At 37.2% G+C, this 144179-nt stretch overlaps 8 protein-coding genes across 11 annotated transcripts; 5 read left to right on the top strand and 3 right to left on the bottom strand.

Moving 5' to 3' along the window:
* The first annotated feature begins 18405 nt into the window (after window positions 1-18405).
* On the top strand, window positions 18406-21573 carry LOC126700220 (uncharacterized). The gene is made up of 5 exons (XM_050398253.1): window positions 18406-18482; window positions 18770-18883; window positions 19667-19762; window positions 20371-20466; window positions 21104-21573. Coding segments are annotated over exons 1-5 (567 nt in total). The 5' UTR covers window positions 18406-18481; the 3' UTR covers window positions 21364-21573.
* Window positions 21574-25612: 4039 nt separating this feature from the next.
* Window positions 25613-47406, top strand: LOC126698580 (pre-mRNA-processing factor 39-1). 4 transcript variants are annotated; one of them, XM_050395918.1, is made up of 14 exons: window positions 25613-25779; window positions 27712-28231; window positions 36311-36420; window positions 39544-39773; window positions 40401-40568; window positions 41181-41547; window positions 42041-42184; window positions 42969-43121; window positions 43205-43321; window positions 43831-43911; window positions 44013-44162; window positions 45070-45369; window positions 46024-46137; window positions 46967-47406. In XM_050395918.1, exons 2-14 carry the CDS (start codon window positions 27754-27756, stop codon window positions 47105-47107), a joined length of 2553 nt encoding a protein of 850 aa, XP_050251875.1. In that variant the 5' UTR covers window positions 25613-25779; window positions 27712-27753; the 3' UTR covers window positions 47108-47406. The 4 variants fall into 4 exon arrangements, with proteins under 4 accessions (XP_050251875.1, XP_050251872.1, XP_050251873.1 ...); XM_050395915.1 differs by having other exon boundaries at window positions 25614-25779; window positions 46021-46137; window positions 46964-47406; XM_050395916.1 differs by having other exon boundaries at window positions 25614-25779; window positions 46021-46137.
* Window positions 47407-48823: 1417 nt separating this feature from the next.
* LOC126698581 (nuclear transport factor 2) lies at window positions 48824-59778 on the top strand. The gene is made up of 9 exons (XM_050395919.1): window positions 48824-49339; window positions 49458-49592; window positions 54910-55222; window positions 55868-56151; window positions 56766-56952; window positions 57487-57608; window positions 57686-57751; window positions 58256-58337; window positions 59254-59778. The coding sequence occupies exons 1-9, from the start codon at window positions 49301-49303 to the stop codon at window positions 59397-59399; spliced, it is 1374 nt and encodes a 457-aa protein (XP_050251876.1). The 5' UTR covers window positions 48824-49300; the 3' UTR covers window positions 59400-59778.
* Window positions 59779-60459: 681 nt separating this feature from the next.
* Window positions 60460-63373, bottom strand: LOC126698582 (uncharacterized). Its single transcript, XM_050395920.1, has 4 exons — window positions 63120-63373; window positions 61557-62436; window positions 60993-61165; window positions 60460-60872 (listed from the first exon to the last, which is right to left on the bottom strand). Exons 2-4 carry the CDS (start codon window positions 62379-62381, stop codon window positions 60746-60748), a joined length of 1125 nt encoding a protein of 374 aa, XP_050251877.1. The 5' UTR covers window positions 62382-62436; window positions 63120-63373; the 3' UTR covers window positions 60460-60745.
* A 6730-nt stretch (window positions 63374-70103) lies between these two features.
* Window positions 70104-73624, bottom strand: LOC126700223 (uncharacterized). The gene has a single exon (XM_050398256.1). It carries the CDS (start codon window positions 73375-73377, stop codon window positions 70108-70110), a length of 3270 nt encoding a protein of 1089 aa, XP_050254213.1. The 5' UTR covers window positions 73378-73624; the 3' UTR covers window positions 70104-70107.
* A 13207-nt stretch (window positions 73625-86831) lies between these two features.
* On the top strand, window positions 86832-90663 carry LOC126698583 (hypothetical protein At1g04090-like). Its single transcript, XM_050395921.1, has 2 exons — window positions 86832-87238; window positions 88746-90663. The coding sequence occupies exons 1-2, from the start codon at window positions 87031-87033 to the stop codon at window positions 90350-90352; spliced, it is 1815 nt and encodes a 604-aa protein (XP_050251878.1). The 5' UTR covers window positions 86832-87030; the 3' UTR covers window positions 90353-90663.
* A 24294-nt stretch (window positions 90664-114957) lies between these two features.
* On the top strand, window positions 114958-116719 carry LOC126700225 (actin-depolymerizing factor 7-like). The gene is made up of 3 exons (XM_050398259.1): window positions 114958-115222; window positions 115550-115626; window positions 116646-116719. Exons 1-3 carry the CDS (start codon window positions 114981-114983, stop codon window positions 116717-116719), a joined length of 393 nt encoding a protein of 130 aa, XP_050254216.1. The 5' UTR covers window positions 114958-114980.
* A 17826-nt stretch (window positions 116720-134545) lies between these two features.
* On the bottom strand, window positions 134546-135557 carry LOC126701074 (F-box/LRR-repeat protein At3g48880-like). The gene is made up of 3 exons (XM_050399213.1): window positions 135238-135557; window positions 134600-135140; window positions 134546-134557 (listed from the first exon to the last, which is right to left on the bottom strand). The coding sequence occupies exons 1-3, from the start codon at window positions 135555-135557 to the stop codon at window positions 134546-134548; spliced, it is 873 nt and encodes a 290-aa protein (XP_050255170.1).
* Window positions 135558-144179: the final 8622 nt, after the last annotated feature.

Genomic DNA, 144179 nt, shown 5'->3' on the forward strand with positions numbered 1-144179 from the left:
ACCAAATCTAGCAATATTTGCAAATTAGGAACATTGTTTTTGCTCATCTACAGTCACTCTCTTTATTTGGAGGTTACTTTAGATGAGCAGAACAATTTGTTGGCTTAAAAAATTTGTAAAGATGAATTAAAAAACTAATATTTTCTCTTTCCTCTCTCCACTTCTTAGTATCTTTTATCAATATAGTTGATGAGAATGAATAAAAAATATTTAAAAAGGAATGAAGAAATAATATTTAAATTAGATAAAAAAATGATAGATATTAAAGAGTTTATTGGAAATTGTAAAAAATGATAGATATTAAAGAGTTTATTGGAAATTGTATTTTAAAAAGTATGTAGATAAGACAAAAGTAATTTTTTACTCTCCAACCAGTACCAAAATATGGTTAAATTGTTGGAGGCTCTAAACATGAATTGGCTTAAATCAAAAAACAAAACAAAAAAATAGTGATGTGGTGGGCTCACAAAATAGGAAAATTCTTAGGTACTTCCATAGTACGAAAAAATTGTGCTTTCTATTCTCACATTTATGGTGGACTCTACCATGAATGTGAGAGAAGGAAATACCATTTTTCGTACTCCGAGATTACTGAAACTCAATTCTCATACGGGTGGGTCCCATTCTTTGCTTAATTTTACAAAAATGCCACTGAAACTCAATTCTCAAAAACTGAAAATACTCATTTGTTGTTTTCTATTTCCATCACTCTAACCTCAAATTTTTGAGTTTTGAGTGATAGAAACAAGGGTTGAAAACTAAGCCAAACAAGAATTTTTTTGTTGGACCCGCGTGTTTTGAGAACTTAGTTATGAAAACTGAGTGATATGATCCAAAACTCCCCTATTCCAAATAGGCTCTTAAGAATTACTCCACCAAAAAAAGCCAAAACTGTTTAGAGAAGTGGAATCCAAATGCACGCTAAAGTGTAAAAAGTGGCTTGATAGAGAAATTATTCCTAACCAAATATAAATGCTATTATAATAGCGCTTTTTCGTTAACATTGGAATCTCATCCCTTCATCATGCATTTAACAATTAAATCGTAGCCATCCCACTTCATTAAAAGTATCATGCCAAATGCCAATGCCAATGCTAATGCAACCAATTTTAAATACTAAAAAAAAACTAAATGCATAAAAAAATATATAGATAAATAAAAGACAATTGGACTAGCAAATATCAATCCTTGTTTCCTTGAATTTAAATTTTCAAGCATCAAATAAGTAAAATAGACTTAAAGTTTTATTTATTTATTTATTATATTAAAACTAAGCAAGCATTGTTTCTTTTAAAAAAAAAATTTATAATATCACATTTGATTTACATAACGAGTAGGGCGTACTAGCATAGTCCCAATGCCATTAAAGTCATATATATATATATATATATATATATATATATAAAATTAAGCCAAGCTTTTTGTCCCTGGCTCCCTGCCCTTCTTTGCTAGCCTCACCATCCACAGGAGAACCCTACAATCATAAACTAGAGTACAAAGACCTAGCGGGATCCTCCCTTTTAGTTTGTAATTTTATTGCTAATTCAGTGTCTGATTCTAAGATGATATTCATATAGCCCAATTTCTATATCATGGTTAGCCCACGTCGAATAGCCCATAACTCTGTTGAATTATTACTATTATTTTTATTTTTTTGAGGATACCCTATGATTCAATTCCCTTATGGCGTAAACTTAAAAAGTTTTTTTTTTTTTTTTTGAAAGCAACTTTAAAGTTAAACTTCGATGTAATTTCCTATTTAAAAAAAAAAAAAAAACTTTGATGTAAACCTATATATTGCGATTGGAAACCATGGTGCAAGAAGGAGGAGGATCTATCATCAAGGTATATATGTACGTAGTAGACTCATACACTCATACTAACAAAGTCCTTGATCATTAATGCCATCAGAATCGTGTTACACAAACACAACCAATTCTTCAGATTGCCTAAGTAAGAAGATCACAATCAAATTTAAGAGAAGCTAATAAAACAGAGAAAAGTTAGAAAAAAAATAATTTAAACAATGCTCAACTGCTCAAGCAATTTCCTCGCCACTATATTACTTGATTTATGACTAGGCAAAAAACATGGTCATGCAGTAAGATCGCATGATTTAATTTAAGTTTAACGAGAGGATAACATTATGAAATTATTGTATAATCCGAAATCCTAGAAACTACAGAATCCTTAAAGAATAAGAACTCTCTCTCTCTCTCTCTCTTTCATGGGTGTGGGTGTGGGTGTGGGACGCCGAGGAGGCTAGCTTCCTTGAGTTGGAGTTCATTGAGCCGTTGGTTGCGGTCTGTCACGATCAAGAGAGGCACAACAAGGACGAGGATGGTGGTTCCGATGATCCACACTGCCGTGATTTACTAGTTGATTTTAGATTTTGAATACCAATCATAAGGTGACACTTCAACATGTTGTAGAATTAAGTGTGTAATTAGATATGTTCTAACATTGTTGGATAGCTCAAAGCATTGAATATGTTAAGCCATAAAGCCTTGCTTAATGCACTGGTGCCTTTTTTTTTTTTTTTTATGCTAACATAGTAATATAATCATATAATGCACTAGTGTCAATATTGTTTTTGTCCCGAGTTTCCTTCACCCACTCAATTTTCCAAATCTTTTTTCCCTTTCCCTCGAAGGAACAATTAACACTAACTAAATTAACATCGTTAGAAAAATAGTGTGGATAAATCACACCCTTTGCATCAACCTCAAGTGGATTTAAAACAATGTTAGTGGGCTAAAAAAAAAGACTGTCTAAAGGTCAACCTTCTTTTATAAGAAGATCCTTGTTTATGAGTGGTGCAGCTGAAAGGAGTTCTATTGGCTAAACAACTACCATGAGCATGAAGAATAACAATGATCTTTTTAATTACACTTCCATTACAAATTTGCCCATCCTTATCCTTAGGGTTTTTTTTTTTTTTTTTTTTTTTGAGAAATCTCATCCTTACGTTTGAATCTTGTTGAATTGAGTCTCCTCCATAAATATGCTAATTAAAAATTAAGAAGTTAGTTATAGTATGGCGATATGCTGAGTCAGTGCGAGATGGTGGTTTGTGGTGATAGCTTGGGGTCAAGGTTTGATATATATATGAGATAGGTTGGTGGTTTGTTGCTGTGTGTCATGTGTGTAGAAAATAGTATTTCAATGGGATATATTACAAAATAGATAATAACATGTAGTGTGTTTTGAAAGTGAGCAGTGTTATTTGAGAATCGATTATTTAGCTTTTTGTTGAAAATATTATAAATAAAAATTAAAAGCTAAATAAAACAAGGTAATTGTTTTTTTGTTTTTTTTTTTTTGGCTTAAAGCATTATAAACAAAAAGTTAAAAGAGATATAAAGATATATTATGCAAGAAACAAAAATATTACCGTTTGATGACTTAATTGGCTTGGGACCCGAATAAAACGGCCAGCAAAAAAGAAAAAGAAAAGAAAAGCGCTAAGAGCATGCATCTTCAATACAAGAGCTAAAACCAAAATCATAGGCAAATTAGGAAAATTGTTTTTGCTCATCTTCGACCACTCTTTATCCGAAGGTTACTGTAGATGAGCAGAATAATTTGTTGGCTTGAAAATTTTGTAAAGATGAATTAAAAAACTAATATTTTCTCTTTCTTCTCTCCACTTCTTAGTATCTTTTATCAATATAGTTTATGAAAATGAATAAAAAATATCTAAAAAGGAATGAAGAAATAATATTTAAATGAGATAGAAAAATAATAGAGATTAGAGAGTTTATTGGAAACTATATTTTAAAAAGCGTGTAGACAAAAGGCAAAAATAATTTTTTACTCACCAGCCAGTACTAGAATATAGCTAGCCTGTTGGAGATGCTTTAAACATGAATTGACTTAAATCAAAGAAAAAGAAAAATAGTGATGTGGGCTCCACAAACAATACACAAAATAAGTCAAAATTGACCAGAAAAGTGGAATCCAAACAGGCACTAAAATGTAAAAAGTGACTTGATATTGAAATTATTCCCAACCAGATATGAATACTATTATAATAGCTCTTTTTCGTTAACCTGGGAATCTCATCCCTCATCATGCATTTAACAATTAAATCGTAACCACCCCACTTCGTTAAAAGTATCATGCCAATGCCAATGCCAATGCCAATGCAACCAATTTTAAATACTAAATGCATAAGAAAAAAACCATAATATAGATAAATAAAAGACAATGGACTAACAAATAACTATCCTTGTTTCCTTGAATTTAAATTTTCAAGCATCACATAATTATCCCCCTAAAAAAAAGCATCACATAAGTAAAATAGACTTAAAGTTTTATTTATTTATTATATTAAAACTAAGCAAGCATTGTTTCTTTTTTTAAAAAAAAATTATAATATCACACATGATTTACATAGCTAGTAGGGCATACTAGCATAGTCCCAATGCCCTTAAAGTCATATATATATTAAGCCAAGCTTTTTGTCCCTGGCTCCCTGCCCTTCTTTGCTAGCCTCACCATCCACAGGAGAACCCTACAATCATAAACTGGAGTAGAGAGACCTGGCAGGATCCTCCCTTTTAGTTTGTAATTTTATTGCTAATTCAGTGTCTGATTCTAAGATGATTTTCCTAATCCTATAGCCCAATTTCTATACCATGGTTATCCCACGTCGAATAGCTAGCCCATAATTCTGTTGATTTTTTTTTTAGGAAACCCTATGATTCAATTCCCTTATATGGCGTAAACTTTAAAGTTAAACTTTGATGTAATTTCCTAAAAAAGAAAAGAGAAAAACGTTGATGTAAACCTATATATTGTGATTGGAAACCATGGTGCAAGAAGGAGGAGGATCTATCATCAAGATATATATGTACGTAGTAGACTCATACGACACTCATACTAACAAGTCCTTGATCATTAAGGCCATCAGAATCGAGTTACATGCACAAACACAACCAATTCTTCAGATTGCCTAAATAAGAAGATCACAATCAAAATTAGAGAAGCTAATAATAAAACAAAGAAAAGTTTGAATAAAAAAAAAATTTAAAACACTGCTCAAGCAAATTCCACACCGCTTATTTATTATTACTTGATTTTTGACTATAGGCAAAACACATGGTCATGCAGTAAGATCGCATGATTCTAAGTTTTACGAGAGGCTAACGTTATGAAATTATTGTAAAATCTGAAATCCTAGAAACTAAAGAATGAATCCTTAAAGAATAAGAACTCTCTCTCTCTCTCATGGGTGTGGGTGTGGGACGCCGAGGAGGCTAGCTTCCTGGAGTTCGAGTTCGTTGAGCCGTTGGTCGCGGTCTGTCACGATCAAGAGAGGCACGATGAGGATGAGGATGGTGGTTCCGGCGATCCACGCCGCCTTGCCAGTGCTTTTCATGAGCTTTTGAGTTACGAGTATGGCGTCGGTGGCGACCTCTCTGCCTCTCGACGACACCATGGAGACGATGGTGGACTCTCTCAGCTTCGAGATTATGCTGCTGTCGACGTTGGGTTTGTTCTTCATGGGGACTCGACTCTCTGGCAAGGAGACTCCGCCTTTTCGTGGTTGGGAAGCCATGGAAACTTGAAAAGAGTTGATGGATGAAGAAGGCACGGAATAGGACTCAGCAACTCAAGACTCGGGAGGGTTTTGGGTTTATAAGGGGAAGAGGCAAAGAGCCCTTCTCCGACTCCAACACGCTTTAGTAAAAACTAGATGTGGGGAAGCTAGGGATAAGTTTCTAGGCAACGTGGGACTTTGAAAAATAAGTTTTTTTTTTTTTTTTTTTTTGTTAATATAAACATAGAAATCAAAAAGTACTTGGGGGTTTAGGAGAATGAGTTCAAGCTGCATGGTTAGCAGTATATTGTAATTAAATTTTTATTTTTTTAAAGTCAACTAGAGTTGGGAGCAAACTGAACTAAAAAGGGATGAAAATCTGGGGATCATACCCAAATACTAATCGACACTTGGTCCTAGATCCTCTAACATGTTAGGAATTAATAAATATTTGATTTTGGATTAAATTGGGTGCATACAACTTTATCATAAACCCTTAAAATAGACCAATAGGATTTTGACGCATTTTTTAATTTAAATTGGACTAAGAATGGAGCAATTAAAATTAAGAAACCATAATCACGTATGGTTGGGACTTGATTTATACAAGTACATCTTACTGTTAAAATTTGTTTCTTTGGTATCTTTTAATTCAATGGTCCGATTAATTCTCATAAACTGTCATTTTAATTGTTATGACCTCAAGATTCATTTCAAGCAGGTCAAATGACCGAAATTACAGTCTTGCCCTGGAGACAAGAGATGGTAATGATATGCAATACAATTCAATACAAGAGAGATTAAATGTGAATTGCAAAATAGGGTGTCTACATATGTAAAATCTAAAGCTTAGTAATTATTGTTGTTATGTTCTTATTGAAGCCACATCAGCATAATATTTCAGTCCAATTTGGTCCTTTCTGACATTCGTTCCATTTTAGTCCACTTCGGTGATGCTTTGGAAGGAGATTTTTGTGTAGAAAAAGAAATTATAAACCTTGGGTAAGTAAACTTTTTCTGTTGGAATTTTGAACTTCTGGGAGAGAGAGTGTACAAACAGTTGAAAGTGAAAAAAAAAATTTAAAAACCCATCCAACATTTGCACAAGTTATTTTATGTTGATATACCCATAGAATTAGCAACTATCGTCAACTGAGTTCTCCATAATTACTTTTATATAGTTCAGATCGACTTAATATACCTTCATTTTTTCTTTATTGCAAAAGAATAGATAATTAATTGGACGTACTGAAACTAAAAAAGTTTGCTTTGTGGCTATGGCTTAGCTCACTTGCATCAAGTTACTGACCAGAAAATGATTTAAGATGCAATTGATTTGGCCTAATTATCAAAATCTAATATGTTCTTTAGGTATCTCTACCCTCATAACCTATAGGCTATTTTGTAAAATGTGCTTCAGATTTTGTTGTTTTCCTTGAGTGTTTAATTTTAAGTTGATCGAAAACGTTTTACTGTTTTACCAATTAATATTTTACAACAAAAAAAACCTAAAATTAATGAAAATATTTTACTTCAAAATGCATTAATCTGTCTCAAGGTCCGTTTTCAAAACGCGATAGTCCTTCGTATTTGGAAAAGTTGCTTTTTGATAACGCGAGATGACAATAATTTACCAAACACACATTTTAGATTTTGAGCTTGGAAACACGCGTTTTGGACTCAAGTTTGCGTTTGGGAAACGCGTTTTGCGCTCTTCAGACGTACGTTTGCGTTTCTGCCTTTTTTTTAGCCAAAAAATTTGACTTTTCAACCAATTTTCAGCTACATGTGGGTCCTACGTACTGTTTACGGACCCACAAATTTCACTTTTTAGCAACTTTTTCATTAAAAATGGATTCCACGGTATTATTTATACATTTAATTATTTTGCTACAATATTTTTCAGTTTTCAGCTGTATCCAAACGGACCCTAAAAGCGTAAACAAACACACACTGCCAGCTTTTTGTTTTTTATTTTTTCTTTCCTCTTTTTCATCTTTTTCTTCTGGTATTTGATAAGCTAATAACTTCCTATAAGCACAAACACAAAAGAAATAGAAAGAATACAACGGAGAGCAAAATCACAACCACGCGGGACAGGAAACAAGAAACTCATAGAAACAAAAAACAGAACACAGTGTGTCAAACCTCTTATTTGTAGTTGAAAACAAACTTTCCATAGGAATTAGTGGCACTTTATTTATTAATAAACTTCTTCATATTTGGAAAACTATAGAAACATATCTAATATCTTCTGTAGATAAACTCACTTGGAGCACAAGAACCAATATAACAAAGATCATTATAGAAACTATCAGGCAGACATGAATCAGAAGAATCAGAAGTCAGAAAATAAGAAGAAAGGAATGAAGAACAGAACGACATAGCATAGCCTCTTTTCCCTTTATTCTCTTATATGGTATCAGAGCTCGAGCCTTCATCAATGGTGCCGAATACTTAGGCTACACAGACCGGTTCATCTTCCTCTTCTCAGCGAGAGCTGACTCCAATGGAAGATCCACGAAGCCCATTCTTCTTGCATCATGGTGAAACACCAGGTGCGATTCTGGTTACTCAGCCGCTAACTGAGGATACTACCCTATGTGGTCCAGAGCAATGAGAATGGCTTTGGATGCCAAGAGCAAACTTGGATTCGTTGATGGCACTGTCAATGCTTCCATAGCAGTCACACCATTAGAGAAGCAAGCTTGGTCCAAGTGCAATTCAATGATCTCATCTTGGATCTTGAATTCAGTTTCTCCTCACCTTACTGCTAGTGTGATTTACAGAGACACTGCATTTGAGGTATGGAATACTCTCAAGAAACGATTCTCTCAAGCCAATGGACCAAGGATCTCTCAACTTCAGAAGCAAATCTCAACTATGTTGCAAGGTGCTGCTACGGTAACAGGATTTTTCACTGATCTTCAAGCTGCTTGGGATCAATTGTTGAATTTCAGGCCTTTACCGTGTTGCTCATGTGGCAAATGCACCTGTGGAGTGAATGATAAATTTGCATCTTTTCAATATCAAGATTCTCTCATGCAATTTCTGAATGGCTTGAATGATTCTTACTCTCAAGTCAGAACTCAAATCCTCATGATGAAGCCTAGTCCTTCCATTGATAAGGCATTTTCCGTAGTAATTCAAGAGGAAAGGCAAAGGTGTTTGAATTTTACTGCTATTCCTTCTGTTGAATCAATTGCTCTTGCAGTCAAGAATCAAGGATTCAACCAAGGAAATTCGTTTCAAGGGAACAACAGTAAGAACTTCAAATGAAGCAATGCAAAAGGGAGGCCTGTGTGTAGTCACTGTGGGAGGCTCGGTCACATTATGGAGAAATGCTACGAACTGGTAGGATTTCCTCCTGGCTACAAGCAGAAAGGAAGAGTAGCTATGGCAAATCAAATCCTGGTTGAAGATGATCAAAGCAATTCTGGCAATTCTGGTACTCAACAAGTTAATTCTTTCCCGTTCACTTCAGAGCAGTATCAACAACTGCTTTCAATGCTCAGCTCTCAGGCATCTACATCTGGTGGTGCTAATGATGCTTTACACTCAGCCAATTCTGCTCTTTCAGGTAATGTGTGTAATACTTGGTCAGATATTGTTTCCTTAGATTTGCATCATTCAGTTTTTGCTATTAATCCTGTCAACAAAAATGCTTATGGTAATGATGTATGGATTCTTGATACTGGAGCCACAGACCACATAGTCCATTCCTTATCCTTGTTTACACATATCACTAGCTCAATTTCAACCTTTGTTCAACTACCTAATGGTGAAAAGGTCACTGCTACACATATAGGAACAATTCAAGTTACTTCAACCTTGAAACTTGAAAATGTCCTATGTGTTCCTTCATTCACTTTCAATCTAATTTCTGTGAGTCAATTAACCAAAACTTTATCCTGTTGTCTTGTTTTTCTCTCAAATTTATGCTTTATATAGGACCTTACTTGTTGGAAAACGATTGGAGTGGGTGAATTACATGACAATTTGTATCTGCTGCATACAACATCATCTTGCAAGTTTGTTTCAGTTTCAGAAGCTTCCTCAATTCTTGAGTCTGTCTTTCATTCCTTTGTTAATCCTGTGTCAAATTCTATGTCCATTCCTAGTGTTACTAAGCCATACCTTTGGCATATGAGATTAGGACATGTTTCTGATAATAAGCTGCATGCTTTACACAGCTGTATTCCTGATGTACATGCCTTTCATTGCAATAAAAATTGTGTTCTTTGTCCAATTGCTAAACAGAAAAGATTACCATTCCTTTCTTCTTATTTTCTGACTTCTGATTCTTCTGATTCATGTCTGCCTGATATTCCCCCTCAAGATGAGACTTGCTGCTGTGTATGTTCAACACATTCATCTTGGAAATTAAGAATCTCAACTGTTGACTACTAATAGCTTTAGTAAACAAGTCTGCTAGCTGTGTATGTGTAGGAGTGAAGAACAAACGTATCACCTTGTCTTGTACTTTATCTCTAACCAAATGACAATCTACCTCTATATGTTTTGTCCTCTCATGGAAGACATGGTTCTCTCCAATGTAAATTGCTGCCTGGTTGTCACAGAAAAGCATGCCAGGTTGTGGATGATCAACTTCTAAATCCTTTAATAAGGCCAGTAGCCAAGTCATTTCACACACTGTTAAAGCCATCGCCCTGTACTCAGCTTCAGCTGAGGATCTAAAAACTATAGATTGTTTCTTAGATTTCCATGAGACCAATGAATCTCCTAAGAACACACAAAAACCTGTGGTAGATCTTCCAGTGTCTACACAAGAGGCCCAATCCGCATCTGTGTAAGCTTTTAAATGCAAATCTGATTTTGATGATAAGAGAATGATAAGAGAATGCCTTGACCAGGACACCCTTTAATGTACTACAATACTTTGTAGGCTGCATCAAGATGTGGTTTTCTAGGCTTAGCCATGAATTGACTAAGTTTGTGGACTGTATACGTGATGTTTGGTCCTGTTATAGTTAGATATAGCAGCCTCCCAACTAGTCTTCTATAGACACCAGGATCAAGCAATAAATCCCCTTGAAACTTACTCAATTTCAAGTTTTGTTCCATTGACACTTTGCTGGGTTTACAACCAGTCATGCCAGCATCTTTAAGAACCTCTATAGCATACTTTCTTTGGCATGATGAAATCCCCTTTTCTGATCTAGCCACCTCAAGACCAAGAAAGTATTTCAAAGTACCAAGATCTTTCAACTTAAAATCATGATTCAAAGAGCTTTTGAGATCTTCAATTGCCTGAATATTATTACTTGCAATTAGGATGTCATCAACATATACTAGCAATGCTATAAAAATTTGATCATACTTCTTAGTGAACAAGGAGTAATCGGATTTAGATTGCTTGAATCCATACTTCAAAATGATGGAAGAGAATTTGGAGTACCACTGCCTTGATGCCTGTTTGAGACCATACAAAGACTTGTTGAGCTTGCAAACTAGGTTCACCCCCTTGCTGTGAAAGCCTTGAGGCAATTGCATATAAACCTCTTCATGGAGATCACCATTGAGAAAGGCATTGTTCACATCAAGTTGAACCAAATGCCAGCCTCTCACAGCAGAAATAGCAAGCAAAGTCTTGACAGTGGTGAGCTTAGCAACAGGAGAGAAGGTGTCAGTGAAGTCCAGACCAGCTTGTTGGGTGAAGCCCTTGGCAACAAGCCTAGCTTTGTATCTGTCCAATGAGCCATCAGCATTGTACTTAACCCTATAAACCCATTTACACCCAATAGCCCTTTTCTGAGTAGGTAATGGAGTAATGACCTAGGTCTGATTTGCTTCCAAAGCAGCAATTTCAGATGCCATAGCAGCCTGCCAATTAGGATCCTTGACTGCTTCTTGGTAAGATGTAGGCTCAGGAATGACAGATATGAGAGAACAAAAATGGGCATAATTGGAGGATAGTTTTGAGGAGTTAAGGTAAGTGGATAAGGGGTAGTGTGTACTTGACTTGTTGGCAGAAGAAGTGAGAGGATCACTGACAATTGTGCTGCACTTAAAATCAGTCAAGTAAGCAGGTGTTTTATGTACCTGAGAAGACTTCCTCAAAGGAGCAGATGGAACAATGGTGGAATGAGGGATAGGTGGAATAGAAGGAAGTGGATTATGGGTTGTTAAGTCTGCAGAAATGACAGTAGGTAAATCTACAGAAGCCTGAATAGAGTGAGAAGGATTAAGGGTTGATGAGTCTGCAGAAGTATGACTAGGTAAATTGGCAGAAGCTTCAATAGGGGAAGATGGATTATCTAAGGGAAGGATAGGATTAGGTGGATTATCAGAATGATGAACTTGTGGCAGGGAAGAAGCAGGGTTGGAGAAAGGAAAATCAAACAAAGAAGCAGATGGTTGAGCCACTAATGGGAAAAGGTGAGGTAAAGGTATGCTAGTGTGAGGAGAGAAAGAATGAGAAGATGATACAAAAGGAAAAACTGTTTCAAGAAAGTGAACATCCCTAGATATAAAAATCCTTTTGGTAGTTAAATCAAGCAACTTGTAACCTTTAACACCAAATGGGTAACCAAGGAAAACACAAGAGGAGGATCTCGGGTAAAATTTTGATCTGTTGTGAGATAGAGTAGAGGCAAAACATAGGGAACCAAAGACTCTTAAATGAGCATAGGAAGGAGGTTTACCATAAAGCTTTGCAAAAGGAGTTTGTTGTTTCAGAATTTTGGAAGGTAGCCTATTTATGATATGGACAGCTGTTAAGACACACTCACCCCAATAAGAGATAGGAACATTAGATTGAAACTTTAATGCCCTTGCAATGCCCAAAATGTGTTGGTGTTTCCTCTCCACAACTGAATTTTGTTGTGGAGTGGCAACACATGAATGTTGGTGGATAATGCCATGGTTGGCATAAAAATCTTTTAAGAAAAATTCATGAGCATTGTCGGTCCTAATGACCTTGATATTTACATGAAATTGTGTTTTAATCATGTTATAGAATGAAATCAGTAAATGTCTAGTGTCAGATTTTGATTTCATGAGATAAACCCAAGTGGATTTTGTTGCATCATCTACAATGGTAAGAAAATATCTATAACCATCATGAGTAAATTTTGCAAAAGGTCCCCAAACATCACAATGAATTAAATCAAAAGCATTCTCTGAAACATGATTAAAAGAAGGGAATGGTAATCTTAACAAACTTAACTACAAAGTACAAACAAAAGATATATGATGGCATATTGCAAAAGAGAGCTAATACTAAGACATAGTTACTATCCTACTAAAAGGACATGGGCAAGGTGGAACAAGCACTTCAACAACACCCTCAAGCATTGCATTGTGTTACCCTCCTCATGCATAAAGATGTTGTAGTTTACCACTTCACTTCACGTTACACCCAGCATCAAACAAAAATTTTAAAATAAAATAAAACTTACCCCCACAAAAATTCAAAGCAACCAGCCACTTCGACTACAACCACCACCACCTCATCCTCCATACCCACCACCACCACCACCACAACCACGTCCACCTCCACCACCACAAAACCACAACCACAACCACAACAACAACCACCGTCATCTTGCACTCCTCTTGCAGCCCCTTTGATAGATATATTCCACTCCTCTTGCAGCCCCTTTGATGCCTTTCTCAGTGATATCTTTTCAGAATTCGAAACCTCTTGGTCCTTTTGATATCTAGAAACAGTGACTTCACTATTAGATACAGCAGATGGAGCAAACATAAATTTTAAATAAATTTCACATGAACCTTCTTCAATGTCCTTCGATCTTAGCCCCTCCAACCTTTGTAAATGATACTTCTTGATTATTTTGTGCTTGCCTCTCCATTTCTACAAATCATTCCCTGTATGTGGGTCGGGTTTTGATGAAAGTGGTGACTTGACGGATGCCTTAAAAAATTATTTAAGTCTACAAATGGACAAGTTCACTATTAGGTCCAGTAGTGGACGAGTTCATCCCATAGGGATGCCTTGAAATTATCAAGTCCACAAATGGACGAGTTCATTATTAAGTCCACAAGTGGACGAGGTCATCCCATGGGGATGCATTAAAATTATTTAAGTCCACAAATGGACAAGTTCACTATCAGATCCACAAGTGGACGAGTTCATCCCTTGGGGATGCCTTGAAATCATCAAGTCCACAAGTGGACGAGTTTGTTATTAAGTCCACAAGTGGACAAGTTCATCCCATGGGGATACCTTAAAATTATTTAAATCCACAAATGGACAAGTTCACTATTAGGTCCACAAGTGGACGAGTTCATCCCATTGAGACTCCTTGAAATTATCAAGTCCACAAGTGGACGAGTTCGTTATTAAGTCCACAAGTAGACGTATTCATTATTAGGTCCACGAGTGGACAAGTTCATCTCATGGGGATGCCATGAAATTATTTAAGTCTACAAGTGGACGAGTTCATTATTAAGTCCAAGTAGACGAGCTCATTATTAGGTCCACAAGTGGAAAAATTCATTGTTGAGTCTATAGGTGGACGAGTACACCAAAGTAGACGACGGGTTCATCCTAGTTATTTACCAAGTCCGTTAGGGGACAAGTGCATCCTAACATATATGCACAAAGATAAACTGACATATGCATAAGGATCAAAAGATAGCAAAAGCATAAAGTGGCCGATGAAAAATGTTAAATAGACACCATAAATAAAAGAAAGTGTTTACAACGTGGCCCAAAAACAAGAAAGGCACTTAACATCATCTGAAAATAAGATAAAATACATTAGTTAAACAAACAAAAACTAGGCTAAAAGGTTCTGGATGTGTTGAGAATGAGGGTTCTCGTCAGCTTTGGCAGGAGGATTTTGGGCGTCCTGGGTAGATGGGTCAAAAGGAGGATTATCAGTAGATGGGGCCAAGGGAGCGACGGGCCCTTCAACAGCAGGCTGAGCAAGAACCACGCTGTCATCTTTCGGATCCCGCTCTAACTTAGTGGAGTCGTCGATCTCCTCATTGACGGTGTCGCCGCGTGTAGGGGTCGTTGGCAATGGGTCGTCCATGGTGACTTTGGATAGATCCAGGTTTGGGTAAACGGACCCAACCGGCTTTAGGCAGTCCTCAAATCTGTCGCCATAATAGACGGCATAGGCATCAATAAAAGGCTGGGAAGCCTTGAACTCTGTTATGGCGTCAGCCCTGGCCGTCTCTACCTACTCACAAAGGGCCGTCAGTTCCTTCTCCAAGTTCTCCTTGGCCTTTTACGCCTTTTCTTAGAGACGGGCTTCCTCCTTTAGCTTCTTAGTTAAGGCCATCACCTCCTTGTCGAGAGTATGGAGGGCCCCCTTGTATTGCTCTTGCTCGTTGGTTAAGGTCTCATTACTCTTACGAAGCTTGTTGATCACCCCTTCCTGAGCGACGCTCATATCTTGAAGCGCCTTCATACGCACCAGCACCTAAAAACAAGAAAACCATTAGCTAGTGAATGAACAACAGTAAAAGAAAGTTTGAAAAAAAGACGTACCCTAGAAAGGTTAAAAAGACCCGACACCCCCAACTCTTCTGTCATCTGCTCAGCACAAGGATCCAAGTCCATGTCCTTGATGATTGACTCAACCATCTCAACGACATGTTCCTTATGCGTGAGGAGACGACGGATGGCTCCTTGAGTGACGGGACTAGTCGCCGTCATTAAACTCTTGCCAGCTCCATAGTTAGGTTTGGGAGGCGACGACTTCTTTGGTTTGTCACCTACAGGGAGGGTTGGTCCTTTCTTAAGTGGATGGTCGTCCTTCCCCTCGCTCTTTCGCTTGGACGACCCTTTGGTGATGCCCTTGGGAGCTGATGAGGAGGCCCCCTCTTTCTTCTTTTGCTTGCACGCCACGGCTGACGCCCTTACTAAAACCCTTTGCTTAGCTGCCTCTATTTTTGCAAAGGGTAAAAGATGAATGTTATGCAAACAGGCGTAAGTATGTAGCAGACAGAAGGAAAGAACTAAGATGTAAGAACTTACGCCGATGAGAATAAGTGTTGAATCTACGAGCTATAGGTGTCAACTCAGGACCACCGCAGTAGGCATGCAACATGTCAAGAGTGATTAGGTCCCTGCACTTCTGCTCGTCGAAGGGGATCTCAAGCACCTGATAGATGAAAGCCTCCTACTCGTCGGTTATGTGCGGACGAACGCTAGCTAAGGAAGAAAAAAGCAGACGACGTTAGACACTTGAACAAATAAATAAAGAAAAAATGAAAAAGCATATGGTACTAGACCTAAATCCTTGACAATACCCCAAGTATTGTCAAAACCATGAAACATCGTCACCCACTCTTCACGACGGCATACCCAGTCCTTCCCTTGAACAAAAAAGTATCTACCCTTCCAATTTCTATTGGAGTCAGGCATGTCAGACACAAGCCTAAGTGTCTTCTTCCTCGCTGCAAAATGGTATATCCCCTGAGACTAGGAGATATGTTGGGGTTTGTAGCACCAGAAGAACTCGTCTAGTGTAAGTTGACAGTTCCCCCCATCGAGACGACCCTAAAGGATCTCAGCCCCTATGAATATCCTCCAAGCATTTAGGGAAATTTGGCTGATGGGCAGACCAAGGAAAATGGCCAACTGACGGTGTAGCGTCATCAGAGGCAATCTCAATCCTACCGCGAACATGGCATCATACATGTTGACGTCTGCAGTCTTCCCAGAGTTGCACTTTTCATACTTCCCAGGTAGACGGATTGGAATGTTATTAGAGATTTGATAACAATCCCTCAAGTTATTAAAAATTTTGGTCGTCATCGTCAGCTTAAAATCATTGACGGTCCATATTGCGGGAAGGATGAAAAGACGGTTATGAGCATCCCCTGGGCTTCCTGAACTTTCCCCCATAGAAGCTCCCTTGTCACTCTCACCCTCATCTTCGTCATCTTTTCTCTTGAACTCCCTTTCATTCTCTCCTTCACCCCCGTTATACTCATCCTCATCTCCCTCTCTTTCCTCTACTTCCTCTCCATCATAATCTCCTTCCTCGTCAATAGAATAATGGGCAGACGGTTCCCTCTCTAACAACTAGGAGAAGCCCTCCTCGAGCCTATGACTTGACGGGAAGACTTCGTCATAACTCGCTCCCTCACGGACTAACAACAAGTGATAACTCGTCGCTTCACTATCTCCTGACATCTATTCACCTACAAGTGACGGAGGTATTCTAAGAACCTAGTTGATGGGTCTCTCTAAAGAAGTAATGACCAACTAGAAAAATGGAAATAAAAAAGGAATGAAAAAGAGAAGAGGACTTACAAGGTTAATAGACGAGTCTGTAGAGATGATGGGATTAGCAAGTAGACTACAACAAAAATGACGAAATGATAGCTCTCTCTCAAGATTTGCAAAGATGAAATAAGGAAAAATGAAAAAAGATGGTGAACTATTTATAGAGCAAAGAGGCACAAGAAACGAAGCGACGCTTGTGATTGGAAACGAGGCCAACCAGCGAGTGCCACGTGTCGCTTGACATTTAAGCTTAAGGATGCCTACACCATTTAACGACACATTTGCCAATAAAACACCTAATTAATGGTCGTAAATATTCTAATACTTCGTGGCCCGTCAGCTAAAGCTGACAGTACCACGAAGTAGGGGGCAGCTAATAGGGATATTTTAGTTATAAATTTAATACCCCCAAGACATCGTGCAAGAAGGTCTTCGGCACCCACATACCTGTCAGCTTCACGGAAACCAACGGAGGAGTCAAGCCGATGACACCATACAGGACAGCCCCACAAAGGATACTTGGCAGGCATCTCCATAGGTCTACGGGAATGCTAGGACGGAATAGATGGTTGACGGGGTTAAAGAGGCCGACGGGTCCATCCTTGCTTAACTTGACCCCCATGGACATCTATGTAAGGAAATTTCTTGTATCCCATAGTTAACTATAATCAAAGGAATCCCTACAAGGAAAGGATCTTCCCTACAAGGAAAGAGAAAACTTAACCTTTAGAGGGTATTTGGCCGGTACCACACCGGTACTCTCTGCAACGTCTTATTTGTTTTTATTTAGTAGGTTTTGTCTAGAGCACGTGAGGACCGTGCGACTCATTGACGATTTTTGGCATCATCTAAAGTAAAAAAAAAAAAAAAAAAAAAAAAAAAAAATGAAAAAATGAAAAAAAAAGTAGCGAGGTCATTATTTTTGGGTCGAAGAGCTTTATTTTTAATAATTAAATATAATGTATGTGATGATGGTCATGACTCGTTAGCCTTATAGTTTAATTGGTGGGAACTTGTTGATATTTCCAATGGAAACATTACTTATTTATATTCTCTCTCCTTCATTGTAACTATTGAGTTAAAAAAAAAAAGTTCTTAAAAAAGAAAAAGAAAAAGAAAAAGAGGCAACTAAAAGTATTTGGCTGTTCATAAAATAAAATAAAATAAAAAACAAAAAATGCTTTGTTTAAAATATTTTTACAGAAAGTTTGAAGTGGCAAGCAAAAAAAATTTTTGATGGTGGATTCAAATTAGAACAAATAATACTTCTAAAAAAAATGATAAGTTTTTTTTTTTTTTGGGGTTAAATTCAACCGCGGGGAAAACATTACAGTCAGATTTACTGCATAAGTTTCATGAAAATTAATCTAAACAAAGAGGTTTAAAATCCTTTACTAGTCTCTTAAATCAAACCATCTTTTATCATATCATTCATCAACGGTAGAGATCCAACATCCAAAGGGCCCTTCACTGACAAGTTTCAGCTTGAGAATCCTGTCTTCTTGGTTTTCAAGTCAAGAAATGGAAAATGCCAAATTATGGCACTTTTCAGTCCCACGCGGTCGTTGCTTCTGTTCAACTCTTTAACTCTGTTCCTCAACTATACATACATACATACATACATACATATATATATATATATATATACATGCATCTAATTCGTTCTTCATTGTATTTTGTTTCAGCTTTCAAGAAGAAACCACACAAGTGAGCTCCATCTTATACCTATCTTTGCTTCTTCCATTATTAGCGTTTGTTCTATACTTATATCTTTCTTCTTCTTTCTTATAATAATATGTTTTTTTAATTACTAGTTGATTTTAGAATTTGAATACAAATTAATCTTTCCATTACCTTTCGTTGCTTTTTGATTTTGAAGTGTAATAAAACCCAAAAGTGAATATTTGCATGTGGGTTTCTGTTCTTTGCATTTTCTGGATTTATTTTTTGGGGTGATTTCTAACCTTCTTTAAATTTGCTTTTGGGTTTTGAAGTGTATCCAACTGTGAAGGTGAGGGTAAATGAACAAGATGATCAGTTTCCTCCCAGAAATCACGATAATGGATCAATGCTGTTTTTAAGTCTTATGGATTCCCTGTCCATACAAGGTATATATTATATATTTGATAGTTCTAATACTGAAGATGGGGTTTAATCTCCTTTTATAAAGAAGAGCTAGTAATGCCAGAATTACAAGACTTTTAATATTATGTATAAATACTTATTATTTATATTAATACTGTAACTATTGATACGAATATCATGGATTCATTTTTTATTGGACATACAATTGAGCTTTTTGTCTGCCTATCTATTTCCAGAGAATTTATATTTATTGTGTGAAGGGAAATCTAGAGATTCTAGACATATTCATTTTGAATTGGATTACAGGATATACCTATAATTTATATGAATAAAATATTTATTAGAAGGATGTGCAATATATATATATATATATATATATCTTTGATTGGCCAAGCTTTTCCACTAATCCAAAAAGGAAAAAGAAGTAATAATTTTTGTTTGGTTTAAAAGGTTTGATGATACAAATTGTTCTTGAAAAAGCACTTTATAATATTGAAATTGATAATTTCATTTTTAATGTAATATGATAAATTATTATCAATTAATTGTCTCAAAAATTTAAGCGAATAGGAAATGGTAAATTTTATAACTTAATTATTATTCTTAATTGGTTTAGCACCTTCTAATGTTTTTAAATGAGATATTCACGTTTTAAATCCCTCATCCCTCAACTATATATTGAATTAAAAAATAAAACACACTCACAATAGAATGCTTATAAGAATATAATATTGTCATAGCTACCAGCAATGAAGCTTAAATTGGTCACATAGTAATTTAATCCTCGATCAATTATATTTTCGCAGCAAAGGAGAATCGGATTGATTCCCCTTCATCTATTGCTGGAGTCACAAAGGCTCGTGTCCCAAACTTCTCAGCACAATTGATTTCTACGTCCAAAGGTAAAGTTTTCATTCTGTAATTTTTTTTACAATTGATTGTTGTTTTCAGTTTCTTTTCTAGATAACTTAATAAAAAGAGAGGAGTAGGTAATGTGTGTTTCATGCACATATATATATATATATATATATATATAGAGAGAGAGAGAGAGAGAGGTATGGGTAAAGTTTAGTTACAAAATTGGTTTTAACCTAAGTTTACAACATTACTCAATATCTTTTTATTGGGTGTGCATTTTAACAAATTCACCGTTAGATTACATCTTCTTCTTATATCCTCTATACTTATAAAATTTCTAGAAAATTAAAGATCAATAGTTATGTCACTAATAAATTGTTTAAATTGCAAATTTTTGTAGTTTAAAATTACGCATAAAATATAAGCTTATAGATCATGTAGTAAATAATATCTAACTTATACAAATTTAAATTTGACATGTGAATTAAGAGCGTAAAGAACACGCAATTCAACAATTAGATTTTCAAAATATGGAGTAATGATTATTTTTTGAATAAGGTTATAGTTTTAGGCTACAACAAATTTTGTAGCTAAACTTTATCCTACATATATTACCCTATTTAATTTGTCAGATAAATAACTTACTTCTCAGGAACGGTGAAGAAAAACAACAAACAAGCTGATAAGAGTGGTGAACAGAATAGAGCTAATTCAGCTCCACGCCCACGAGCTATCCTATCCAGTCCTGGTAATCAGATTTGTTTTATTGCGTTTGCATGAGTATGCGTTGTGCATGGATTCCAAAATTTTGGTGTCATGTTTTGAATGATCAAAATAGTCTTGTAAGAGATTGTCTATCCAATAGAAAAATATATACAACTAAGGCTAAAATAGTAATTCAGCAAAAAAGGGGCTAAAGTAATAAAACATTAACCTCATAAAATCATAAAATGTATAAAATTCAAACTAACCCAAACCTTTCCCATTTTCTTTGCTAGTTAAAATTTGTTTCCTATATCTTATTTCCTCCCTTTTATCTGATTGCTTTTAATGTTAACTTCATCATCATGTTTTTAACAAAGTTAATAATGTATAATGCAAAATTGAGTTTTCTACCCCCAAAAAAATGCAAAATTTACTTTTTTTTTTTTTTTTTTTGGGTAGCTTTTGAACTTGCATATAAATGTCTAAATTCTAATATAAGAAGGGTAATGCTACATATATAACATTTTCATAAAGTTTCTTGAACAGCTGATATAGCAACATCAGTTTCATCTTGGTCCATGACTTTATCATGCACAAATCACAATAGATCATATCACTTTCATTTATAGATTTTTTCATGCCAAATTTGATAGTATTCTTTTTTTTCCCCCTTTTTTAAGATAACGATGGGATGATTGGAAGTCAGAACAAATTAATGGAAGAAAAATCTTCGGATTATAGTATAACAAAGAAGATGCAAGCCCAAACTAAGGTTGTGCATAATCAGGTAAAGGCAGCAAGGCCTCTAAACACCAAAAAAGTCTCCCATGGGGTATCGGATGACAAGAGTGGCCCTAAGCAAAGAAAACTTCATGAACCTGTAATCCAAAAACAGAAGCCCCGTTTTAGAGAAGGAAAATCAAGCCTCAATGCAAAGTAAATTTCTACCAAATGCTGCATTATGCTTGTACTTTTGCTTTTAGTATTATGCATTTTAAAGTTCATGTTTTGAATAGGCCAAATGGCTTGTTCCCTTCATGATGTTGGGTCTTCAACTTTTCATGTGTAATGTATAAGTACCCTATAAGGCTTTTGAGAACATAAGTATTGAGAAACTTCATTTTGAATTGTACTCGCACCTTGAATCCTATTTTTCTCCAATTTTTCTCGATTGCTTATAATTTAATTTCCAAGATACATATATAGTCATACATAACAGGACAATATACCTTAAAAAAAGGGCCAAATCTCTCTCTCTCTCTCAAACTCGAAGTACTCAGTACTCACCATGCATATTGTTGTAATCATAAATTATCTATCATTTTATATATATATATATATATATATATATAATGAATTGTCTGTCTTTAACTTTAATAATTGTTAATTCCTCTGAGCAAGGATGGTACCACAAATTGGGAATCTCCAAATTTATACATTTAGAGTTCTGGCAAAATATAAAAGTGGCATCTAGAGTTTTCCTAATTTTGAAATAGCCCCAAATTCTTATATATTTAGAAGTCATTCCTAACATGATGCTAAAATCTTAATCAGTACTTTAAAGACCTTACCATTATAAAATAAAATAAAATAAAAAACTAGAACATGAAATTGTTCAAGGTTTTGAGGTTAGACCGGAAATTTATTGGAGATCAAACCATAATGATATAATGATTAATTAAAATAAAAATAATTGAATCAAGGCAAATAGAAAATAGTAATATATAATAAATTAAAAAAATTTATAATAAAAAAAATTAGTAAAAAGCAAGGACTTTACCATCCCTTTTTAAGGCTAAAAGGGGGTGGAGCAAATCTCAAACAAGCCAGTACTCATAACATAACAAGAACAATCTGCCACCAACCACTTTTACTGGTGACAAGATCGATCTTTTGAATACTATTTCAGAGGTTTTTTGATATTGGTCATTGGAATGGAATATTTCAATTCCAATGTGTTTGTATATTTATAAATACATATAATATTATACCTTGAGAGTTATACTGATTAGATTGGATAGGTATGTTGTATGTGCATGTGCCTGAGTTATACTGATTAGATTGGATAGGTATGCTGTATGTGCATGTGCCAAATCTCATATTAGGTGTTTATTAGGTCAAACTATACTATATATTTGATTATAAGGAATCCTAATGGTAACTTGATTAGTTCTTTTGTGGTATAACGTAAATGTGATTAGTGTTTATTGAGGTTGTGACAAATGGTATCATGGGCTCATAGCCAACATGGTATGCCATGTGGCTCAAGGGCACTATTGCATAACGTAAGCCCTGACAAAATAGTCGGAAACTTAAATGAAGGGGATTGTGATGCCCTAAATTATGTGGATTGGATTGGATAACTTTGTTGTGCGAGTGTGTGTTTAATCTCACATCATATTGTTTACTGGGTTGAATTAGATTATATAATTAATTATGGGAGCCCTAATTGTAACATGACTAATCCTTTTGAGGTATAGGTGCAAATGTGACAAGCACTTTCTTAGGTTGTGACAAATACTCTTCATAAAATAAATATAAGAACTAGGTAATTCATGTCACCTCATTAACCAATATAAAAGGTTTATAAAATGAAAAAAAAAAATCATAAACAATAATTTAATTATTTCATATGCCCATCTCATAATTATTCTCAAGTAAAAATAATTTTTTTTATAGAAATAATCCAATAAATTTTGGAATGTACATTATTAGCTTTGATTTTAGGGAGGAAAGAAAAACCAATACGTACTAGATTGATTAGGGCATGTTTGGTAAGAGATTTCTAATAACAGTATTGTGGAAATATGTGTGGATAAAAAAGTGTTGTAAAAATACGTGTTGTGGTGTTTAAACAACAATACCAAACAGGTCTCACCATAGTTTAAACATTTTTTAAGCCATTTTTTTGTTTATATTTTTCGGTTTTATGGGTTTTAAATCCAAATTGGTGGTCAAATCATGGTTGACCTAGTAGACCAGTCAATCTAGTCTGACTTTTATATCATAATCTTAAATGCCATTGTTTTTGAAAAAAAAAATTGGGAAATAAAATATGTTTTTTTTTTTTTTTTTTTTAATTTGAAAAAACTTTAGAATATATATTATCCATAATATAAGTTGAACCCAACATGCAAAATAAAATATAATGCATGTCTCTTTAATGCTTCTAATTAACTATTATTGTATTTTTCTATTAGGGGGCCCAGGCCCGGGTAAGCAATACCAACCACTTAACTTAGGCCCAAGATCGGCCTAAGTAGCTAACGCTGGATCAGAAGATTGAGCTAGGCCCAAACCCTGTAGGAATAGGCCCAGCCCAACGATAAGTATGTCAAGACCTAGAAAGTATCGTTCAAGGAATACCACAGCGTTTGGGCCAAGCTAGGCCCATTACTGACTGATAAGACAATGGGAAATACACAACGAAATGGTTAAATTTAGGTCAGTTCTCGAGTATTATTAGTGCCTTTGGGGAGTTCGCTGTTGAACACCATTTGGCATTTGGAGCAAGTTTCGAGATAATCTTCAAAAGATATGATTGTTTCTAGGGATTTTGGGTAAAAGTGGGATTGCATGGGAAATAGGGAAAAAGTAATGATTTGAACCCTAATAAGGAGGGACTATATAAGGGGCTGAGGGCAGACAAATGGGGGGTTGGAAAATCTTGGGAAAAATGTGAGAGAAAATTGAGGGAGTGAAAGGGAGAAAGTTGAGAGAAAGAAAGAGGAAAAATTAGAGGGTAAGGGGGTGTTGGACTTAAAATCAAAGAGATAACAGAAATTGGATTGTCAAGGCTACGTTTGAAGCAACTACCCGTAGGATTGTGAAGAAACCCACAAATAAATAAATTGGGAGTCCAATCCTTTGTCTAGTACAGCAACTCGCACAAGTTTGGGGGCCACACTCTCTATACATCAATAATTGAGTTTACCAATGTTCGAAAACATTGTATGACATGATGGTTTGTATACTTCTAATGAAAAAAAGAAGAAGAGAAAAATACCATGATAGTTATGTTTTTTTTTTTTTACTTTTTTTATTTTTTTTTTTTTAGTGTTTGGTACTCACTATAGTCAAAATTTTGTATTCTCAAGTGTTGTAATCTTTATCATTTTTTTAAAATTTTTATTTTATAATAAATATAAATAAAAGTCTAGTGTTTGGTACTCATGAAATGAATGTTCGTTGCTTGTTGTTTAAAACGGTAAGAGTAGGATAAATTAAAAAGTCCAAAAGTCCATCACCCTCGATACTTTTCCTTGGAAGCAAGTCTAGGTTTGTCAAATTTACTAGAATAAAATATGCAATCATAGTGTTAATGCTAGACTTCACCAAAATTCACCCAAACTCAGAAAGCGACGTAAGTAAAAAGAGTAATATTATAGAAATAACAATTTCACAACAATACAACAAATTATTACTATAAATCATGCATTATAGCTTATGCAACTATGGCTAAGTATGCTTTTGTGTTAGAATATCTTTTCCTCTTCCTTTTGTGTTTGTGTTTTTGTTTCTAAAAAAAAAAAAAAAAAAAAAAAAAAAAAAAACTCAACCGATAAAATTATTTGTCATGAAATCAAATGTATTAGTTTGAATCTTGTATGCTTTAAAAAGAAACTTTTGGTTCATCATGTAGGGAACATCATAAATTTCAAATCCTATTGAATTTTATAAAGAAAAATTTGTATTTTATACTGTCAAAGTTTGACTTATTAATATCTTTTTATTAGATGCGAATTTTGAAAAATTTACAATTGGATTGTATTTTTTTCTTATATCTTCTATGTTTGCAAAATTTTTAGAAAACCAAAGATTAATAACTATGTAATCAATTAAATATTTAAATTTAATTTTTTGTAATTTACAATTATACATAAAAAAATAATTTTATAAATTAAATAATAAATAACATCTAATTGATATAAAATTTGAAATACGTGTTGAGGACATAAAAAACCTGTGATCTAAAAGTTAAAATTTTAAAATATATTACAACGCTAATTTTTTTTTTAAGTAGGAGCTATAATTATTAGCTACGACAAGTTTATAACCAAAATTTATCATTTTATACAATGGATTGTATTGAGTCATGTCACGTCATTAGCCACGAATGGAGTCGCACACAATGCCACGAGTCAAGTGAACAGTGAAATGACGGCCCAGATCAAACAATCACCCATATCCGACGGCCCAGATCCAACAACCAAACCCAACACCCCCACAGATATAAAAAAATCTTCCATCCACATCCACCACTACTGCAAATACACACACTTTTTACAAAAACCTCCCAAACCCAAATCCCACCCACAAACTCTCCGAAATACGACGCCGTTTTCTGTTTCCTCAGGTATGTACTCTCGTTTCAGTTTCTCGCATTTTCGAAACCCTAGGTTCATGGTTTTTTCGTTATCTCTGTGAAAGGTGAAAACCTAGTTCTCTGATTCTGTGTATGGATCTGAACCTCTTGTTCTTATTGGTTTTTTCTTGTTGGTGCTAGTGTTGTGTTGCTTTGGTTTTTGTTTGGTACAATTTGTTGTGGGGTTTTTAGTTCACAGTATTCACGCTTTGAGTAATTTGTCAGTTGTAAATTGAGATTGTAATCATTGCTTTGGCTTTGTTATTAGACTGATTCTAAACTTGAAGAGTTTTAGTAGTTTCTGTGCGTGAAATGCTGAAGAACAAGCAAGCACATGATTTTTTCGATGGTTGGGTTATTTATTTGGGCAAGACTTTCGTTAGGTTAGGTTTTTGCTCTAGTTTAAAGTAGATTAGAAAATAGATTTCACTGTTAAATGGGTCTTGTTTAGTACACTATATTTGCAAAAAAATTGAATTCTAGGAAGCAAGGACATGGATATGGACACGGGTGTTGTGTCGTACGACATGAAAATTTTTTGAAAAATTATAACATGACACGGGGTTACAACACGATTATATGATTATGACACGGGTATAGATTGAATTAGAATAAATTGTAACTATAATTTAAAATTTCCAAGAACTTAAAAGTAGACTGTGTGAAGCCAATGAGCTCTTGCTCAAGTGGCACCTACTCTCCTTATAAGTGCGAGGTCATGGGTTCAAAACCCATTGGGTATGTGTGTATTTTACAACAATAACAACAAAGCCTTAGTTCAAAATTTTTTGGGGTCAGCTATTATGGATTCTCAACAAATTAGTTAGGGTCAGCCACATGTGTGTGTATTTTATTAATTAAAAAGAAAAAAGACTTTATGTACTGTCTGAAGCGATAACACCATCCCTACCACTGCTCCTATACCTCTGCCTGGTTGTTTCTGCTGCCACAAACGCTGCTTTGCCTCTCTTAATGTGAACAAATGCCACTAGAATTAGTCAATTTCACTATGAGTGACTCTCACCACACCCACGGAAACCAGTGGATTACTAGTTTTATGTTTTAAATGTGTTACCACTGCCACCTCCTTTGGTCCCTTTGAAGCTACCATACCATTGTTAGATTTAATGGGTCATTGTCCTCATATATGCATTATATGTCGACAGAGTTGTCCTAGTGTAAAGAAAATTATATTACATCAATACTGTCAAGCTAAGTTGCTTGGCCTCCCACTTTACAATAATATTTGAGCTTTTAATCAGACAGTGAAAAATGGCGATGATAAACATGCCCATGATACATTTTCTACCAACATCCATTGCTTTCGTTCACTGTTTAATACTTGGATGCCTTAATTTGTAATTAAGAATAACATTGGTCAAGAATATTAGTGGGTGATAGTTTGGGCAGTTTAATACTTTTCATTCACCACCCTATAGAATGACGTGTTCAATTGTTGTTCACTTAAGTCACTTGTTTTATAATAGTCTATTGTACCTGCATGCTCTTCAAAATGCGCAAAACATTTCTTGGGCTCTGCTTGTTTTTTGAACAAGCCTAAAATTCTAGCTCAAGCTTGGTTCTCTTGGCTTAGCAAACGGGGTTGAAAAAGTGACTTCAGAACTCTACCTTGAGCTACTTTGTTTGGTTTGCCACTTTACATATTACATAAACCAAACATGTTTGCCCATCACCTGCCTGCCTCCCCCAACATCCTTCTCATATTTTGCTAAATCAATCTTTTTGAATTTGTTTAGTGATTGGTAAATATTTTTTGGATTGTCACAGAAATTATTTTGTTTGTAAAGAATTGAAGCAAAAAATGCATTACGGGTGCATTTGAATACATATTGCTCTTATGTCATGCATAATTTTCCTGATTTTTTCAAAATTTTATAGTTGTATTGTTTCTTTTTTTTGAAGTCTTGAAGCTTGCACCACCGACTAATAATCTGTTAATCGAGTATGGGAGACAGTGAAACAGTACTATCTGAAATATCTGCAGAGATGGGTTATACATCTGGGAGCCACACTTCCACGGGCTATGTTGAGGCCAGCTCAAATGTTGCTCCTGACACTGGTGCTTCCCCCTCTGAGGCTACTGGAGGTTTTGCTGCTTCTGCTGCTCCAGCTGATGCAAATTCTACCGTTCCAGGCGGATCTGATTCAGGAGATGGGAATATAAATAGTACGGAACCTAATCTGGTCATGCAAGAAGCTCAAATTGATACAACATTTGAGACTAAACCAGATGTTGGAGTTGCTAATACTAGTGAGAAAGCTACTGGTCTGGAAAATGCAGCAACAGAGCTTTCACAATCAGCTGGTAATAATTCTTCTGTGAATGGAAGTGTTGTTGAAACTGGATATCTGGCAGTGGAGAATGGAATTGCTTCAGAGAATGTGGGGAGAGTTGCTGATGAGCAACAGTTTGATGGTTTTGGTATGTTTTTTTTCTCTGCAATTTTTGTTATATTAATATGATATGGGCAAGGAGGTTGTGATTTTTTTATTTGGGTGTTTTAAGATTGTATATTGCATAGTGTTATCTTCATGTTAACTCATGAGCACATAATACTCGGTACATAATTTGAGAATCAGTAAATGGTTGTTGATTTGCTAGAGGAAACTGATTCCTGCAAATTCATAGAAACTATTTATAAAATCTTATTTAATTGAAATAGCATTTTCTTTTTCAATGGACACAGGCACTTTATTTAATTTAATTTTTTTCTTGTTAGTTCTAAATTAGCTAATGCAGGCTGGTCTACATAGAATTGAAACCTTTATTCAGTAACTGCCTAAGATATTTATACATTCGTACATACTCGCACATTCATAATTGGGAACAGCTCAAGTTAGTTTAGTTTTTTGTTTAAAAAAAGAAATTAAAAACAATAAACCCTAATTTTATTTTAAAAAGAATTTGGGGTAAGGCTTACCATCATTATCCTCTCAATGATCTTTTTCATCTTTAATTGCATACCAATCTGGATTACGTGAAAGTGGAAAGTATCCTCTTACTTTGATAGGGTTTTTTTCAGCCTGTTTTTGTGCATGTGCCTATGTGAAGCATTTTGATTGTTTTACTCTTTTTTCCTAGCTTTTTATTCATATTTAATACTATTAGTCAGTAATATATATATATATATATATATATATAAATTCAAGTGTTGGTTGTAGAGGACCATAGGTTTAAATTCAGTATAATCCAAGTGTTGGTTGTATAGCATCATAGGTGTTGATTTGCATTTGTATATGGCATTCTTAATTTGGTATCTATATATATATTTCATACTTGAAAAGCTGGTACATGATATTCTTAATTGTTAATTCATTGTTCATGGATACTTAAGAAGCAAAAATAGAGAGATATTATAGATTCTTTTTTGGACAAGTTTGGCCCTAATGGGAGGAGGAATGAGAGATTCAAACTAGTCACCTCCTCTTCATGAGCAGTCTCTATCCGATTGTGCTATCCTTTGGGGTTAGATATATTAGGGGAAGTATTTTAAGTGCTTGAATTGTAAGAAACATGAAAATTTTTTTGCAGATAATATAGTGTGTGCTTGGGACTATCTTATCAGCTAGCTTTTTGCTTTTTAGCTTATATGTACAGTTTTTTAAAACCTCACTTAAAAAAAAAAAAAAAAACCTTTTTGATAGTAAAAATATACTTTAGCACACTTTTAGCAATTTTTTGTTTCAGCAAAAAGCTAAATAAGTTGTTCCCAAATGGACACTTGTTTTCGGATGAGCTTATTTTCATTGGCTAAATTTGTTTGAAAAATAACCTATGTAAAAGTATTGTTGTACCTAGAAAAAGTGAGACTTAAAAAATTGTACTTAAGTTGGTGATGAAAATAAGCTAGCATTTTAAGCTAAAACAAACACTTTTAGCAAAATTTTTTTCAGCAAAAAGCTAAATAAGTTGTTCCCTAACGAACACTTGTTTTCGGATGAGCTTATTTTCATTGGCTAAATTTGTTTGAAAAATAACCTATGTAAAAGTATTGTTGTATCTAGAAAAAGTGAGACTTAAAAAATTGTACTTAAGTTGGTGATGAAAATAAGCTAGCATTTTAAGCTAAAACAAATAGATTCATAGATCCAATTCTTATTTACATTTCAGTAAAAATGTAAGAATTTCATTGAAGATGAAAAATGAAGTATGCAGTATACAGGAAGCATACTACAGAAAAAAATAGTTTTTTTTTTTTTTTTTTTTTTTTCAAAATTGTTGGTAGTGAGAGTAATGTCCATATTAATTTTGTCTAGATTGGTAAGTTACACATGCGCCCAATATTTCTTGAACCCACAACTTTATCCTCCACCCCCTTCCCCTTGGAGTTGTCATTTGACCTAGAGCTAATTGGATTGTAAATATAGGTGTCTCATGTTCTGTTGGAAAATTTGTCAACTTTCAAGCATATGTGCATTCACATGTTAGGGCTTTCTCATTTTGAATCATAATATAGAAGTATTATTTTGTACATTTAGTTGGAAATCAAAAAGTTACTTGTGAGTTATCTTGCTGTAGAATGCCATGGAAGTGCATTGTAGTTTGCTTATCCAATTATAGTTATGGGCCTTGATAGGCCTGAAGCGTAATAATTGGGGTTCCAACTCCCTTTTCGTTTTCATGTTGGCCCTTATTTCTGGTAAGTCATATACTAACATGAATTCCTTGGCTTTTAGAACAAAGTTGCATACTTTTAGGTTTTGTGTTTATGAGCCACGATTGTAGATGAAATGGGTTGTGCCTTGATTCGATTATTCTTCAAAATGATTTGATTTCAATGCTGGGTCAGCTTGGAACTTCTCTAGAGAATTTTCTATTTGGTTTAGTTTTTGTTTGAAATAGAAAAACATTTGAGTTTCTAAAACAAGAGTATTACATTTTTTTTTAATTGATTTTCAAGAGGATCTTGATTGGTCCAGTTAAGGCATTCCTAGCAAGTTTGCTAGCATATTTTTCAAGTGCACTAGTCTCTAAGAATATATATGTTTTTTTATATAATTTTTGTAAGGGCATATTTAATGGGAGTTGAAAAAGTATACTAAGTTAATTTCTATATATATTTTTTGATGTGTGATGCATTTCTCATTGGTATGCTGCCTAGGCTCCCAATTATGACTAGAATTATTTATTCGGTAAATTAAAATTTAACGGTTTGGCCATTTCAAAATTTTATCGTTACATTTAACTCCCTAAGTTTGGATCCAAATGAAACTGTAGGAGTTTTGTCAAAATTAACAGATTTTGTATTTTATGGACAAATTTACCCCTTGATTTACTCTCATTTGTTATTCTTCTTCCTTCAATATCTAATCCAAAATAAAGGAGAATCAAAATTTAATCATCAGAAAAATTCAATTAACCCAGTACTCCTGGTGAGGGTATCAACCCATACTTTCTTTATATGGGTTGCATGAAAAGCACAATCTGAAGAAAAAATCGCAACAAATACAAAGTAGAAAAATATGAATTTTCTTAGCCGTAACATAATCAAAATCCTTGAGAATTCGGAGTAAATTGAAGAATTTGAACAAAATTGTTAAGAATCAAAACAATTTAACCTCAGAAATTGCATCACACCTAGCTGGTTGAGCTGGTTTACATCAAAGGGCCAATGCCATAATCAGCTCCCCCCCTTCCCGTGAGATCCTCACATCAAAAATCATAATTCATGTAAAAAGAACATGGCCCAAAAGCTAAATTCCAACATAAAAAATTTGAAGGGACAGATTAAGAATTTTTTCCCCAATAAATGAATTGAAAGTTAATACACACACACACATATAACCTCAAACACTGAATTTTATAGAAAAATCTGAGAAATAGTTTCACAAATTGGGAAATTTTGCATAAATATAAGACCAAAGACAACTAATGAGAAGGTTAGAGGCAACAAATTTTGGCAGAGTCAAAAGCCAGAAGAAACGATATCCTTTTACTAAAATCTTTAAGCATCAGTGGGAGAAGCTTTGGGAATATTTAATTCCCTCAAATTTCTTGCAATTGAAATGCCATAGACTGGTACTAGCCCAATAGCAATCAGGAAATTGAAATTCAGAGCTCGGATTGAGCAGAAAAGAAAAGAGGGGAAAAGGAGAGGATGGCCATGGCCTTTGGTCTTCCTAGCCATGACAGCATCTTCATCTTCTTCCACACTTGGTTCATCTCCTCCCTTTTTTTTTTTTTTTTTTTTTGTTCATTTGTTTATTTTATTATTATTTGCTTTTGTTGTTTTATCACTCTTTCTTGAGGAAAATTGGAGTTTGGAATGTTGTTGGTTTTGTTTGGGGTATTGTCTTACTCCGGCCATGGAACTCTTTTCGGAGTTCATTGGGGATCTTAACTTGATTGACTTGCCTTTGGAGGGTGGGAGATATACTTGGTTGAGCGGTTCAGATCAGCCCTCGATGTCTAGGATAGATAGAGTTTTGGTGTCTCATGATTGGGAGGAGCACTTCCCGGATGTGACCCAACGGATTTTACCTCGTCCTGTTTCAGATCATTTCCCAATTCTTGTGGAGGTAGGGGGAATGGCGAGGGGTAAAAGTCCGTTTAGGTTTGAGAATATGTGGCTAAAGTCGGAGGGGTTTATTGATAGAGTTCATTCTTGGTGGAATCGTCATTCCTTCTCCGGTACTCCTAGCTTTGTGTTTGCCAAAAAGCTGAAGGCTTTGAAAGATGATATCATTCAGTGGAACCGGTCGGAGTTTGGTCATGTTGGGCGCAAAAAGTCTCATTTATTAGAGGCTCTGAAATCCTTTGATGACAAGGAAGGGGAATTTGGCCTCTCTGATGCTGAGGTTTGTGAGAGAGATGCGATGAGGTTTGAAGTCAAGAATCTTCTCTCTTTGGAAGAAATCTTTTGGAGACAGAAATTAAGGATGTTATGGATTAAGGAAGGAGATAATAATACTAAATTTTTCCATAGGGTGGCTAATTCCCGCAGAAGGTATAATAATCTGAGCTTATTGGAGGTGGATGGGGTGATCTATGAGGAGGAATCCGAGGTGGCTGCCCAGGCAGTAAACTTTTATAAAAATCTGTATCAGGAGACGGAGGAGTGGAGACCTTTTGTGGAAGGTTTGGAGTTTGATCAGATAGATGGGTCGGAAAGGGGTTGGCTTGAAAGGAGGTTTGAGAAGGAGGAAATTCTTCTAGCCGTTAACGAGCTGGCCGGAGATAAAGCTCCAGGTCCAGACGGCTTCTCTATGGCCTTTTTCCACCATTGCTGGAGAGTGGTGGAAAGGGATGTCCTAGCAGTTTTTGAGGAGGTCTATCAACATAGTAAGTTTGAGAAATCTTTGAATGCTACCTTCTTAGTTCTCATCCCTAAGAAGAATGATGCTTCCAATATTCGAGATTTCAGGCCTATTAGCTTGGTGGGGAGCATGTACAAGATCCTGTCTAAGGTTTTGGCGAATCGTTTGAAACTGGTCTTAGATCATCTAATTTCTGAGTCTCAGAATAGTTTTGTGGGAGGAAGACAGATTCTTGACTCAGTTCTTATTGCTAATGAGTACGTTGATAGTCGAGTGAAGAGTAATGTCTCGGGGGTCATTTGTAAGCTAGACATTGAGAAAGCTTATGATCATGTGAATTGGGAGGCTCTTCTGGACCTTTTGAAGAGAATGGGTTTCGGGGAGAAGTGGTGTAGTTGGATCCGCACTTGTATCTCGACAGTCCAGTTTTCTATTTTGATCAATGGGGCTCCTGCTGACTTTTTTGGGAGCACGAGGGGTCTGAGGCAAGGGGATCCGCTATCTCCCTTGTTATTTGTTGTCATGATGGAGGTCTTAAGTAGGATGTTGAAAAGAGTTGAAGGTGCCAGCCTGATTAGGGGTTTCAAGGCTGTTGGAAGACGGGGTGAAGGGGAATGTGTCTCGCACCTTCTATTTGCGGATGATACTATTTTGTTCTGTGATGCGGACGTTGAACAGATCCTTCATGTACGGATGCTTCTCCTTTGTTTTCAGGCTGTGACTGGTTTGAAGGTTAATGTCCTGAAGAGTGAGATGGTTCCAGTAGGGGAGGTTAATAATATTCATGCCTTGGCAGAGATTTTGGGTTGCCGGATTGGGTTCTTGCCAATGACCTACCTTGGTATGCCATTGGGGGCGTCTCATAAATCCCCCTCTATTTGGAATCCTATATTGGAGAAGATTAATCGGAGGTTAGCCGAGTGGAAGAAGTTGTATTTGTCAAAAGGCGGAAGATTGACGCTGCTCAAGAGTACGCTTTCTAGTCTTCCTACTTACTATTTATCTCTCTTCACCATTTCGTCGCATGTGGCTAATAAAATTGAGAAGATTCAGAGGACTTCTTGTGGGGGGAGTCGAAGGTTCATTTGGTGGGGTGGGATAAGGTGTGTGCTCCTAAGGTTAATGGTGGCTTGGGTATCAGGAAACTAACTACCTTTAATAAAGCTTTGCTTGGAAAGTGGTTATGGCGGTTTGGGGTTGAGGAGACTCGTCTATGGAGGAGGGTTGTAGCTTTGAAGTTTGGGGAAGAGTGGGGGGGTTGGTCTTCTAAGTTGGGTAGGGGTGTTCATGGGTGTGGTTTATGGAGAAGTATTCGAAAAGGTTGGGAGATTTTTAGCAAGTTTATCCGGTTTGAGATTGGGGTGGGGGATAGAGTGAAGTTTTGGACAGATCAGTGGTGTGGGGACTCTCCACTCCATCTTTCCTTCCCGGTTGTGTATGGGATTGTTTCTAATAGAGAGGCTTCTGTGGCCTCATCTCTCGAAAGGTTGGGGACCGAGGCTTGTAGAAGTTGGAAGGTTCCTTTTCTTAGGGATCCTAATGATTGGGAGATGGGAGAGGTGGTTAATTTTCTCCATACCTTGGATTCTTGTTTACCTCACTCCGAGCAAGAAGACCGCATGGCTTGGAAATTGTCGAAGAAGGGGGACTTCAATATTCGCTCCTTTTACGACGAGCTTCGAAGCCCCTTTCCTTTTACTTTTCCTTGGAAAGGTATTTGGAAGGTTAAGGCCCCTACGTACTTCTCTTTCTTTGTTTGGACGGCGGCTTGGGAGAAGATTCTTACAGGGGACACTTTGCGGCGTAGAGGCTTTGAGCTGGTTGATTGGTGCATTATGTGTCGTTGCAATGGGGAGACGGTGAATCATTTGCTTCTCCATTGTGAAAAAGCTTATAAGTTGTGGAGCTTGATTTTCAGATCTTTTGGGATTTCTTGGGTCTTGCCTAGATCGGTTGCAGAAATGCTCTTCAGCTGGTGGAACTGGTTTGGAAAGCACTCTTCTAGCATTTGGAATTTAGCTCCGTTGTGCCTTTTGTGGTGTATTTGGAGGGAGCGGAATTGGCGAACTTTTGAGGACAGGGACAGATCCGATGACCAATTGCTAGCTTATTTTTGTGGTTCTCTTTTTGATTGGTCTAGGGCTTGGGGACTCACCTCTAGTGATTCCCTCCCTTTGTTCCTTTGTTCTCTTCGCTGTACTTAGTTATTTGTTGCTTTCTGTTTGGTTTCTAGTTCTCTTTTCTTTTTTGTTTGTTTCTCTCCCTGTACTATCTGTTCTGCCTCTGTTTTCATGAGGTAGTTTTCTTAATATACTTCTTTTTTACTTATCAAAAAAAAAAAAATTGCTCACGTCCCACGTCCAAAAAAAAAGGTTGAATTTGGATGGATCCCTAACAATTTCATTTTAGACCAAAATTTAGAGGGTTAAAATGTAGCAATTGAAACTTTATGGACTATTGTGAAAGGGATAAACCCCAGGGGCCTATATTATAATTTACCCTTTTTTTTTTTGTCTTTTTTCTCTCTCTTTCTGTCTGCTATACATTATTCACCCTAAATAGTAAATATCACCAGAGCCTAACCTTTTCTTGCAAACAATCCTATTCTTTTTTCCTAAGCCAGCTTCAAAATTCTTATTCCTGGCAGTTTGGTCTGAAATTAAAAGGTCCTGCATCAGATATATATATATATATATATATTTTTTTTTTGAGATGAATGGTAGAGCATCAGATATTTTATTAAATCTACCTTACTGCTCTAATTTACTTTGTATTGAAGATTTCCTAGATATTAAATACTACTATTTACCTCAAATACACATAGATTTGACTAATATATAAACATGTTGACATCTGACTCCCTCTTTGATGTCCCCCTTCCCTTTGCTAGTTGAAAATTTACTATTTACTGATGTAATTCTTCTTACTATGTAATTTTAACACCACTCCCATATGTAATTTTTGAGGCGTCCCATCCCTCTGCTCTAATTTACTATGTACTGAAGATTTCCTAGATATTAAATACTTACTATTTACCTCAAATACACATAAATTGGACTAGTATATAAACATGTTGAAAATTTTGTACACCACTCCCATCTTTCAATGTTTCTACATCTGATGCCCTTTTTGATGTGTCCCTTCCCTTTGCTAGTTTTATTCTTCTTATTCTTGCACACTTCTATAAGAGATCTAAGTGAATAACATCTTGATTGTTTCAAATCCTTTTCCTTTTTATTTGTAGTACCGGCTATGTCTGCTGAAGAAGATAGACTGTGGAACATTGTGAGGGCTAATTCATTAGATTTTAATGCTTGGACTTCCCTGATTGAAGAGACTGAGAAGGTGGCTCAGGTATGTCAGCATTAATTTCAAATGTATGATGAATTATTCAGTTAATTTTGCCATCCTCTCTGTGTTTTTATATTTGTTATTTTACCGTGAGGAAGCTTATCAACAAATCAGCATGTTCTTGTCAAATTTACATGTTAGTTTTGCAAGATGTTGTGCAATTTGAAAGGCACGTGTTGAATCTGTCTGACATGATACATGGATTTCTTCTTGTTGATTAATCTACGCATCTAATAACAATGTCACCTGAGAAAGACATTATGTCACATATATTCATCTGTGTGTGTCTCTATATATATATATGCAAGTAGTTATGTAAATTATTGCTTTCTAAAACACCCTAGTATATTTATGTACTTGTATCTTAGTACGTTTTGTCCCCCCTCTGTTTTATTTTTTAAAAATTTTTTTATTCTTTTATTCTGTTTTGATAAATAATAAAACTCAATTAGCATACAAAGAAAATGCCCAAAAAAAAAAAAAAAAAAGACATTGTACAAACAAATACAAAGATGACTAATGAAAGTTCAATGAATTCAAGAACCCTAGAAAGTCCATAGTTAAAAATGTGGTGGAGCTTGAAGTCCAGTCCTAACGGGTCTTCAAAAATAAGAACTTCAAATTAATCAAGTTTTGTTCTTTCCCTTCAAAGCAACAATCACTTCTTTCCCTCTAAAGATACTACATCAAGCATGAAGGAGCTTTTTTCCATATCCTCCCATTACTTCTCTTAGCAAATTGTCCTTTCAAACATGAGAGAAGCTCCAGCATGGAGTAAGGCATTATCCAAGAAACACCGAACAAGCAAAAAACCAATGACCTTAGTTCTTGAGCCACTACACCACTGAAGGAAGAGATGAACCGCACTCTTTCCTTGTCATTTACTCATAAAGCACCAGTTCATAATAATTATCCCATGTTTTCGAAGAAAGCCACCCTTGGCGGCAAACTAGCATTCCAAATGCTCTCGAAGGAAAATTACTTCCTCAGCCTCTCAAAAACTTGTAATGACTTTTCACTTGGAAACCTTGAGTTTTAGAAGGGACCCATATTAATTTGTCTACCTCCTAATGACAAATCTTTGTAATATATATGTCATATAATAATTGTTTCATTGATCTCTCTATTTACATGGCATGTGAAAGGGAGTGGCACTTTTGCAGATAAACCTTGTAGCTGAATTGGCACCTTCCCATGCACAAAGTGCTTGGGGGTCTAGGGGGGAAAGGGTTCAAGCTGCGGGTTTAGCAGTATATTGTAATTATTTCTCAAAAAAAAAGTTTGTGACAAGTTCCATCGTAGTCCAAACTAATTTTTTTAGTGTTTCTTTATTAATTGTATTTTAAATTCTCAAGAATAGAAACTGTTAAGAACCCCATTTACTGGGGTTTCTTCTTTTACTAATAATTTTTTACAACTTACCAAAAAAAATTTAAATTATGAATGATAGCTTTAAAAAATACAAATCCATGGGATCTAGCACTAGTGGTGGAGCCAGGATTTGGGGTATGTGTAGTAAATTTGTAAAACTAAGGTTGACTAAACATTTATATTAAAAAGAATATTTCATTTCCATTTTCTAAGCTGTAGGAAAATGTGTAAATATAGTAATATGACATCATAATTTACAATAAACAATAACATAGGTTTAAATTGCCCCTCCCTCACTTGTTGTAAGTAACCGAAAGAAAGCTTTTATTTGTAACAAAATTCACAATAAAAAAATCCACTCATTAAGTACACAATTTTTGATTATTAAACATATTTAAAGAATCTATTAATTCCAATATATTTAGAGAAACTAATGTAAGTCTTAATCTCTATTAACTTTTAAACACTAACATGTATCTTTTTCCAATTAGGTAGAGTTTATGGATACGATGTTTGTTTTCATATATGCTCTGTATTATGATTTTAATACATAACTTAGAATATAAAGTGCAAGCCCCACAAGTTAGGTTGAATGAAAGACACTTGTCTTTTGATTTTCCCCTTTTGTTTTCCATTGGGTGGTTGGGGGGCATGTATAGGAAAGTAGACAACCTTAAAGATCAATTAGATACATTTTAGGGAGTTCGGGGGCATCCCTCCTCTTGCCTATGATCATACAAGCAAAACTATGAATGGGATAAAGGAAAAATACATGCTTATCATTTTTTTTTTTACTTATAAAAATAAAATAAAGGAAAAATACATTTGATAGAAAAAAAGAAAAAGAAAAAGAAAATAGCTTTTATATACAAGATAATAAGAATCAGGTTACGCTGTAGTAACTTTTTTATGCTTGCAAAGGGGGGGTTGGGTGATTTTTATTGGGGAGATTGGATATGTTGCTGCCCTGCCAGTCTTATTTGAAATTGTTTCAATATTGCAAGGATTTGCTTTGATTTGCTTTTGTGAACAACTGCTTTGAGGGGGTTGGGCTTCCAAATAATCACTTTGAGGGTGATTAGCCTCTGAAGAACTTAGGAATTTTATTCAAAGTTGATAAAAGCCATGCATCTGCCAATGAGTGCTAGCTCAACTAACACCTCCTCCCCCGCTTATAAGTTCTAGGTGGAGGGTGATGTTATGGGTTCAACACCTATTAGGTGCATGTGTAACTTACCAATAAAAAATAACCATATGTGCATGTGTAACTTGCCAATAAAAAATAACCATATGTCATCTACGCCTTTATATAGTACTCAAAAACCTTAATCCACAAGGAACTAAAATTACTCCTAGAATATTATAGACCGTTGACCCAAACCAAATAGTCAAAGTACAACTAAGAAAATAAAAAATAATGCCAAGAGCCTTGTAGCTCAATGGCATTGCCTAGTCTCCTTGATGAGGAGAACCAAGGTTTGAATCCCCCCTTGCCCCACTTGTTGTAACAAGTGAATTATAAAAAAGAAAAGAACAGAAAATAAATAAAAATAAGTAATATAGTGGTGGCAATAATTATGGAACTGTATCAGTGCCTTGTGGATGGGTTAGAACATGGCTTCTCATATGTTTGCTTTCTACATTCCTACCCTTTGATTACGTAACTGGTGTTAATATCTATTTTCTATTTTTTTCTCTACACTTTGAAAAGCTGGCCCTGGTGAAACTAATGATTCATCTATGCTCCTTATGCAGGAGAACATATTGAAAATCCGAAAAGTTTATGATGCTTTTTTGGCAGAATTTCCTTTGTGTTATGGTTATTGGAAAAAGTATGCTGACCATGAGGCTCATCTAGGCTCTATTGATAAAGTTGTGGAAGTTTATGAACGGGCGGTTCAAGGAGTGACCTATTCGGTGGACATTTGGTTGCATTATTGCATATTTGCTATTGGCGCATATCAAGATCCAGACACCATCCGAAGGTAATAGGCGTTGATTTAGCTCTTTTTGTTAGACAGTGTTGGGAGATCATGATTGCATGGTTCCCTCAGTCACAAGGCTATAGTGATTTCTTGTTGCTAACATTATTTCCATATGCCTGCTACAGTGGTTCTTCACATTTATGGCGGAAAGGTTTGATAGGATGCACTTCAGAAAAGTTATTTTTTTTTTCTGATGTGCAAACCCTTGATTTGATGCTACTAATACAGGGTAGTTGTTTGAAATTTGTTAGGATCTTATTCAATTTCTTGGCCTCATTATACCCCTTTTTTTCCCAAAGCCTGTGTCATAGTCATGTAGTTATCTTTGAATTTTAGCTATCTTTAACTTTGACACTCTGAGGTGCATCAATATGCAAATTGCTGCTGGGAAGATCTCGTCAGTTTAAGGGCTAAGATGGCCTCTATCACTGCTCCATTTCACGGACATAGTATGGTTTTTTTTGAGGAAGGTAAATGCAGCGTTTGGAAGTGATATGCTGTTAACAGTGAATTGTTTCTTCTCCATGACATTAGTGCCAGTCACCCATCAATGGATATTCTTGCATTACCTGAGTTGATGTTTATGCATATAGGATAACGAAACCTTCTATTTTTATGGTATTTCAGGCTTTTTGAGCGAGGATTAGCTTATGTTGGAACGGATTATCTGTCTTTCACCCTTTGGGATAAATATATTGAATACGAATACTTGCAGCAGGAGTGGGGCCGCCTTGCTTTGATTTACACCAGGATTTTGGAGTATCCAAATCAACAATTGGATCGGTATTTTAACAGGTAATTCCTTGTACATTGCCCATATGTTTATTTGTTTACCTTTCAGTCTTTTGTTTTGGGCTTGAGTTTCTCAAGTTTGCTCTATGTTTCCTGCTCTATGTTTCCCACAAATGTGTTGCTTTTGTCTGGTATTGCATTGAGGAGCATATGGGTGGCTGAATGTGTTTGTAGTGGGGTTTGGAAATCTTTTTGTGGTTGGAGAGACCAGTGTTTTTCTCACTCCCTAATTGCGGTCTATGAGGATTTAGCTTATTTTTATTCACTTTTGAAAGAACATTTTGGTGCCAAACTTGATATCCTTGGATTTATGACTATAATTTGCACTTTACTGGTTTTGATCTTCAGTTTATATGCTTTAATTTTGAACTACTTCAAAGGGTCACTGTTTTCCTCAAGATTTCAAATTTGTTTCTAGTTGCTGTGAATTTTGTGTCCCTGGTCATATATTCCAATATCTCTTTGTGCTTCCGCATGCCTTATTTATTGACATAGGGTTTAGTGCACCTCTTCTCTGTTATTTGCATAATAGATTCCTTTTTGAAGTTTTTTTTTTTAATAAGTAATTTCCCCTTTGAAGTTTTATTTACGTCCCTTGTGCCAATGGTGCTACAGCTTCAAGGAGTTAGCTGGAAGTCGTCCTTTGTCTGAATTAAGGACTGCTGAGGAGGCTGCAGCAGCAGCAGAAAGTGCACCTTCGGAGGCTAGTGTCCAGTTAAACGAGGGAGAGGTTCATCCTGATGCAGTGGAACAATCTCCTAAACCTGTAAGTGCTGGCTTAACAGAAGCAGAGGAGTTGCAGAAGTATATCGCCATTAGAGAAGAGATGTATAGGAAAGCTAAAGAGTTCGATTCTAAGATCATTGGTTTTGAAACAGCTATTAGGAGGCCATACTTTCATGTGCGGCCCCTCAATGTTGCAGAGCTTGAAAATTGGCATGCCTATTTGGATTTTGTGGAAAGGGAAGGTGACTTTAACAAGGTATTTTGAGTTTGCTTGTTTTCAGTTTCTCTGGTTTGTAGTTTTTAGTTGCCCTCCTTGTTACACTTTGACTCACAGTTAAGTAATATTTGCTGCCCCATATTCTTTATTGGCTAAACCGTTGGATGAAGCAACTTTTTAAACGGGAAATTGAACTGAGACTAAGCATGGACCTTCGATTTGGTTTCTTTAAGGCTAAGTACTTCAAACCCTCATTTGTCAGTGGACGTTCCAGGTTGATGATGTGTTAGTAAATTATATCTGTTTTAAAGTTCCAATGTTATGCATGCAGGTGTCTTCTTATCTTCCTAACCATCTGTCTGTCAGGCAAGGAGGGTCCCTCCTTTCGTATTTGAGGGGCCTCTCTGTTCCGCTAATGGAGTATTTCTTATGCATATCTCCTTCTCCTTTGTGATTTGTATTACCTTTTTAATTAATTTAAGGTGAATATGATTGTATGAGGTGATGCCATTTCTTTTAAAACGTGAATCAGGTGGTCAAGTTATATGAAAGATGCCTGATTGCATGTGCCAATTATCCTGAGTACTGGATACGCTATATTTTATGCATGGAAGCTAGTGGAAGTTTGGATCTCTCAATTAACGCGCTTGCTCGTGCAACCCAAGTCTTTGTCAAGGTAGGAAATTTCTGATACGAATATTTTTTATTGGGAAGTTAGCTTAGAAATAAAGAAGTAAAGGGCAGCAGCAGCCCTGAATATAAATTGATGGGACATGAAATTTTATAGCTTTCCTCTATTATCATCCTTTTTCTGAGAAGCCTTGATGATAAGATTGAGAAGTGTGGAATTTACTTCCCAGCTTCCCATTGTTGTTCTTAGTAGGGAGGGAAAGAGAGTATTGATATTAAATTCTAGTGTAATGCCATTATTTAAATGGTTTAAAAAATGGTGAAAAATATGTTTCAAATTTTTTGTTAAGAAACCAACTTCCTCCTCCGATCAACCACTTTTGGGTAAATTGGATTTGGTTTTCCTAGAGGGGTTACACCTACCCCTCTCCCTTTCTACCTCCTTCCAAAAAGGGCTTTCCCGCTCCCATCACTTTTTCCCTTCTGCCACTTTTTATCCTTTTGTGTTCTTTTTCCCTTATTTGTTCTTTTAATGAACGGATTATAGTTTGGAATTCCCTTTTAACCAGATACTGTTTTTAGCCCTTCAAGAAATGATCCTATCTTTTAATTTGTTTCCCTGTTTTTTTCTGCTCATTTCAGTATTTAAAACATGATATTTTGAGTTGTTAATGTTATTTTCAAATGAATCTTACATTGGCATGTATTCTTATCTTCTGATGTAAGTGTTGAGCCACATGATATAACATTTACCGTTATTGTCGTATTCCTTTTTTTATATTTAGTTTCCTTATCCATGATTTATTTGTTTGTCACCAAATATATAACAGAGACAAGCTGAGATTCACCTTTTTGCTGCTCGGTTTAAAGAGCAAAATGGGGATATACCTGGTGCACAAGGTGCCTATCAACTTGTACATACTGAAATCTCACCTGGACTCCTTGAAGCAATTATTAGGCATGCAAATATGGAACATCGGCTGGTATGTTGGTCTGCAAAAGCTGTTTAAAGTTCAAATTTCTGGTAATTATGTAATCTCTTTATATAATTATTTTTTTATTGCAGGGAAATCTTGAAGATGCCTACTCCTTGTATGAGCAGGCAATTGCCATTGAAAAAGGAAAAGAACATTCACAAACATTACCAATGCTGTATGCGCAATATTCTCGGTTTGTATACATGGTAGGTTGGGCAACATGATTTTGCACATGTTTTTGTTGTGTGTTAGCTTACAGATATAATGCTTTGATTAATGATTAACTATGATATACATCCCTTTTTTCTCATCTTTTGTTGTTATGTTTTATTTTTGTTCCTATCTTACTGCTTACAATATTAGAAGTTTAATCAAAAGATATTTTTTGGGGTTTCAACTTTAGCGAATGAAATTACATGGACTTGATATTTTGGTCTTTCAATTCAAATAATCTTATTTATATTATTTTTGCCTATTTAGATGTTGATTGTTCCTTCATTGTGTCATATTATAAATGAAAACAAGACACACATGTTTTCTTATAACATGGAGTTCTAATGAACAAAATTTCTTAGTCCCCAGAAATCAATTTTTATATTCATCCTTTCATTTCTCCCCTTAGTTATTTGTTGAAGTATATTATTGGTCATAGATTTTATTCTGAAATCTATATGTTATAGCTGATGTCTCTTGTTTCTTTCAATTATATTGGTAGGTTTCTGGTAATGCAGAGAAAGCTAGGGAAATTCTTGTCCAAGCCCTTGAGCACGTGCAGTTGTCAAAACCACTTCTTGAGGTCTCTCTCTTGTATATATATCCTTGCAGCCACATTTTGTTTTTTAAATAAGATATCAATAATGTTCTCTTTTCTAATATGTTCTTCCATGATGCTTGCAGGCTTTAATACATTTTGAGGCAATTCAGTCCCTACCAAAGCAAATTGATTATTTAGATTCATTGGTTGTTAAGTTCATAGTTCCTGACTTGGAGAGCCCCAATGTTGCTAGTGCGGCTGATAGGGAAGAGCTCTCTTGCATTTTTTTGGAGGTATATTGTTTAGCAGTAAGACAAATGTAGTTTATTGATTCATAGACATGACCTGTTGAGTTGAAAACAGGAAAAGGGGATTTTGTTTTGTTTTGTTTTGTCTTGCCATTGAAGATCTTGATTGGAAAATTTTCAGCATCCTTTTTTCTTATGAGAAACTAAAATTTGAACAGCAAAGTGGAGGTTGAATTAAGGTCTAGCTCTAATGGCACCTCTTCTCCCTAAAAGGACTAGAATTGAGGGTGAAGTTGTTGATTGCAGGCCCATTGGTTGCATTGTAACTAAACCAATCTTGGTAAAAAAAAAAAATGAAGATTCAAGAAGTATCTTTGAATTAACTGTGGGACATTAACCACTGAAAACTCTTTGCTAATAATGGTGCAAATCCTGTTTGAGAATTTGTAAGATTAAGATTTGACAGTTGCTATATGAGCAAAACAAAATCTGGAAATGCTTTTTTTTTTTTTTTTTTTGAAGCAGTTTTTTCCTTGTTTGAAGCTACCAAAATTCTTTTCCAGATGTCTGGAATTTCAACAAGCAGTTCTACGTTTTTGTTAAATCTTTTATTTCTATTTAAATTTTGATGGGGGATATCTTAATTTTTTCGTTGCATACTGAGTTATTGATTGGGTATAAGTAGGTTGGGTTTGGGTTGAATGGTAATGTGTCTTCTTTTGGCATAAGCCTCTACGATTTTGAGTCCATCACAATTATCTTGTTCTGTTGAGTAATTGACTTCTTCTTCTTGTAATGGAATTTATTCATACATTGCTTATTATTGTCATATTTGAATATAAATGTGCAGTTTAGGAATTAGTATGCATCTAAGTTGAATATCTTTAAACATAGACAGTTCTAAGAATGATATTTGGTTCCAAAATCTCATGTGCTCAAATGGAATTTTCAGTTTCTGAATGTCTTTGGAGATGTACAATCTATCAAGAAGGCTGAGGATCGGCATGCCAAGCTTTTCTTACCCCATAGGAGCACCTCAGAACTGAAAAAGCGCCATGCGGAGGATTATCTAGCATCAGATAAAGCCAAGATAGCTAAGTCCTATTCTGTTCCTTCACCTGCACAGTCCTTGATGGGGGCATATCCAAGTGCACAAAACCAGTGGACAGCTGGTTATGGTGTACAGCCTCAAACTTGGCCACCAGTTACACAAGCACAGGGACAACAGTGGGCCCCTGGCTATACACAACAGGTAGATTGTTATTTCTTAATAATATCTTATTTGCATGTAATTGTATGCTTTATACTTGTTTATCATGGGTCCCACTGAGTAAACTCTTTTAATAGTTTTTTAGTGTCCTAACATTACAAGGATTCCTATTTCATGGTTAGTTCTGGTTTTCTCATTGATGGGTTTTGTTGGTTACGAGGTTTGCTAACTAATATATGAAGTGGGTAGTGTATTTAGATCAGGGAAAAGATGTTATTTCTTTTGTGCTTTTCTAGGCAGTGCAATACTGTACTAAAACTCCTGTAAACTCATCGCCATTGTACTCAAATATCTTAAAGAATTGATCTCGTCTTTGATAAAAAATAGCCATTGTGTTAAACTGTTGTTTCAATGTCCTGAGTGCATCAAGATTTTTGGTAGTTCAGAATGTCTTAATGTACCAGAGACTGCTATGTGAACTGTGAAATTGGTTCTTTCTGGATAACCTGAGATAATTTATAATTGTGAGAATTGCTTCCTGATTTTTAGATTAAATTTGGTAATATTGTTTAGTAGTTCTCCAAAATTCTGTGGGGGTTTGCATGTTCATATGCAAGGTTGTTTCAGCTAGTCCAAATCTTCTTGAAAGACCTACATTTATTACTGCTAAAAATGAGCCTTTAAATATTGCAGCAGGCTGCATACAGTGCATATAGCGGTTATGGAAGCAATTACACAAATCCTCAAATGCCAACGTCAGTGCCACAAACTGCTGCTTATGGGGCTTATCCTACAACATATCCAGCCCAGGTACCTAAAAAACATTTGATATTATATTGGAATTGGTTTTGTTTTGGATTTTGACTTTTTTCTAAAAAACATTTGTCCCCCTTTGTTTGTTTTGTTTTGTTTTATTTTTATTTTATTTTTATTTTTTTTTTCTGGGAATGGTTTTTGTTAGAATTGTGTGGTTAAATGATTAAATTTACTATATCCTAATGGCTTAAGTTTTTGAGATAATCAGTAATTTAACAGTTTCTATACTAGGCATGCTGGAACTGTTTTTTGTATTTTTTTAAGAACTCTCTATTCAAGAAAAATATGGAATCTATTGTTGCCCATAAAAGTACAATTGGGGGTTTATCCTTCGGACTGGTTTTTGCCTACAATCTGTAGCCACCTAATGGTGGCAACCACTATTTTGTTGGTTGGTTTATTTTACTGTCGTTGAGGGCAGCATAACTATTTAAACTTGTCTTGTATACTTCTTGTTTTCCAGTATTGAACCTTTTTACCTCTCTTACACTTTGAAAATCAAGAAAGGAAAAAAAGAAGACCGAAAACTTCAGCATAATTCAGTTAGATTAATGTGGTACCGCATAAACACATGGCCTGATTTATTTGTTTTTTCAGACATTTGACAAAGGGACTTGAGTTTTTAGAATGATTGATATCTTCGTACACGTGTATTCCATGTCCTATGTATGTAATTTGCAGTATGTTAATACATAGACTGCAAAGCCTTTGTGTACTTTAGAACTCCTAGTATGGTTATGCACTTTTTGGGACTATGAAAAGTGTTTTTCTTGTGCCCTGTTTATATCTAGAGCTGATAAAACCTTGTTTATAATTTTAGCAGGCCTTCCCACAGCAAAGTTATGCGCAACCTACAGCAGCTGTGACAATGGCCCCAGCCCAAGCCCAAGCCCAAGCCCAAGCCCAAGCGCAACCCCAGCAACCTGCTTCAGTTCCTCAGGGCTATTATGGGAGTTACTACTGATTTGGCGAGACAATTTATGCACTGTTTTGCCATGTGTAATCTATTCTTTTTAACTTCTTGGTCTCTATTTATACAGACCTGACCCGTACCTTGGGTTTTTTAGTCGTGGGTATGGTGTAGCTAACTAGAAGAGGGGAGAGACGACTCTGTTTTAGTTGTGATACCGGCAATTGTAATTTTAGGTTTTACTAAGTTTATTTTTTTCGATATTTTCATGTATTTTAGTAGAATTTTGTGCTTGTGTTGTGCAATTTTCCACGTTGGGTCTATAAATTGCCCTATTGTAGAGATTGTCAAAATTAGTTGTGCTTGAAAGTTATCACATTTGCTATTTGAACATGACACCTAATAATATGTACAAGCCAATTAGCTCTGGGTTAAGCCTAAACCCATGTTATGTCATTTTGACTAGCCTGGGTTCTGCTCCTCTTTCTTGTTGCAACGAATAGAGACAGAAAGTATGATTAGTTAATGACTGCTATTAATGCTACTCCTATGAGCCTGTAGTAGCTCTTAACCTTGACATTCCCTGTTAGGCTGTCACAGGAGCCAAGTTGATCCACTGCTGTGGTTCGTCTAGACATTGCCTTAGCCTAAGACACTGAGTTTGTGTTTAGAGAATGATGGCAAACTAAAAAGAAAGAAAAGATAACAAAACGAGATCTATAAAAAAAAGGGGGGGGGGGGGAACCATACAATGGTTCACTATGATGTTTTAAATTTTTGTTACCTCCAATCGGACTTAAATTTTGGTACCTAAAATGTGACTTAATTATCCGACAACTTCAACAATAACAAGGCCACTATTTTATATACGTTTAAATGAGTAGTAAATTTGACTCCCAAAAAAAGAAAAAAAAATAGTAAACTTATCTGATAAAAAAGGAGGTAAAAAAAAAAAAAAATACCGAACATGTGGCATAGAATTAGTTAAATTCAGAAACAAAAAAAGGTGCTGAAGATGTTGACAATATCCATTTCCGGAATCTGCAAATATGACGCCCCAAATTGGCAGGCAGTGTCATTCGTTATTCTTATCTTAATTCTTTTAATAGCAAAATCAACCAGTGCTCTGAATAGCACCTGATCATATACTGTCTCGACAATTGCTGCTCTTGTGAATAATTTGTTGTCTCCATTGAAGTCCAAGGATGTGTGATGAATAGCACCACACATGTAAACTACATTTGACATTTACCTTTTTGATACATATATAATAATAATAATAATAATAATAATAATAATAATATATTAATATACTTTTTTGAACCAAAATTCTATCTCTTTTTATTTATTTATTATTATATGCTAATAGTCACCCTCTAGTACTCTCTTGTCCAAATTAGGACACCAAAATTGACTTCTCCCATTCCCTTCTCTGCTTAGCAAAAACCATGTATGTGTCTCAGTCTCAGACTCTCTCAGTTACTCTGCCAATGCAAAAATAAAGATTTCTACTTGTATTTGGTAAAGTACACAAACCACAGTTTCCTGATTTCAACTTCTGAGTCAGAACAAAATCTTGCCCACCAAGTTCTGTTGGCCACTTCACCAAAAACATCCCAGTTTAAGTACCAATACCATCCATGCTGTGTCTTACTTGACCACCGTCAGATCATGTCCGCCTTCAACATCAAATCTCAGCCGTTGATTCTATTATCACATATCCTCAAGAAAAAAAAAAAAAAAAATGATACCCATTTTTTCTTCTTCTTTTAAGGTAAGCCACAGCCGTTGATGCCAACTCTCTTTGAATATGTATTTGGACGGTCGTGGTGTGGGTAGGTCTTTCTAAAGAGTGCCACTATCCTAATCCAACGGCTGTGGTTTCCTATAGTATTCCCCAGCAACATGGTATAAAACCAGCGAAACAAAAAGGCATACAAAGCAGACCAGTTTAGCAGACAGACAAAGCTCTCTCTCTCTCTCTCTCTTGGCAGATCTATCTTCAATCCAAACAAGTCTTCTCATTTCTCTTTTTCTGTTCTTCTCTCTCTCTCTAAAACCTCTCTCTCTCTAACATAATTTAATCTTCTTTATTTTATTTTATCTGAAAAAAATCTCCAAGCACTGGTTTTTTCTTTGAACTGTGTTTTCTTAGGCTCAGAAAAAAAGAAGAAGAAGCTACAGTTTCATCCAAAACCCTAGTTGTTTGAAGATTAGGGTTTGTAATCTACAAAGTGACTGTGGAAAATGGCCTCTTCATATCAAGGCCCTGTCACTGCTGCTCAGGTGTTTATATTATAATATATATATATATATATATATATATATATATATTTATATGTGTTTGTTTTTGTTTAAGGTTGTGTGCATTTTAATGGTTTTTGTGTATTACATGTATATACAGGTGGGGTCGTACTTTGTGACAAGGTACTATCAGATTCTTAAGCAACAGCCTGAACTTGCTCACCAGTTCTACTCCGCTGACAGCATCATGGTTCGGGTCGATGGAGATTCTACCCAGAAAGCCTCTGAAATCCTAGTAAACGAATCTTTCTTTAAACTATTTACTATAATATATATGTTCCTTCTTTGCATGTTCGATTTTATTTATGTGCATTCTAGTTGTGGTTTGATTGATTCTTGTGGGTTTTTTTGTTTGAGGAAATGTGAAAGTCGGATTTGGTAAAAGTATTCTCACTTGGGTTTGTCTTTGTATGTGTTTTTAATGGAATTATTACTATGAAGCTTGGATTCTTGGTTTCAATTAGGATTGAATCAAAATGAATGAAAAAAATGGAAGGTAAATAAATGCTTATAGCTGTGATTAATCATGTTATGGGCTGGTAGGTTGATATTCTAATTTTCTTTTTATGGTAAAAAGTTGGTGCATATTTCTTTTTCTATTTTTGTTTTGTGGTTGTTAATTTAGATTTATTTATTTATTTATTTCTTTTTTGTATTGCATAATCATGTGATGTGAATGTGGGGGAGGGATTCGGGGTCACTGATAACAATTTCTACTACTACACAAGATAACTTGATGGATTTTCTTCTGTGGTTGTGGACAAGGACACTAGGATTATCTTTTAGAATTTACAAAATCATACGTATTGGATTACATGCCTGAGATCCATGGTTGGAAAAAAAAGTTTATACATATAACAAATGTTATAAGTTTTTGGAATATTGATAAGAACAATTTACACTCCTGTAATTTCTACACTTGTTTTGGTATTTAGGGTGAATTCTTTTTATCTGCATCCAAACAAGCTTCTGAAATGGGTTAATATGAGTGTCATGTTCAGAAATGCCAAATTTTTGGTGGTGGCAGATCTGTGCAAATCATAGATTTCTCATTTATTTGGCTTTGCATAGGCTGTTTTAATTCCAGATTTTTTTTCTTGTTCATGTGTATAATTATTGGAAAAATTGGCATGTGGTTCTGGAGAGGAGCACAAAATGACATATTTACATCTTGACTTTTTGACACTTCTTTTAACCAGAAAGGCTATGTTGAAATTATTTTTTTGGGTGGGATGGTTTTGAGATGACATATAGCATTAATGGCACAAAAGGCACTTGAGAATCTTCACTGTTTTTCTTCTTTTTGATAATTAAGAGAATAATTTATTAGAATGAAGGATTGCTCAAATGCAAGATCCCTTAAAGAATCACTAATGGACTCATTAGGTCCAACAAATCAACATTGGAACTAAATGACACGCCCCCAAGCATTGCAAGCAAGATTTTCACCTAGAAGTTCTTAGCATTCATTAATTTACATAAGCCATGGTACTACAGATCAATTCATTCTCTTCAGTTCTTGTATAAGTTGAGTGGAATTCTATACCCCAAGGGGTAGCCCAGTTGGTTGGGGATCACTCCTCATTAAACTGAGGTCATTAATTCGAATCTCCTTTTCCCTCTTCCCTTAAGCGAAAACTTATTTAAAAAAAAAGTTGGGTGGTACTGTAGGTTTGAATTATGTGGCTAATACATTCAAGTAGTTTAATTTTGAAAACAAATGTGTCAAACAGTGCAATCTAGATGGGGGAGAAAAGAGAAATACTTTTATGATCAAGTATACAGTTTGGGAAACATTACTGAAGTTCTTTGATGTTCATGCTAGAATAATTTTGCATAATTAACTTTGGAATCATTCTAAATAAATTTATTCGATCCTAATCAATTCATTCCCGATTTAAACATTACCAAAATCAAAGGTGTGGTTTATGAAATGTCTCAGCTGTTAACAAATGCGCGATATACCTTTTCTTTTTGATAGGTGAATGCACAATAATTTCACAAAATGATGAAATTATGATAACATCAACTTAGATGGAGTTGATTAGGTAAGATGATTAGAAGAAATTATTATTTTGGCTCATGTCCACTTTTGAGTTTGATAAAAAATGAATGTATATGTTATAAACGCATGTTAATTTGATTTATTTAGTTAGCTTTGTTAAATATTATTACGTGAGTAATGATTAACTTAGTCATTAGTTGAATATATTTTAAATTTATAGTGAATATATTTTTTTTATGTATATCTATAATTTTTATCTTTATTTTTATAAATTTCATTAGGTGTTTGTGTATCTTACGATACACAATATAGAAAAAAAAAATCGATTCACATTCATGTTTTGACAATTATGATTATAATTGGTAAGAAAGTGCTTATTTTGGAATGCCCATCTTTTGGGGATTTTAGTTTCCAGAAATGAGATTATTTCATAGAACCTAGCTTTGAGGTATTTGCCAGAACCACTTTCCTTGAACAATTAAGTCACTTAAAAAAAAAATTGTGATTGCAAAATAATCATTTTAGGGGAATGTGGATAAATAAATCAAACCAGGAAAATCAGAAATAAGAAAAAAGATGAACTTGTAAGCTCGTTTTCTTGTATCTTACCTTCATGTCCCAGAATATAGTCCAAAATTTGACTAGGAAACTCGTGGATGATATAACCTTAAAATCTTGTCTCATTCTTAGGAAATTTATCTATACATTGCAGTTCATCATTTTATTCTACTTTCTCTAAACTTATCAGATTTAAGAGGAAGGTTGTCTTTGCATGTATTTTCCCAAATTGCTACATTATTCTTGATACAAATTGCTACTTTATACTTGATAAAAATTGCTACAACCTATTTTCTGAGGATTCCCCTAATTAGTCAACCCTTTCATTATGCTACATTTCCCAATCTTTGTTGTGTATCTGTTCTTTGGTACAGTTATTGGTGTGACAAGAGGTGCAAAGTGGAACTTCTTGATTGGCTTGATGCCCCTTGTCTCCTCTCTTCTTTATATTTTTTTGATAGGTAAGTAATGCACTTTTATTAATTAGAGAGAAGAACTTTTGAGTTCATGATGATGAACACAGAGGAGCAAAAATACAAAAAGTATCATGTGGACAGTCTAAGTGAAGCTAGAAACTCAAGAATGGATAAGCAATGAGTTGAACCCCAAAATCTGGACGAATCAAAAACAGTGTGGTGAAATACTCTTTTTAATTGATCCTAAGAGACTTTAGTGTCCTCAAACAAACTACAATTCCGATCCTTTCAAACAGCGCACATCAAACAACCCAGTATCAACTACCAAATTCCAAACATCAGAGCCATGCTTCCCGAACCAATTCCTCCAACCAAACAATAAGCTTACAAAGACCTGGGCATGACCCAATGGACCCCAATTGGAAACACATCCCCCGAGAGAATAAATATGATGAAGAAAAGAGAAGGCTGCCTCAAGTTCTCAATCTTGAAAATCTCTATGAAACCTCAAGTTCCAACTCTTATTATCCCCATCCACCTTTTTTTTATAAGTAACAAAAGTTTATTAATCAAAAAAGAGAAAACCCAGGTACACTGGTGGTGTACTTGAATAACAGTACATCAATCTCTCAAATTACAAAGGTCTAACAAATCTAATAAATTTGAATAGGGAAAAGATTAAAAGCAGTACTCCAATCCAGAAAAGAGTGAAGAAGAAGAGATTTAATCTTGAGGATAGACCGTTCATTTCCTCAGGGCATCTCACATTCCGTTCCTGCCAAAGACACCACAGAACACAGTGCGGTACAACGCTCCAGAAAACTATATTTCGATGTTTACCAAAAGGACCTTGCCAAGTTGAGAATAAATCAGTGACACTGGCATAACCCATACAAGACCAAACAAATTCCACCGACTCTCCACTCCTTTTGCACATAAAGTGCCAATCCACAACAGTATCACCTCTATTCCATAAGTTGTCAATAGTCAAAATCTTTCCTAAGGATGCAGTCCAAGAAAAGAAAGCTACCCTAGGAGGGATCTTTGAGCGCCATGCAGGCTTCCACAGAAAAAGAATGCCAGGAGTTGAGGAAAGGGAGAAATAGTACTCACGCACCTTAAAACCCTTACTTTGTGCTGATTTCCAACAAAGTTTGTCATGTGATGTCCCTCACCCTTAAGTGGCATAGAATATATAAGGTTGATAAAAGCAGTCAAAGGTTGCAACTCCCAATCTTGTATAGCTCTAGGAAATTGTTGTCCCAATGAAGCATTGGTTAGGAAAATGCATGAAGAGGACTCCTTATCATGTCTAAAGCTATGAAGTTCTGGGAATGCCTCTTGAAGGGTGCAATCCCCACACCACTCGGGGACCCAAACCATTAGAGATAAAAGCTTCCTTATCAGCTGAGCATGCAAAGAGAACAGGGTAAAGAAGTTTAAGAGGAATATCCCCAGCTTACCGATCATGCCAAAATTGAATACGATTACCCACTCCAACTTCAAAAGCCACATGGAAAGAGAATCTATCCCAGATGTGCTTATAAGGGGTGATCTCTCTTCAATGTGTAGAGGCTTTTTCTTCAACTGCTGTGTACTTTGGGAGGAGAACAAAACCTTGAGGATCTAGGATTCAAAGCAGAAAATATCTACACAATCGAGGTGAGGTCATTATATCCCGGCCCTGCTCTTATATTACACAATAATCCACACCCATGAGCCCCCTACTAACTTTGGTACTTGGGCCCCCATATTGTCTTCCCAATATTTTTGGCCATAAATGACGTGCTTCATGCCCAAACCTCCATAACCATTTCCCTAGTAATGCTTGATTAAAACACACGATCCTCCTGTCCCCCAAGCCACCAACCTCAATAGGTGAACAAACCTTATCTCCTGCCACCAAGGAGCATTTAAACTGCTCTCTGAAGTCCCCCACAACAAGTTCCTCTTAATTCTTTCAAGTTTATCTGCCACAGATTTCAAGATGGTAAAAAGAGTTAAGTATCATGTTGGAAGACTTGACAGAGTACTCTTCAACCAAGTGAGTCTACCTTCCTTTGATAAGTAAAGTATCTTCCAACCAGAGAGTTTCCATTCCATCCTTTCCAAAATGGGATTCCAATTGAAGTTTCCTTAAGTGGAGCACCCAAAGGCATTCCCAAATATTTCATTGTTAAACTATCCACTCTGCAACAAATAATACTTGCTAACACATCCAAGCTACCGACAGCTTCAAAATAAATCAGATCCATCTTTTGATGTATAGCAAGTGTTCCCTAGAAGCATCACAAAATAAAATGGTGTCATCAGCAAAAGATATGAAATGCTCATCAATTGTTTTTAATTTACATGTCACCAAATTGCAATTTTCTGGGATTATTCTATATCTAGTGGAAATATGATCTATAATATATTTTGGTGGTTGATCTTTTCAGATGCAATCAGACTTTCCTTAAATTTTTCTGTTGCCAACTGTGTGTATTTTGCTTTGTGACTTGATACATTTCTTATTTTATTTTATTTTTTTGTTTCTTCTTCGTGTTAATTTATAATTTTTCCCCCCTCTGCAGGAAATTCATACGCTCATCATGTCGTTGAATTTCACTTCAATTGAGGTCAAGACATTAAATTCCTTTGATTCTTGGAATCGAGGTGTTCTGGTAATGGTTTCAGGATTGGTTAAAGCAAGGGAATTCAGTGGACGGAGGAAATTTATTCAGACCTTTTTTCTTGCTCCTCAAGAGACAGGTTACTTTGTTCTTAATGATATTTTCCAGTTCAATGATGATGAAGAAATTATCTATCAACATCAAGCCCCTATTCCATCAGAACACCAGTTTGATACACAACTGAATGCTTCTAGCCCTCTTCCAGAGCCGCCAGGTAATGCAGCTGCTTTGCTATGAGAATTGTTTATTACTAGATATTTGAAATTTGAGCCCAGTAGGTTTCATATGCAATTTGCATGGCTCCACCATGAGTTTAAACAATTATATGCATATGGGACTGATTGTACAGTGTAGATGTCTATTTAAATTAGCCAACAAGTTCCTAGTTTCCTATTCTTGGGTGTTTGAACTTATCCAAGCTTTTCCCAGTCTTAGACTATGGAAATTGACTTGGCATGTTACAGTTAATGTGAACAAAAAAGGATCAATTTGTGTTTGGTCCCATGCAAGTGTTGGGGTTAGTTATACCATCATGATTCTTTTTGTCTTTACTTATTTAAGGCGCATTATCAAGTCGTCAGTAATATTGCTAGTTGAGGAAGCGTAGTTTATTTGGTGAACTGTGTGTGCATGTATTTCCTTGTTGTCATGTAACGTAGATATTTTCATAAATTCTTGGTTGAAAAAATAAAGTTGTTTATAAACTTGGAGTAATTTTCTTGTTCCTTTTTTCCTGAAATCATCAACTTGTGGCTGTTCTAGATTGTTTAGTATGAGAAGTGTTGCATTTTTGTTTTTATTTTTTTCCATGTCTTTTTTTTTTTGGGGCGGGATTATTTTAACCCAGTGGTATTAGCAGTTTCCGACTATGTTTTGGAGGAAGAGGCCCGGGATTATGTTGATTCAATCCATATAGAAGAAGATCCAGTTGATAAGTATAGTCTCCCAGAGCAACAACATCAATATAGTCTCCCAGAGCAACAGCTGCAAGAGGATCATGAAACTGAAATTGTGGTGGACGAAGCTCCTGCAGAGGAGATATCTGCTTCACTTCAAGGTGTGGTAAACACTGTGCATGAAGCCCCAGCTGTAGCTGTGGAGGAGCCTGTGGGAGAGCCACTGAAGAAAACTTATGCTTCTATTGTATGTACCTGTTCTGTTACTCTGGAGTGTGTGTGTGGTGGATGGTGGGGGGTGGTTTACACATGTGCCACTCTGTTTTCATTTTCAAATGTACTGCTGCATTGTTGTTTTGCCATTATGTCTCAGGATGTGTTTGTTTCCTGCAAGTGCCTTTGGATTAGCTACTTTTCCTTTATTGAAGGTTTATGTGAGTTTGGTTTGCACATGTTTGTATGTTCTTCATATACCTGACATGATCAAAAGACATTTTGTTCATTAATCAATTGGGGAAAAAATATTGGATTCATTAGTAAAAAGTATCTATGTCAGAGAGAAACTGGGGTTGGAGAAGATATATGCAAATTTAAAATAAATAAAAAGAAGCAATGGGACCATGCATGGGAGTCAACACAAGAAGAATTGGGTGTTTTCCATTGATTCAGATTTGTGCATGGGAGGACTGGAACCTTTATTGATATGTATTTTGTTTGTTTTTGTGTGTGTGTGTTTGTGTATATATATACCTTTACTAAAACCAGATCCATCATTAATTGAAATTTGGAATTTATTAGTTTCTGTTGGTTTAATTAACTTATATATTACGTGTTGTGTTTTTAATGGTTGGAACTTGCTAGCTGCGAGTTTCTAGAGGGCAGCCTGCATCATCAGCAGCTGGCCAGCCATCTTTAAATAGAAGTTTCCCGACTGCTTCAGAATGGAATCATACACCACAGCCTGCTGCTCAGCAGTCAAACTCTGCATTGTCATATGTGCCTGAATATGCGGCAGAGGCAGTGGAGGAGGGTCTGACAATGGAAGAAGGTCTAGTTATTGATACATGTTTTTAAAATTTATCATTTATGTTTTGATGACATTATAGCATTAACTTTATTGCTGGTCTTGGGCTGTCTGTACTCTGTAGTGTTTGTCCTTCCCCTGTTATTGCATTCTACAATGTATCATTTAATTAGCTCAATTGGCATCTCCTAGTGTTTCCAATAGAGACATCTAGTGTTCAACTCCCATCACCCCCAATCCCAACTATTGATTTATCAAAAATAATATTTGTTTAAGTAATATTTAGTTGGACATATGGGCTGGGTCCTCCTGTCCAAATAATAATTTACTTATAAAAAAAGTTATATATATGTTATTTGGGGACCATGTGATTGGTTCAAATTCCAATAGTTGTTGTGTGATGTGCAAATATTTCACATGAAATTTTGAGGATTCCATTTATGAGAGTACACTTGTATTTGAATTTCAGACTTGGAAGGTTATCTCATGTAACTAAGTTGATATGCTTGAGCATTTTCATTTTTGAAGCATTAAGTTGATTCTTCATCTTCCTTCCAGATGAACCAAAATCTGTTTATGTGAGAAACTTGCCTCCTACGATTACTGAAGAAGAAATTGAGCAGGAATTCAAGGACTTTGGCAAAATCATACCTGATGGTGTCTTTATTAGGTTACGCAAGGTGGGATTTTCTTTCTTGATAGTGACTTCGTTGTATGTGACCTTGTGAGCAGCTAAAATAGCAATTGATTTATACAGGAAGTTGGAGTTTGCTATGCCTTTGTTGAGTTCGAAGACCTTATTGGTGTTCAAAATGCACTCAAGGTTTGTATTTCTCTCTCTATTTTTTTTTAATCTTTAAATATATTTGAAAAAGTCTTCAAGGTGTTGTAGTGAATATCCTAAGTATTTGGTAATATTTTATTGATATTTTGTGTTACAACTTGAATATAACATGGATGCGTATCAGGTATCTTATCTATTGAAGCTTACAAAAAACTAAACAAACTATGTTTTTAATACTTAAGGAATTTGTTATTACTATTATTTCCATGCAATGTGAATAGAACAGTAAATTGGGATTTTGATTATTATTCCCTGAAAGTTGTAATATTTTAATCCATTTTTTCTTTATATTTTATGGTGCCTGAAAGAACCACAGCCTGTCTTATGTGCTGTAATTTTATTTTATTTTTTTATTTTTTATCTTTAATAATCTACTGAAATTTTGCAATGATTTATATTTTAAAAATTTTGCAATGAATTATATTTTAAATGTCAATTCTATAAAATACTGTTAGCTGGGCCTAAATTTGTTTATCTTTGTAGGCCTCTCCGATACAGTTGGCTGGAAGGCAAGTCTACATTGAGGAAAGGAGACCAAACAGCAGTGGCATTTCTCGGGGTGGAAGTATGTGCCTTTTATCTATTCCTCTAATTCGTATTATCAAAAAATCAGGCATAGTTGGAGATGTCTTAAAAATTGTACTCCAACAAATGTATTTCTTATGGATTATTTGTTCTTTGATCACATGCTTTATATAGTTTCAAATGTTGAATTGCTAACTGCTTTTATGTCAGTTTGGCTGAAATTATATCTTTAAAATAAATCAACTTATATAAAAAAATCTTTTGAATATTAAGGATAAATGTGCTTTATTCCCAAATTTTTTGGGGTTGGCTTTGGATTCTTAACAGATTAGTCTATATGGGCCGCATGGATTCTTACCTAAAAAATCTTTTTGGAATATAAAGAGCAACTGTCAGAATTATTTTTCTTAGAAAAGACAGATTAGATTTTTATATATAGTTGTTACGTTATGCGTGAAAATATTTTTGAAAAAAAAAAAAGTTTGTTCAAAAAACAAAGAGACTAGAAAGGAGAGGGACATGGAAATTTTTATTGCGGTACATTGGCATTTTTGACACAATGGTGATGAAGTAGTGGTTATTAGCTTCTGCTGTGTGGTAGTTATCATGATAACAAGTCATGGTTATCTTAGTAACAAGCAAACGCCTCGTTTCAGAATAGGTAATATCTGCTGTCTATTAGGATCAAATTCTTACTCTAATAAATTATTTTCCTTACGGTTGATGTCCAACAAAATAGTGACTATTGGATTCATTGATACTGAAAAATTTATGGGCCAAACTAGATCTTACATATGTTTGCAGCTAATTCAACTTTCGTACTTTTATGGTTGTTATTTTCCTTGTGGCATGGTGTTTTTGGAGTAGCCATTATTCGTCTGTTTTGTTGTTGTTGTAGTGTTGAAATGACGCTGAATTTGTGTATATTAACATCCATTTTGAATTGCCATAACCAGGACGTGGGGGAAGAGGAAGAGGCAGTTACCAAACAGAGGCTCCAAGGGGGCGTTTTGGTTCACGGAGTCTGGGCAGGGGAAGCTATCAGGATGGTGGTGACAACAGACTAAGAGGCAATGATTTTTATCAGCGTGGTTCACGATGAGATGAAAATCCTTAGGCGATAAGCATCTAAAGATGGGGAGAAGTTTTTTGAGGGCAGAACTATCTGTGGGTCAAAGCTACTAGTCTGATCTGATGGGTGATTTGAGCTATTTAGGCTCATAAGCTTTGCCGATAAAGCGTTTTCCTTCTGATGGTTTCAGGAAAAATATGTTGTACTTTTTTGAGGTGTGCAATTTTACATGAATGGCAGTGGTGAGAGACTTGCTTGTGTTGTTTCTTGTGTGGGTATAGCTATGTTGTTTTTCCCCTTGATTGGGTTTTATCATGCAATTCAAGTGGGAAATTTTTTGGCATTGTATGTCCCATGCTTTCAGGAAAACAAGTGCTTAATGAATGACTTTCTGATCTTAGAAATCTTACTTTACTCTTCTAGATTCTCTTATATCAAAATATCATTGTTGTTTATTAGAGAGTGAACAATCTGATATCAATCTTGTTTCCTCTTGTTGATTGTCATGATCTTCTAGACAGCTGGTACAACAATTTTGGTTGGTTCCATGATTGACTTTATATTCAACAATTTTGTGCTTCCAAGTCGTGTGTCCAGGAATTCCCAAAAAGATGCTGCTGCTTCTGCTTGTATGGGACATTGGTAAGGAAAAAAGGTTTTTCTCTAAACTAGTTTGGAGAGAATTTTCGAACTCCTTATATATCTTTATAGTGAGTGTGAATTTGAAAAATCTAACCTGATTGCATGTTCTTATTATATCTTTCATGCTTGCAAAATTTCAAGAATATCAAAGATCAATTGCTATGTTATCAATTAAATACTTAAATTTTAAGTATTTGTGATCTAAAGTTTTATGCACAAGTTTATTGATTGCATTGTAAATAACATTCAATTTGAATGAAATTTGCTATGCATGTAAAGAACATAATTAAATGCAATTTAATGGTTGGATTTTTAAAATTCAAACTTAATAAAAATATATATTAAGAGTTTGAAAGGTTTCTCTCCAAACTAATTTCAAGAGGATATAGTGCAGAAAGTAACTTAGGTATTATTTAGATTTTTTTGTTCACACGTAAACTTTGAATCATGACAATGAAGAATTCTGGATAATTTTTATTTTCTTTGTATTTTTCGTTCATTTGGTAGATTCCCTTCTTGATAAGTGTTTTTTTGGGGTAAATCACTGGCATGGCTAAATGGTCATTAGCACCGTATTGTTTACATCGTGTTCAAACTATAGCTACCCAACACCTTCATTTGATTTACAAGCCACTGGCAAGATCATCCTGGAAAACCCATCTCTTCCTGTCAACCAATGATATGGCTTCAACGGCTTGATGCTTTATCACAGTCCAGTTGCTTTGCTCCCCAATTTAAGCACTCGCAGAAGCCACGGCTCCATGGAATTGTGATGGCATGGCTTCAACATCTTTTGGCATATCACATTCTTCATATTCCTCTGTATCCCAGAGGAAGCTAGCATATGCTGCTTGAACGTGGCTGAAAACCAAAAATCACAGGTTATATAGTGTGGCAAAGTGCATACCAAGTACTTGAACAAGAAAATTAAAATAGCATCCTAAAGTATGTAAAATTTTTTATTCAATGAAGTACACATACCAATCTTCAGGAGAAGCTTGAACTGCTCGTTCAAAGTAGCTTAAAGCCCTGTCTTGGTCATGATGTAGCTCCCATATTAGCTTAGCATACTGTGATAGAATTTCACCATCCTTTGGATCTGCTAGGATAGCACGAGAGTAGCACTCTTCGGCGCCCTGAAGGTCCCTCTTTGACTGTCAAAATAATGTGTTAAGCATTACTAACTAGTAACAATGCCCCAGTGAAGCAGAGTATCATTTATAAATTTTATCATTCCCTCGTCAAAATTTAGCTTTAGCTTCTAAAAAGGTTCTTCTAGCTTGTGATATGATAATTGCTTCTTTAGTATCCAGTTATCCATCATTGCAATATGTCTTTTATATTGATATGCGTTATCATTACAAATGTTAAGAAAAGCAATATGTCCAATGGAAGCAAAATGTTCATCATTTTGACAAAAATTGCAAAAATATTATCATCAGAGTAACTATATTGGTATGATTTAAGAAAAGCACAAATCTTAGCATCAGTTTTAATCAACAAGAAAAGAAACTAATGGGTAAACAAAGAAAGAACAAAACTAACCTGGTACAAAAATTGAGCATAATTTCTCAGAAACAAAGGGTTGCCAGGATTTTCCTCCACCATCCTCTTATAATACTCCTCAACTCCTTGGTTGTCCTCTCCTGAGTTGAAATCTCCACTGCCGCCACCATGTCCTCGACCACCATTACCACCACCACCACTGGCACCACCGATGCCAATCCCTCTTGCAAGAAACAACCCTTGACCAAGAAGCTCCTTTTCATCTCCAATACCCATATTCCAAATTTGATCCTTAACATTCACCTCTTCAGTGAAAATCATGCTGTTCATTTTGTTCTCCAAACTTAGAGTTTGTGCTCTCATAGCCATGACCCTCTCTTCTCTCTCTTCTTCATCATCATCCTCTCTATCACTCTCTTCTTCATCTTCTTCATCTTCATATTCACCTTTTGAATTATAAAATGAGAAAGATTGTATAGTTTGCAACATGGTGCACTTGGGTCTCGCTGAAAACTTCTTGGGTAGGTTTGTTTCAATGTATTGGTCTTCATTGGTGCTGCAAGAAGCATAGGCTAGTCCTTCCAAGTTTCCATCAGACTGAGCTCTTCGAAAGCCTTTGTTCCGATCGAGGTCAGCAATGGAGGGAGAGATTGGAGAGGAATTGCATGAGAATGTGGAGAGGTTGAGAGGGCCAGTTTGGTGAAGTGAGAACCTGTTGTTGTGATTTTGGGGAATGGTAGGTGGTGGGTGCTTGATGATGATGTTATTGGTTTCATAGTGATTGCAGTTGTTGTGGTTGGGACTGTCTGAGAAGGATGGAAGGAGGGATCCAAGAACTGGTGTTGAAGAGCTTCTTAGCAGCATTTTTCTTTGACAATATAAAGCTCTAGTGGTAGGCTTTTGTTTTGGATATTAAGTCCTGTGGAGAAAAGAAAGGAAGAGGTTGAGAGGTGAGACTGTCATAAAGGAAAATGTAAATGGAGACAAGGCAAAAGGAATAGAATGATTACTATAGTTTTCTTATTAATTTACCAAGAGCAGTCAATAAATTTGCCCTTTTTTCACAAGGGTATGAGCGCCATTTTATGTATTTGGTTTTAACTAATATCACATTAAAATTACATGGTAAACTTACCTTAAAATAGTAAAATGTATGTGTATACACATTAATTATAATAAGAGGTGAATTTATGGTATTCGTTCTATAATGATGATTACTCTTTATTATTAAAAAGATGTGATTCAAATTTGGATTCTTAATTCGACAATAATGATTACCCTTCACTATTAAAAAGAAGGGATTCAATTTTAGATTCCTAATTCTAGGATTATCAATTAAGCTAACTTGAACCACTCACAAAATTGAAATAGTTCTTAAATTACAATAAGAACACATCAGACCAAAGAGAACGTAGGAAACAATTCATGAAGGAAAAGAAAAGAGCAATAGCATATAGAGAGTCATCCTTCAGGAAAGGAACACAATTCATGAATTAAAAAGAAGTTCATCGATGTGACATTATTCTTGCAACATATCAGAAAAAGCTCCAAAAAATTGCAGGAAAAAATGGAAAGGTGGCAGAAACAGAATGGAAAATTTACCTCTTTTGAGAGTAAAGCAATGATCTCAGAGTTCTTCCAATGACCAAAGAAGTGGACAAGAAAAGAATAGAGATTTTAGAAACTGAACCAATGAGTCCTTTACAGATCCCCTTTTATATATTTATATATAAAGAGAAAGGAGGGCAATGTGAATCACGCGTTAGCTTTTGTTTGGTTCTCAGGAAAATTCAGGAGATAGAGATTTGATTTGAATGGTGGAGAGAGTGCAATGTAGCTAGGCAGAGAGATAAAAATATCAATTTTGTTTTCTTTTCTTTAATAAAAGGTCCACGAGGGAGACCATTCTATAAGAACCTTAACAGCCTGTACCTACATCCAAAGATGAGGCGCGTGGGACCACGCTCTATTATACTTTGACATGACAGTTTGACCCTGAGTCCTTTTCTTCTTGACACGTTTAAATTTCTGGTTGCTTGTTTGGTTTTGGTGCATGTTCAATGAGAACCGCACAGGTGGCAAATGTTGAGGTAAGATTGGACTAATCTTCACAATTGTTTAGAGTTTTTATATTTGCATGCATATGCGTGTGTGCGTATGACGGTGTGAGTGAATTAAGGACAGATTCGATAATGACTATCCCTTAATCATTGTAGCTCACACGTTTTCTTGGATCACCATAATTGAGTTATTAAAAAAAAAAAAAAAAAAAAACAACGTGTGATGGTGACTTCACAAATATAAATGCTTGTGAAGTTATGAGCAAAGATATTTTTGTTTTCCAATACCAAGGAATGACATGATTTTACATTCTCGACTTTATTTTAACCTTTTGCAATGCTTCTAGATAGATCATATTGGCGTGATAAGTTTGTTTCAATTTTCAAACCCTTTTGTTTCTAGATAGATCATTTTATGCTAATGGGCCATCTTGGGCTTAAGATTATGAGCTAGTTGTTGGACTCTGGCTTATTCTTGTGTTTTGGCATGACTGGCCTAATTAGTCCTGTAACTTGTGTGTAAAATTCATTACTACTAATGTTACATCACAAATAATGCTATAATTACAAATTATTTTATAATATTTGTAACAAATTTTTATTAATTTTCATCTTGGTTTACTAATAACATCACTTTCTTATTTACTAACAATTACTCATCACATCAGGAGTTTGTAAAATAATTTTGTAGATTTAACATTTTCATTTTCCTTTCACAAAAGCAATAAACAAATTTAAGGTGTCATGTGTGTTATAAATAGGGCTTATCACTTGATGGTTGTTGTGTAGTGGAAATGTTGCAGAGGTAGCATCCCATCATTTACTCTATTATGGTGAAAGCTTCTCTTTTTCTCAAAGACATTTGCAAGAAAAATGCAAACTCTTCTCACCATGAGTGTTTTTTTTTTTCATGCACCTGCAGTACCAGCTTCTTTGCTTGGGCGGCTATGCTCCACTATGAAAAGGCTTTTCCTATTGAAAGCAATGTATGATGATAGGGAAGATCCATTACTTCAAGATGCCATGAAGGCGGTTGCTCTTTGCATTGAAGAATCCAAAAAATAAAAAAGTTTTTGTTGGGTTTCAGTAGCCGTTGGGCTTCAGCCCATTGGAGACCCACTTGGTTTTTATTTTCCTTTGACTTAATTAAAAAAAAAAAAAAGACAAAATTTAAGTACAGTACCTTAAGATTCAACCATGTGACTATTTAACTAAAAAATATACTTCCTTCTCATGAAAAAAAATCCACATGGCAGAACCTTAAAAAGGGAACCTAAAGAACAGTACCTAAATACTGTACCTAAGTTTTGCTCATAAAAAAACCCTACATCCCTCTTTTCTCTTTAGTTCTCTCTACTCCTAGCCACTCCTCTCTTTGCTCTCAGCTCCTCTGTTTTTTCTACTTTCACAAATTAATTTTCTACTAATTTTTGATTGTTTATACAAGTATCCCCTCTTTAGGGGGGGAAAAAATTAACAATTTGGAATAAAATTTAAAGAAGAAAGTAAACCCTACGGTGTTAGACGATAGAATTGTTGAATTTTAAGGAGCATGTAAGACTCTTTTAAGATAGGTAACACATCACTTTGAAAATGATTGAGAGGTACTTTTTTTTTTTTTTTTTTTTTGGTAATTTATTGTAAAAATGAAGTTGAAAGAAAAACTTCTCATTTTATTTTGGTTTCTTTCCCATTTTTAATTTGAAAAAAAATATTAATTTGACATAGTTTGGCTAGTATTTATTTAGTAACAAAAAATAATGACAAAGTTTAGCTACAACTCTATTGAATATTTTTTTATTGGATGTAAATTTTGACATATTCACCATTGGATCACGTTTTCTTTTTATATCTTCTATGTTTGCAAAATTTTCAAAAGATCAAAGATTAATAGCTATGCGATCAATTAAATGTTTAAATTTCAAAATTTTGTAGTCTAAAATTATGTATAAAAAACAGGTTTATGGATTGAATAGTAAATAATATCCAATTGACATGAAATTTGATGTGTGTTAAGAACATAAAAAACATATAATTCAACGGTTAAATTATTAAAATATGTAACTGTGGTTGCACGATTTTCCTGGCCCAACTTCTGTTGATCAGGCCTTGGCCCAAAGCACAACCCACAATAGATACTTGTAGAGAATGGGTTAAAGAGCTTGGCCTCAGTGAAACTAACAAATCTGATGCATGTAGTGTACTGTTTGCAGAGAGAAATAAGAACGTAAAGAAGGGTTCTTCAAGTCTGATTTTATTTCTTTTGTTCCTCTTACCATTCTGCCGTCCCTGCTTTGAGGGACTTCATTACATTATATATTTCTCTCCTTTTCATCCTAGCCTTACACCTGTTAGTCATCCAAGCATCCACTCGAGCACCTGTCCCATCAGACGCCTTCATCAGACCCTTTGTGAGTTGCAGAGGCCAAGGCGGTACTGTTCAGGGGTCTTTTCCTCATTAATGTGGCCAAGAGGGTGGTTGGGGCGCAATTAATGTGGTGGTAGCCTTCCGTGAGATATTTTGAATTTAATTCGTTTTTTATGTTGGGGAAGGTGAGCTGAAATGGCTGAGCAGAGTTTCTCGCCTGGGCTTCGTGATGTCCGAGGAGGAGTTACTCCTCGGACAGGTTTCCTTGACGCTATTGGGGTTGAATAGCGCTTCATATGAGGCTTTTCGTTGGACAGGACGCTCCTCGGACGGGCCTGAGCTTGGAATAGCCCATCATTTTTGGGCCGGGCCCCACAATAGCCCCTCAAAACTGCGGTTTTAACCTCCCTCCGAGGAGAAAAGCGGGGTTTTGATATTTGTGAGTGGAGGGAAATGAGGAGATCGTGGGGTGCGCGTGCGGACCGTTACTTTTGACGCGCCACAATTTACGAGACGTGGTCATTAACTTCTGGAGGCGTTATGTTCCCTTCATCCAACGGCTTGGCGTGAATCGAACGGCCATCGTTTCTTTCTCGTATTTTTAGGCAGGGATGATATTTTCTCTCTCTTCCCTGCTATATAAGACGTCAGCGGGGCTCAGTTTCTTTTTTCATCTGCATTTCACAAACCCCAGAAGGCTCCAGAGAACTCCAGAGATATACGAACACTCGCGTCCGTTACGCCGCCGTAGCCGTTCTTGTGAAGCGCTTCGTCCAAGAGAGATTCCCAGGCGTCCCCTTGAGCGTCTTGTGAAGGTACCAGTACATTTCGCCTTTCTCTCCATTTCAATTTCTTTCTCGGACTCTACTTTTCTTTCCAGTCTTTACTTTCATTTCCTCAGTTCAGTTCAGATGGGTAGATTCGAAAAATTAGTAAAAACTCCTGCCGCTATGGAAGCCTTTAGGGCTAAATACCACATTCCTCCGAGGGTTGGGCTGCGGCACTGTCCTCTTGAAGGAATATTGACCGATAGAGTTGAGGGAGAAGTCGTTATCCCCATGATTGCTTTCATAGAGGGAGGGATGACACTTCCCATGCGCAGGATCACAAGGGAATACCTGTTCAACCATAGGTTGACGCCGTATCAGTGTGCCCCAAATATGTTCAAGATATTAGGCTGTGTAGATGTCTTAAGCGAGCGGATGAATCTAGACCTCACTTGGCATGATGTGGCCTATTTGTACGAATGCCACCGCCTTGGGGATGATGGGTATTATCTTAAATCCCGGAACGAGGTCGTTAGGTTGATCTCTTGTCTTCCAGTTTCTAATAAGACCGTGAAGGATGACTTCCTCATTGCTTCTGGGGAGTGGTTCGACAGTATTCACTGTCCAACTCGGGCAGGAAAACCAGGTGCGGCGCTTTTAGGATTGGCCCTTTTTGGGGAAAGGATTTAGTGTTGAGGGATTATTATTATATATTTTTTTTTGCTTTCTTTGTAATTGGAAAATTTCATGACCTGACCTCACTTTTCTTGGTTGTTCGCAGAAAAAATTCACGTCGCCCCTCGGATAGACCTTACGAATGTGCCAGCGCTGAATTATCTTCTCAGGTCGGAGATTTACGTTACCGGGGACAGACAGCTGCGTGCGGCCCATCTGATTTTGGGCTATCAACCTCTGAGCAGTGCTTTCCAGGCAGTCGGTCACGCTATAAGGGCAGGCAGTCCGAGGTTGGCTAGGATTGACGTGTCCCGAGACGGGTTCCTAGCTCCACACGATTTGCCACCAGTAGTGCTGCCTGGGGTCAGGAATCCTTACTTAGCGGAGCAGCTTCCTCCGGTAAATGAGCCTGGCGCGGCTGCTCTGATTGAAGAAGAAACTGAATCTTCCCGTCTTTCTCTTGAGGCAGAGATAGACGAGTTTTACTTCGAGGAGGAAATTCAGCAAAATCCTTTAGGGGAGCCTTCCAATCCTGAAGCCGAGCAGGACCAACATTCTGCAGTTGGTGTTCCCCCAATTGTTATCTGCTCGGACGATACCTCAGACGAAGAGGCCGAGCCCATGGCAGGAAAAGGGAAGTCCTTGAAGGAGTTGATGTCCTCCAGGGGGAAAGGCCAGTCACCAAAGGGTCAATCTTCGAAGGGGCCAACTCCATCTCAGGCCAAGACCCTTCCCCTGGTGGTCCCCCAGGGCGTCTCGGACCCTGGTCTTAAGGTTATCTCGGACCTGAAGAAGAAGAGGCCGGTGGACACGCCTGAGGAGGGCGAGGTGGCTGTCCAGCCGGCCAAGCAGCAGAAAACCACACGGGCGCCGAGGAGCAGAAGGGGCACCTCCTCGGATAGTAGGGATGAGGGGAACCTTGCTGAAGTGCGCACCGCCCCTCGTCAATGGGACCCAAAGTTGGAGCTGGATGGGCTCGCCATTCCTTACACTGCTTCGGTCCGAGAGTATAATCGTGGCCGGGCAGGGTACGTGGCAGAGGCCTTGGAGCAGCCCCTACTTCTTCCTCGGGACATGGAGGCCTATAGGCGGTGCACCCAGTCCGAGCTCTTTCTATCCCTCAAAAGGGATCTCGCGCTGGTAAGTAACCCTTTTACTGTTTTGCCCATTTACTTGCTCCTGTTAGATTATATATTTTTCTTTTAAGGACGCTCTTGTCGTGTCTGCAGATTACTCAGCAGGTCTTTGTCGCTGAGGAGTTTTGCCGTAATAGCCGCAACCTGGCTGAGGCTGAGACCCAGGCTCGGACAGAGGTGGAGAAAGCCTTGGGGTCCCTCAGGCATGATCACACTAAACTCACGGCTGAGTTCAAGGATTCGGAGAACCGACGTAAAAGTGCAGAGGCTGGCTTGAAGAGTGCCGAGGATCAGGCGGAGGACCAGCGCAAACAACTGTACACGGCTCAGCTTAACCTTAACACCGAGAGGCAGGCAGTGCAGGATCTCAGGACTGCCCTGCAAAAGGTGGAGGATGAGCTGAGGTTGGCAAGGGAGGAGGCCCAGCTGATCCGAGAGGCCATAGAGGCTGAGAAGAATGCTGCTCGTCAGCTTGGGGCCGAAGAGACTGAGGCCAGGCTGTCCGAAGAGATCCCTGAGGTGTGCAGGGAGTACTGCGACATTTCATGGGCTCATGCTCTCGACGCTGCAGGAGTTCCTGCGGATTCGGCCCTAAGGCTGCCCGAGAGCGTCTTCTATCCTCCGGAGATCCGAGCTAGGCCTGATGAAGCCTAAGTCGTTTCAGAGCAAGACCTGGCGGTGCCTGATGCCGTATCTGTGCCTGATGTGGCTAAGGACCCTGCCACTGACTCTACCATTGAGGCTCCTCCTCCTCAGCCCGAGCAGAAAGAAGATCCTCCCGCTGAAGCTTAGCCTTATAGGTTTTCAACCTTAGTGAATAGTTTTTTTTTTTTTTTTTTTTTTTTTTTTTTTTTTTTTTTTTAAATGAGAGTTGTCTTGTTTTTTCATTCTTTTGTAAGGAACTCTCTTTTTAATATACTCGGAATGTTAATATGAAATGTTCGTTTTGTTTATTAAAAATGTATGTCAATAGCGTTTAATCCTTTGTAACGAGGTAGATACAGGCAAACGGTAAGAATGAAAATGGGTTTTTGGGTTGCCCATTTGAGGGTCGAGATGATGCTAGACTGTGCGCATGTATTAAAAGTGATTTACTCTAAATAATGATCTCCCAATCTATCACAAGTAATAATCTCCCCAAAAGTCTATGGTCCGAGGAGCCAGGCAGGACTTAGGTTCTGCTTAAAACTATGACTTGTCATGAGTAATAATTTCCCCTAGAGTCTGTGGTCCGAGGAGCCATGCAGGACTTAGGTTCTGTTTAAAACTATGAGCTGTCATGAGTAATAACTTCCCCAAAAGTCTGTGGTCCGGGGAGCCATGCAGGACTTTGGTTTTGTTTAGAACTTATAAATAGTTGGCTTACGTAACAATTTCCCCCAAGTCTGTGGTCCGAGGAGCCATGCAGGACTTGGCTTCTGTTTAAAACTTGTAAATAATCGGCTTAAGTATTAATTTCCCCCAAGTCTGTGGTCCGAGGAGCCATGCAGGACTTGGGTTCTGTTTAAAACTTATAAATAATCGTAATGTAAACTGGCAAGCGGCAAATAGTCATGAAAGAGAAAGTATGCTAAGCCATTTTTATTAATAATAATACCTCCTGAGGTTATTTACATTCCATGGTCGTGGTACAGCTTTTTCATCCAAATCCTCCAGGTAGTAGGCGCCTATTCCGGCCACGGATGTGACACGGTATGGTCCCTCCCAATTGGGCCCCAACTTGCCCCAAGAGGGGTTCTTTGCGCTGCCAAGAATCTTCCTCATCACGAGATCACCTGGACCCAGAGGCCGCAGTTTGACGTTAGCATCATACCCTTGTCTTAGCTTCTGGTGATAATAGGCCATGTGAATCGTGGCCTTTTCCCTTCTTTCCTCGGCTAGGTCCAGACTGCTTCCTAACAACTCATCGTTATCACCTGGGGTAAACGAACTAGACCTTAACGTGGGGAAGTTGTTCTCGATTGGAAGCACTGCCTCTGCCCCGTAAGTCATTGAGAAGGGAGTTTCACCAGTGGAACGCCGCGGCGTTGTCCGATATGTCCATAAGACGTGCGGTAGTTCTTCTACCCATCTCCCCTTTGACTCATCCAGTCTTTTCTTCAACCCGTTCACTATGACCTTGTTCACGGCCTCGACTTGCCCATTTCCCTGGGGGTATGCGGGAGTGGAATATCGATTAATGATCCCAAACTCACGGCAATAATCCCTAAAATTCTTGCTATCAAACTGAAGACCATTGTCGGAAATGAGTGTTCTCGGAGTTCCGAAGCGGGTGATAATGTTCTTCCAGATGAATTTCTGGGCGTCCACGTCCCTGATGTTGGCCAAAGGCTCAGCCTGCACCCATTTAGTGAAATAATCGGTTCCGACTATTATGTATCGCTTGTTCCCCGCAGCCTTTGGGAAAGGTCCGACAATATCAAGACCCCATTGCGCGAACGGCCATGGACTGGAGAGTGGGTTGAGAACCCCTCCGGGTTGGTGGATATTTGGGGCGAATCTTTGGCACTGATCGCATTTCTTAGCGTATTCTTGGGCTTGTCTCTGCATGTTCGGCCACCAGTATCCTTGGGTGAGTGCCCTGTGCGCCAGCGATCTTCCTCCGGTGTGACTTCCACATACTCCCTCATGCAACTCTTCAAGAAGAGACTCGGACTCCTCTGGATGTACGCAGAGCAGGTACGGTCCAGAGTATGAGCGCCGATAAAGCTTGTGGTCCTCTGATAGCCAAAAACGAGGAGCCTTTCTACGTATCTTCTCGGCTTCTAGTCTTTCCTCCGGTAGGATCTCATTTTGGAGGAAATTCCTGAGGGGGTCCATCCAACTGGGGCTCTGTCTTATCTGATGGACTTGGGTTGGATTTCCACTGATGGGACTGGCCTTAACTAGATCTTCGACCAGGATTACTCGTGGTAAATTATGTGCCGAGGACGTGGCAAGAGTGGCGAGCGAGTCTGCATGAGTGTTTACGCTCCTGGAGATGTGCGTTAAACTGAAGGATTCAAAGCTCTCCTGTAGCCGTTTGACTTGTCCCAGATACTCTTGCATCCTAGTATCTCGAGCTTCCAGTTCTCCCATCACTTGTCCGACCACTAATCTGGAGTCCGAGAAGGCTTCTATTATTCGTCCACCCAACCTTTGAACCATTGCCATTCCTTGAAGTAAGGCTTCGTATTCGGCTTCATTGTTCGTAGCCGAGAATCCGAGTCGTAATGACTTTTCAATGATAGCGCCGTCTGGCGATATTAAAACTATCCCAACTCCTGATCCTCTCTGGTTGGCCGCACCATCCACGTAGACCTTCCAACGCATGGCTTCCCCGGCCGAAATCGCGCCGACCAGTTTTCCGCACAGATTTTTCTTCTCAGTCACCGTTTCTATAGAGGGCTCAGCAAATTCTGCTACCAAGTCCGCGAGGACCTGTCCTTTGATGGAGGGTCTGGGCATATATTTAATATCAAAAGCCCCCAGAAGAGCACTCCACATGGCGATCCTTCCTGTGTAGTCAGCACTTCGAAGCACGGCTCGAAGTGGAAGCTGAGTCAGGACGATGACCGTGTGCGCCTGAAAGTAATGAGGAAGCTTCCGGGTTGCATGCACTATCGCCAAAATTGCCTTCTCTAAGGGTAGGTATCGCACCTCGGCTTCATGTAGTGACCTGCTCACATAGTACACCGGCCGCTTTACCCCATTGTCATCCCGTATTAGTACCAGGCTTACGGCGTGGGGAGCTACGGCGATGTAGGCAAACAGCACCTCGTCTGCCTCAGGACTGGACATGATGGGTGGTCGGGACAGGTAGTCTTTAAGCTGCTGGAAAGCCTGAACGCAGTCCTCCGACCATTTGAACTCCTTCCACTTGTTTAGCAGGAGGTAAAAAGGCCGACATCGATCCGCCGATCGTGATATGAACCGGCTTAACGCCGCAATCATGCCAGTGAGCTTCTGCACTTCCTTCGGGTTCCGAGGAGTCTGTAGGCTGTTAATGGCTTTGATTTGGTCAGGACTTACTTCTATTCCCCTGTGGGTGACCATGTACCCTAGGAATTTCCCAGACCCGACTCCGAACGAGCATTTGGAGGCATTTAGCCGCAAGCGGTGCTCCCTCAAGATAGCGAAGATGGTTCCAAGGTCCTTCACGTGTTCGGACACCCTTTTGCTCTTCACGACCATATCGTCTATATACACCTCAATGATTTTGCCCAGTTGTGGCTCGAACATCCGAGTCATCATCCTTTGGTATGTCGAACCCGCATTCTTTAGCCCGAAAGGCATCACCTTATAATGATAATTTCCGATGGGCGTCATGAAAGCCGTTTTCTCTTGGTCCTCTAGCGCAAGGGGTATCTGATGATAGCCTTGGAAGGCGTCCAGGAAACTCATTCGAGGGTGCCCCACGGTTGCGTCCACCAATCGGTTAATTTTAGGTAGGGGGAATGGGTCCTTGGGGCATGCCTTGTTCAGGTCCGTGAAGTCTACGCAGACCCTCCACTTCCCCGTCTTCTTCCTTACCACCACTGTGTTTGCCAACCATTCGGGATAAAAGACCTCTTTGATAGCCCCTGCCCTTTTTAATTTTGCCACCTCGTCTCTCACGGCACTAGCGTGCTCCTTTGAAGGGCGTCGGGGTGGCTGCTTCCTCGGAGTAGAAGAGGGGTTGACGTTCAAGTGGTGACAAATAAGGCTGGGATCGACTCCCGGGGCATCGTAGGCGTCCCAAGCGAATACATCGACGTTTTCTCTGAGAAATCTGACCAGTTCCTCCTTTTCTTGAGAGGGCAATTCGGAGCCGACCTGAAAGAACTTCTCCGGGTCATCGCTGACAGCAATCTTATCTAGGCCTTCACACCTCATCTCCTCGGCCAGCCCCTCGTTATGCTTCACCGAGGAGGCTGGTTGCTATAAGCTTTTTGAGTCCGAGGTCTCGACCAAGGGCCGATGTAAAACGGCGGCCACCACACACTTCCTGGCCACGGCCTGATCTCCTCGGATCTCTTCTACTCGTCCTTGGGATGGGTATTTCACTTTCTGGTGAAGTGTGGAGGTCACGGCCTCTAGGCTGTGGATCCATGGCCTTGCAACTATCGCAGTGTAGGGTGAATAAGCGTCGACCACAATAAAATTCACCTCCACCACTTCCACCCCGGTCTGTACGGGCAGTCGGATTAGCCCCTTTGGCGTGACGAGCTTCCCCTCAAAGCTGAGGAGGGGGGAATTATAAGCTGTTAAATCTTCTGGTGTCAAGTTTAGCCCCTTGTATAGGTCGGGGTACATTATCTCCACCGCACTTCCCGAATCTACTAACACCCTTTTAACATCAAAACCCCCAATCCGCAAGGTGACCACCAAGGCATCATCGTGAGGTTGAATTGTTCCTTCTTTATCCTCATCCGAGAATCCCAGTATCAAAGAGCTTCCCTTTTTTAACCTCTTGGGTTCTCTTTGCCTGCCCATGTAGGGGAAATGATCCACGGCTAATACCCTTGGGATGGGCGGCCCAGTTCTTCCTGGTGCAGCGAGGATGACATGTATCGTCCCGGTGGGGGGTCTTAAAGACACGTCCCTTCGAGGCTCTTGTACTGCTTGGCCGGGATGGCCGCTTGATGGGTGCAGCAGGTGACGTAGCCTTCCTTCTCGGACCAATTGATCCAGGTGATTCCACAGACTCCTGCAGTCCTCAGTAGTATGCCCGTGGTCCTGATGATATTGGCAGTACAGGTTCTGATTACGATTGGCAGGGTTTCCAGCCATCTTTCCCGGCCACCTGAAATAGGGTTCATCCCTTATTTTCTCCAATACTTGTTGTACTGGCTCTCTGAATACGGTATTCACTGTTTGCGGGGTGCTCTGCCCAGCCTGTCGCGGAAAATCTCTCCTCGGCTGACCAGGATTGTGACGTTCCATTCTGAAATCATTTGTCTTAAAGGGGACGACCTTCTCCTTGCCCTTCCCTTGCAGCTGATCCTCCTCCACTCTTTTGTACTTGTCGATCCTATCCATCAGCTGTTGGACGTCAGTAGCTGGTTTCCCGGTGAGGGATTTCCTTAAGCCATGCGCGGTGGGGAGGCCACTTGTGAACGTGCTGATGGCAATGTTATCATGGTTGTCATCTAAATCGTTATACACCTCCCAATACCTATCCGAATACGCTTTCAGGGTTTCTCCTTCATGCATGGACAAGGACAGCAGCGAACTGAGAGGTCGAGGGACTCTAGTGTTTGTAATGAAACGGGAGCAAAAAGCTTGGGTGAGCTGCTTGTAGGAGCCCACGGAGTTTGTCTTCAGGTTGTTGAACCATCTCATCGCCATCGATCCCAAGCTTGAGGGGAAGATTTTGCACATCAGGGCCTCGTTTTGTGAGTAAATTGCCATCTTTTGATTAAACTGACTCACGTGCTCCACCGGGTCTGCTTTGCCGTGATAAATGGCGAACGCCGGTTGGTTGAAGCGTCTTGGCATCCTAGCCCCTTCGATTCTATTCGTGAAGGGTGATCTTGAAACCTGGTCCAACGCCTTCTTCATGGCGTCGCTTCCCGAACCTTTGCTGGGTGGGCTCTCATGCTTCCGTACCGGGCGTGGTTCCTTTACGTAAGAAAAGGTTTCGCTTGGGGGGGTCCTTGACCTTCGTCTGTAGCTTATGTCTTCCGCATTAGAAGATTCACCTGAGTCAGAGGGAGATCGTCTTCGTTGTACACGTCGTAACTTCCTTTTTAAGTCATCTATCTCCCGCTGCATGGCCTGGTGACTATTTCGCCTCTGAGACACATGACTTCCTGTCTAAGTGTGACTCTGGCTCGTCCGGGTGGTATGCGCACTCCCCTCACGATTCCCCCTGCCGCCTGGGTTGGTTGGATTATTCTGTCTCTGGGACTCGGCGGGTTGTGTTCGTTGGGAGTTGGCTTGGTGAGGATCCTCCTGGTGCGGATCTAGTTCTTCCATGCTCGACTGTTGCACTAGCTGATGCCCTAGCTCTTCCCACAGACGGCGCCAATTGTGGTTGCACGATTTTCCTGGCCCAACTTCTGTTGATCAGGCCTTGGCCCAAAGCACAATCCACAATAGATACTTGTAGAGAATGGGTTAAAGAGCTTGGCCTCAGTGAAACTAACAAATCTGATGCATGTAGTGTACTGTTTGCAGAGAGAAATAAGAACGTAAAGAAGGGTTCTTCAAGTCTGATTTTATTTCTTTTGTTCCTCTTACCATTCTGCCGTCCCTGCTTTGAGGGACTTCATTACATTATATATTTCTCTCCTTTTCATCCCAGCCTTACACCTGTTAGTCATCCAAGCATCCACTCGAGCACCTGTCCCATCAGACGCCTTCATCAGACCCTTTGTGAGTTGCAGAGGTCAAGGCGGTACTGTTCAGGGGTCTTTTCCTCATTAATGCGGCCAAGAGGGTGGTTGGGGCGCAATTAATGTGGTGGTAGCCTTCCGTGAGATATTTTGAATTTAATTCGTTTTTTATGTTGGGGAAGGTGAGCTGAAATGGCTGAGCAGAGTTTCTCGTCTGGGCTTCGTGATGTCCGAGGAGGAGTTACTCCTCGGACAGGTTTTCTTGACGCTATTGGGGTTGAATAGCGCTTCATATGAGGCTTTTCGTTGGACAGGACGCTCCTCGGACGGGCCTGAGCTTGGAATAGCCCATCATTTTTGGGCTGGGCCCCACAGTAACCATGTTAATTTTTTTAGTCGGAGTTGTGGTCATTGGCTACAAATTTGTCCCGGAGAGAATGGGCAAAGTTTAGTTTCAGATCAATTTGAAATTATCTCTTCCAATTAATCCATAACATGATGATTAATAAGGTTATTTGTGTGTATTATTTAAATAAGTCACATGACTTATTAAAAAAATGACATGATCAAAACAATGAGAAATTCTACATTCACAATATTTTCACAACAATTTTAATAAATCCTAAGTGACAAGTTATTACTGGTTCTAATTTAAGGCTCTAATAAAAATTACATTTATTATCTATTAATAACAACCAGTAATAACTTGTTATTTATAATTTTTTATGAAATTATTGTAAAAAATATTATAAATTTTGCATTACTCTAAAAATATATATAAATACTTTTTTCAAATCTTATGTTTAGGCTTGGATGAAAATATCTCTGCAACTTTTTATTATTATTTATTTTTATTTTTTTTAATTCTATTTTTTGGGTAGACAACACGAAGCAAATTTTCAAACTTGAGGGCCCTGCTCTCCATGTCCCTCCTAGCCTTGGCCACTCACTGACTTAAGCGTGAAAAAAAATGCAACCCAACCCATTTGATTGCACCCATATGGCCATATATATAAATACATTAAAAATTGTATGGTGACCCACCACCCACAAACAGGACAGTTTTTTTATTATTAATAAATATATTTTTGAACTCTTTTATTTTTTGGAGAAGTCCCAATATCTAAGACAATTCAATATATTTTTGAACTCAGCTACCTAACAAAACCAACCTTTTCATTCCAAATATTCCACGCCATTTCCATGTCTACCCCTTTCGACAAATACTACTCCTCCACCCTCAAAATGGTCAGAGTTTCAACACAAACAACAGAGATCTCGCTGTCTCTATCACTATCAAAAACCAAATAATTGTGTAAGAGGGTCATACTACAGGAACCCTCCCTCCAATCTCATAGGAGTTTTTGGAATATGCTGAGGGGGTTCAAAACAAATATACTCAGTTTCAGACACCTTAAAGATCAAATCTTTGAAAGCCATTTTATTGTTTGTGAGAGAGCTTTTTGCGATTATGTTTGGCTGCAAATGCTTTTATTGGAACACACCCTCCGATTTCTCTCAGCCTTTTCAGCCCCAACCCTATTCACTGCCAATGCAACCCAACCCATTTGATTGCACCCATATGGCCATATATATAAATACATTAAAAATTGTATGGTGACCCACCACCCACAAACAGGACAGTTTTTTTATTATTAATAAATATATTTTTGAACTCTTTTTTTTTTTGGAGAAGTCCCAATATCTAAGACAATTCAATATATTTTTGAACTCAGCTACCTAACAAAACCAACCTTTTCATTCCAAATATTCCACGCCATTTCCATGTCTACCCCTTTCGACAAATACTACTCCTCCACCCTCAAAATGGTCAGAGTTTCAACACAGACAACAGAGATCTCGCTGTCTCTATCACTATCAAAAACCAAATAATTGTGTAAGAGGGTCATACTACGGGAACCCTCCCTCCAATCTCATAGGAGTTTTTGGAATATGCTGAGGGGGTTCAAAACAAATATACTCAGTTTCAGACACCTTAAAGATCAAATCTTTGAAAGCCATTTTATTGTTTGTGAGAGAGCTTTTTGCGATTATGTTTGGCTGCAAATGCTTTTATTGGAACACACCCTCCGATTTCTCTCAGCCTTTTCAGCCCCAACCCTATTCACTGCCAGCTCCCATTCCTTAATGGCCATAAGGTAAAGGCTTTTGGGTTTTATTTATTTATTTGTTTGTCTGTTTTCTGAGGATAAAAGAGAGATTAATCACAATAGGATAAGCTGACGGTTTAAAGTTGATGGATACGACTAAACCTGTCAGTCCTCATTTGAAGACTGTCGACGGAAGGGATTTGTAGGGAGAAGCACCGGCAAGGCATACCTTAAGGCTGACAGGGTCATGAAGCTGACAGGATCATAAAGCTGAAGGGATCCTTCAGTTGACGGGATTAAGACTGAAGGCATAGTGTAAGCTGACGACATTAGTAAAAGATTGCTTGCCATTCATGGTTGCGTATGTAAGGAAATGTCTTGCCCTCCACGTTTTGAGAAACCTAAGAGGGATTCCTATATGGAAAGGATCTCGCAAAATACGCCCAAGAAGACTCTTATAAGGAAAAGACTTCTACTCCAAGGAAAAGAGGTCAACCCCCTACTACTATAAAAATCCAAGCACCCTCACAAACCAAGGTACGCATAATTTACCCTCTCTAGCACTCTAGAGTTGTGAGAATAGTTCTGACTTGACCTTTGGAGGGTATTTAGTTGGCACCACACCGGTGCTCTCTGTTAGGTCTTTTGTTGTTGTTGTTGTTTAGGTGTTGTTTCGAGCATGCGAGGACTGTGCGGCTTACTGGTGATTTTTTCAGCATCATTAGTTGGCGTCGCCTGTGGGAAACGTAGTGTAAGTCATATTACCGCTTTCCGAACAAAAAGTTGCATGGTGCTCACTCGCTCAATGGCAACCACTAACGTCGTTCAAGAAGAAGAACCACCCACGACCGTCCTCGAGAGACAAGTTAAAACTCTCGCGGCTGTCGTGGAACACCTCACCAAACAAAATCGCGACTTGGAAGAGCAACTGCGCCAAAAAAACGCAGCGTCGGACAACTAAGGAGTAGACCAAATAGGAACCAGCGCTGACAGAAGGAACCAAGAGGGACCCCAGGCCAGTAACACCCTAAGTAGACCGGAGCGACAAAACGTGAGCCTTCCTTCCCTCGCAGATACGGCTCAGTCACCTATTGTCGCAGAGATGCAAGCGATGAAGGAACAAATGGAAGTTATGATGAACGCTCTCAAAGGACGAGTGTCCAGTGATCTTGACGACCTTGTTAACCGAACTGACTCGCCGTTCACCACCCCCGTCAACTCCTTCCCCCTGCCGAGTAAGTTCCGCATGCCACAGATAGATAGTTATGACGGGGCCAGGGACCCTTTAGACCACCTAGAGACCTTTAAGACCCTGATGCACCTTCAAGGAGTAGCAGATGCGATCATGTGTAGGGCCTTCCCTACAACGCTGAAGGGTGCGGCAAAAATTTGGTTCAGTCGGCTGACACCCAACTCCATCAACACCTTCAAGGAGTTAAGCGCTCAATTTACTGCGCACTTCATCGGGGGACATTGGTATAAGAAGTCTATGGCTTGCTTGATGAGTATCAAGCAGTGAGAGGATGAAACGTTGAGGGCCTACATATCCCGCTTCAATAAGGAGGCACTCTCGATTGACGAAGCAGATAATAAGATACTTGTAGCAGCATTCACGAATGAGCTGAAGAAGGGTAAGTTTTTGTTCTCCCTGTACAAAAACGACCTGAAGACCATGTCAGAAGTGCTTTACAGGGCCACCAAGTATATAAACGCTGAAGACGTGCTGTTGGCCCGAAAAGAAAGGCCCAAGAAAAGAGAAAGGCAAGAAGACACCCGGTAGGACCAAAGCCGGAAGAAAGCAAGGACAAGAGACCGAAGGGATGAAAGACGCTCTAAGCGCTTGGGGGGAAGATTCACAAGCTTTACTCCATTGACCGCCTCAATAGATCAAGTCCTAATGCAAATCAAGGACGAAGGGGCTCTGACGTTCCCTGGAAAGTTGAAGAGTGATCCCAACAAATGGTCTAGGGATAAATATTGTCACTTCCACCGTGACCATAGTCACGACACGGTCGATTGCTATGACCTAAAACAGCAAATTGAGACCCTTATCAGACAAGGAAAACTACAGAAATTCGTTAGCAAGGAGAGAACAGATCCACCCCCACAAGATCAACACCCCCGACGGGATAATGAGTGACCGAGACCCCCCATAGGGGACATAAGGATGATCGTAGGAGGAACGGCTGCCGTTGGGTCGTCCAAAAAGACCCGTAAAACCTACCTTAGGATGGTACAAAATGTTCAGCTGACGGGGGCCGTGCTAAAGATAGCACGGAGAGAAGGCCCCATTATCGGGTTCTCAGAAGAAGATGCGCGGCTCCTTCACCACCCACATGACGATGCGCTCGTCGTCAGCTTACGGGTAGGAGACTACAACATGCACCGGGTGTTGGTCGACAACAGCAGTTTAGCAGATATCCTATACTATTGGGCGTTCCAACAGATGAGGATTGACAAGGAACGATTGATTCCGACAAATGCCCCGCTCGTTGGTTTTGAAGGGAGTTGGGCATTCCCCCTAGGCGCGATCACATTGTCCGTTATGGTAGGCGATTACCCCTAGCAGATCATCAAGGATGTAACGTTCCTAGTGGTCGATTGCTCGTCTTCCTACAACGCTATCCTCGGACGACCCACGCTCAATTCATGGAAGACTGTAACTTCAACTTACCACCCCTGATGATCAAGTTCCTTACCGACTATGGAGTGGGAAAGATGCGTGGAAGTCAGATAGCCGCGCGTGAATGCTATGTAGCCATGATGGAAATGGAGGATCAAGTCCAAGCCTTGAACATAGAAGAGCATCGGACGGTGACAGAGCCCGTAGAGAAACTAGAAGACATACCCTTTGACATTTCCGATCCTGACCGAACAACCAAAATTGGAACCCTCGCTAACCCCGGAATCCGTCAAGAGCTCATAACCTTTCTCAGAAGCAATCGAGACGTATTCACCTGGAGCCATGAAGACATGCCAGGAATAGACCCTTCAGTCATGGTACACAGGCTGAATGTATCGCCCTCCTTTCCACCCGTCTGATAGAAGAAGAGAGTGTTCACCCTCGAACGAGATCGGGCCATAGCGGAAGTTCACAAACTACAGGAGGTGAGCTTCATTAGGGAGGTTTATTACCTCGACTGGCTGGCAAACGTGGTGATGGTTAAGAAAGCTAGCGGGAAGTGGAGAATGTGCGTGGATTTCACTAACCTGAACAAAGCCTGCCTCAAGGACAGTTATCTTCTCCTGCGGGTCGACGTTCTTGTGGACTTTACGACTTAGCATCAGCTGTTAAGTTTCATGGACGCTTTCTCAGGTTACAACCAAATCCAAATGCACGAAGATGATCAGGAGAAAACCTCTTTTGTAACCAGCTAAGGCCTCTTTTGCTATAAGGTGATGCCCTTCGGCCTAAAAAATGCAGGCGCAACGTATCAGAGGTTTACGAATAAGATGTTCGCGCAGCAAATCAGGAGAAATGTCCAAGTCTATGTTGATGACATGCTAGTAAAAAGCTGAAGGGAGGAAGATCACTTGAAAGACCTTAGAGAAACATTCAACATCCTTTGCTCCTACAACATGAAGTTCAATCCAGGAAAGTGCGCACTCGAAGTGACGGCGGGAAAATTCCTAGGATTTATGGTGTCTCAAAGGGGGATCGAGGCCAACCTGGACAAGATCCGGGCCATTATGGAGATGGCACCGCCGAGAAATGTGAAGGAAGTATAAAGCCTCAACAAAAAAATAGCAGCACTGAATAGGTTGTTAAGCTTCATGGACGCTTTCTCAGGTTACAACCAAATCGAAATGCACGAAGATGATCAGGAGAAAACCTCTTTTGTAACCAGCCAAGGCCTCTTCTGCTATAAGGTGATGCCTTTCGGCCTAAAAAATGCAGGCGCAACGTATCAGAGGTTTACGAACGTCACTCCCGTCGGGCTTCCTCTTTGCAGGTTTAGTGACGATCTTAGGGGTTGACGAGGTTTCCCCCCTGCCTCTTTTGCCTTCTTTTCCTCCTTCTTGCGGGCTGCGGCAGCCCTCACCCTCTGCTTAGCAGATTTCATCTCTACACAAAATAACTAACAATTAGAACAATAGACGGAGGAGTAAATGGACGGAGGAAATAAAGAATTTACTCACGTCGGCGAGAGAAATCGTCCAATTTGTGGGCTTCAACTGACGGTTCTAGATCCCTGTAGTATAAATGAATAGTGTCAAGGGTGATCAAGTCCCTACACTTTCGTTCCTCCAAAGGAATTTTGAGAACCCGACTGATGAACTCCTCCTGTTCGTCAGTTATGTGGGGACGGGTATTAGCTAAAAAGAAAAAAAGAGAGAAATAATGTTAGTAGCGTCACCTCAAAACAAAAGAAAAATGGTTGACAGGATTAACCTGAATCCCTGACAAAAGCCTAAGTATTGTCAAAATAACTGTGAGGCATCGTCACCTATTCCTCCTGACGGCAAACCCAATCTGTCCCCTCAAAAAAGAAATATCTACTTTTCCAATTCCTATTGGAATCTGGCATATCTGATACTAGCCTCAAACCTTTCTCCCGGGCATTAAAATGGTATGTCCCTTTAGAAGATGCGATGTGATGGGGTCTGTAGCAATAAAAGAATTCGTCCAGGGTAAGCTAACGGTTTCCTCCACTAAGACGACCCCACAAGATTTTAGCACCTATGAAAATTCTCTAGGCATTCGGGGTAATTTGAGTAATGGACAGGCCCAGAAAATCAGCTAGCTGACGGTGCAAGGCCGTCAGCGGCAATCTTAGACCCGCAGCAAACATGGCATCATACATGCCAACGTCAACGGTTCTCCCTGAGTAACATCTCTCGTTCTCTCTAGGGAGACGAATCGGGATATGGTCCGAAATTTGATAACGGGCGCGCAACTCCCTAAAAACCTTATCACTCATCATAGGTAAAAACTTGTAGACGGCCTAGTCCTTAGGAAGAATGAAAGGACGGTTATCCCCTGGACCCTCTGAGGTCCCTCCACTAGATTCCTCATCACCGTCACCATCATCCCCATCAACATCAACATCGTCCTCGTCACTTCCACTTTCCCGTCTTCCCTCTTCTACTTCATCCTCACCCCCTTAAGTATAACTCTCATCACCGTCGGGAGATTGGGCCGACGTCTCTTTCTCTGACGAAGGTGAGAAGTCCTCTAACTCATCACCCGAACCAAAGGCCTCGTCGTAGCCCGCTCCTTTGCGGACTGACGACTCCTCACACGACGCGTCACTTGACATCTGACTACCTATAAGTGACGGATCTAATCTAGGTACCTAAGCTGACGTCCTCACTAAGGAATTATTCAGGCATAAGCAAAAATGAAAGAGAAGAGGAAATAGAACTTACTGGTAAGTTGACTTTCTAAAGAAGAACGGCTTCAAGGGTAGCAATGGACAAGCTGACGGAAGTAAGGAATGAGCTGACGAAATTAAGGGCAACGGTCTCTCTCTTTCGAAGATCAGCAAGGATGAAATAGAGGAAATGAGGAGGAGGGCCATTTATATATAGAGTGGAAGTGCGTGGAAGACAAAACGACGCCCTCGTCAGAAGCGGAGCCAATGAGAACACGCCATTTGTCCAGAGCATTAAATGCACGGCGGCTCGAGGAGTTCCTCGTAAATGATTTTCCCGCTCCCTTAAAGAATATAACAATAATCAGTCAACAAAAATGTTAACTCCATAACCTGTCAGTATAGAAAGTGACGAGGATATGGAATAGGGGGCAACTGATGAGGATAAAAGAGAGATTAATCACAATAGGATAAGCTGACGGTTTAAAGTTGACAGATACGACTAAACCCATCAGCCCTCATTTAAAGACTGTCGACGGAAGGGATTTGTAGGGAGAAGCACCGGCAAGGCATACCCTAAGGCTGACGGGGTCATGAAGCTGACAGGATCATAAAGCTGAAGGGATCCTGAAGCTGACAGGATTAAGACTGAAGGCATAGTGTAAACTAACGACATTAGTAAAAGATTGCTTGCCAATCACGGTTGCGTATGTAAGGAAATGTCTTGCCCTTCACGTTTTGAGAAACCTAAGAGGGATTCCTATATGAAAAGGATCCCGCAAAATACGCCCAAGAAGACTCCTATAAGAAAAAGACTTCAACTCCAAAGAAAAGAGGTTAACCCCCTATTACTATAAAAACCCAAGCACCCTCACAAACCAAGGTAAGCATAATTTACCTTCTCTAGCACTCTAGAGTTGTGAGAATAGTTCTGACTTGACCTTCGGAGGGTATTTGGTTGGCACCACACCGGTGCTCTCTATTAAGTCTTTTTTTTTTTGCTGTGCAGGTGTTGTTTCGAGCACGCGAGGATTGTGCGGCTTACTGGTGATTTTTTCAGCATCATCAGTACGTGAGAGAGCTTTTTGCGAATATGTTTGGGTGCAAATGCTTTTATTGGAACACACCCTCCGATTTCTCTCAGCCTTTTCAGCCCCAACCCTATTCACTGCCAACTCCCATTCCTCAATGGCTTGAAGGTAAAGGCTTTTGGGTTTTATTTATTTATTTGTTTGTCTGTTTTCTGAAAATAAAATTTGGGTTCTGAACTTTTTTTGGTTTTCTTGTGTAAATTATGTATTTTTGGTTGATGGGTATGTGGGTTTTGTTGCTGAAGATATCTTTTTGATTGAGATTTTGTTTTTCTGGTTAATGGGTGTTTCTGGATTGTTGAATTATGGCTTGTAGGGATGGATTATTGGTTAAAGTGCTTTTTTAGTTATGTTTGTTTGTTCTGGTTATTGTTGTTTTTGTTTTTGTCAATGTTTCTGTGTTGTTTGTGTGGTCAATCAGATTTGTACTGCAGAAAGAGCTTGAACTTATCAAATATGTCAAATTTCTTTGATTTCTTGACATTCTTGTGGACAGTTTAGTGATTGTTTCAATTTGAGATTGATTGTGTAGCTTTACCTTTCTCCTTACTATGAGAAAAATATTACATTTTTGCTAAAGGGGCCCTTATTCATTGTTCAATTTCCAGCTGTCTGTATTCCTTTTCTTTGGTAAGGTGGTTCGTATTGTTTTGTCGGTAGGCTACTTTGTTGTGAGGGAAAAGAAAAAAGAAAGTAAATGCCATTTCATTTGCTCAATATTCTACGCACATACACTACCATTATTGTGAATTCAATTGTTGCTGTTGAAGTGTGTACTTTGTGGAAAGATATTCAAAGTTGAGTATCCGATTAGCTGTATGCTTCTATGAAATGTGATGACAAGACCAAGGGTGTGAAAGTAGTGTTGATAAATTCTTTCTGCTCTTACAATTTGTACTTTTGGAACAGCGGGTGATTCTAAATTCTTAGCATGGATAACTTGGTAATATGATTATTACTTCTGATAGAGGTTATGTAAAGTCAAGTTTCTTTAGTGTGCTCATATATATAAAAAACCCTACATCCCTCTTTTCTCTTTAGTTCTTTCTACTCCTAGCCACTCCTCTCTTTGCTCTCAGCTCCTCTGTTTTTCTACTTTCACAAATTAATTTTCTACTAATTTTTGATTGTTTATACAAGTATCCCCTCTTTAGGGGGGAAAAAAATTAATAATTTGGAATAAAATTTAAAGAAGAAGGTAAACCCTACGGTGTTAGACGATAGAATTGTTGAATTTTAAGGTGCATGTAAGACTCTTTTAAGATAGGTAACGCATCATTTTGAAAATGATTGAGAGGTACTATTTTTTTTTTTGGGTAATTTATTGTAAAAATGAAGTTGAAAGATGAAGGTGAAAGAAAAACTTCTCATTTTATTTTGGTTTCTTTCCCATTTTTAATTTGAAAAAAAAAAATTTAATTTGACATAGTTTGGCTAGTATTTATTTAGTACCCAAAAATAATGACAAAGTTTAGCTATCCACTGAATATTTTTTTTATTGGATGTAAATTTTGACATATTCACCATTGAATCATGTTTTCTTTTTATATTCTCCATGTTTGTAAATTTTTAGAAGATCAAAGATTAATAGCTATGCAATCAATTAAATGTTTAAATTTCAAAATTTTGTAGTCTAAAATTATGCATAAAAAACAAGTTTATGGATTAAATAGTAAATAATATCCAACTGACATGAAATTTGATGTGTATTAAGAACATAAAAAACATGTAATTCAACGGTTAAATTATTAAAATATGTAACCATGTTAATTTTTTTAATTGGAGTTGTGGTCTTTGGCTACAAATTTGTCCCGGAGAGAATGGGCAAAGTTTAGTTTTGGATCAATTTGAAATTCTCTCCTCTAATTAATCCATAACATGATGATTAATAAGGTTATCTGTGTGTATTATTTAAATAAGTCACATAACTCATTAAAAAAATGACATGATTAAAACAATGAGAAATTCTACATCTACAATATTTTCATAACAATTTTAACAAATCTTAAGTGGCAAATTATTACTGGTTCTAATTTAAGGCTATTATAAAAATTACTTTTATTATCTATCAATAACAACCCGTAACAACTTGTTATTTAGAATTTATTATGAAATTATTGTAAAAAATATTATAAATGTTGCACTACTTTAAAAATATATATAAATACTTTTTTTCAAATCTTATGTTTAGGCTTGGAGGAAAATATCTCTGCAACTTTTTTATTTTTTTATTTTTTATTTCTATTTTTTGGGTAGACAACATGAACTAAATTTTCAAACTTGAGGGGCCCTGCTCTCCATGTCCCTCCTAGCCTTGGCCACTCACTAACTTAAGCGTGAAAAAAAATGCAACCCAACCCATTTGATTGCACCCATATGGCCACATATATAAATACATTAAAAATTGCATGGTGACTCACCACCCACAAAAAGGACAGTTTTTTTTTTTATTAATAAATATATTTTTGAACTCAGTTACCTAACAAAACCAACCTTTTCATTCCAAATGTTCCACGCCATTTCCATGTCTACCCCTTTCGACAAATACTACTCCTCCACCCTCAAAATGATCAGAGTTTCAACACAAACAACAGAGATCTCGCTCTATCTATCACTATCAAAAACCAAATAATTGTGTAAGAGGGTCATACTACGTGAACCCACCCTCCAATCTCATAGGAGTTTTTGGAATATGCTGAGGGGGTTCAAAACAAATATACTCTCAGTCTCAGACGCCTTAAAGATCAAAGCTTTTAAAGCCATTTTATTGTATGTGAGAGAGCTTTTTGCGATTATGTTTGGGTGCAAATGCTTTTATTGGAACACACCCTCCGATTTCTCTCAGCCTTTTCAGCCCCAACCCTATTCACTGCCAGCTCCCATTCCTCAATGGCCTGAAGGTAAAGGCTTTTGGGTTTTATTTATTTATTTGTTTGTTTGTTTTCTGAAAATAAAATTTGGGTTCTGAATTTTTTTTTTTGGTTTTCTTGTGTAAATTATGTATTTTTGGTTGATGGGTATGTGGGTTTTGTTGCTGAAGATATCGTTTTGATTGAGATTTTGTTTTTCTGGTTAATGGGTGTTTCTGGATTGTTGAATTATGGCTTGTAGGGATGGATTATTGGTTAAAGTGCTTTTTTAGTTATGTTTGTTTGTTCTGGATATTGTTGTTTTTGTTTTTGTCAATGTTTCTGTGTTGTTTGTGTGGTCAATCAGATTTGTACTGCAGAAAGAGCTTGAACTTATCAAATATGTCAAATTTCTTTGATTTCTTGTGGACAGTTTAATGATTGTTTCAATTTGAGATTGATTGTGTAGCTTTATCTTACTCCTTACTATGAGAAAAATATTACATTTGTGCTAAAGGGGCCCTTATTCATTGTTCAATTTCCAGCTGTCTGTATTCCTTTTCTTTGGTAAGGTGGTTCGTATTGTTTTGTCGGGAGGCTACTTTGTTGTGAGGGAAAAGAAACAAGAAAGTAAATGCCATTTCATTTGCTCAATATTCTACGCACATAGACTACCATTATTGTGACTTCAATTGTTGCTGTTGAAGTGTGTACTTTGTGGAAAGATATTCAAAGTTGAGTATCCGATTAGTTGTATGCTTCTATGAAATGTGATGACAAGACCAAGGGTGTGAAAGTAGTGTTGATAAATTCTTTCTGCTCTTACAATTTGTACTTTTGGAACAGCGGGTGATTCTAAATTCTTAGCATGGACAACTTGGTAATATGATTATTACTTCTGATAGAGGTTATGTAAAGTCAAGTTTCTTTAGTGTGCTCATATATATATATATATATATATACACATGTATAAATTCTTTCTGCTCTATCAGAAGTAATATGATTATTACTTCTGATAGAGGTCATGTAAAGTCAAGTTTCTTTAGTGTGCTCATGTATATATATATTTAAAATTTTTAAAGTACTCCTATATTTTTCCATTTTAAATTCTGTTTAAAGTTCCTTGGAGGGTGTTATTGGTTTGCCAAAGCTTGTAGAGATAGGTGGCTTTTTAAGAATCTAGATAATCTTGGTTTTGTATTTTTCTGTGTATAGATTTCTAGCCTCAGAGCTCCAGTATTTGAATTAATGGTTTAATGACTATTCTTTCTGCTTGTTTTGTACTATATTTTCTTTTGTACTTCTCATGTTTAAGTGACTCCAAAGAAGGGGGAAAAATGTCATGCTAGGACAGGGGGGGCTCTTTTGTATCTATTGTGCTTTACAGGCAATGTTTCACACACACACACACACACACACACACACACACACAGATATATATATATATATATATATATTGATTTCACGTCTAAAGGTTATTATGCATTTTTTTCCTCTTTTTAGAATGAGAATTCAGCTTCTTCATGTAAATTACTTAATTGTATGATTGCCTTCTCAGGTGAAAGTTTTGCTTCTGGAAGAATAAGTCTTGGAGAAATACAAGTTATCAAGATCACAAAGTTCGAGTTCATTTGGGGCTACAACCTATCACAAGACAAGAAGAAAGGTGTTACGTTTTACAAACCAGTGGGAATACCAGACGGATTCTATTGCCTTGGTCACTATTGCCAACCTAACAACCTGCCTTTACGAGGTTTTGTTCTTGTGGCTAGGGAAGTACCTATTTATTCACCAGAAAATGCTCATACTTGTGACCCTATTAAGCCTCCGGCCCTTCAAGTGCCTCTTGATTATGCATTAGTGTGGAGTACTAATGATGGGGGTGATGAAAAGTATGGTGACTGTGGTTATATCTGGCTACCTCAACCACCTGAGGGTTACAAGCCCATGGGCTATTTGGTTACCAACAAGCCAGAGAAGCCTGAATTGGATGAGGTGAGATGTGTCAGAAGTGACCTAACAGATGAATGTGAAATTTACCGCCTCATACTTGATGTCGGGTACAAATTTCCAAACTTGCCGTTCCGAGTTTGGAGTATTAGACCCCATCACCGGGGCATGCAGGGGAAAGGAGTTCCTGTGGGGACATATTTCTGCAGTAGCTACTGGATTCCTGGAGAAGATATGCCTATTGCATGCTTGAAGAATTTAAATCCTACTCTACCTGCAATGCCAAATCTTGATCAGATTCATGCACTTATCCACCACTATGGACCCACTGTTTTCTTTCATCCTGAAGAGATCTTCTTGCCATCTTCTGTTACATGGTTTTTCAAAAATGTAGCACAATTGTTCAAAGCTGGCAGTCTATATGGTGAGGATATTGATGCAAATGGCTCAAATTTGCCAGGTGGGGGAACGAATGATGGGGAATTTTGGATTGACTTGCCGAGTGATGATCGCAGAGAGATTGTCAAACATGGGAACTTAGAAAGTGCAAAACTTGTTGTTCATGTGAAGCCAGCTCTAGGCGGTATTTTTACTGACATTGCAATGTGGGTTTTCTGCCCCTTCAATGGCCCTGCCACACTGAAAGTTGGATTATTGAATATTGCTCTTAGCAAGATTGGGGAGCATGTGGGTGATTGGGAGCATTACACACTTCGTATATGCAACTTCACTGGTGAGCTTTGGAGTATATATTTTTCACAGCATAGTGGTGGTCAATGGGTGGAAGCTTATGACTTAGAGTACATAGAGGGAAATAAAGCTGTTGTTTACTCATCAAAGAGTGGACATGCAAGTTACCCTCATCCCGGGATGTATCTCCAGGGGTCTGCAAAGCTCGGGATTGGAGTGAGGAATGATTGTGCTCGGAGTAATTTGTATGTGGATTCAAGCATCCATTATGAACTTGTTGCAGCAGAGTATCTTGGAGATGAGGTTATTACAGTGCCTTTTTGGTTGCATTTTATGAGAGAATGGGGTCCAACTATTGTGTATGATTCAAGAACTGAGCTGAATAAGCTAATTAATCTTTTGCCTGTGATGCTCAGATATTCAGTAGAGAATATATTTGATAAGTTACCTATTGAGTTATCTAGAGAGGAAGGTCCTACTGGGCCCAAGGAGAAGAACAATTGGGTGGGAGATGAAAGAAGCTAGTCAGCCAAATTTGTCGCACATCCACCTAGATGGATTGTTGTCCCACGTCTCCTGCAGGGTTATGTTGATATAAAAAATATACACTCATAGTGAATATTGTTTAAGGGCTGGTCTTGTTGTAACTTATGTATATTTGTCGTTCTTGTATTTATGTGTTTAGATAGGCTTGCCAAGCCCTCCAATTTAAGCAAAGGAGCGCGATAGGAATATCAATGTTAAGTTAAATTTTGAGTTTTTTATAAATATAGTACGGAAAATATGTTTAATCAATGTATTGCATTTTTGAATATTAAAAGCGTATTTTCTTCTAAGTATTTGAATTTTGAACATTAAAGATTCTTTGTGCTTATAATTTTCGCACTATGAATCTTATATATATTAAACTAGAATTCGTTTTTAGAAATTAGGAGCTAGAAGGCCTAGCATCACAAGTTCTGTCAACATACAGACCGAAACTGTCTCGATTTTAAAGCAACAAAATATCATAGGGGGATGATAAAAAACCACAAAATCCTGTTGCAAATTCACTCCCCTCCTAACTAGAGCAGCATCACTTGCAATCTTCAACAAGAGTAGAGATCTCACCACCAGTTTCAGTTGTGTTAGAGATCAATGAAACCACTACTTTTGCATCTAACTCAACTTCAACAAATTGCAAACATAAATGTAACATAAGAAGATCCGTGTGTATGAGTGGTGCAGCTGAAAGGAGTTCTATTGGCTAAACAATTACAATGAGCATGAAGAAGAACAAAGATCTTTTTAATTACACTTCCGTTACAAATTTGCTTGATTGACATCTCTCAATTTTGCTCAACCTCATCCTTAATTACATTTGAATCTTGTTGAGTTGAGTCTCCTCCATAAATATGCTAATTCAAAATGAAGAAGTTAGTTATAGCAGGGCGATTTGATGAGTCAGTGCGACATAGTGGTTCGTGGCTGCGGCTTGGGGTCGAGGTTTGATATGAGCTGGGTTGGTGGTTTGTTGCTATGTGTGTTGAAAATAGATTGGTTCAGTGGAAATAGTGTAAAATAGAAAATAACATGTAGGATGTGTTTTGAAAGTGAGCAATTAAAGTGTCATTTGGATACCGCTTATTTAGCTTTTTTGTTAAGAGTATTATAGATAAAAGGTAAAAGCAAAATAAAACAAGTTGATTTTTTTATTTTTTATTTTTGTTGTTGTTGTTGTTATTGCTAAAAGTATTATAAACAAAAATTTAAAAGAGATAATAAAGATATATTAAGCAAGAAACAAAAATATTATCGTTCGATGACATCATTGGCTTGGGACCTGAACAAAAATGCAAAAAAAAAAAAAAAAAAAAAAAAGAGCTAAGAGCGTCTCCAATAAAAGTGCTAAAACCAAAATCATAGGCAAAGTAGAGAGTGAAGCCTTAAAAACTAGGTCTAGCAGTATCTGCAAATTAGGAAAATTGTTTTTGTTCATCTACAATCACTCTTTATCTGGAGGTTACTATAGATGAGTAAACAAATTTTTTGGCTTAAAAATTCGTAAAGATGAACTAAAAAACTAATATTTTCTCTTTCCTCTCTCCACTTCTTTCTATCTTTTATCAATATAGTTGATGGGAATGATAGAGAGTTTGTTAGAAAGTAAATTTATAAAAAGTATGTAGAAAAAAGGCAAAAATAATTGTTTACTCTCCAAATAATACCAAAATATAGTTAAACTGTTGGAGATGCTCTAAACAAGGGTAGGCTTAAATCAAAGAACAAAAAAAAAAAAAAAAAAATAGTGATGTGGGCTCTGCAAATAGTACGCAAAATAAGCTAAACGTTGGCTGGAGAAGTGGAATCCAAATGCATGTAAAAGTGAAAAAAGTGACTTGTTGTTGGCTAAAATAGAGAAATTATTCCCTTCATCATGCATTTGACAATTAAATTGTAACCATCCCACTTCATCAATAGTCACTTCATCAAAAGTCTCATGCCAATGCCAATGCAACCAAATCACATCATCTTTTGTTTCTCAAAAAAAGAAAAAAAAATCACATGACCTTTTTAAATACTAAAAAAAGTACTGAATGCATAAGACAAAACATAATATAGATAAATAAAAGACAATGGACTAACAATCCTTGTTTTCTTGAATTTAAGGGGCTGTTTCGTAAGGTGTTTTGAGCAACAGTTTTTAGTATTTAAATAACATTACACATATTTTCACACTTTTTCACCCACACATATTTTCACATTTTTTTACTCACATGTATTTCCAAAAAATACAAACAACGTTACTAGAATAATATTACCAGACGGCTCCTAAATTCTCAAGCATCACATAGGTAGGATAGACTTAAATTTTTATTTATTTATTTATTATATTCGAACTAATTAAGCAAGCATTATTTCTTAAAAAAAAAAAATTATAACATCACACATAATTTACATAGCTAGTGAGACATACTAACATCACACATAATTCAGTGTCAGATTCTAAGATGATATTCCTATAGCCCAATTTCCATACCATGGTTAGCCCACGTCGAATAGCCCATAATTCTATTGAATTATATTTGTTATTAAGTCTATGTAACGACCTAAGGAAAAGCGCTAGCCACATCTGCGCTATACCTCAAAAGGACTAGTCACCATAGAGGCTCCTTATAGTTGTTAATAAAGCCCAGTTCAACCCAGTAAATACCCGATGTGAGACTCATCACACACCCACACACATCACACAATCAATCAAATTGGGGTATCACAATCTCCCTCACTTAAATCCCTAACGTCCTCGTTAGGGCCCACTTTGTAGGGTAGTGTCTCCGAGTCCACACGGGATTACTGGGCCGGCTCTGATACCATATGTAACAACCCAAGAAAAGCGCTAGCCACATCTGCGCTATACCTCAAAATGACTAGTCACAATAGAGGCTCCTTATAGTTGTTAATAAAGCCCAGTTCAACCCAGTAAATACCCGATGTGGGACTCATCACACACCCACACACATCACACAATCAATCAAATTGGGGTATCACAATCTCCGTGGATTGATAATTCTATGGTTTTTATTTATTTATTTATTTATTTTTTTTTGAGGAAACCCTATGATTCAATTCCCTTATGGCGTAAACTTTAAAGTTAAACTTTGATGTAAACCTATTGTGATTGGAGACCATGGTGCAAAGACGAGGATCTTTCATCAAGGTATATATATAGAATGTTGTAGACTCATACAGTCATGCTAACAAGTACAAGTACTTGACCATTAAGTCCATCAGAATCGAGTTACACAAACACAACCAATTCTTCAGATTGCCTAAATAAGAAGATCACAATCAAATTTAGAGAAGCTAATAATAAAACAAGAAAAGTTAGAATAAAAAAAAAAAAAATTAAACAATGCTCAACACTGCTCACGCAAATTCCTCACCACTTAGTTTTTATTACTTGATTTATGACTGTAGGCAAAACACATGATGGTCATGCAGAAAGATCGCATGATTATAATTTTAACAAGAGGCCAACGTTACGAAATTATTGCAAAATCCGAAATCCTAGAAACTACAGAATCCTTAAACACAGAGTTAATCCATCTCTTTAAGAGTCCATAATTCAGCTTCAAAACTAGTAGCAAAAATCAATTTCCCTTGAGAAATTATCCTCTTAAGCACTCCTCTTGTTGAATCCTATTGAGGCCCCCACTACCTGCTCTTCCTGAGTTATCAATAGCCGAGCCATTTGAATTGAACTTAAACCATCACATGCTTGGGTTTTCCCGCCTGACCTGTTTAACTACCACACCTTGATCATGTTTTGTTTAGGATTAGATTATACTTGCTGAAATACTCTTTTGTTTCTTTGTAGCCAAAGCAGCCAGACACCAAAATAGAAAAAAGTTGTACCGAGTCAGGGCTGCCCAAGCGTTTTGGAGGCCTAAGACGAAATCTTCAAATGGGGCCTTTATGTTATCACTTGAATGATATTTAACTAGCATTTTATATAATAATTTTTTTTAAATCTATTCTCTTTACTTTTTAATTTGTTTTTTTTTTTTTTGAGAAAATGCTAAAGTTATAACAAATTTAACTACAAATCAGTGTTGTAATAAATGTGATCAATGACATGACTTGAAGCTTACAAAAATACTAGAAATATTATAAAATTTACAACATGAGAATTACAAAAATATATTACCAATCACAAATATTCATTCAAAAATGTATTCAACAGTTTGTTGAAATCCATCTATCATATTCATTGTCACATCAAATTATAAAAGTTATGGTGACCACCACGCACCTTTGGTTCAGTAATCACTTCACAAATATAAGTTCTTGTGAGGTATGGGGGCAATGACCGAGATTTAAGTTTCTAGAAGAGAGTTTTGCACACATATACACTTAGATTAGATTATAGTAGAATTTTTATTTTGTATACAAATAAGTAAATAAATAAAAGCTATGTAGTAAAATTTATAGTATTTTTAATATTTTCCTATTTGAATTACTTGTGGTTAGTAACACGTCTATTTGTAAGATCTATTTATTTAAATTTGTCTTATCTCTATTTCTAACATTATTTAATTCTTTGAACTTTCTTAATAATGAAAAAAAAAGGTAAACTAAAATGCTTTAATATCTCCCAAAAATATTTATATATAAAAAATAAAAAAAATTTGCCCCCACATTTGGGGCCTTCACTAGTAAGGGGGCCCCAGGGCCTAAGCCTAGGGCCGGCCCTGTACCAAGTAATACATCACAAGCATTACTCTGTAACCGTACCTCTAAGCTGGAGGAAAAGAAGGTGAAAACCCAGACCCAAGCCAAAATTCCTTTGCAGTCTGAAAATCCCTAAGGCACAGGCATAATGATCTCTAGTTCTAGACAGAAATCACAGGAAGTATCTCCATGCAACCCTCTCCCAGCCAAGACTGATTTGACAGGATGACTGAGATGAATAACATTTCCACTTGAATGTCTGAATCTTTGGCAAAGTGTGAAGCTTACAAATCCACTTTCCACTAAAAAAATGATTAGCACAAATCAATCCGGCCAGTAGATAAGCAATGGGGATTCCGTTAAACAAAACGACCAATAGAGCTACAGATCCAGGATAATTTGTCTATACAAAGGAAGCTTTTCCAGCGGTTCTAAATATTTTTTTTTTGGGTAAATTGCAAGGTATAGTTCTAAAGTTTGAGTTTGTTTGAATTTTACCTTTTAAAATTTGAAAAATTGAATTTTACACCCTGAAGTTTCCCTACGTTAGTAAAAACAGCTCCTTCATTAGTGGACTCGCTTATGTGGCCGTCAAATGCGTCTTATGTGTAGTTTTTTTTGCCATGTAGGCCAGCCCACTAATGAAGGGGTTGCTTTTGCTAATAGAGGTAAATTTTAAGGTATAAAATTCGAGCAATCCTAAACTTTAGGAGTTTACTTTGCAATTTACCCTTATTTAGATTTATGACTTTGCCTCCGTGTATGGACTCTAATTTACCGACAAGTCCTACTACATGTTATATCATTCATTCAATTTTTTTTAAGGAATATTTCGACAAATCAATGTTTGAATTACATAGTTTTGCTATACTTTGCATACTTACAAATATCAAGATGATCGGAGATCAACAACTATTTTATCATAAAAATAAATTTCACGTATTTTTAATTTTAATATATACAAAGCATGAGTTAATGAATTAGATAATAAAAAATATCCAATTAACAGGAAATTGATGAGGTGAGATTTAAGTTACACTCAGTGTAGTTTTTTGCATTACATTCACACCATATCTTTACCTCCTTTTTGCATAGTTTCCAACTAAGTGAAATTATAGGAGTTGTCTTTATTCTAATGACTTTTCAATTCAAAACAGAAAATTCTAGAATGTGGAAGACACAAATGTTATGGAACAATAATAGACACAAACAGTTATGGAAAAGCAAGAGACACATTTTGGTTTGCTATTTCCAATAGTATGGAGTTTCTAAAAATCTCTTTACTCTCACTAGTTATTGCCTTGTATACTGATAAGAGTAGGTCATTTTCTTCAGTATGAAACAGTTAAAAAAAAAAGAGCAATTGAGTGCTCAAGATAACTTTTGAGTGAAAAAGAGATGGAGCTTCTTTTTAAACCATTCCTTTAGTTTGAAAGTTTTATTTTTGCCATTCTGTGAGGTTGATGATATTTAATTCTAAAAGTTCCCTAAGATGATTGTGCTCTGTTTGAGAGAATAACTGCTCAAAGAGCGAGGGGACCAATCAAACTTCAAGAGTTTCTTCTTTGCTTTGAGATAAGTCTTCTTTCTTTTGTTTTCCCTTTTTTTGTTTGTGTTTTTGTGTGTTTTTTTTTAAATATTTTAATTATATATATATATATATATATATATATATATATGCACACACTAACCAATGTCAGATATGTAAGTATAAATGTGTGTTTTACAATATGTTGTTGAATAGATTCATTATCATAAACAAATAGTAGGTATGAAAGCTTCTAAAAATTTCTTTACTCTCACTAGTTGCCTTGTCTATTGATAAGAGTCCGTAGTATGAAACACTCAAAATAGAAAGCAATCAAGTGCTCAAGAAAGCTTTCGAGTGAAAAAGAGATGGAGCTTCTTGTTAAGCCATTCCTTTAGTTTGAAAGTTTAATTTTGTTTAATTTTTTTTTCATCCAAGTTCTATTGCATGCTTCAGTTTCCCTTTGCAATAGTGGCAGTTTTAGGAATTTTGTTTAGGGGGTCGGTCATTAAAAGACTTAAATGAAAAAAAAATTTAATAAAAAGAGAACTTGAATATATCAAGTTATTGAAACAAAAAAAAAAAAAAAAATTTGAAGTTTTACAATTTCCTTCTACAAGTTTTCAAATTTTGAATTGTTATATGATAGTTCATTATGAGTATTTAATGCCATATTGTTGGTAGCTATGACCATTTTAGTTTGTCTAACATTTTTATCTTTATGCAGTTGTTATTATCTATTTGTCTTTGTTTCTATAACAATATTTTAAACTAAATGAATGAACTCAACAAAGGGCTCAGGCATCTGGTACGTCGTTGGTGTCCTTCCCTTCATACTTTTTTCTTTTCTACTGGTGAATTGACAATCACCTTGGAGGATGTGGTTAATAACTTCCTCCTCCCGGTGTTTGGTGAAGAAAATCCCTTTGATATTGATCTTTCTGGTGAGGATCTCGTGGTAGAAGAGAAATTATTTGGTCATTTTGGTGGTCGCTCCGCCTCTCCTGGTGGTAAGCCGGCTAGGATGGGGAGATGGGTGATGACCCTCTCTCGTGAAAAGGATAAGGAAGTGAGGTGGGCCGGTTTCCTGGCCTTTTGGCTTAGTAAATTTTTGTTTAGTGAGTTCCCTAGGTATGGAGTTAAGTCTTCGTTTTTTCCGTTGGCAATCAAGTTGGCTCGAGGTACCCAATATCCTTTGGCCCCTCTGTTTTTGGGTCATGTTTATTCTCAACTGCACCAGCTTCATGGAGATGAGGCTGAGGGTGACTCTTGCTATGTGATCACTTCATCTCTTCACTGTGCCATTCTTCAGATTTTCATGTGGGACCGTTCTGCAGCTACTTTGGCTAAGTGTAGAAATTTGAAGTTTGTGAAGGACAAGTTCCAAGGATCCCCCGATATAGTGAAGGGTCTTTGTGGCAATTCTACTGATGCCTTTCCCATTATTTTTCGTTGGATTAGCTTGAAAGGTGGTGGCCTCAATCTTGTGGAGTTGTTTGACCAAGCAGGGAGCTTATATTGGAGATCCCCTCGTGAGTTTGGTCCTGGCTTTGCGTGTGATTCTGTGTTGTCTTCTTTTTTATCTTCAACAGGTAATACCTTTGACTTGCGCCGTGGTGATGAGGGCAGTCTGGCTTATCTTGCCTGCATTAGCCCCTCCTAGCTTCCTGTGCCTTCTTCAAGTGGCCCAAAATATACTCATTATTCAGCACACCGGGTGCTCCAACAGTTTGGTTTTGATCAGGACATTCCGCCAGTTTTTAAGGATGTGGTGCCATCCCTTCCTTCCTGGGATCCTTTCTTGAGGCTGCAGGCCTTTTCTTATTGGTCACGGAGGAGCCCCCAGTTTGTAGTGCCTAACTCCCAGAGAGGAGTCTTTGCTTCCAGTGGCTATACCAGTTATTGGAGAAGAGTACAAAAATCTTTTGTTGACTATGTTGGCACTGGTACAGCTCGGGAAGTCCTGAATTCTAGCATTGTTTCTGCTCCGACAGCCAATAGACGTTTATCCCTTCCTACTGCTGGGATTGTTTCTGCTGCTGCAAGCAGTAAGACTGGGTTTGCAGAGTGGCATGCCTCCAGGGGAGGCTGGGTGACTTATGGACAGGATTTTCCTGAGGCCTGGCTGGGTGATAGTCTCATCATTGGTGCTTCCTCTGGGGTGCCCATCAAAAAGGGTGCAACAGAGACAATTAGTGCTGCTACTGCTAAAGGTAAGGATGTCAAGTCGAAGAAAATGAAAGCTGCTGATGTTGGTGAAAGTACAGGGGGTGTGGAGATAGGCTCTGAGGCGAAAAGAAGGAAAACGGGGAAATCTCAAGCACACTTGGCATCACAGGAAGGCAAGGATGTCAGGGAACCTTTAGTTTCAAGGACCCGGAAGAAGACAGTCTTCTTTTCCCTAGGTTCCTGTGACTGCTTCAGTCCATGGTTCTTTAGGATCCTCTGGTTTGGTATCCCAGCCTCCTTTAGGACCCTCTGGGCGTACTCGTAGTAAGCAAAAGACTTCCAGAGAATCTGTAGAGAGAGAGAGAAGGGCAAGACTTCTTTCCTTCTTCTCTTTTTTTTTTTTTTTGTTGCACCCACTTTCTATTTTGCTGACGAGTGGTGATTTCCTTTGCAGTCCAAGCGCAAGTCTGATTACAAGAAGGGTAAGAGCCAATCTTCTGGAGACGACGTGGTACGTGTGTTCCCCCTTCTTCTGTTCTTTCCCTTTTGTTCTGACATTGTGTTGTTAGCATTCCCTGCTGTTGTGTTGTTTTTTTTTTTACTTAGTATTGCCTTCTCCGCTTCTTCTTCCTTTAGGTGGAGGTATCCCCTCCTGTGACTGGCAAGGCTCTGGGGGAGGAAACTGTCACAGCTCTTTCTGTCGTTTTTCCTGTTATGGGGGAGGAGCCCCCTACTGATGATCCCGCTGAGGAAACCGGGCAACCGATGCAAGGTTCCCAGGATTCTCAGGATCCCAAAGCTTCTAGGATCCCATCATCTCAAAGTCCCCATCTTGAACGCACTCCTAGTCCTATCAGGACTGTGTTTCCTCAATCCTTGTCAGATAAAGGTGCTTTGGGAGACACTCCTCTATCCAAACAAACAGGTAAACCTTGTTTCCTTGAAATAGCCTTATATTTTTTACTTTCTTTTCCAGTTTTTCTTGAATTCCCTTTTTTTTTTCTTTAGGTCAAACCAGTGAGAAATCTGCTCCCAGTGTTGCCTCTTCTTTAGAATCAGAGAGCTCAGAAGGTGAGTGCAAGCTGCTCCCATCGTGTTTCTTTTTTCTTTCCCCCCCCCTTCTTTTTTTTATATGGCGAAGCCCCCTGCATCTATCCCTTCCTTTAGCCACTTTGCCATTGGTCCTTCACCTTTTCTTCAACTTGCTTTATGTTCCTTCCCAGAATCTTCGGGGAAGTCAGGAGATCAGGAAGAAGAGGTTCTGCCTCAAGAAACTGGAACCGGTTTGTTCTTCTAAATCTGTTCTTCCTTTTCTTTTTCTTCTTTCTTCCTTTTTTTTTTGAATACTGATACAGGCTTTGCAGGTTCTGAGCCTGTTATCCCTGAAGGAATTGTGAGACCTGTTGAAGTTGCTGACCTTCATCCAGAGCAAAAGGCTGCAAGTCCTCCGGTCTCTGCAAGTGGTGACACGGCGATGGGGGATGCCTCGAAGATGGCTGCCTCAGATCTTGATTCAAAGCTTTCCTCTTTCCTGGCTCGCTTTGATCTTTTGGAATTCAACAGTCTTCCTGTCAGCCACTTTCATGTTTTTGGGTCTTCTTATGGCAGCTTCCTGCGCTTCTCTGTTCCTGTGGAAGGCTTGCCGCTGCTAGAGAGCCTGCTCAAGAGTCACGGGGATTTTACCAGCGGCTTCAGGGGAGGCGTTTTTCTAGGCAATATTTTGATGGAGTTGCTGTGTGCTGTGTTGATTTCCCTAAGGAATTCCTCTGTAGATTCGTTGTCTGAAGAAAAGCTTCTGGAGTGGAGAGGGGTGGTGCAGGACCTTCTGGAGGCCAAGTTTAATTTGACTTTTCTGCTGGATCACTTGCGTCTGCTGGCTCATATGCTGTTTCAAAGGCAATCATTCAAGAGTATAGACACTGAGATAGCTGTTGCTGAGGAAGCTTTGGCTCATGCTCACAAAGTTTTACAAGATTTGAAAGTCAAGCGGCAGAGGATCCTTTCTACTTTGGCTGTTCCTGCTATTTCTCCAGATGCCTCTTTGTTGGCCGGCCTCATTCCTTAGCTTTTTTTTTCATTTACATGAACAATTTGGGGTTGTATAAGTTTTTTTTTTGAACATTGCTCTGCTCTTTGCTTTCTCTTTTGTGTTTCAAAACTGCTTCTTATTTCTTAGTATGTGAATCTGCCTTTTTCCTTGGATATATATATTGTCTTTACTTTCTCGTGACTCTTTTCTTTTCTGAGTCCTGGACCATGGTTCCCACAGGCTTCACTGTAAGTTCTGGTCCAGGTACCTGGTGATTTATTGTGCAAGTACTGAACTGGGTACACTAGTATCCTTCTCTATGCATGTTTTTTTTTTTGAGATACGGTCCCAGTTCATGAACTTTGACAGGTTCCCCCTTTGCCAAGTGCTAGGCTAGGTATCCTAGATATTTTTTCTTTTATTCTGTGATCCTAGACCTATGCACTTGGGACTGTTTGTGGGATATCTGAAATTATTTGCGAGGTGGATCCTGGGCCATATGTAAAAGGGTATTACATATTCTCCCCTTTTTTTTTGACTCAGGTATCCTTCCTTAAATTTATCCACATTTGGTCTTTGCAGTAAAGAAAAACTTAAATGTTGAAGAAACAGAAATTCCATTAAAACATGATCATTTTTTTTTTTTTTTTTAGGAACAAAGAAAAAGTCTTTTGGTGCAGCATTGACCACAAAGTGTCAATCTATCACATGTTCCTGAACAAAATTATCTTAGACCAGAATTCTTGATAAAGGCTGAAAAATAAAAAGACAAAAATAAAAAAGGAACTTAGCAGATAGTGAAGCTGGTGAAAGGACCCTGAGGTACTGGGGATCCCCTTGTCCTTATGCATAATATTGCTTCAGCCATTTCCCGTTTATGGGTTCTGTCAGGACCGTTCCATCTTCTTTGGCAAGGTAATAATATCCACTTTCATGAGCTGCATTGATGATGTAGGGTCCTTCCCATTTTGGGGTGAACTTGGAAGGCCCTGGCAGGTTCCTCCTCACGTGCTCTGCCATCCTTAGCACTAATTGCCCTTTGGTGAACACTCTTGGGCGTACTGCTTGTGCATATGCTCTGGTCATTCTTTGCTGGTATCTTTGGCTCCTTTTCTTGGCCAGTTCCCTTTCTTCTTCTACTCCTTCCAGATCTACTAATCTCTTTTCATTGCTTGCGTCTTCACTTTCTCCCTGATTTTCCTCGAGAACTACCCTTGGTGTAGGAATGATTAACTCCACAGGGCTGATGGCCTCTGTTCCATAAACCAGGGAGAATGGGGAGAATCCTGTGGCTGTCTTTACAGAGCTCCTACATGCCCAAAGCACATCTGCCAGATGGTCACTCCATTTTCCTCCATACTCATGCTTCATTTTCTTAAGGATTTTTAATATTACCCTATTAGTAGCTTCAGCTTGGCCGTTTCCTTGTGGGTAGTATGGGGTAGATCTTCCCTACTTGATGTGATATGCTTCAGTTAGTCCCTTCACATCTTTGTTTATGAATGGGGTTCCATTGTCGCTGATCAATCTTCTGGGGATCCCGAATCTTGTAATGATGTGGTCTCGAATGAAATTTGCTACAGCTGCTCCAGTAGCTTTTTTCAAAGGGATGACCTCTACCCATTTTGTAAAGTACTCCGTGGCTGCCAGGATCCATATATAACCATTGGATGGAGGATTTATGGGCCCTATGAGATCGAGCCCCCAAGTATGAAAAGGCCATGGCGTCGTCATATCCTGTAGGACATTTGGGTGAGTGTGAATTGCATCTCCTAGGACTTGGCCAGCATGACATGTTTTGACCAGCTCCTCAGAGTCTCTTTTCATCGTTGACCAGTAATACCCCAACAACAGTAACTGCTTATACAACCTTCTCTTCCCTGGGTGACTTCCACAATCTCCAGAGTGCACCTCTCTGACTACTTCTCTAGCTTCCTTTGGTCCCAGGCACCTGAGGGGATCCCCATGGTATCCCTTTTTGAACAAAATGTCGTTCTGCAAGAAATACCTGCACGCTAGTTTTTTGAGCTTGTGGGCCAGTTCCTTGTCAGTTGGCAGGATCCCCTGAGCCAGGTATCCTATGAAAGGAACCCGCCAATCTTCTGCAATAAATACCGCGTAGCTTTCTTCTTTATCAATTGCCAAATGACATTCCTTGCATTTCCCCTGTATGATTGCTGCTTCCTTGTCCATATCTGGCCAGTAATACCCCATGCGTTGCATCCTTCTGTATAGGCTGACTTTTTCTGCAACTCCACATGCTTGGGCGTGTAATTCTTCTAGTTTCAACTTTCCTTCCTTCTCGGTGATACATCTGGACAGTATTCCTCCTGGCAGTCTTCTATACAATTCTCCTTCTATCTGAGTGTAATCCATTAGTTCTTTGATGTTCCCTCTAGGGCTCGCCTTTTTCATCCTTTCTTTGACTTCGTCCCTCCAGTCCCACTGTTTGGATTCCCCGGGGTACATCCCTTGGAGGATTCTTACAATAGAATGTTCCTGCCTTCCTATTTTTATCAGCGTATCCCTCCCATTAAATGGTATTTGGGATCCCAGGGTGGCGAGAGCATCTGCAAACCTGTTTTCACTTCTTTGAGTGTATTCTATGCTGAAGGTTTGAAATTCCATCTCCAGCCTTTGTGCCCAAGTCCTGTAGGCTGCTAAACTTTGCTCCCGTAGTGCAAAGTCACCTTTCACTTGGGAGACTACAAGATTAGAATCTCCCAGCACTCTCATATGTTTCACTCCTATGCTGAGTGCTATAGCCAACCCAGTTAAGTATGCCTCATACTCAGCTGCATTATTAGAGCATGAGAAACCAAGTTTGAAAGACAGGGGCATGATATCCCCATTTTCGCAGCTCAGTACAATTCCTACCCCATTTGAAGTTGCTGTAGCTGACCCGTCAAACCTCATGGTCCATTTCTTCCATGGGATCTCCATCACTGCTACCTCACCAGGGATTTCTTCGCTCAGTGGGCCTTCTTCCTTTCCTGGGAATTGAGCTAGCAAATCTGCTATGGCCTGGCTCTTGACAGCCTTGGGGGTTCTTATACCTATATCATATTGTGAGAGCAACACTAGCCATTGTGCTATTCTTCCCGTGAGAAGGGGCTGGTGCAGGAGTGCTTTTATGGGGTGGGACTTGGTTACCAAGAGGATTTGGTGAGCTGAGAAGTACCTCTTCAACCTTTGGGATGCATAAACGATTACTAGGCAGGCTTTCTCTATTCTGGGGTACCTGGTCTCTGTATCCTTGAGTGTTCTGCTTACATAATATATGGGCTGCTCATTTCCTTGGTCATCTTCTTGTGCCAGCAAAGCTCCTATTGCCTGAGAGTTTGATGCTAAGTATAGCAACAGAGGTCGCCCACGTACTGGTGCCTGGAGGGTGGGCAAATGGTTCATAATGCCCTGAATTCTTTGAAAAGCTTCCTGCTGCTCTGTTCCCCAGGTAAATTCATTTCCCTTTTCAATAGTTTGGATAGGCCTGCTGTAGCTGAGGCTAAACCAGGCACAAACCTCCTGATATAGGAGACCCTTCCCAGGAAGCTTTTGAGTTCCCTAACAATAGTTGGTCTTCTCATCGTGGCAATAGCTGTGGCCTTGGCTGGGTCCACGCTTATGCCTTTGTGATGTACCAGGAACCCAAGGAACTTTCCAGCAGACACTCCAAAGGCGCACTTCATGGGGTTCATACGTAACTTGTATTTCCTGCATCTTTCAAAGACTTGCTCAAGTACTTGGAAATGTCCTGTTCTGGTTTTTGACTTGACCACAATATCATCTACATAATCTTCCATCTCCTCATGCATCATGTCATGGAAAATGGCTGTCATGGTCCGTTGATACGTAGCCCCCGCATTTTTGAGGCCAAAGGGCATTACAGTGTAGTAAAAGTTCCCAATCGGAGTTCTGAATGCCGTCTTCTCTGCATCTTTGGCTGCCATGCGAATTTGATTGTATCCACTGTACCCATCCATAAACGAGAACATTGAGTTTCCTGCAGCTGAATCTACAAGGAGGTCGATATTGGGCAAGGGGAACTCATCTTTAGGACATGCCTTGTTCAAGTTGCGAAAGTCTACACAGCAACGGATTTGAACATTTTTCTTCTTCACAGGTACAATGTTGGAAAGCCATTTTGGGTGTTGGATGGGTTTGATAAAACCAGCCGTTAGTAATTTCTTGACCTCTTGGACTATTTGAGCTTCTACCTCAGTGTGGAAGACCCTGGCTGGTTGGACTACTGGCCTCACCCCTGGTTTCACATTAAGAGAATGGACTACCAACTCCGGGTCTAGACCAGGCATCTCATCATAGGTCCATGCAAACACATCTCTGTATTTTTGAAGTAAGGTTACCAGTTGTTTTCTTTCTTGAGCCACCAATTGACTGCTAATGAAAACAGGTCTTCGGGATCCTGGTTCTGTTCCCAGGTCTACTTCCTTTAGTTCTTCCTCAGGTTGAATCTGGGCCTCCTTAACTGGTTCTTCTGGGATTTCTTCTTGGGCCATCATGCAGCTTGGTGGTCCGGGACCTTCCTGCACAATGCATTCGGGTCCCGCGCACCTTCACAAACGATAAATTAACCTTCCCCCAGGTTCCCGCACCACTACACATTCTCGGGATCCTGAAGAGCTGGGCCCCCTCTTTTGTCTTTTTCTATCTAAGAGGTTTCTCAGGTCACGGGTGCCCCTTCCTCCTTCTTCTTCTTCTAGGATAGGTGCCCCCGGGGTCCCCGGGGTGGGGTTCTCATCATCTGGCTCCAACTCATCATAAAACATCGTTTCTGCAAAGTTCACTTCTCCCTGGCTGAAAGGATTATGATTGGCAGGGATCCTTATGGGCCTCCCATTCAGTCTCCCTTTAATGCATTGATGGAACGTGGATGGAATAAGGCGATGTTTATGAAGCCACGGGCGTCCCAGCAGCACGTGATAAGAAACTTCTGCATTAATCACATGAAACCTTGTCAAAGCTACTATTGGCCCTACCCTTAAGGCTAGCTGCACGTATCCTTTTGTTGATTCCACCGATCCTCCAAATCCTATTATCTCCATGGGGGTCCCCAGGATCCTTCTGTCAACTAAGCCAACAGCTTCTAGGGTACTTAAGGCAATGAGGTTGAGTGATGCCCCCGTATCCACCAGTGCTCTCCTGACTTGAACACCGTTTATGGTGGCCATGAGATAAAGGGGTCTACAGTGGTCTGGGTGCTCAATTTCCATGTCTTCATCAGTGAAGGTTATTGCATTGGTTGTTTCCAGGAAAGCTCGACTAGCATGTGACTCAGCTGTAAACCATTCCATCCCTGAATCTGCTGCTATGCTCATGAGAGACTCTGTGGCCACCCTTCTTGCTTCTGGTCCGAATCCTAATTGATTGAATAGTGACCTGAACTTAGGATTCTTCTGGAGGGTTTTGACTGTGCTCGGGTGGAAGGATCCTTCAGATTCTGCTGCTTCTGTTGGGTTCCCGTGTATTACTACTGTTACCACCCCTTTTCCTTTGTGGTTAGGCAAGGGGTTCCTCTGTACTTCTGGCTCCTTCTGAGTGAGTTCCAAGGTTCCTTCCCTCAACTTTTTGTGGAAGAGCCTGCGAAGGGTCCAGCAGTCCTTAGTGGAGTGCTTCACATAATTATGGATTCTGCAAAATAAAGGATTCTTCCTTTCTTCCTCGGTTGGTGGCCTGGACACAGTGAATGGCCTGACAACCCCATCTCCAATCCATTTGTCTAGGACATGGCTTAACTCCTCAGCTGTGCATGGGATCACTGGTGGTTCCTCAAACACCTTCCCATCTGGTCTCTTCCTTTTCTCTCCTGTTGATGCTGTCATAGCTTGGGACGCGGGCAGCCTTTTTGTTCTCATGGTTTGCGCTGTCCTTCTGGTTCTCTGTAGCAGGTCAGCAAACTGTGTGATACATAAATTTTCAAGGTTGAGCCTGTAATCAAAAAGCATGTTGGCTATACAGGTTTCCACGAGCTCCTTTTCTTCATGGTCTCCATAGCAGTCTAGAGACACATCTTCGAATCTTTTAATAAACTGAACAGGATCTTCTCCAGGTCTCTGCCTCACCATCTGCAGGTTCTGGAAAGTGATTTTGTCTTCACCAGGGTAATATTTGGTGCAGAATTTTTCCATCATCTCATCCCAGGTCTTGATGGACCCGGGTCTCAGCGTGGTGTACCAGGTGTATGCCCTATCCACCAAAGATTTGGCAAATTCCCTTAGACATAATTCTTTGTCTCCTGCATAGGGGCCCATAGTGTGGACAAACCTGCTCACATGTTCCACGGCACTTCCATTCCTCCCATCGAAAGGATGGAACTTTGGGGGTTCGTATCCCTTAGGATATGGTTTGCCAAGAAGTTCTGGAGGGAACGGGGGATCCCGAGAGAATTGCTTGGGGATCCCTGAGAGTTTTTCCCTTTCTTGCTCCAGGAGGGCATTGACGTCTGCCAGTGTCAAATACTGAGGGTTGGCTCTTCCTCCCACTGCTGACCCTCCTTCTGGCTGGGTCCCATCTTGGTGGCCAGTAGGGGGAATGTTGTCTCTGACTTCCTGTGTCCTGCCTTCTTTGAGAAGACGAACTTCTTGCTCCAGATCCTTTAACATTGCTGTCATCCTGGCCATTAGGTCTGGTTCCTGTCTTGCGTGTCTTTGTTCCGACACAACCTCCTGTTCCACCAAGGGTATCCCACCTCCTTGCCTGGAGACTTCCTTGTTTTCTCCTACAGGCTCAGAGGCCGTAGGTGGCACATTAGTTCCTTTGCTGTTTCTTTGTCTTGGAGGCATTCTCTGTGAAGGGATCGTTTCTTCCTTCTTCTTTGCCCAGTCCCCAGCGGAGTCGCCAAAATGTGAGAGTGTCTTTTTTCGGGATACTCAGGCCCAAGGATCCCGAGCCTGAATGAAAAAGAAAGGATTTGGTGGACTGGGCCTTGACTCACCGCAGCTAAATGGCTGTTTAAGAATCAAGTGAATGCAGAGAATACTCCTGACAACATACAAAAAAAATGACAAACAAGGATATCGAGGAGTGCCAAAAATTAACAACGTAAGCTCAGAAAGAAAGAAAAGCAGGATTAGCAAGACGATAAAAAAAAAAGTACTGTGGGGATCCTGGGAATTATGAAACAGTATTTCATTAAGGCATTATCTGTTTGATTACAGAAAGCTCACTAGGACGTGATACAAGGTCCAATCGAGCTCAAAAATTGCAGCCTTGAATGGCTATTTCAGCCTTCAAAACTTGCGAAGTTTGATTCTCGTTGAATCCGAGTATGTACCATAGTTGCTTTTACAGGATATCGGGAAGCAGTATTCGTTTTTCCCTTAGTAATTTTCTTTCTGCACAGATTTTCTGATAGTTTTTCCTAGAAAATCTCTTCTTTCTTATGTTTCTTCCTTTTTTTCTCGCTGCTTTCTTCACAACCCATCCCCTCCTTTTATAATGGAGTTTTCTGGGCGTCCCGGGGAACCATTGGTTCCCCTGTTTTGCTTTCCTGCGAACAGAGCACGTCTTGTCCCTGTTGTCTTGGTAAGTCCCTTTTCCGCTTCTTCTTATTCTTTCCTTCTCTCAGTTCTGATTCTTTTGAAAGCTTCTTGTTGGCTATCTTCTTTGGGAGTGCTGAGGTATGCCCTTCTCGGCATCCCCACTTCTGGTGCCTTCAGCTTTTCCTTTTCTTTCCTATTTGGGCGGAATCCCATCCTGCCTTTTTTAAAGATCATTTGTTGTCATCCTTCTTCCCTGTCTTGGTTCCCCGAGGACTCTTCTGTCTGTGCCGTGAGAAGTCGCTCGCGTTTTTTGTTTTTCTTGTTTTTCTTTTTTTTCCTTTCTCTGTCTTCTTTCTATCGGGCTGTCCCGATCTTCCTTCTTCTTTGTGTCTGAAAGGATCCGCGTCTATTGATGGTGCCTGAGGATCCTTGCTTCTTATATTTTGCCGTGATCTTTTTTTGGATGCTTTTCTTTTCTGGGCTTCGGGATCCTTTGGACCTTTTGTATAATCCCTTTGGACTTGGCTTGGTTTTTCCTTCTGGGCTTAACTCATTCTTTTTGGGCTTAGCTTATTCTTTCTTGGGCTTATTTTACTATGATTTTTTTAGACCTCAACAAACAGTTAAAAAAAAAAGAGCAATTGAGTGCTCAAGATAACTTTTGAGTGAAAAAGAGATCGAGCTTCTTTTTAAACCATTCCTTTAGTTTGAAAGTTTTATTTTTGCCATTCTGTGAGGTTGATGATATTTAATTCTAAAAGTTCCCTAAGATGATTGTGCTCTGTTTGAGAGAATAACTGCTCAAAGAGCGAGGGGACCAATCAAACTTCAAGAGTTTCTTCTTTGCTTTGAGATAAGTCTTCTTTCTTTTGTTTTCCCTTTTTTTGTTTGTGTTTTTGTGTGTTTTTTTTTTAAATATTTTAATTATATATATATATATACACACTAACCAATGTCAGATATGTAAGTATAAATGTGTGTTTTACAATATGTTGTTGAATAGATTCATTATCATAAACAAATAGTAGGTATGAAAGCTTCTAAAAATTTCTTTACTCTCACTAGTTGCCTTGTCAATTGATAAGAGTCCATAGTATGAAACACTCAAAATAGAAAGCAATCAAGTGCTCAAGAAAGCTTTCGAGTGAAAAAGAGATGGAGCTTCTTGTTAAGCCATTCCTTTAGTTTGAAAGTTTAATTAATTTTGTTTAATTTTTTATCATCCAAGTTCTATTGCATGCTTCAGTTTCCCTTTGCAATAGTGGCAGTTTTAGGAATTTTGTTTAGGGGGTCGGTCATTAAAAGACTTAAATGAAAAAAAAATTTAATAAAAAGAGAACTTGAATATATCAAGTTATTGACCAAAAAAAAAAAAAAAAAAAATTGAAGTTTTGCAATTTCCTTCTACAAGTTTTCAAATTTTGAATTGTTATATGATAGTTCATTATGAGTATTTAATGCCATATTGTTGGTAGCTATGACCATTTTAGTTTGTCTAACATTTTTATCTTTATGCAGTTGTTATTATCTATTTGTCTTTGTTTCTATAACAATATTTTAAACTAAATGAATGAACTCAACAAATTGGTTTTGTATTAATTATTGACGCACACAACTACAATCATTCATACATAAATAATATATCTGCTTAACCAATCAAATACTTGAACAATCACTAACTTTACAATTTTTTTTCTTAAATTTTTCTGACTTTATAACAAAAAGTTATTATAACATGATAACAATACACACACATGCAACAAACCATCTCTATTTCCTAATTACTAAATTATATAAAATTATATTATATTTAGGGTCATGTTTACGGATGCCCCTAGGGTAATTGTTATATTTCCCATGAAAGTATTGTCAAAACATTTCCCTTATATTTTATATTGTATACACAAACTTCCACACACATCATTATTTACAAAAATAACATTATATCAAAAAGTAATGCACACAATTAATATTAGATACACTCACACACGTATAATATAAAGAATAATGCTAGAGATACAAATTATTTTACAAATTTTTTTACAAACTGTTGATGCATGTGGTAAGTGATTATTAGTAAATGAAAAAAGTGATATTAATGGTGGGTCTAGATGAAAACCAATAAGAGATTGGCCACATCAACATTTTGTAAAAAAAGTTGTAAAATAGTTTGTGATTGTAGTATTACTCTAATATAAATTTATGATAGAGTGTCACTTATAATCCATAAACACTTACTCTTACTTTTAGAATTGGAAATATTTGTAATAAGAGTGTATAAAATTTAAGCAAGGGTGTGCAAAAATAATATTTTTAAGAATAAATTAAAGTATTAAACTAACAAAAAAAAAAAATATTATATATATAAAAAAAAATTGAAGTGAGGGGGTTCATTTGAACCCATTAACAAAGTGTAGCGCCGCCACTGCTTTGCAGTCTCAATCTAACCTTTTGCAATCTCAATCTAGTCATGTTGTGTAGGCACTGGGGGACGGTTAAAGAACTGCAAGTTTGTGATATATCTTCAAACAATAAAAGTCTTCCCCATGACTCTTCCTTCGGATTGGATAATTATGAACATGCTCTATTTTGTGTTTTATTACTCTTGAGTAAATTTTGGAATTTATGCAGGTGAAATAGATCTTGATTTGTTTTAATATTAATTTGTTGCGTTTTATTTTGTTTTAGATAAAGAGTCGTTTGAACAAGTTAAAAGATATGTGAATCTAAATGAATATGAAAGAATCCTAAAAACTGAGTTTCTGAGACAATATGCGTATGGACTTGGCAAAACGGGTTGGGATTCGACAACCCAACCTGATTCAGCTCACCTGTGATCCGACCTAATTTTTTAAACTATTTTTAAAATTAAGACATAATTAGTTTACTTGTTTATTTTTGGCATTATAGTGCACAACTAAAAAACTCATTTGACAAATATAATGCTTGTGTCACGTGATTATTATTATTATGTTTTTTATTTTTTTATTTTTTAACTTCAATTTTTAATAATTTTTGGACGACACTATTCAAAAACTATGGTCTCAAGAAAACAATTGAGACATTTATCTAGTTTTTTTTCCTGCTAATTAAAAAAAAGGGTTTCTGGTGTGGATTCATTGACCCCATCTACATAACAACAATGGATAATACTATGTGTACCACATGGGTCTTGCTGGAGTTATTACTCGAACCACTTCACTTTGGGTGCTGAAATAAGGACTTCTACCATCAAGCCACACCCTCGTGTGGTGAGACATTTATCTAGTTTTATGCAAGTGACTTGAAAGATGAATGATTGTGACATTAATTTCACTTGAATAATGCGATAATAAAGATTTTTAGATATCAAATGACAAAATACTTGCCAAAATAATTTGGTTGTAGTAGAGTCAAAAACATATATTTGAAATTATAGACATTTATGAGAAGCAATCATAAGTGTGAAAAAAGTGAAACCAAAGTATATCAATGAAATTAACATAAATTATGGATGTTTAGGACTATTTTTTAATAGTCCATAGCCAAAAATAAAAGATGATGTTTTGTGTGTGTTATTTAACAATGACATGATCCTCATAAAAGAAACCATGTATAACTAAGTAAACAATCAAACTTCGATGTATATTCCCAAATTGAAATAGAGTGCCAAATATAGTGCACTTTAAAATTAAATACAATTATTAGATTATTTTTCAAAATATTAAATTATGAAATTAGATTTCAAGAGTGTAAATTTTTTATATGTTTTTATTTTTTCAAATTAGCTATCCAATGGTGAATTTGTAATTTTGTTCTTTGTTTTTGACGTTGATATTGTGTAGAAGTGAAACTTGTGTGTTTGTTTTAATTAAAATTTTAAATGGTAGTCTAAACTCCTTTGTGTTTGTGCTATTTTGTTTTGGTTAGTAATGTTGGGATTTGTATATTTTATAATTATTAAACAACTATCAATTTGTTGAGCAGAAGTCTTTCTTAATATAGGTAGTGAATTTAAAATAATACATTTCACATCAAGTAATTATTTGTTGCATGACATAGCCGGTGGCAAATACTTTTTTTTTTAATTAAGAAAATCATGTGGCAAATATCGGTTGACTTGGCCCAACCTGGAACTTGATTCATGTCTATGCATACATAACTTTCTCCCTTATGTGCTATAATCTAATGTGATTGATATTTCATTGTATGTCATTTTAAAAATGAAATAAATGCATGATTTGGATTTAGGACTCTTTTAATAATTAAATTCCTATCTAAATATATAGTCCAGTAGAAACACTAATAGTGGTCGGCCACGGGCCAGATGAATTTGGTTGACTATATATATATGAATTATTGAGAACGAAAGCGAGCGAATGTGAATTGAAATGAAGAGAAAACGAGGATAAATCCAAGGTTTTTATTCTTGAACTCTTTCGAATCTTGTACTTCCACCTGGGGCTTTCATTCGATTGGGCCTTTTCATACTCGATTTGTTACCATTGATCTTGAACCACAATCACTATAGATTTAAAAGTCAAATTACTAATCCCTTTGGCCACTAAAATGACTTTAGGAAAAGAAAATAACGAAAAATAAATATGGACTAAAGTGTCAACCTTATCATCGTGACGATAAATCATCTTCTGGTGAAAGGTTGGAATAATCCAAGGATACCTGGATTGGGTTAAGGGCACTAGGAGAAGTTCATGAGAATTTAAAAGTCCCTTTCTCCTCCTCCGTATGCCACCTGCAAGCCCCCGATCTCTCTGCTCTTTTATGGGCAGTATCTAGTAGCTCATGTAGCTTGTTTGTTAATTGTTATAACACCTTCTCAAGACGTTCCTTAACTTCAAACCTATATTTGGTACGTAGACCTTTGTAAGCCGTTAAAGCTAGTTCCTAGACCTAAAGCAAGTGCTGACTCCAAACTCTTTGACTATAGTCCATTTGGCAAAGGCTTACTTCTTGGGCAACAATCTCGTGTCTAGGAAGGTGAACCCACAATAGTGATTCACAGAAAACCTAAAATATTTGTTTTTTTTTTTTTTACTTTAATGAGCATTGAAAGTTCAAAAACGTGTATAAACACCCTTGAACGTTTAGACCCCAAAATACAAAATAACCAATTCAAGTTTTATGACAAACAACTAGTGTGCGGAAAATGAACAAAAGCTATAAACAGAATTGGAAATCAATCTAAGCCAATTATAAATCACATCCACAGCAGAAAATAAAAGGCAAAGATAAAGGGAAGAGAGATGCAAACACAAGGACAACACACGATGTGTTATCGAAGAGGAAACCGAAGCCCTCGGCGTAAAACATCTCCGCCGCCCTCCAAGCGGTCAATAATCCACTAGAAAATGTAGTTGGGATACATGAACAGCAATAGACCCTCCAAGCCTAATCTACCCGATGTACCTAAGCCCTCCAAGCTTCTTGCTCCAACGAGGTTGCGCCGAACCTTTTTCTTTTCTAGCTTACCGGATTCCGCTACTAGACCGTAGCATCCGCCATCCTTGGCATCTTCCAATGCTTCCCAAAACTCCAAAAACACTCAACACTCTAAATTGGTGTGGGTAGTGTTTGGATAGAAATCTCCTCTCAATAGGTATGACAATGAGAGAGGGAATGAGAAGAGACTACAAAGGTTTCTCTCTAAGAATGAGTAGCTCTCTCTAATTGGGTGGGTGTTTTGAAGAAACCTCTCTTAGGGTTTTTCTTTCTGAATAGCCACACTTATCTTGTGGGAATGAGGGGTATTTATACTGGTGTGAGAATGGAATACGAAGAGTCAGTTTTTCCAAAAACAGGGCTGGCTGGCGACTTGACCTCGCGACTTGACTGAGTCGCGAGTTCAAGTCGCGAGCTAACTTAATGGCCAGTCTGGATTTTTGTCGTGTAGTGCTCCAGGTGGCGTGACTGTTCAGCTCCCCTGCATGCTCTGCACGTGAGCAACTTTTGGCGGCTTGCAAGCCGCGAGCCACCCGCAAGTCCTAGCCGCGAGTCTTTGCTTCACTGCACTGTCTTGAGCATTTCTTCACACTCTCTCACACACTACCCTTACATGATTCCCACCTAAATACAAGGTTTCTAAGTGCTATATTACAAGCAAATTTGTCATGGAATAAAGCCAACACATGGTTGATTAAATTCAACCTTACAAGCATCTTTTAGATATATATATATATATATATATATATATATATAGATAGATAGATATAGATTGATTGATGTACTCTAATTCTCCAAAATGAACATTGCTTGCTGCTTCCTGTTATTTTAGTTTTGGAAATATTCTAGACATGTAAACTTATTGATCACATCCTGTACACACTGCATGGAAGAGTAAAATTATTTGCATTCCATGGTGCCAACATTTTTACAAAATGGACAGAAGGTAGCTATTTCTATCATCTCTTATACTTAATGCCACTATCAAAACAAGTCCACTTGTTGACTTCAAAAAAAAAAAAAAAAAAACAAGTCCACTTGTTTGTGATGCAATCTAGTAATGACAATATGCTTTGTCCAATAAATTATGACACAATATACTAAACCAAGTGCTGTTATGCATTTCTTGATATTGTTTTCATCTGAAACAAATAAATCCTATTATCTTTATTGTATAATATGCATGATGATTTCTATTAGGCCTTCTATCATTGATACATATCTTTCTTTCCTTCTACCAAAATAAAATCTTTGGGTTAGGCGAATGCAGCATTTGGAATGGCTGTGCATGATAAATGTAAATTGAAGTTCGTGAAGTCAAAAGCGAAGAGGAATTACCGGTTTATTATTTTCAAGATTGAGGATCAAGAAGTGGTGGTGGAGAAACTAGGAAGCCTAGATGAAACCTATGAGGACTTTACTGAGTATCTGCCTACCAATGAGTGCCGCTATGCTGTCTATGATTTTGATTTCATCACTGATGAGAATTGCCAGAAAAGCAAGATTTTTTCCATTGCATGGTAATTCTACTTTTCCTCAAACAAGTCTATATGCATAAAGATTATTGTTTCTCCTTTGGTGTACATAGTAGCGTGTTGAAATAAAGAATAAAGGTACCATGTGTAATTAATCTTGATTAGCACTCAAAGAACACTCGGGCAAATTTGCTTCCCATGTAATGAAAGTACTCAAAATACTAATGACACAATGAAACTAGAAACTGGATTCCAATTTATATTTGGCTTGAGGCCATATCTTTAGAGGCATGCGATTATATTGAAGGCCAAAACAATAAACAATTTAGTATGTAATGGTGCCTAAGAAAGTTCACCTCTTTTGTTTTTCAAGTCACCTAATACATCAAAGGTGAGAAGTAAGATGGTCTATGCTAGCTCCAAGGATACATTCAAGAGGGATATGGATGGCATTGATAGGCCAAGAATGTATTGACCCCTTGTGATATATTAATTGATTAATTAGCCAAGTTTATTAATTAATCAAATTAACATGCAAAACGCGTGGTTGCACAAACAAATCACCAATTATCTAAAGTATGCAGTGGGAAATAAATTTATACGGTGATTTGTTTACGAATAGGGAAAAATTACACGGCAAAAACCCCACTGAGTGATTTTAAGGTCACCACTCCCGAGAATCCACTATTATCAAAACAAGCAGTTACAAGTAAAGAAATCCCAGTACCTTATACCAACCTACAGTTGAACCGTTACCCCAATACCCAATTGGACTTATTCTGTAGTGACAATCTCTCCTTTTAATGCACGGCTCCCAGTACGTGACTAACCAATTGCGTGAATCCCAGTTTGTGACTTGATCACCAACTTGAGAAGGATGTTGGCTACAAAGTTCTTCAATTCATCCAAATGATGACAATCAAGAAGCTCCTTGGTCAAAAAACCCTACGGTGTAAAAACACAGTAACTTCTTCAAGAAAAAGATGAACTAGGGCAAAACTAGGTTTCCGGTCACACTCTTCTTCACACTATGGAATTGTGTTCTTGTGCAACTTGTGTCACCTTTTTATGGCCCTTAAAATAATCCTTATATATGTTTAGGGTTGTGAGAAAAGAAAGCTCAAACATACATTCACAGATTGGATGAAAAATAGTCCTGAAAAATTGAACTTCATAAACCTCGATAGATAGCCATCTATTGAGCTAGCTATCGAGCCACGAGCTGAAACAGCTCTCTTTAAATCTCGATAGATGCTAGCTGTCGAGTTTTAATAAACAACACTTTTTGACTTGATTCTTGGACAAATTTGCATGGCTTTAACACTTGAACTTGAAACCTTGTTTCTTAAAGCATTAAACTCATCCTTGATCTACCCAATTACAGGTAAAGTGCGTTTTGTCAAAAGATTAGCCAATTACATAAAATGTTGACATATGTTCCTAACATTGAATCACATATGTCCTAACCGCATTCAAGTTGAGTTGCAGGCAACAGATCCTAGTGAAACGAGCCTTGACATTATAAAAGGGCAAGCACTTTAATTGTTTCTCATTTCCACCCTTCTGATGTTTAGCCCTTCCTATCAACTACAAAACACAATTACATTATGTGAGCATTGTTTTTGTCCCTTGAACTGTTTTATTTTGTAGTGTTGTATGGGGTTATACTAAACTTGTAGTATGATGTCACACTATGTATTCACCTATATTGATTAGTACTTTTTAGGTTGTTTGTCAAAAAAATCATGTTTGCTAGCACATCAAAAACTTCACCCCCCCCCCCCCTCCCCCCACCCCCCTAACTAGGGATTTAGCCATCCCTTGACTAGAAAAAAAGGGGGAAAAAGAAGTAGCCCGTTTTGAGGAATTGATAAGTAAATCTAGTTGTCTCCAAACTTACTTAAAATTGGAAAGATATAAACAAATAACCTAATGTTCTATTCTTTTTTATGCAAAGTGAAATGACTTTCCACTACATTTATAAATAGTTTGTACATACCACATGTAGAAATCATAATCCTTAGCAATTTATTCAAGCACAGTTTAAAACAAATTCAGGAGGTAATAAGACCTACTACAATTTTAAACTAATCTTTTTGGCCGCTTGAAAAGCATGAACTAGAGCTACCTTCCGAAGCATGCACAACAAAGAACTGCAATCATCAATATTATTGCCATAGTGTAAGTGATAGGCCAAAAACAAATTAACCCCTTGTGATAAATTAATTAATTAATTAGTCAAGCTTATTAATTAATCAAATTAACATGCAAACGCGTGGTAGCACAAACAAATCACCAATAAACTAAATATGCAGCTGAAAATAAATTTACACAGTGATTTGTTTACGAATGAGGAAATCCAACACGGTAAAAATCCCATTGAGTGATTTTAAGGTCACCACTCCCGAGAATCCATTATTATCAAAACAAACGGTTACATGTAAAGGAATCTCAGTACCTTATACCAACCTACAGTTGAACCCTTACCCCAATATCCAATTGGACTTGTTCTGTAGTGACAATCTCTCCTTGTAATGCACGGCTCCTAGTACGTGATTAACCAATTGCGCCAATCCTAGTACGCGGCTTCAATCACTAACTAGAGAAGGTTGTTGGCTGCAAAGTTCTTCAGTTCATCACACAATGAAGATTGAGGAGCTCCTTGGTTACAAAACCCTACGATGCACAAACACAACAGCTTCTTCACAAGAAAGATGAACTAGGGCAAATTCTGTCTCCGGTCACAATTCGCTTGAACAAGATTTGCTTAACACTTGTGCAACTTGTTCCACCTTTAACGACCCTTAAAACAATTTGAAAGTTCAATTAGTGTATAAAACACTATGAACGTTTAGATCCCCAATTTACAAATTACCAATTCAAGCTTAATATTAAACAATTAATGTGCGGAATATGAACATAAGCTTAATACAGAATTGATAAACAATCTAAACCAAATAAAATTACATCCACAGTAGAAATTAAATGGCAAAAATTAAGGGAAGAGAGATGCAAATACAAGGACAACACATGATGTGTTATCGAAGAGGAAACCGAAGCCCTCAATATTAAACCTCTCCACCACCCTCCAAGCGGTAAATAATCCACTAAAGAATGTAGTTGGGATACATGAACAGTAAAAGACCCTCCAAGCCTAATCTATCCAATGTACCTAAGCCCTTCAAGCTCCTACTCCAACGAGGTTACGCCGAACCTATTTCTTCTTTAGTTTACCGGATTCCGCTACTTGACCATAGCATCAACCAATATGAAATTGGTCCCTTAACTACTTTCCAAAGCACCAAATGGCCTTCTCATAGATATGGGTATGGTGAGAAAAGGTTTTGGTAATGTACTTCTCAAGGATGTAACAATGGAGAGAAAGAGAGTAGAGGAATTTGAAGAGTCTCTATGTGAAGATTGTGGATGAATCAATCTTGTTTTTCTCTAGGATTTCTCTCTCAAAATTCTCTCTGAAAGCTCTCTATGTTTCGTGGGTATAATGGTCTATATATAGTGGGGTGAGAAAGGAATGTAAAGAGTCAGTTTTTCCCAAACAGGGTGGTTTGGCGACTTGGCCTCGCGACTGGACTGAGTCGCGAGTTCAAGTCGCGAGCTAACGACCTGTCTAGCTTGAGAATTTTGTCCTGTAGTGCAACAGCTAGCATGACTCTTCAACTCCCTTGCATGCTTCACACGTGTGCCAGCTTTGGCGGCTTGCCAGTCGTGAGTCAGCTGCGAGTCCCAGAGAAGAGTCTCTACATCCTTGCACAATCTTGAGCATTTCTTCACACTCTTTCACTCACTACCCTTACATGATTCCCACTTAAATACAGGGTTACTAATTGCTAAAATACAAGCAAATTTGGCACGGAATAAAGGCAACAAGATGGTTGATAAAATTCAACCTTACACAATCCTTTTATATGTTTAGTGTTATGAGAAAAGAAAGCACAAACATACAATCATGGATTGGAGTCAAAACAATCCTAAAAAACAGAACTTCATAAACCTCAACAGATGCCTATCTATCGAGTTGTTGTCGAGTCATGGGCTTGAACAGTTCTACAGGTCTTGATAGATGCTTGCAGTCGAGCGTTAATGAACAGCACTTTTTGCACTTGAATCTTGGATAGACTTGCATGATTTTAACACTTGAACTTGAAACAAGATTTCTCGAAGTATTAAACACATCCTAGATCTACCTAATTACAGGTAAAGTGTGTTTTGTCAAAGGATTAGCCAATTACATAAAATAGTGACATAGTTCCTAACAAGTGAATCACATATGTCCTAACAGTAAGCTTTTAGCTTGTTACATGTGCGTTATAGTACAAAACTGTACTATACAAATGTGCGAAGAATAACTCCTTATAGTGCCTAGTCTGTTTCATATGGCAATAGTCAACAAAACTATACTAGAAATTGAAAATATTGGCCCCATTTTAGTATCAACATATATCTGAAATAAAAACCCACAAGATAGAAAGTTAGATATGAATTCAATCACATTTGCAGTGCAGTGCCTACAACATCAACAATACCAAACAATTGTTTAAGGACATAATTTTTGGGAGTATATCTCATAGAAGATGATTCCTTTTACTTACATTCTAACGTCAACAACTATCATTGAGGACATATCTTTGAAGTCTAGAATGTAGAAGATGATGACTTGAACTTATATACCAGCTCACTCAATATTTCAAGGAACCAGTTCAATTTTAATTTGGGAAGTCCAACAATATCATGTTTTCGACTTTTTCAAGTATCTTTCCCATCAAACAACTTTGAGATGAGTTCAAGAAACAAAATCCAGTAAGACCTTAGTGGAAACTGATACGGGAGTTACTTGAAAGGTATATCATATATGCTCCTTACAAATATGGAATAATAAAAGACACTTAAAAAGTTCTAGAGAAAAGAAAGTAAATGTAAATGTAAGGTTCAAGTTCATTGGAACACTTGGTCAATGTCTTGAGGCTATAATTGGCAAAAATCCAGTACCAAAAAAGAAGCAAGTTGCCATATGTTTGGACAAGTATCATTTCAACCATCCAACTTGGTACAATTCACTGTGAACATATTTCGGTCTAGGTTAAGGAGCCCACAATGTGTATAGTTCTGTAATGAAAAAGGTACAATTATGAAGAAGTTATTTTTTTTCTAGCACTAGGGTTCAAGCTTATATAAGGGAGCCAATGAGTTGTGATTGTAAATCACATCTAAAAGGTTATTGTTCCCAGTTTAATCAGTCAAAAATAGCCAATGCATCTAGCAATGATGAAGTTCTCCAGATAGAGATTTATCTGATATGTCCAGAACTATCAGGCATATTTCTAATCATGTTTTTGCACAAAATGAGGATCTTGTTCTAGAAAAGCATTATTCAAAGCTGTAACATTTGGAGATGATTGTTGTAGCTGACCTTTGAAACAGTTGGAGCTTAGTTAATGAGTTCAGAATTTAGCAATACCTTGGATACATTTCCAATTTGCCATCAAGTTTGTTCTTAGGGAGATTAATCAATTAATGTACCTAGAACCAGTTTAGAACTGTCTGAAATTCCTATTTGTGAGATGTCTAACTGCTTAAGGTTTCTGTGTTGGTAACCATGCAGGAAGTGTGGACTCACTATGATGAGTTCAAAAGTGGGAGCCCCATTAGGGCTTACATTCATGACAATAGAGTGTGAAGATGTAATTTCCACAAGGTTAATAATTTTCTAAGAGATTCAGGATGGGACTATACAAGAAGTTGTCGTAAATAGAAAGAAATTTAAGCAAAATGCCTAAAATGACCTAAGGAATCTGGGATTTTCCCAGACAGCTGACTGCTGGACAAATACATGTTTAAGGTTGCAAAGATTTGGTTTGGTACTCGATACTTAGCGTTGTAGATTACTGGAGTCTAAGGACAGGTTTGAAAGTTTATTACCAATTATTATTGTGGCACTAAAATGATTAATAGAAAGATTAGCCAAGAGCTTTGTAACTCAATTGACACCTCATGGCGTTTCCTACGGAGACATCTAGGGTTCAAATCTCTCATTGTCATAACTATTAAAAAAAATAAATAATAGAAAGATTAAGCTCTTCAAGGGATAGAAAATTGACATTTTCAGGGATCAATGCATGTCATAAAGTTGGCATTAAGATGACCATAATGTAAAAAGAAAAGGGAGCTGATTTACCTGAAACTTTTTTCTTTTTCCCTTTGAAAGTTGACACCACTTGCATAAAAATATTACAGGGAAGAAAGATGAGAAACCAACACTAGACTATTCAAATAAAGATCATTTTCCTATAGATTAATGTAGTAAAGCTGTGATAAATTTCTAAGCTCCTGAGAAGTGAATACTCCAAATCCTGCAAAGGAGAGGCCAAGATGTCTAAGTCTCTCCAAGTAACCAAAATAGCTTGGAATGCCCTCACCAATAGAATAATTAATTCAATTTATTTAGTAGTTCTAGCTCCAGTAAAAAAAGATTAATCTTGCCACCCAATGGTAATCTATATTCATAAGCAGAGTATTAATTCCTAGGTGGAGCTCAACCCGATTTCCACCTATGTTGTCATGTTAGATTCCAATCCACCTATAGCAATCTTAAACAAGCATATTTGAAGGACTTGTAATAGTTTTGAAACTTAGAAGGGCTCGTTTTTTTCTCATTGCAAGTTAGATTTGAGCATAGGCTTGAATTGTAGGGTATTATAGAGAAAACTATAGCAAGAGAAGCACAACAGTTATGAAAGATACAGATCTGATGAAGCAGTAAGTAAGGAAGAATTGTGTTTGAAGGAACCTTTATATGTTTAATAGTAGGCCACAATACAAGTGTATGGTTAAATAGGTTCTTAGCCAAAACCAGCCATTGATGGTTAGCTCACAAATAATGTTTATGTCTTTATTCATTTTCTTTAGTAATTAACCAAGGTGATCATTTAAATATCACCTTAGAAAGAAGTGGACTACTGTTTATGTACTGATTTTCTCGACACATGAGAATTTTCATGTATGCTTTTTTAATAAATAAATTTTCATGCATGCTACATTCTTGCAAGTGGGAGAAAGAATTCCACTAAAGACTATTGAGCTTGACTTGCAAGTTGCGAGTTTCATGTTCACTTTAATTAAGTTTTAAAATCCCCTACAATACCTTTCAATATTGGTCCTTTGCAAGCATAAGCATGAATCTTAAAAAATGAACCATCCAGTTTTAAATATCTTAAAATTCAAGGAAAGCATTGCTAAGAGACTTCTTGTTATTTAGGAGAAAGGTATAGTAAATTAACTATCATTTGGAAGACTGGAGTAAATAGAAGCGTAACACTAGAATTACTACTTTATCAAAGTATTGTATACATTTAATTAGCATTTCAAGAAAAAAAAAAAAAACTAAAAAACCTTAAAATCCAGATTAAAGGTAGTTTTTATTTATTTCTATGAGATTATCGGAAAAAATCTCCTCCAACATGAAAGGCTAGATTTGGCAAGGGAATGGTAGACTCTATGGAGCCACTATTTTTTAGCCCAGGATTCCTTCTTAGAAACAGTTTGGAAGGGATCCAACTGATACCCTTGGAATTTGTTATAAACATGATTAGGTTGTCTAGTTATGCCCAATCATGTTGAGACTTTACAAAGTGATTGCCAGGAAATTCTAAAGAGAGTTACCAAGATAGCCGAATGAACTAGCTAGGAATATATCAAAATTCTCCTTTAAAGTAACATAAATAGTCCTCAACCAAAAAAAAAAGAGTAACAGCAACACAAACAAGGCATCATTTCAAGATATAGTACACTACATTGCTTTTAAAAGGTCAATTGCTTTTATAGACTAAAATTTGATTTCACAAATTGGATTCCTTTGACATTCATAGGAAGAAACATCATATTCATATATGCCAATGGAGTGAATTAATTAATAATATAAGTACTAACCAGCACAAAGATGATCTAGAAATCATCAAAATATTGATAAACATGATATTTGCACCAAATATTAAGAATCTTACAACAAAACTAGATGTTTAAGCTTGTACCCCATGTGATCCAGGAATTGAAAATAGAGAAAAAATAATGAGAGAGACATGAAAGAAGAAAAACCTCTAATGATAAGAGTGAGATAGGGCAGTATTGCCACGTCTATGCCACAATTTAGGAGTTCAAATTTTCTATCTCACTCTTTCTGCTTCACTATATACTCCACAAATAAAAATATGTCACATGTCCATCTATTTTATTAAATGCTAAATTTATGCCTTCTATTATTTCAATTTCCTAAAATAAATGAATAAATAACCCATCATATTTAGGTAATTGAAATAATAGAAGTCATAAATTTAGCATTTAATAAAATAGATGGACATATGGCATATTTTTCTCTGTGGAGTATATAGTAGAGCAGAAAGACTGTGACAGAAAATTTAGACTCGTAAATTGTGGTGTAGACATGGCAATACTGCCCTATCTCACTCTTATCATTAGGGTTTTTCTTCTTTCATGTCTCTCTCATGTTGAACTTAAAAGAAAGGGACAACTGAGAAGAATCTTTCATCTTTGCTTTTAGGTGAGAAAACAAACATAAATCATACATGGGTCCGTACAAAGGGATGGTCCATAATTAAGCACCAAGTATGAAATAAAGGATAAGGACACATCATGCACCGCAACTACGTACATTTTCATTCACCAACGCTCTTCCCAGCAAAGGTAAGCGATCAAAACCCTGCTTTATAAAAAAACAAAAATTCTCATTTTATATACAAAAATTTTGATTTTCTATTTTCTGATATGTTGGATAAAGAGGTTTTTGTGTGTTATTGTTGTTGGAATTCTGGATTTTAAGTTTCAGTCTTGGAATTCAATCTCAAAGTAAGCAAAAATAGAAATACATGTTTGATCTGATTCTCTCTCTTATATACCTACCCCTGTTTTTGTTGTCTCTTTGGGTTTGAGTTATAATATACATACATATAAGTTTAGATCTTTCAGTTGATTTTTTTTTCCTGTTAAATGGATCTTAATATGCTTTTTATGTCATTTTAGTTTTCACAATTTGTATTGGGTTTTTGTTTTTAAATTGGTTTATTACATTATGTTTGCAACTAAACTGTGTATTGTGGTTTTATGGGAATGTTTTGGTTTTAGAATTTTTGATATATTCATTAGGTTTTGAAGAGATAGTTAACCTTGGAGTGAGGGATGGACTCACTAAGAAGCTAGAATAACCTACCGTAGATGAGTGGGATCTCATTAAAAATCTTGAGGTGAATGGGATGTATGATCCACCATGGTTAATAAATAGACTTTGACAGACACATGAATCAATAATGAAATTGGTCTGTCCAATTCACGCTGATCTATTACTGTGATGATTCCCTCGAAACTTCAATATTCATGGTATGCAAATGATGAATATTGGATTTGTGTAATGAAATGGTAGTGAATTGATTGTGTTGTTGCCTTCGTTTTCTTTGTGTCTTGGCAGTATACACACACATTACACTTCAATCCTCAGGTGCCTAATTTTTTATAGTAACATTGTTAATAATTATTCTCATTTCTTTCCTTTTATAAGTTCACATTTTTCTCTCGAAGACTATTAGTTTGGCTACTGATTTTACGGCTACTATATTGGATATGTCACTTAATGATCTTATTAAAAATAGAGGTTCCCGTGAGAGAGTTAGATAAGTAACAGTTGTTTATAAATGTGTGGCCTTTCAAATGGCCTCACATTGAGTTATTCCTTTGTTTAAAGTTCCATTATAAAGGCTAGGTTTGGCATGTTGGGTTATATTCTCAAAATTTTAATTGAGCATCTGTCTGGGTGTTGAGGAAAAAAACAGTGAAGCAAAAGTAAATTGAAGCACAGTTAGTTATGAAGGGGTTTTTTAGATACGTTGGCGAACTATGAGTTTTGCTTTGTTAATGTTTAGAGTGTTCACTGTTGTGAACATGATATCCTTTTTTATGCAATAAATCTTTGATTACCTATCCAAAAAAAGAGTGAGTTTTGATTTGTTAATTTGCCAATTGTGGATTACTTTATAGGTTTTGGTTGATATTTTTTTAGGTAGAGATTTAACAAAGCAATGACCTATAGCTTTGTTGTTATTATTTTTTTTCTTCTAATAACTGTTTTCTTTATGTTCTTTCTACTAAGATATGTCTATGCCCTATGGTATTCTATTTGATTTTCATTGCTTATCTTTTCTGCAAATTATTCAATCCAATAGATTTGTGGAAAAGCATCTTGCTTCCATTTTTTTTTTTTTGATAGGATTAGCATCTTGCTTTGTTTGGTAATTTGGTGTTTTTTTTTTTTTTCCTTTTTTGTTTACTGCATAATTTTTATTTTTCACAAATTTGTTATTACATTGATATTTTGAGCTATATTTGTTTTTTTTTTTTTTATCTGTCTATGGTATTTGGATCTTGTTTCAATGAGTGGACCAATACCATTGGGTGTGTAAGTATAACAACTTGAGTTTCTTCTTATAGTGTTCTAATTTTTTCAATGATATGATTATGATTTAAAATGGTTTGGAGAGCTGCAAAGATATGTTTGATCCAAATTCCAAAAGGAGCAACTATGCTAATTGTTACTCCCTATAAGATTCATTTAGATGTTATTTATGCTGCCACTTCCCTTATTGTTATATCACTGAATTATCCTCTAGACTTATTATATTTATAAATGCTCTTGACTAATTTCTGGCTTTGAAAGAGACCCGAATAATGGTAGGTGGCCTCCTTTGCAAATCAAATTCTTTTCGAAGCTACCGGCCAAATTCCACTTGGATGATAGAATAAGGGTTGATTTAGAACCATTGTAATGTTTGAATAGTAGATCTTCCAGGCAATACTACCAAAAGAGTATAATTAGCCTAACTTATAGTTATCTAATCTAGAAGAAACTTGAAAGTCTCAAATTTTGGAAGCCTTGAACTATCTAGAATTGGTTTTCTAAAGGATCTTGCTATTAGTCATTTGCTGTAATTTTAATGACTTAATTTTAAAAAGTTTGCATTAAATGACTTCATTTTAGGAGGTTTGGTTATTTTGGTGTTTTAGGTGTAGAACTGGTGGAAAAAGTAGAGGTAGAGGTAGAGATGGAACTGGAGAAGTATGAAGATTTTGAAAAGTTTGGAAACGACATTTGACCTTCAGGTATGATATCTTCCTTTTGTTTTTTATGTTAAAATATTTTATCCAGTTATTTAATTTTGATTAACTTTGCATTAGTTAATGGTTTAATGATTAATATAGATTTGTTGATATTGGGAAAAAGAAAATGGGTTTTAAATCTTAATCTTAGGTCTCATGTTCTTTTCGTTGTTTAGGATTGAATTTAATTCTGAAGTGATGATTTCTCTCTCAATTGTCTATGCTTCTGAGGATGTGTTATGTCTTTGTCTAATTCTTTGGCTAGATTAAAAAATTTTAGATAAATTATTGACTTTGTGTTTGATTTGGTTTTACAGATTTTTGTAGATTAAGTATTTTGTTATATATTTGCTTTTCATAGTGCTTATTAAAAGTGGTTGTATTGGATATTGCGTGATAGTGGTAATTTTAGATGATAATCTGTTTGAGTGATGAGGGGGTAAACTCAAACGTCTTGATTTGAATTATATGGTGTAGCAAGTATGGTTAAGCTATATATAGGTAAATCATTCCAAATTTTTACAACATTCCCTTTTATAATGTTTTGAAGATAAAATGCTAAGGATAGTCTTTTTAATATATATATATATATATATATATATTATGCAAAGGGTTGTAATTTACTGTTTGAGTTTTTTAATAACATTTATGATGAGTATTTTTGCTATAGGTTATGTATATTAAGCAAGTTTAGGGGTGATATTGTCAAATTTACATCTTGAGAACTTTGAAATCTTTGTGAACTTGTAATTTTTTTGTTTGTCTAATCTTGGCTTTTGAGTAAAATTTGATGGCCAAAATTGCACCATATTTGTCACAAATAAAAAGATATATGTTGCAACTATAATAATGCAAAATTGCCGATTGATGTACATCATTAAAATGTTGAATTTTGGTTAAAAGGTTGATATCAATCTAATTTTTAGCATCTTTCACAATTTTAAGTGAATACATGTAAATTTATTCAAATGTTAATTTTTATGCCTTATAGGGTTTTGAGGAGTACATAAATTCGATTCTGGATGATGTTGGAAAAGTCAATATCAAGAGGAAGAGCAAAAAACTTTAGACGGGTTCATTTTCCTTTACTTTTAATCTCCTAAATATGCATGTTCTAAACGTGGTACATCTATTTTGTTATGGGTCCCTTACTTCAAAAGAAATGTAGATGGTAGATTCTTCTTAAGAGATGCAACACAATAGCCACCTCTCTCTCTCAATAGTGGAAAGTGATAATTTTAGCAATTGTCTAAATTGGCATTGTGTTGCCTTTTCAATCCCATTAAGGTCTAGCATCTTTGTTTACTGGCAATGTTAGAATTTAGATAGAATTTTTTTTTTTTTTTGAGAAAGAAGTTCATGAATATTATTAGGTAACAGGCAAATCTGCCTGATAAGCAACAAGAGTATGGATAGGAACATCTTCCATCCAAACAGAAAAACCAATGACATGACGTGCATGTCCAGCTAGGTTGTGAGCTACAGCATTACCATCCTTACCAACATGTAAAAAGCGAATACTATTAAATAAGCCTGCCAAACTTTGAGCGTCACGAACTAGAAGACCAAAAGAAGCCAGAGATGCTGAGTCATCCTTAATAGCAGCCATTACAGTCAACGAGTCTCCTTCCAGAATTCCTTTATCCAACCCGAGCTCCAAAGCAAACTCAAGAGCTCTGCATGCCGCCAAAGACTCTAGTTCTTCAACAGAATTTTGGAGAGTAATATTCTGAGAAAGGGAAGGCATTACTATCATGGACGATCACGCCAATACCTGCTCTATTATCTTCCTGGAATACAGCTGCATCGAAGTTAATTTTGTAGAAATCCTCAGGAGGAGGAGTCCACCTGATCCGAGGTCTGACAGGAGCTGAAACTTTCCTTGGCTGGGCTGACCGAAACTCCATTAGAGATTCAAAAGCTCGCTGAGGAACCAGGTCTAAAGGCATAGCTAGAGGAGGTGTTCTGGCCTTGTTCCGCCTATACCAGATTGTCCAAACCAGCATTGAAAAAAATTCCACATTGCAGTCCGCTTCTAGAACATGATGCAGAAGCTGTGGAAAGTGTTGGAACCTGATTGTGTTCTTGAAATTCCATTGTGGATCATCATCCCAGACCTGTGCCAAACTTGGACATGACCATAAGGAGTGGAGGACGTCTTCTTGATGGTGGGAACATAGAGAACAGGTTGAATCCTCAATCACACGGCGACGGACCAGGTTGGACTTGGTGGGAATTGCATTTCGGCAGGCCCTCCACAGAAAATTTCGCACTTTGCAAGGCAGTGCTAGCTTCTAAATATTTTTCCATAGAGTTTTATTTGGGTCAGTTTGCTGTTGTCTCGGTGCAGTGTAGGTCCGAGCTTCAGTTTTGAGGAAAAAATAACCTGACTTTGCTGAATATTATCCGGACTGAACAAAGCGCCAGGTGAGGACATCTTCACATATGTTATGGCTTAGAGGTATTTTCTGAATTTGCTCAGATACTTCTTGGCTGAACACATTAGGCAGCATAGAAACATCCCAAGTTCGAGTGAAGGGATTTATGAGTGAACTTACAGTGGCATCTTGCAATTCAGCTGGCAAAGGGCCTTGCAAACTTGGGGCAGTAAGTGAGGGCAGCCATTTATCACCCCAAAGCTTAATAGAGTTCCCATTTACCACTCTCCATTTAGCCCCTCGTTGGATGACCTCTCTCCCCTTCAATATACTCTTCCAAGCATAAGATCCCCCATGACCCTCCTTAGCTTCCATAATAGTGCAGTTTGGAAAAAATTTTGCTTTGAAAATTTTATAGAACAAAGAGTTTTTATTGTGTAACAGTCACCACGTCTGTTTTGCAAGAAGTGCATCATTGAAGAGGGGCAGCTCCTTAAAACCCATACCACCCTCAGATTTTGGCTCACACATATCCTCCCATTTAACCCAATGAATCTTCCTTCGATCGTCCCTTTGCCCCCCACCAAAATTTGTGGATGAGCCCTTCGATTTCATGGCAAAGGCCAAGTGGAAGTTTGAAGCAACACATTGTGTAGGTTGGGATTGCTTGGACCACCGCCTTGATCAAGATTTCCCTTCCAGCTTGTAACAATAATTTTTCTTCCCACCCTTGCAATTTCCTCCAAACTCTTTCTTTAATATAATCAAAGCTCGCTTTTTTGTGCCTCCCTACAAGTGATGGCAAACCCAAGTACTTGTCATAGTGTTTTATTTCTTCCATTCCTAATGCTTCCTTGATTTCTGCCCTCACAATCTCTGTGGTGGATTTGCTAAAAAAGATGGAAGTTTTGCCTTGATTAAGTTTTTGGCCCGACATACTTTCATAGGACTCCAAAATTTGCAAAACTTTCTAGCATTCACTCCTGCTAGACCTGCAAAACAGTAGGCTATCATCTGCAAAGAGCAAATGAGTTAGTTTTGGACTCCTTCTACTCATACCAAATCCATGGATAGTCCCCTCACTTGCTGACTTAGATATAAGGCTATGAAGACCTTCCGTACATCTTGGACATCAAGAATGAGTAATATAATTTACAAAATATATTTGATTGAATGAATATGGAGTTAGCTATATTTGTGTAATTAATTGTAATTGTATTGGAGTGTACTTATCTCAGTTATATTTTTTTTTAAATATGATCTCAAGCTCTTGGTTATCACAATATCTCAGTGCATGTGATATATTTTATTACTTTGTAAGTGATAGATTTTATTGGTTTGGTATATAAATGATACCATGATATTGATTTTTTTTTTCTTTCAAAAAAAAAAAAAAAGATATTGATTTTTTTTTTTTTCATATTAGGGAAATTATCAATAGTTTTCACGTACATCGCACGGGTTAGCGACTAGTAATATATAAATGTTTCTACTTAGAATTAATGAGTTATTTATGGTATAAAAGTAATTATAGGAAACAAAAATGATGCATGATTTTAGTAAATATTTAGGGGGCCATTATTTAAATTTATGTCTAAATTTACATTTTGTTACCAAAAATATAAGAGGGGAGGAGGAATTTTTGAAATGTCATGGGCCCCTCCTACACGCTTTTAGTAAAAATTTAGGGGGGGCATTATTTAAATTTATGTCTAAATTTACATTTTTTCACCAAAAATATAAGAGGGGAGGAGGAATTTTTGAAATGTCAAGGGCCCCTCCCCTCCCTCTGCCCCTATTCGAGTGTGCAACTCATGATACTTAACTTGTTGTGACCCTAGTCTATGGAAGAAACATGATTTAAGTATATTGAAGTATAACTCTTTTGATGTTCCCTTTGAACCATATGCTCGGTTTGATTTCCAATCAAGTAAGAAGCTAATGAAAATCCTTAAGACATCTTTAAATCTTTTCATTAGTGATAAATAGCTTACAGTTGGAAGATTGTATTAATTGAAAAATTAGTGAAATACCTAAAGAATTGTAGAGAATTCATATAAGTTACACCTTATTGTACAAATGTTATGTCAAAAGTACCGTACATATAAAAAATTCTAGAGGCTTTGTTAGTGAAAATCTAACTAAAGTTATACCTTGTTAGAATTAGGTAATTAAATAATTAAATTTTGAGTCAAACTTTGGTAAGGATAGGATGCAAAACTCATGTTTTACACTATCCAATAAGGGATTATCACATCAGCATTTTCCTTAAAATTTAATACATCTTACCACACCTAATAACATCTCAATAAACTCCTAATTTGGTTAGATTTATATATGGGTATTAGAATTGATTGGATGTGGTTGTATTTATTTTTAAATACGTAATAAGATAATGTGGCATATTGGAATTAGAAGGGTAAAACATAGGTATTACACTACATCCTTATATAATTTAATCTCTTAAATTTATCATCTCTTAATAAATTTTTTTTTTTTCCTGAAATAGTTTTAAGTTTCTTAGAGGATCAATAATTTAACATGATATTATTGCAGGCAGTCTTAAGTTCATTCCATATCTCCTTAACTCTACCTTCCATTACAAATCTCATGCGTATGTCCTCACTTATTAAAAGGTAATTTGAGCTCACGTGTGAGGGGAATTGTGAGAGTATTAGAATTACGTTGTTAAATTATTAAAAGGTAATTTGACAGTAACACTACCTCTTCCTTTTCACAATATGAAAGATGAGAAACTTTTTCTCCCACTTAAGATAATGAAGTAATCAAAAATAAGGAGAGAGAGGAAAGAAGAAGAAGAAGATTGAAATATTCAGGGATGGACCTACAGTAGGGCCGGGGGTCCATTGCCCCCCCCCCCCAAAAAAAAAGTATACATATGTAATCTGAAAAATTAAGATTTCCCTTAAAAATATATATATATATATATATATATATATATTTGGATCTCCTCTGAAATGTTTAGATATTGACCCACAAGAAAAATATATATATATATGGACTGAAAGTATAACAACAATAACCAACAAACTCTCATCCAAAAAAAAAAAAAAAAAAACCGACAAATGTGTTGAAATGTTTAAGAAACACTTATTTTATATTTAGTATTTTGTTGAATATGAAATAGATGTTAGTTTTTATTTTCATTAAAAAAAATTGTTTTAAGCTTTGACCCCCCTTAGGTTCGAATCCTGGTTCTATACCTGGAAATATTTATAGGGTAATAGGCTTACCTTAAGAGATGGTCTTGTTTGGATCTCATTTCGCTCTCTTAGATTTTGACGTGTGAGAGTAATAAGACATTTGATTCCTATAGATGCATGTTTGAAATTACCAAATTGTCATTTCTATTTGTAGCGAAAGGAAACAAACTTGGAATATTCTTCAAGTTCAAATCGGTCATCATCCAATGTGGTGAGACCAGCATATTCCCGTGAAGTGGAACAAATGAAAATAAGACACATACGTTTAGTAATTGTGGATGTATCAATTATCAACTTGATAAATTTTCCCATAAAAAAAAAAAAAAAAAAAAAAAAAAAAAAAAAACCTTGTTAAATTTTATTTTTAATTTTATACCTACCATAATCAAAAGGACAACCTCAAAATTTAAATTTTCCTCACCTTCCAAAATAACAAGTTCAAATTTTTCTTTCATTTTCTGTTTTTTACTTAGAATAAATCATTTTTAAAATTTCTGTAGCTAGTCCTATTAGACACAAAATGTTTATATATGATAGGATTAGGTCATTTCGAATATTGACTTAAGTAGGTGCCGGTTTATTTAGGTTGGGGTGCAAGGAACTTTTTTTTGGCAAAAGGTACTCGGGGAAAAATATAATATCCAGTGATTTTAGGATTTACTGTGGATTTGCAAGAATGCAGTCTTCAAAGTGCAATAAATTTACAAAATTTACAATGTTTTTCTTTTTCATTTGTTTGTTATTACTATTACTATTATTATTATTATTATCATCATTCCATTTATGGACAATTATCATTACCTTTCAACAACATTCGGTTACTTTTTGTCATGGTGTCCAAATGTTCAACATGCACTTAGCTTAATTTCACTTTGCCACCATGCACCCTTGGTACAGTGATCACTCCACAAGTATAAATGACCTTGTGAGGTATGAGGGATAAGGACCGGGGTTTAAGTTCCCAGGAGGGAGCTTCACACACATATACACTTAGATTAAGTTAGAATAGAAATTCTATATTGCATAAAAAAAAAAAAAGTTTAATTTCACTTTTAATTCATCTTTACCCATATTTGAAAATGATCCATATCCTTTTAAATGTTTTAATTAGTCCTTATTCTTTTAAGTTGTGTCAAAAGGGTCCACACCATTCATTTTTCTTTTGATATTGAGTTGAGATTATTTAGTGAAATTTCATGGATAATTGATACCAACAAAAAAAAAAGGGAAGAAATTGGTTATTCAAATACTTTGATTGTTTCTTTTATGCCTAGTGGAGATATAGAAAAATCAAAGTAAGAGCCAGAGACAACCTTTTTGACACAAACATAAAAATGTAAGGAATACTACAAAACATTGCAAAACCTCTCTAGTTTAAACTCTTTACACTAGATACTACTCAGCAGTTAACTCACTAATGTGACCCCACACCAATTTCAAACCTTCTAGACTCTTCATTCATGAATTCACCCCACAAATCATGTGTGTGATAATGATCAGAACCTCTCAAACTAAATCCAAAGACTACCTTGTAGATTTTCATTCTACAACAACTCAATCCGATTTCGCAAGACATCTCGCTTGAAACACTAAGACTTCGCATGGCTGATAGCTTCTCAGTAACAACTTCAATTTTCAGCTTTTTCTTTCTTGAAGACTCCAATCAAAATAACAAGACACGTGGAAATTGATATGATTATAATTGAAACATTTGACACAAGAATTTTGCCAACACTAATAAAATATCCTAACAAAATATTGTCGTCTAGGAAGGGTCCTTTTTTTCCTTCATTGTCATCTTATAGAGAAAATCCCCTCTCATTTAAATCCTTTAATTCTCACCATTTATTTTATAAAGAAAAATTCTCTTTAATTTTTAATTTGGTGTGAGATATAAATCATTTATTTGATTTTAAATGGCTTATATGTTTTATATTTAAAACCATTGGAATATATTTTAAATGCCTCATGTCTCACATGTGTCTAAAAATTATATGGAATTAAAAGGATTATAAAGGAAAGGCAGCCTGACAACCCTTATCTAAGACGTTAATCATCTAAAATTTTAACTTGGTCTTACATATGATTTTTAACTATTAAGGCGTTTAACAATATTTATTATATGTTATAAGTTGAAATTCTATTATATCTCTTAAAAAAATATTTTAAAAACCAACAAAGCTTTTTTTTTGGGTGTCAATAACAATATTCTACGCTACCAAAAAATCAGCCCAACAGTTATCGTTGCAATTTGCAACATGCTAATACTGAATTGTGGTCTGAATTTGATTGCATTTTAAACGCGCAGTTGGATCCAAAGAACATAATGTTATGAAAGAATGACTAGGGATATCATTGATCTCCCTAGTTGAACAGAATGGGTGGAAACTTCTGTTTAACGTGACTGCAAGCAATATCTATATACATTTTTGTAACAATTACTGTATCTCCATTCACTGCTTTGCGATTCAAATTAATTATATATTAAATTACCATAGCAATAGGATTATAGGAAAACCTTAATAGAAGGAGATGTTCATTATTCAAAACATGTCCTCATGAGAAACTCACAAAACATCCATACCAGTTGGCTAGCTTGCTGCCTGAAATCACCAATTTTCGGGTCAATGTGCAAGAGAACTTACCTCATCCTCTCTCCAACATCTCTGTTCAAATTCAGCCCAATCCAAGACCCTTTCATTGTAAGGCCTCCACTTACACATATTGCAGGTATCTCTTTGACAAGTGAGAAACTTCTTAAGCCGCGAGCACTTTTCAATAATCGGTGGGTCAATTTCCCGATACAATGTAAAGCCAACTTCATACTGATAAACTTCTTTCATTTGACAATGACACATATTGAGCACTTCTAAATGTTTGAAGTTGTCCAATATATAGATCATAGCTTGGTTGTGCACCATTGTTCCCCGGAGACTCAATACCTTCAACTTTGGTACATTCTTAGTAAGGGCAACAGCAAAGTTGAGGTTGAAAAAGCATTGAAGTTTAAGTTCAGAGAAGCTCTTGCAGTATGAGCCAACCGCCTCCATTATTTTGAAAGGAGCAATGACGCTAGGAACAGTTAAAGACTCGAGCCCTTCCCACATTTTGAAAGACTGTTGAATTCCACTCTCTGTTAATTGATGCCAATTAAGTGGTAGAATGAGTCGTTTTAGGTTAGGGCTCCTGCTAAGAAAAGGTTCTCAGTTAAGTCACCAATTCAAGTTAGATGGGTTTCTTTTGATTTAACTATATTAGTAATTTGGGGAATGAAATTCAGTACCTCTCTGATGCGCAGACCAAGTGTTCATCATTTATGGATATAAAGTAGTTGAAAACCAAGCAAGTCACGTTCCCACGACTGAGATTTAAAGCACTCTTCAAGATTTTTGTTAATATCTTGCCTGATTCGTCATCAGACAAAGTATATGGTTTTGGGAGAACATCATTGGAGTCAGGGCTCAGTGTACTTAAATCGAGTTTTGTCCAAAGAGCCGGGTCACAACAAGCTGAGCGCCATGAGCTACACACCAGAGAAACGTTGGAAATTATATCCATAAAGTTCAGAGTCGTGAATATTTTGACGAGGATGTTGTAATCCATGTTATTCCAGCTGCGATCACTTGAACCTTGGTTCCTCATTTGCCCAAAACTGATTTTCCCTTCAACACACAAAAATAGAAACATAGTAAGCAGTGATTCTATCTCAGAGGAAACGCCTTTAATTAAGGTCCACTTCAACTAGTTGTGAACTACTAATAGATTACCTAGTCACTTGGAAAATTATATAAATGAATGTGTTAGATTAATAACTTATCGAAGTAACTTTTTGGGCTCTTCTAGAGTCTATATCAATGTGCATTTGTTTCTGTTAGATCTGGTGCTTAGTTATAGACAACCGAAAAATCCAAGTTTGAGGAAACAATAACGCAATTAAAGAATAATAATGATGAGACATGACAGGAAAGTAGAAACATATTTAAGCACCTATTTCCCACCAAACAAAATAGCTATGAAAAACATCTTGGTTGTTTCAGGTCTCAAGAACATTGGATCAAAAGCACATCTAATAAACTACCCAGGCTTTCTCATGAGAGCACAAGGGAAGGAGGTATAGATTTTTCTCTCAATAGTTAGAAATGACATGTCATCACGGTCGTAATAAAATAACATGGAACTGAGATGGCAAGAAACTAACTTGCTTTATCACACAACTCTATGACCCAGCCTATGCAAACAAAGCATAAAATGAGATTACTTCACTTTCTCTACACACTAACAATAATCATGCCATTGTGCCTTCTCTCTCCCCTGTAGGACCTTCTCTCTCTCATGATACGAGTTTTTTCTCTCCCTTTTGTTCCTTTTAAGGGCCTTCTCTTGGCCTACTCATCCATGCTTGTTTGGGTAGTAGCCTGTACAGTGTAAATCTATGGAGCAAGAAGTATTGGATTGTCTTCAAAAGTTACAGCTCACACGAGAGAAAGAAGATGATATAGTCATAACAAATGTTGCTAGATCAAAGCTAATTGAAGAATGTTCGTTAAGTCTCTTTGGGTGCCTTCTCACAAACCGTCAACAGAATCAAAGAGCTTTCAAAAATACTCTGAAGTCAGCGTGGAAAATGGGTTCGAATTTGAAGATTGTGGAGGTGGGGAATAACATATTGCAATTTAAATTTGGTTCATTGTGTCAGTTGGAGTGGGTTGAAAAAAGTGGTCCATGGAACTTTGATAATAACCTGCTTCTACTAAGCCGATGGAGGAAAGTATTAACAACATCCAATATTTCCTTTACCAATGCTCCTTTTTGGGTCCAAGTTTGGGGTTTACCATTTGAATATATGTCTAAGGATGCCGGAAAAGATATAGGGAGCAAACTTGGCAAAGTTATTGAAGTGGACAAAAGATCGCTACAAGCGGAGCAAGCAAAGTTTATGAGAATACAAGTAGAAATACCTATTGACAAACCTCTTCGCAAAGGAGGGAATATTACCAACGCAAAGGGAGAACGATGTTGGATCATTTTTAGGTATAAGCGACTTCCTACTTTCTGTTATATCTGTGGAATACTTGGGCATGATGATAAACATTGCCAAATGAGTCAAACTGAGGGCTTGAAAGAGAAACAATACGAAGAATGGCTCAAGGCAGGAGGCATGGTCAAAAGTGGAAGCAAGAAAGGAAAAGCATCCAATGGCAGAAATTCGAACCATATGGACGGTGATGATACAAGATTCAAGTCAAGGAGTACAGCGGTAAATTTCAGTTCATCAGTTCATTCGAGAGATGATAAAGACGGTGGCCGAAACAGTAACAATGAATTAGCGGTGAAGAAAGTCTTAAACTCAGAGACACTGACAAAAGATTCAAACTCAAACCTTTCTGAGAGTGACAGACTGCACAGATGGGACAGGACAGAGGAGATAACACGTGGGTTGAGGTTGAGTTAGGAAACACAGAATAGGGAGAACATAACTAGAGTTAATCTAGTTAAAGAGCTGTTCAAGTTGAATGAGGATGCCATGTCAGCAGCCAATTTTAAAATACTTGGGCCTTGTAGTGAAGATTCTGAGGTGTCCAGCCCACTTAAGCCCAAGAAGGAAGCTATTAAGAATAGTCAAGTAGACGAGCAGGGCCCAAGTCCAGAAGCTGAAAAAGAAACAATGAGTAGAGGAAAGTGGAAGAAAATAGCAAGAGAGAAAGGTAAGGCCCAAAATGAGGAGATGATGAATAAAGGCCCAGAAGTTAGAAACAAAAGACTTGAAAGCATTGAGGATCTGATAAAAGCCGAAGGAAGAGTACAGAAAAAGGTATGTGGAGAGGATAAAAGCAACAAAAATTCAAATTTTCTTGATGAAACGGTGGTGGCTGCTAGGCAGCACCACCGAGAAAAATGAGGGCATTAGGATGGAACTGCCAAGGGCTTAGGAACCCTCGGTTAGTTCGATCGTTGTGCAAGCTTGTGCAACAATGGAATCCCAATTTTGTTTTCTTGTCAGAAACAAAGCTGAAAAAGAAAAGCATGGAGAAGAAGAAGGAGAGCGCTAGTTTTACCAATGGCTTAGTTATCCCAAGTTCTGGAAGAAGTGGGGGTTTGGCTCTGTTGTGGAGGAAGGAAATTACTGTTGAAATTCAAAGCTATTCGGATAGGAATATTGATGCCATTGTTACTAAAGATTCTAGGTTTAAAAGGAAAACTACTGGATTTTATGGAAATCTTGAGGTCCATAGAACAAAGGAATCATGGGATTTACTAAAGACACTTATCAGAAAGTTTCAACTTCCCTGGTTATGCTTCGGGGATTTTAACGAAATTGTATCAACGGCAGAGAAAATGGGTGGAGCTCGAAAACCCCAAAGGCAGATGGATGATTTCAGGGAAGCAGTTAATTGTTGTAGATTCAAGGACCTTAGGTTTTGTGGTCCAGAGTTCACTTGGTGCAATATGCAAGAAGGAAGGCACAGGATGTATCTTCGATTAGACCGAGCTCTAGTTACGCAGGAATGGATTGATCACTACAAGGACATGAGAGTGCATCATCTTGTGGAATCTACAAGTGACCATTATGCGCTCCTGATCACTGATTCCATTGCATCGCAAAGCCCCAGAAAAAAAAGGTTCCAGTTTGAAGCAATGTGGACAAGAAGAGATGAATGCAGAGATATTATCAAGGTAGCTTGGAATGAAAGTGTAAACCTATATACCCCAAATGGCATGGTAGCAAGACTGAAGCAATGTGCAGCTGACTTATCAAGGTGGAATAGGTCAATGTTTGGCCTTGTCCTAAGGCAAATTCAGAATAAAAGAAAAGTCCTTAATGAGTTAGTCCTGAAGGATCAAGATGGAAGTAATGGTAGTGAAATTAACAAGATTAGGAAGGAGATTAATGACTTTCTAGATTGTGAGAAAATCATGTGGCAACAAAGATCTAAGGTTCAGTGGATGGGTCTTGGGGATCGCAATACAAAATATTTTCACACAAAGGCCTTTGGGAGAAAAAAGAAAAAAACCATTACCAAGCTCATGGATGAAATGGCGGTCTGGAGAGAATCCACTTTAGAGGTGGCTAAAGTTGTAGTTTCATATTTTGAGAAGCTTTATACAACTTCCCATCCTGATAGGATTCTGGAGGTTGTTGAAGCTATTGATCCTAAGGTTTCAGATGAAATGAATCAAAGTTTGATCAAACAGTTCACAAAAGATGAAATTGAAGCAGCCCTTAAACAGATACACCCGACCAAGTCCCCCGGCCTAGACGGTATGCCAGCTATCTTTTATCAAAAATATTGGGATATTGTGGGTAATGATGTTGTTTGCATGGTCTTAAATGTTTTAAATTCCAATATATCTATGACTAACATAAACAAAACTTTTATTACTCTTATCCCAAAAACTAACAATCCAGCTAAAATGACAGAGTTTAAACCGATTAGTCTAAGCAATGTGATCTATAAACTCATCTCTAAGGTCTTAGCTAATTGCCTCAAATCAATCCTACCCCAAATAATATCAGAAAATCAAAGTGTCTTTCTTTCTGAGAGGCTAATAACAGTTAATGTTCTTATAGCCTTTGAGCTCATGCACTATCTAGACCACAAAAGAGATGGTAAGGATTGCTATATGGCAATTAAATTAGACATGAGTAAGACTTATAATAGGGTGAAATGGGGTTTCATTGAACAAGTCATGAAAAAATTGGGCTTTCATGAAAAATGGATTTGTCTGATAATGTGTTGCATAACATCTGTCTCCTACTTTGTGCTTATTAATGGTGTAGCTTATGGTAACATTATGCCCTCGAGGGGACTCCGTCAAGGAGATCTCCTATCATCTTACTTGTTCTTACTATGTGCAGATGGCTTCTCTTCACTCATTAGTAAGGCTGTAAGAAATCAGATGATGAGTGGCTTATCTATTTGCAGAGGCTGCCCTAAGATCACGCATCTCTTCTTTGTGGATGATAGTTTGCTTTTTTGTAAAGCTAATGGCCAGGAATGCCAACAATTAATTGAAATTCTCCACTTGTATGGAGCTACCTCAGGTTAGAAAATCAATACAAACAAATCCTTAGTTTTCTTTAGTGCCAAGGAGGAAAAGAAAAATGAGATCTTGGAGATCTTGGGGCCTATGCAAGACTCTCGGCATAGTAATTATCTTGGTCTCCCCTCTATTATTGGCAAATCAAGGAATGAAGTCTTTGCTGAGATTAAAGAAAGGGTGGGAAGGAAGTTGTCTGGGTGGAAAGAAAAATTTCTTTCTATAGGGGGTAAGGAGATTCTCATAAAGGTGGTGGCCCAAACTATCCCTACATATACTATGAGTTGTTTTCAATTACCAAAAGGCTTGTGTGATGATTTAGAAGGCATGATGAGAAGATTTTGGTGGGAGTAGCGTGGTCAGGAGTCAAGGATTGCTTGGGTGAGTTGGAGGCATTTGTGCAAATCTAAGCTTAAAGGAGGGATGGGCTTTAGAAACCTTCAAACTTTCAACCTTGCCATGCTAGTAAAGCAAGGTTGGAGGCTTCTCATGAACCCAAACTCTTTAGTAGCACGAGTATATAAGGCTAAATACTATCCCCATAAAGATGACCTCAATGCTAGTTTGGGATCTAGGCTATCCTATGCTTGGAGAAGCATAATGCAGGGGCTTGAGGTTGTTAGGAGAGGTACTCGTTAGAGAGTTGGCAATGGAAGGCTGACCCATATTTGGAACGACAAGTGGCTGCCAACCCCCACAATGTACAAAGTGGTCTCCCCTCCTCTAAATCTTGACAATTATCCCATGGTCTCGGCTTTAATTGATTATGACACCAGAAAGTGGAGGGCCAATCTTGTTAAGTCCATTTTTTTTCTGTTTGAAGTAAGAACGATTCTCAACATCCCAATCAGTTATAATCTTCCGGAGGAAAAAATTATTTGGGCCAAAAACAATAAGGGTGTTTTTACTATCAAAAGTGCCTACTATGTAGCTCTTAACATGGTGGACTCATCCGAGGAAGGAGAAAGCTCTTACAGGGATCCAAGAGACCGTTTATGGAAGAAGGTTTGGCACCTAAATATTCTATCAAAGATTAAAATCTTTGCATGGACAGCATGTGTAGATGCCCTTCCAACAATGGTGAATCTGAAAGAGAGAGGTATTGGGGATAATGATTTTTGTCCTTGTTGTAGAAGAGACGTGGAGTCAACCTTTCATTCTATCATCAGCTGTAAGGTTGCGAAAAGGGTTTGGGATAATTGGGAAGTTCAATTTGTTGAGAATTGGCAAGGGCTATTTGATATATCTGATGTTGCACTGCAAATCCTTGAAAAAGGAACTACCTATGACCTTGAAGTGTTCTTTGGAGTAGCTTGGTCAATATGGTATAACAGGAATTTAATTGCCTTTGAATCAACATGCAGATTGCTAAGCCAAATTTGGAGTTTTGCCAATAGATTTCTTCATGAACATAGGGGGGGCATGGGTGGCTTTGAACAAGGATCAAGTTGCAGAAAATAGCAAATGGACTCCTCCGCCTCCTGGAGTCTTCAAAGTCAATGTAGATGGGGCTACCTCTGTGGATGGGAGAAATTCAAGTGTTGGGGCTATCATTAGAGATTCTTGTGGTGCAATCATAGCAGCTTGTTGCAAATACCTCCAAGGCCAATTTTCAGTAGCAAAGGTGGAAGATGTTGCTATGGAAGCTGGGATTTTGCTTGCTCGTGACATGAAGATCTCCCAAGTTATTATTGAATCAAATGCTGCATCTACTGTTAACAATATTAATGAGCAGCTCATTGATGGTAGCCTCGACCATCTGTACCAGGGTATACTAGCTTTGCTGAACTCCTTCAAAAGCTGGAAAATCAAACATTTGAAAAGGGAATACAACAGAGCTGCCCATGAGCTAGCTCAACTAGCTAGATTTAGTGAAGCAACACAGGTGTGGGTGGGGGTCTCCCCTCCAACTGTGCAAGAGATGATTCAAGCTGATTGTAATTAGTAGTTCTTGTTTCTCAAAACTGTCATCTCTGTTGTATTTCAATTTCCTTGTTTGGTTGAATACAATTCAAAGCTTTGCATCAAAAAAATATAAAAAAATAAAAAATAATCATGCTGATGGTGTTCAATGTGCTTGTTGATGGTGCATTCAACATGGAAAAGTATGAAAAAATAGAAGTTCCATCCAAAGTTTGTACCAAATTCATAACATCACATAGTTTGTGACAGTGCTAAGATAAACTAGATAAAACGAAGAACGATTTTTTATAAAATAATAATAGTAATAATTTAGGTGACTTTTTAAAGATAATGACCACATTAAGAAATCTGAATCTCATGTAAAGAAGTTCGATTCAACGAAATTCAGTACTCAAGAGTTTACTTGTAGGAGGATTATTCAAGACCATATTGTCGAATTTATAAGAATTAAAGAGAAAAAGCAATAAAAAAGTCTTATAGTGAAGTTGACTAATGAAATGAATCTTTTGAAATCAATTGCCCTAAAATTGCCCAATACAAATAGAGAAGAAAATCTTGGTCATGTCTAAAGGACATCACACTATTTATATGCATCAAAGAAATAAATGAATTAAGGGATAAATTCATCCAACATCAACCATTGTTGGTTCAGACTGTTCAGTGGCACTGGCAATAAATGATTCTACAATATGCAAGTGGACAAGTGCATTTCTTGATTAGAGTTTTGATGTCTTTTTCTTTTTAGAGTTCATTTGCCTAAATCTTTTAGTTCCTCTCCAAAGCACTGTCACAGTGCAGGTCTCACACCAAAAGGATATGAAAATTATCATATTTATCTCTATATATATATATATATATATATTAGATTTATCAAATACTGATTCCAGAAAGATAATCAATTCTTAGCAAGTCTTCAAAAGAGTAGGATCTCTTCTCACTCTTTATGCAACGTAGAAATTTTGAGATCTAGTTCAAATAATTTGGGTATTGCATGCCAAAAACCATGAAAACAAAGAATAACAATTTGAGATCCACGAATAAGCAAACATTTTGAAAAAAACTTTCAAGTATTACCCTTTTTTTACACGTACAAACCTTTGAGAAAGTTCTCTCGACAATTTTGAAGGATTGAATTTCATTAATGATAAATAGCTTCCATGTTGAAAATTGTACATACTCAAAGATTAGTTAAGTATTCAAAGAACTCTAAAGATCTCATTAGCTAATAGAAAAAGCAGAAAGACTTACGATATTAATTAACTATACATTGTTGCGTGAACGTTAAGGGTTAGGCTTGGGTTCAGTGTGTTCTATACATTGGACCCAATATGATACAGACAAGTGATAAATGTTGGACACGTGACCACGTCGTATCAAGTTCAACGCATAAGACATTGAATCCAACTGTGTCCAAACATTAAACGACAAAAGTTTTTTAAAGAAATTCTAAAAGTAACTTTTCCAATGATATTTTTAGAATATAATAAAAGAAATCTCGTTATCTCAAAAGGAATGAAATCCATAAATAAATGAAATCTACTAAGAACATCCTAATTAAAAATTGATTGAAGTCACTCTTTTTTTTTTTCAAATTCTAGAAATTATTTATTTATATTTATTCAGTTTTCTTGTTGATATTTAGTTTGAAAAAATTATAATTTAGATCAAAATTGATAATCTTAGCCTCCTTAAAAAAGATACCTTTTAGGCACAAAAAATAAACCAAAGATTAATAATCTAACAGAAATGAGTGGTATATAAAATGAAACCTCTTTTAATCAACTAGAAAGAAATGTTTTTTCTTTAATTATCAAGTTTTTTATTATTGCAAACTTATTTTTCTTTTCAGGCACTGTATATTTTTGGACTTTTTAAGCTTGAACTACTATCCTAGCTAGTCATATAAATGAATCCAACTAAACCACTTCAAAGAGAACAAAATTCCTTGACAGATTAAATTACTCTCTTTTAATTTGATCTCATTGTACTTTAAGTTATTTTACAATGATATAATGGTACTGACCTCTTATTTTGTATAACATGCATGAAGATAAAAGCTCTCTCTTTAGTGGGAAAGTTCTAGCACACATAAGAAAGATGAAGGAAACAAAAATAAGGAAAAAATAGATGTTTACCTTGAAGTGAATTCAGTGTTGTTTGGATCTCTTATTTCTCTCTTTGATCTTGAAGTCTGAGAGAGATGAGAGGTGTTGATTCATATAGATGCATGATATTTGAAATTACCAAATTCTCCTTTCCATT

This window comes from Quercus robur, chromosome 9, assembly GCF_932294415.1.
Source record: "Quercus robur chromosome 9, dhQueRobu3.1, whole genome shotgun sequence".
In the NCBI taxonomy this organism is placed as follows: domain Eukaryota; kingdom Viridiplantae; phylum Streptophyta; class Magnoliopsida; order Fagales; family Fagaceae; genus Quercus; species Quercus robur.

Bases quoted from the DNA above. Each gene is read 5' to 3' on its own strand.
- LOC126700220 (XM_050398253.1), top strand. The intron at 18,884-19,666 runs GTATATATTATA...ATATTTTCGCAG, and splicing joins GGATTCCCTGTCCATACAAG to CAAAGGAGAATCGGATTGAT. The intron at 19,763-20,370 runs GTAAAGTTTTCA...CTTACTTCTCAG, and splicing joins ATTGATTTCTACGTCCAAAG to GAACGGTGAAGAAAAACAAC.
- LOC126698580 (XM_050395915.1), top strand. From the start codon at position 27,754: ATGGGAGACAGTGAAACAGTACTATCTGAAATATCTGCAGAGATGGGT. The intron at 28,232-36,310 runs GTATGTTTTTTT...TTTTATTTGTAG, and splicing joins GCAACAGTTTGATGGTTTTG to TACCGGCTATGTCTGCTGAA. The intron at 41,548-42,040 runs GTATTTTGAGTT...AACGTGAATCAG, and splicing joins GGGAAGGTGACTTTAACAAG to GTGGTCAAGTTATATGAAAG.
- LOC126698581 (XM_050395919.1), top strand. From the start codon at position 49,301: ATGGCCTCTTCATATCAAGGCCCTGTCACTGCTGCTCAG. The intron at 49,340-49,457 runs GTGTTTATATTA...ATGTATATACAG, and splicing joins GCCCTGTCACTGCTGCTCAG to GTGGGGTCGTACTTTGTGAC. The intron at 55,223-55,867 runs GTAATGCAGCTG...TGGTATTAGCAG, and splicing joins CCCTCTTCCAGAGCCGCCAG to TTTCCGACTATGTTTTGGAG.
- LOC126698582 (XM_050395920.1), bottom strand. From the start codon at position 62,381: ATGCTGCTAAGAAGCTCTTCAACACCAGTTCTTGGATCCCTCCTTCCA. The intron at 61,166-61,556 runs GTTAGTTTTGTT...TTATTTTGACAG, and splicing joins ATGCTCAATTTTTGTACCAG to TCAAAGAGGGACCTTCAGGG. The intron at 60,873-60,992 runs GTATGTGTACTT...TTTGGTTTTCAG, and splicing joins CAAGCTTCTCCTGAAGATTG to CCACGTTCAAGCAGCATATG.
- LOC126700223 (XM_050398256.1), bottom strand. From the start codon at position 73,377: ATGAGGTGTGAAGGCCTAGATAAGATTGCTGTCAGCGATGACCCGGAG.
- LOC126698583 (XM_050395921.1), top strand. From the start codon at position 87,031: ATGCTGAGGGGGTTCAAAACAAATATACTCTCAGTCTCAGACGCCTTA. The intron at 87,239-88,745 runs GTAAAGGCTTTT...TTGCCTTCTCAG, and splicing joins CATTCCTCAATGGCCTGAAG to GTGAAAGTTTTGCTTCTGGA.
- LOC126700225 (XM_050398259.1), top strand. From the start codon at position 114,981: ATGGCTGTGCATGATAAATGTAAATTGAAGTTCGTGAAGTCAAAAGCG. The intron at 115,223-115,549 runs GTAATTCTACTT...TTTGTTTTTCAA, and splicing joins AAGATTTTTTCCATTGCATG to GTCACCTAATACATCAAAGG. The intron at 115,627-116,645 runs GCATTGATAGGC...TATGTCCTAACC, and splicing joins ATTCAAGAGGGATATGGATG to GCATTCAAGTTGAGTTGCAG.
- LOC126701074 (XM_050399213.1), bottom strand. From the start codon at position 135,557: ATGGATTACAACATCCTCGTCAAAATATTCACGACTCTGAACTTTATG. The intron at 135,141-135,237 runs GTACTGAATTTC...TTTTCTTAGCAG, and splicing joins TTGGTCTGCGCATCAGAGAG to GAGCCCTAACCTAAAACGAC.